The 140,249-nt window shown below is 49.6% G+C and overlaps 3 protein-coding genes across 6 annotated transcripts in view; all 3 read left to right on the forward strand.

The window, feature by feature from the left end:
- The first annotated feature begins 327 nt into the window (after positions 1 to 327).
- On the forward strand, positions 328 to 85,125 carry PTK7 (protein tyrosine kinase 7 (inactive)). Its single transcript, XM_003266240.3, has 20 exons — positions 328 to 610; positions 53,105 to 53,392; positions 53,856 to 53,958; positions 54,367 to 54,557; positions 54,648 to 54,798; positions 56,146 to 56,294; positions 56,550 to 56,816; positions 61,719 to 61,852; positions 62,006 to 62,141; positions 62,276 to 62,395; positions 64,545 to 64,694; positions 64,808 to 64,958; positions 65,049 to 65,176; positions 66,297 to 66,500; positions 67,335 to 67,490; positions 68,088 to 68,320; positions 69,498 to 69,578; positions 82,241 to 82,392; positions 83,192 to 83,370; positions 84,128 to 85,125. Exons 1-20 carry the CDS (start codon positions 532 to 534, stop codon positions 84,286 to 84,288), a joined length of 3,213 nt encoding a protein of 1,070 aa, XP_003266288.1. The 5' UTR covers positions 328 to 531; the 3' UTR covers positions 84,289 to 85,125.
- Positions 85,126 to 94,704: 9,579 nt separating this feature from the next.
- On the forward strand, positions 94,705 to 105,745 carry SRF (serum response factor). 2 transcript variants are annotated; one of them, XM_003266239.4, is made up of 7 exons: positions 94,705 to 95,815; positions 97,489 to 97,755; positions 99,350 to 99,611; positions 100,190 to 100,309; positions 102,257 to 102,448; positions 103,049 to 103,125; positions 103,338 to 105,745. In XM_003266239.4, exons 1-7 carry the CDS (start codon positions 95,303 to 95,305, stop codon positions 103,431 to 103,433), a joined length of 1,527 nt encoding a protein of 508 aa, XP_003266287.1. In that variant the 5' UTR covers positions 94,705 to 95,302; the 3' UTR covers positions 103,434 to 105,745. The 2 variants fall into 2 exon arrangements, with proteins under 2 accessions (XP_003266287.1, XP_030651680.1); XM_030795820.1 differs by lacking the exon at positions 102,257 to 102,448 and having other exon boundaries at positions 94,716 to 95,815.
- Positions 105,746 to 106,403: 658 nt separating this feature from the next.
- The window catches only part of CUL9 (cullin 9), a 42,245-nt gene continuing 8,399 nt past the window's right edge, over positions 106,404 to 140,249 (forward strand). The window contains exons 1-31 of one of the 3 annotated variants that reach the window (XM_030795822.1): positions 106,404 to 106,485; positions 108,507 to 109,110; positions 109,663 to 109,817; positions 110,162 to 110,662; positions 111,167 to 111,302; positions 111,453 to 111,646; positions 111,920 to 112,325; positions 112,730 to 112,922; positions 117,236 to 117,443; positions 120,260 to 120,456; positions 120,836 to 121,053; positions 122,812 to 123,058; positions 123,467 to 123,572; positions 124,135 to 124,362; positions 124,619 to 124,709; positions 124,846 to 125,017; positions 126,909 to 127,014; positions 127,296 to 127,391; positions 127,653 to 127,828; positions 128,087 to 128,220; positions 128,593 to 128,772; positions 128,981 to 129,090; positions 129,166 to 129,348; positions 129,496 to 129,656; positions 130,242 to 130,470; positions 130,556 to 130,745; positions 136,881 to 137,026; positions 137,170 to 137,299; positions 137,445 to 137,644; positions 138,796 to 139,043; positions 139,875 to 140,220. In XM_030795822.1, coding sequence (XP_030651682.1) covers positions 108,516 to 109,110; positions 109,663 to 109,817; positions 110,162 to 110,662; positions 111,167 to 111,302; positions 111,453 to 111,646; positions 111,920 to 112,325; positions 112,730 to 112,922; positions 117,236 to 117,443; positions 120,260 to 120,456; positions 120,836 to 121,053; positions 122,812 to 123,058; positions 123,467 to 123,572; positions 124,135 to 124,362; positions 124,619 to 124,709; positions 124,846 to 125,017; positions 126,909 to 127,014; positions 127,296 to 127,391; positions 127,653 to 127,828; positions 128,087 to 128,220; positions 128,593 to 128,772; positions 128,981 to 129,090; positions 129,166 to 129,348; positions 129,496 to 129,656; positions 130,242 to 130,470; positions 130,556 to 130,745; positions 136,881 to 137,026; positions 137,170 to 137,299; positions 137,445 to 137,644; positions 138,796 to 139,043; positions 139,875 to 140,220 — 6,282 coding nt within the window. In that variant the 5' untranslated portion in view covers positions 106,404 to 106,485; positions 108,507 to 108,515. Of the gene's footprint in view, positions 106,486 to 108,163; positions 109,111 to 109,662; positions 109,818 to 110,161; positions 110,663 to 111,166; positions 111,303 to 111,452; positions 111,647 to 111,919; positions 112,326 to 112,729; positions 112,923 to 117,235; positions 117,444 to 120,259; positions 120,457 to 120,835; positions 121,054 to 122,811; positions 123,059 to 123,466; positions 123,573 to 124,134; positions 124,363 to 124,618; positions 124,710 to 124,845; positions 125,018 to 126,908; positions 127,015 to 127,295; positions 127,392 to 127,652; positions 127,829 to 128,086; positions 128,221 to 128,592; positions 128,773 to 128,980; positions 129,091 to 129,165; positions 129,349 to 129,495; positions 129,657 to 130,241; positions 130,471 to 130,555; positions 130,746 to 136,880; positions 137,027 to 137,169; positions 137,300 to 137,444; positions 137,645 to 138,795; positions 139,044 to 139,874; positions 140,221 to 140,249 lie in introns of those variants that run through there. The other 2 variants (XM_030795821.1, XM_030795823.1) reach the window with 2 other exon arrangements.

Here is a 140,249-nt window from a genome sequence, read left to right on the forward strand (position 1 = left end):
TCCCCTGCCCCCACCTGGAGAATTCTGGGGGAACTGTTGGCCAGAGCCTCCAGGTATGCCCAGAATGGACCATTCTCCCCAGGGTCCACGGAATCGCACAAGTCACTTAGGTTCTCCCGGATCCCTGCAGAGTCGGTGGTGGGTACAGCAAATACTCCCCTACCTCGTTCAGGTCCCCTGCGCTCCCCTGAGCCTTGCTCTCTCTATTCTCCATCCCTCTCCAGACCCCTCCCCCTACTGAGCTCCTCCCCGCCTCGGCGAGGAGGGGGCGTCGAGGGGGCGGGGCGCCGTGCGGGGGCCGGAGGGGAGGGGGTGTCGTGGGGCGGGGCTTGGCGGCGGCGGCGGCGCGCGAGGACTCGGAGGTACCGGGCGCGCGCGCGGCTCCGGCTCGGGACTCCTCCGGGTCGGGCTCCGGCTGCGGCTGCTGCTGCGGCGCCCGCGCTCCGGTGCGCTCTGCCTCTTGTGCCCGCCGCGGAGCGCAGTCTGCGCGCCCGCCGTGCGCCCTCAGCTCCTTTTCCTGAGCCCGCCGCGATGGGAGCTGCGCGGGGATCCCCGGCCAGACCCCGCCGGTTGCCTCTGCTCAGCGTCCTGCTGCTGCCGCTGCTGGGCGGTGAGTACCCGAGAGCTGGGGGCACAGAGCTTGGGAAGCGCGGGAGTCCCGTGGGCAAAAGGCTGCACCCGGGGCGGTGGGTTTGGGCGGCTGGAACGGCCCTGGAGTGGTGGAGAGGCTCGCTGCGGGTGCAGGCTTGGGGCGGAAGGGCGCAAGGAGCCCGGGGGTCGGGAGGCTGGCGAAGCCTCCGGGGACTTGGTCAGGGTACCCCTCCCACCCGCGCCGCGGGGACGCATTTCCAGCCTCCCTGAGTTTTTCTGGTCTAAGGCGAGAGTTTGCTCGAGAACTGCCGAGAGTTGCCGGCTCTCGGGCCCAGATGGGGAGTTTCTTGTCGGGGGAGAAAAGACCGTCCGCACCCACCGTTGGGAGTGCGATGTGGAAAAAGGAGTCCCCCACCCCACCCGGCAGGGTCTGCCCAGGTAAGAGTTGCTGGTTTGGGGCCCGAAGCCGGACAGACCTGCGGCGCGCAAAGCGCGGAGCTTTGTTGCCTACGCCGACCCGACGCTCCCGGCTTCCCTCCTCCAAGTTCCTGGGCAAAGCTGAGACCCCAGATGGCCCTGCGGGTGAGGGCGGAAGAAGGGAAGAATGAGGGGCCGCCCCATGGCCTCTAGCTACTGGTCTGGAACCCTGCGCCCACTCCGTGCCAGGGCCGAATCCCGGGATGCGAGGGTCCCAGGCTGTCGCGGTGACTAATGTGTGAAGGCCGCTGCCAAAATCGGGCATGGCCTGGCTGCAAAGGTGCGGACGGGGTTTGTTCTGCTCCTTCCTGGGTTTCCATCCTGGCTGCCCTCACAGAGGAAAGGAAATATTTCTAAGGGAAGAAAGGCAAAAAGAGCTCATTCTGACTTTTCTTGGGGGCGCCTTAGCATTTTAACGAGGGTGTGGCCCTCATCACCAGGGCAGACAACACCGCCCCCCCCAACTCCCGCAGCTTTTATTTCCTGGCTTGCTCACACCTAAGAGTCATCACTGAGGTGTTGAAGTGCCTTACAGGAAAGCACCAAGCTACCCGCACATCCCAAACAGCCCGGACTGGAAATAAAGCCCCCGACCCTCCAAAACACTCTTTGGTGGTCCTCGAAGCAGCTTTCTCTTGGGGAGCTCTGTCGAGGAGACCTGTCCTAGGTGATAACCTTCCACCTCCTTTGAAGGTGGCAATGGGAAGGGCATGGGTAGGGAATTGCCTTTCTAATATCTTTCTGGCCTGCCAGCTGTGGAGGGGTTTTGGTGCTGGTGGAATCGACATCTCCCCTTCCCCCAGTTGTAAAAGGAGAGGTAAATGTAACCCAGGAAAGAGACCAATCTCCAGGGATTTGGAGGAGGTGTTTCTGGAGTTGCCCCGTGTTTCTTGTGATGTGTGTGGTGGTTATTGCTCGTGGCAGAATCCACATCAGCTCCCAGAGGAAGTATGGAAGTTTTTTGCACAGCCAGGATGGGGGCCCAGCCATCTGGGCGAGCAGCCCGAGCTCACAGGCCCCCGGCTCTCCTGGTTGGGTTTTGGTGTGTGGGTCTGCCCAATGAGGCTGCCTTCACTGCTGCTGTTTAGTTCTGGAGTCAAGGGGAGTTTCTGGTGAAGATGGGGCTCTTGCTCAACAAATGCTAAATTGCTAAATTCCTTCCATGAGAAGATGACTCTGATGTTAATTGACTTAATCTGGTGACTGGTTGGTGTTTGTGTGTGCGTGTGTGGGGGGGATCCTGTTGGGGGAAGTTAGGGCAGGCTGAGGGCTTAGGACAGGAGGTCTGTAGTCTCCTCAGGGGTGGAGGGATGTCTTGTGCTCAACAAAGGAACATTTTAATGAGAGCCTTAAATCAGTTCCACCAAATGTGCCTTGTTGTGGAACCTGTCCATGTGCTGTAAACACCTCCTGCTGTCTTCTAGTGAAATCCTGGGACTCAACCCACCCCCAGACGCATGACTTCAGGGGGCAACGGTTTTTTAATAGATCACAGTAGATTTTTCCATCTCATTGTTTAACTGTGTAATTAAGTGGAGTTGTAGTGAGATCCCACTGTTAATAAGGCTGGAGTAAGGAACCTATGCTGGCTAGGTTTGTGGATTAGACCATTTTAAAGCCTGGGTAATTATGCCATAAATGGCTGAGTTACTTTCCAAACTTTGAGATGCTGTTGTAATAAATATGGAGGAGGAGGAGGAGGAGGAGGAGGAGGCTTGATGTTTGAAACTATGGATTCTTAACCCCAACCTCTTGTACAGTCACTTGTGGTCACTTCTCATCCTGATTCCCATCCCCCTCCCTGGTTTCCTCCAGGCTCTTGTTTCTTTGGGGAAATTGAGTCGTCATGTTCTGGGATAGGCTGTCTGCAGATTCCTCAAGGCTCTGCAGCCTGTAATTCAGGCCTAGGAGTTGCTTTTATTAGTGATGGCTTTTCTCAGCTGTTGGGAAGTATGGTGGCAGGGCAAGGGTGCTCTTCCTGTCACTTGTCAAATGGTATACTCAAACTCCTGGTGTTCAGAGCAGCATTGAGTGGTGGACAGAGCTCAAGCAATGGAGATAAAGTGTGGTCCTTCCTTGGCATCTGCAGGGAATTGGAATAGGACTCCCTGAGAATAACAAAATCCAAGGGTGCGGCCGGCGCGGTGGCCCACACCTGTAATCCCAGCACTTTGGGAGGCCGAGGCGGGCAGATCACGAGGTCAGGAGATCGAGACCATCCTGGCTAACACGGTGAAACCCTGTCTCTACTAAAAATGTAAAAAATTAGCCAGGTGTGGTGGCGGGTGCCCATAGTCCCAGCTACTCGGGAGGCTGAGGCAGGAGAATGGCATGAACCCAGGAGGTGGAGCTTGCAGTGATCGTGCCACTGCACTCCAGCTTGGGCAAGATCGTGCCGAGATCGTGCCACTGCACTCCAGCTTGGGCGAGATCGTGCCACTGCACTCCAGCTTGGGCGACAGAGCGAGACTCTGTCTCAAAAAAAAAAAAAAAAAATCCAAGTGTGCTTCAGTCTCTTATATAAAATGGTGTCGTATTTACATATAACGTACACACAACTTCACTATATACTTTTGTTTTGTTTTGAGACAGGGTCTCCTCTAACACCCAGGCTAGAGTGCAGTGGCACAATCCTGGCTCACTGAAGCCTCGAATTCCTGGGCTCAAGCAGTCTTCCTGCCTCACTGCCCTAAAGTATGGGGATTACAGGCATGAGCCACTATGCCCAGCTTCTCCCATATACTTTAAATCATCTCTAAGGGCCAGGTTTACGCCTGTAATCCCAGCACTTTGGGAGGCAGAGGGAGGAGGATCGCTTGAGCCCAGGGGCTCAAGACCAGCCCTGGCAACACAATGAGACTTCCACCTGTGCAAAGAAAAAAAAAAAATAGCCAGGCATGGTGGCACGCGTGTGTGGTCCCAGCTGCCCAGGAGACTGAGGTGGGAGTATCGCTTGAGCCCAGCAGGTTGAGGCTACAGTGAGCCATGATTGTGCCACTGCACTTTGGTCTGGGTGAGGCGTGGTGGCTCACACCTGTAATCCCAGCACTTTGGGAGGCTGAGGCAGGCAGATCATGAGGTTAGGAGATGGAGACCATCCTGGCTAACATGGTGAAACCCCGTCTCTACTAAAAATACAAAAAATTAGCCGGGCGTGGTGGCGGGCGCCTGTAGTCCCAGCTACTCGGGAGGCTGAGGCAGGAGAATGGCGTGAACCCGGGAGGCGGAGCTTGCAGTGAACCGAGATCGCGCCACTGCACTCCAGCCTGGGCGACAGAGCGAGACTCTGTCTCAAAAAAAAAAAAAAAAAAAAAATCTATAAATTACTTGTAATACCTATTACAATGGAAATGCTATGTAAATAACTGTTGTATTCTTTAATTTGTATTCTTTTTTATTGTTGTATTGTTTTTAATTTTTATCTTCCCCCAGTGTTTTTGATCCTCTGTTGAGGGATGTGGAGCCCAGGGATAAGGAGTGTATCTGGCAAAGCAGCAACTCAGACTCATTGGCAGGCCCTGTGGCCCTGGACGAAGGAAGCTCTTAGCTTCTCAGCCTCTTCTATAAAGGGGCATCCTAGAGTTGTGCTGAGGATTAAATATAATGAAGTAGGCTGGGCGCAGTGGCTCACATCTGTAGTCCCAGCACTTTGGGAGGCCGAGGCGGGCGGATCACCTGAGGTCAGGAGTTCAAGACCAGCCTGGCCAACATGGTAAAACCCCGTCTCTACTAAAAATACAAAAATTAGTAGGGTGTGGTGGCACACACCTCTAATCCCATCTACTCACGAGGCTGAGGCAGGAGAATCGCTTGAACCCGGGAGGCGGAGGTTGCAGTGAGCTGAGATCGCGCCACTGCATTCCAGCCTGGGCGACAGAGCGAGACTCCATCTCAAAAAAAAAAAAAAAAATACACACACACACGCACACACACACACACACACCCCTTTCTTGGTCTTCCCTCTGTGGTGTGCTTCAAAGATTCCTTCAGCTTTACAGTCATTCCCAACAATAGACATTTTACCTACTGGAACCCTCCATTTCAGTCCAGCTGGAATATTTGCCATCTCCTAACACATATCTGTTTTTCTCCCACCTTTCTTTCCTTTGGGCCAGTCCCTGGGTGTACATTGCCTTCTCCTGTCTATCTGTTGCCCAGCCCCACTGCCTCTTCTTCCCTGAAGCTGTCCTATCTCTGCTGCCAGAAAGTAGACACCTGTAGAACTTCTGGACTGTCATTCTTGCGACACCATCCATATTTTTGCCCCTGTTGGGTTTTGTTTTAATTTACTGAAGGGCTCCCCCATAGAGTTTAGTACAGTACTTGCTTATAATGGGTTCTTATGTAGGTGGTTTTTTTGTTTGTTTGTTTGTTTTTGTTTTGTTTTTTTTTTTTCGAGATGGAGTCAGCCTGTGTCTCCCAGGCTGGAGGCATTGGCGCGATCTTGGTTCACTGCAACCTCTGCCTCCCGGGTTCAAGTGATTCTCCTACCTCAGCCTCCTGAATACCTGGGTTTACAGGTGTGTGCCACTGCACCTAGCTAATTTTTGTATTTTTAATAGAGATGGGGTTTTCCCATGTTGGCCAGGCTGGTCTCGAACTCCTGACCTCAGGTGATCCGCCCACTTCAGCCTCCCAAAGTGCTGGGATTACAGGCATGAGCCACTGCACCCAGCCGATATAACAGGTCCTCATGTAGGTTTATTTAAAAAGTGAATGAGCCATTTGGGTGCAGGGCAGAATGATCAAGGATGGAGTTAAATATCCTCTTGCGTCCTAGGCATTGGGAGTCTTTTGCACCCTCCCCAGCTTCTTTGGGTTGGGGTTGCCTGTTCCTCCTTGTGCCTGCTCTACGGTGACCAAATTAAGGATCAGACCTTCCTTCCCTGATCCTGGGCTGGCTGTTTTGGTGGTGGTTTTTCTCAGTTTTGATGTGGTGGGTCTTCTAACTTTCTCCAAGTTCTGTGCGTGGGTAAGCACCGCTACATATGAAGCTGACTGCAGCTTAAAAACTGGTGCTAAAGTTTCTTCCTCAGAGAACTGTGTAGGGGCCTAGAGTATCTATAACTGTGCTACTTGAAGTAAGACCCAGGGCCACATGGCATCAGCATCCCTGGGAGCATGAATCAGAATCGCAATCTGCAGTTTATTTATTTATTCTTTTTGAGATGGAGTCTCACTCTGTCGCCCAGGCTGAAGTGCAGTGGCACGATCTTGGCTCACTACAACCTCCACCTCCTGGGTTCAAGCGATTCTCCTGCCTCAGCCTCCTGAGCAGCTGGGATTACAGGCGCGCACCACCACGCCCAGCTAATTTTTTAATATTTTTAGTAGAGACAGGGTTTCACCATGTTGGTCAGGCTGGTCTCGAACTCCTGACCTTACGATCCACCCACCTCAACCTCCCAAAGTGCTGGGATTACAGGTGTGAGCCACCGTGCCTGGCCACAGTCTGCATTTAAACAAGATGCTCAGGTGACTCTGTACCCCAGAGTTCCAGAAGTCCTGGCCTAGGCATCCTTCTTTATACGGAATCTCAAGGCACAGAGCTTTCCTGTTGCAACAGTATAAATTGGGAGCTGAGATCCTGCACAGTATTTGAAGATTTGCTTTAAATAACTTAGTTTATGTGAACACTCCTTGGGGTGATGTGTATGCTTTAAAATTACCTCCTTTGGGTTTAACTTGAATTAGATTTTGTCAAGAAATTTCTCCATTAAATGTGTGACTCTAGGAAGTCTGCAATATTCAGCCTGATGTTTACCTCCTCTCAGAACTTCAGGTTTTCCTAGAGGAGAATACGGCTGATTTTATAACGAAAACCAGTGGAGAAACTGGATTTGTTAGGCAGAAATTTGGTCGACAGACAACTTTTCAGGAATACATTTGGCTCATAAAGGGAGGCATGTGTCCGCTGGGCTTTGACAGTTGTAGTGTTGTTAGTCTTTGGAGCATTTCATATTCTGGAGTGAGGGGGTTTGTGTGAGTCTGTGTTTAAGCCAATGCAGCTTCTGTGAGACTCATCTGGGACAGAGGTTGGCCGGTTCAGACTCTAATATTGGAGCCAAGAGCAGTTGCGGGCCAAGGATTCAGTCTTTGGTGTTTTCCTGATGGAAGAAAGGGTCATTAAACAGGGTTGGGTGTCCTTGGCCTGCGTCCCTCAACCTCCTGCTCTCCCTAACCTCAGTAGATGCCTCTCTGCTGCTGTGTCCGGGCACTACCCCTGGCCAGAGCCACATGATGGGGTTACAGGCTTGGGGCCACAGTTGCTGGCGCTGGCCCTCACCTTGCCCTGGAGCTGCCGCCTGCCCTTCTCCTGATTCCTGCTCTGGCCCCCATCTGCCTGGTCCTTCTTCTGAGGGTATGAAAGTCCTGCCATTGTAGCTGGTTAGAGTCCTATGTTGGAATTCTCTTGAGTTCACTGCTGAGCCCCCTGGCGCTTTGGTGGAGCTGGCCTGAGAGCTGCCACAGCTAATCAGCGGTTTGAGGAAGCCCTCTGTAGTATGTCACTTTTTCCATCCTCTTTTCTTCTCTGCATTTAGGCCATTTCCCTCCCAGTAATGTTACACAAACAGCAGTGGGGCAGGGAGGAAGCTTGGTTCGAAGGGCTGACACACACACACAGGCGCCTTTCCCCCTCTCGCAACTTGGTTTTACATTGCTAAACTCTCATCTGCTGTGTACATTAACTGGGGTATGTGTTGAGTGAATGCTCAGGTGACTAGAACGTCATCCACCAGGTGTCCTGCAGACCCCAAGCCCCTGTTAGAAGTGTAAGCCTTGATAAGCGGGGTATGCACTCACAGGTTTTAGGTGTGTATGTAATTTCTGAAGACAAGGTCCTGAGTCGTGGGGTAGGGATTGTAAGTTACATATTAGGAAGGTGTAGATATGTGTTTCTCAAAAATGTAGAGTGGAGAGTATAGTGAGAGAGCAGGTCACCAAAGTACTGATGAAAAGTTTAGTTTCCTAGGCCTTACTGCAGACCTGCCCATCAGAATTATTGAGGGAGAGGCCAGAAAATGCATTTTATTTATTTGTTAGATTATGTTGTTGTTTTTGAATAGCTGATCCAGTTACATAGGCCAGATTTCAAAAGGAAACTGCATTTTAATTTTTATTTATTTATTTTTGAGACAGGGTCTCACTCTGTCACCCAGGTAGGAGTGCAGTGGCGCAATCACAGCTCACTGCAGCCTTGTCGTGTTGGGCTCAAGTGATTCTCCCGCCTCTGCCTCCCAAGTAGCTGGGACCACAGGTGCATGCCACCATACCTGGCTAGTTTTTTAAATTTATTTTTTATTTTTAATAGAGATGAGTCTTGCTGTGTTGCCCAGGCTGGTGTTGAACTCCTGGGCTCAAGCAACCCTTCTGCCTCTGCCTGCCAAAGTGCTGGGATTACAGGTATAAGCCACCACGCCCAGCCTGGAAACTGCATTTATAAAGAGCTTCCTGGAGATTCTTACCTACCCTTAAGTGTGAGAACCACTGGGTAGCCATAAGGAGAATTTATCAGTCTGAAGCGGAGGTGTGGTGTTGAGAAAAAGGGTGATATTAATAGTGGGGGGCTTAGGAGGGAGTTCATTCAAAGTGCTTGAGTGTCTTCTGTGGGTGAAGCTGTCTGAGGAGGCATGGGATGCAGGAAGAAGACAAGATGGAGAAACATGAATCAGATGAAGTATGAAAGACGCCATTTGGTAAAGTGCTAAGTAGAATAGAACATTCCAGAATGTGTGGGATGGTAAGTCTGAGATGTAGGAGCAAATAGGAGGTGGGAGGGCTTCAGAGAGGAGAGAAGACCCAGCATTGCTGAATAGATGTAGTCAGTGATGGCCTCAGAATGATGTAAAGTCATTGGACCAGGATTCTGAAAACCTGGGTGGTACTGTTCTAATATCACACAGCAGCCAAAGGTGATGAAGTAACAGAAGAGACATCTATAGACCTTTGACACCAGTTTTTCTGTATTCTGGTGCTGGCTCAATTGCTGCATACCCACATGACCCTGAGCTGGTTAGTTAATCTTTCTGAGCCTCAGTTTCCTCGTCAGCACAATGCAAGTGATGCTGTTGCCTGCCTTGCTGGCCCCTGTGAAGTTGTGATATAATGCTCTTCAACTGTGGAAATGGGTGACCCCTGGGAAGCAGCCCCTCTCGCTAGCCCTGATGGTTCTTCCCAGAGACTGTCCTGGCCAGCCGTTTCCTTTTGAGAGGTCAGCCTTTCTTTTCTGAGACGGAGTTTCTCTCTGTTGCCCAGGCTGGAGTGCAGTAGTACCATCTCGACTCACTGCAACCTCCACCTCCCGGGTTGACGCCATTCTCCTGCCTCAGCCTCCTGAGTAGCTGGGATTACAGGCACCTGCCACCACGCCTGGCTAATTTTTGTATTTTCAGTAGAGACGGAGTTTCACCATATTGGTCAGGCTGGTCTTGAACTTCTGACCTCATGATCCACCTGCCTTGGCCTCCCAAAGTGCTGGGATTACAGGCATAAGCCACCATGCCCGGCTAGAGGTGTCAGCCTTTATTTCCAGCCCTCTGACTCTAGAATGGTTTGCCAAAGGCTCAACAAAGTCCCTCTTGACTAGCAGCCTTAGAAATGGTTTTCTCATTTGGGCTGGGTGCGGTGGCTCACGCCTGTAATCCCAGCACTTTGGGAGGCTGAGGCATGTGGATCACCTGAGGTCGGGAGTTCGAGACCAGCCTGACCAAAATGCAGAAACCCCATCTCTAGTAAAAATATAAAATTAGCCGGGCATGGTGGTACATGCCCGTAATCCCAGCTACTTGGGAGGCTGAGGCAGGAGAATCACTTGAACCCGGGAGGCTGAGGTTGTGGTGAGCCGAAATCACGCCATTGCACTCCAGCCTGGGCAACAAGAGCGAAACTCTGTCTCAAAAAAAAAAAAAAAAAAAATACATGGCTTCCTCATTCAAAAGCACTGGTTTTCTAAATGGGTCTCAGTATTCCAACAGCAGCCCAGAAATGTGGGAGCCACACACAGCCACATTTTCCTGGTGGGAATTCTCCCTCTCTCTTTGTCTCAATAGCAGATTCTCCCAAGGGGTGGGTTGGTGCTGGTTCAGGGCCACTGTCTCTCCTGGCATGCTGAGGTTCTCAGGGAGTGGGTAGTGAACTGTGCTTCAGGCAGCCTAGGCAGACTTTTATGATACCCAAGGGAGGGGTTTTTATAATCATTGGATGACTGTGGGGGTTTCCCCAGTCAGCGACTCTGTTAATTTGTGGGAACTTCTGTCTGTGCTGTGGGGAGGTTCCTGAGGTTCTGTGTGGCCAAGGGCAGTGGGCTCTCCCTGGGGGTGGTTATGGGGGCCCGCATGGGCACTATCATGTACAACCTCCCCTCCAGGAGTCACTCTGGCTTTTTTTTTTTTGTCTCCTTGGGGTGGTGGCGGGGCAATGAGGGGAACGCTTGTCTGCCTTTGGGACTGCTGAGGTGTCCCAGCAGCTAGCTCGTATGGTACCTTTGTGCACATTACAAATAAGTACTCCCAGCTGTGGCCTCAGTGGCTCACGCCTGTAATCCCAGCACTTGGGAGGCAGAGGCAAGTGGATCACTTGAGCTCACGAGTTTGAGACCGGCCTAGGCAACAAGATGAAACCCTGTCTTTACAAAAAATACAAAAAAACTAGCTGGGCATGGTGGTGCATGCCTGTAGTCTCAGCTACTCAAAGGCTGAGGCGGGAGGATTGCTTGAGCCTGGGAGGTCAGAGCTGAAGTGGGTGAGCCGTGATGTGATTGCACCACTGCACTCCAGCCTGGGCAACTGAGCGAGACCCTATCTCAAAAAAAAAAAAAAGAAAAGAAAAAAAGAAAGCCCTTCCTCCAGGTAGATGCAGTCCTGCACCAGGGTTCAGGCAGTATTTCAGTGTTGACTCTTTGGTCAGACATCTTGAGCAGTGCACAACCTGTACAGTCAAAGGTGGCTGTTCCATTGGCATGAAGGCCTTGCAACTGTGGCTCTGTGTTTCCCAGCCGATGGGCCAAGATGATTTTGATGCCTCTGTGCTAATGTCATGTTTCAAGTGAGCCCTCTTCACTACTGTTCTGCCTTCTGTGGTGGTAGGATGGGGCAATCCTGCCTGTAACATACAATAGGAGAAGCCCCTGAGGGTGGGGCCCCATTACTGTACCCACCCCATATTGTATATCTGCGGCTGCTGAAGTCTTGGCCTATTTCTGGGCCCCTTCCCTGTGAGAGGATTTTGCTGTCTTGCAGATATAGGCTCTTAGCCTTATGTGATAATTGGTGTGGAAGGCTGGCTGAGTCTTTGGGAAGAGTGAGCCGCAGAGTTTATTTCACATTATAAAGGAGCTTTCAGTTTTCCTTTCTCCCATTTCCTCTCACCCTGGGGATACTAGGGTCTCCAGGTAAAGTGTGTGGGCATTCCTGATTTAGAGGAATTCCTGCAAGAGAAGTGGTAGGACCTCAGTGCCAAAGGCGGGTCTTGGGTCTTGCTGAGCTCCAGCGCTGGGTATCCTGGTGATGTTCATACCTCTTGAGCCTGAGGAGGCACCAGGAGGAGCACTAGGCGCAGTGTTGGAAGACATGGACTCTCCTTCCACATTTGCCTAAAACTGCCTGTGTGACCATGGGCAGGTCCCATCCTCCTCTCCAGGCTTCAACTTCAGAACAGAAGACCTTGGAGGGCCCTTGCTGTGGCTCACTCAGTGTGGCGTCTCCAGCCCTGTTTCTGCCACAGCTTACAGGCTCTCCTTACCCTGGGTTTAGGGAGAGCACTTTAATCTAAGGGCTGCTTTTTATTCTGGAGTCTCTAGTGCGTGGGCACAGATGTGTTTAGACTTGACCAACTGGTGATGTGGGTATTAGGGTATAATTCTCTAGGTGCAAAGGGTGCTGTAAAGATTTAGGAGGGAGAGTATTTGACAGGGAAAGAAACTGAGGCACAAAAGTACGATCTGCCTAGCACTACAGAGCTGGTGAGGAATAGGGCTGAAGCCAGTGTGGTGGTTCACACCTGTAATCCTAGCACTTTGGGAGGCCAAGGCGGGAGGATTGTTTGAGCCCAGGAATTTGAGACTAGCCTGGGGGACATAGTGAGACCCCATCTCTACGGAATAGAAAATAAAAGAAAAATTAGACAGCAGTGGTGGCACATGCCTGTGATCCCAGCTACTTGGGAGGCTGAGGTGGGAGGATCACTTGAACCTGGGAGGTCAAGGCTACAGTGAGCCAAGATTGCACCACTGCAGTCCAGCCTGGGCAACAGAGAGAGACCCTGTCTCAAAAAACAAAGGTAGAGAGCTGAGACCAGAGTGCCAGTCCCTCCTGTGCCTTCACTTAGAGTCCTTGTATGTCCAGGTGTTACTGTGCTATGATATGCTGCACACATGGCCAAGCGTGGTGGCTCACACCTGTAATCCCAGCACCTTGGGAGGCCGAGGTGGTGGATGATGAGGTCAGGAGTTCAAGACCAGCCTGACCAACATGGTGAAACCCCATCTCCACTAAAAACACAAAATTAGCCAGCTGTAGTGGTGCATGCCTTGTAATCCCAGCTACTCGGGAGGCTGAGGCAGGAGAATGGCTTGAGCCTGGGAGGCAGAGGTTGCAGTGAGCTGAGATCATGCTACTGCATTCCAACCTGGGTGAGAGTGAGACGCCATCTCAAAATAAATAAATAAATAAATAAATAAATAAATAAATAAATAGAGTTATGGTGAAACTATATGTAGTCTAAAAGGCTAGAACACTGTGCCTAAATCCTGATGGCTTGAGCTTTTCTCATGAACCCATGAGTCCTTAGCCTCCTCCTCCTGGTGCTGCTGGAAGGTCACAGGCAGTTGCAGGCCCTGGCTTGTAGGTGCATTCCAGACTATTGCTTCCTGCTGGGAGTCGTACGCTGAGCAGTGCTGTGGTGGAGACCACGTAGGAGGTAATAGAGTCATCCCCATAGTGGTTAATAGAGTTTGCCACCTCATACTACTTTTGCGTAGGTAGATGTGCCCACGCTTGGTGCTCCAGGCCCTGCCTCATAGTAGGGGCCTAATGATGTAGATTTCCCTTTAATTTCTGACTTTGGAGTCAAGTCTTTTAACCCTCAGGAGTGTTCAGGCGAGGTTGGATCATGACCTTGACATTCCGGGTGATGCCACTTTTCTCGTGCCAGGTGTATCTCTCTTTGGCTGAACTGTTGACCGCTCTTGGTGATTGCGCTGAGTTTGTTCTTCTGCTTCGGAGGTTCTCAGACTCCAGTGTGGGAACCTATGTTCTATCATGGAAGGATGCAAAGGGACAACTCTGGTGATCTGATTCCATTGTAGCTCATCTGTTTACAAAGCTGGGCTGTTTCCCACCTAGAAGAAGAGGGAGAAGGCTCTGTCAGGCCAACAGATCCTTAGAGAGTGCTAGGATGGCATTTGAGATCCAAACCTAATTTCCAGCCACCTGAAAAACAAAACAAATCACAAAGAAAACATTGTCTTACAGCCTCAGGGGGGAGAAAAAAAGGAAATGCTGTCGATCTCTTATAGTTCCAGCACAAAGAAGAAAGCATTCTGTCAGTTTAGTTTCTTTAGCAGATTAAACCAGTTGTTAAACTGACCAATTAAAAAAATGCCCAGCTACACAGCAGCTTTTCTGCCCATGATCTGAGCTCCTCCTCTACCCCAGGGATCCAGGCCTCTTACTGGAGGAGTACTGAGGGGAGGGGGCTAGGCTGGGTCCTGGAACAGCCCTGGAGACCTGCAGGAAGGTCTCTCTCTCTCTCTCTCTCCTATCCCCCCTCCCCTTTAGCAAAACTTAGAACAAAAGGCTGTTATTTAGTAAACACCTGCACCCTGTTTTGATGGAGTGTCCTGAGCTGTGCCGTGGACTGGGAAGAACAGGGTGGGGACCTTGTCCTTTGTTTCTGCCTACGTAAGAGGCTGGGGTGCTCTCAGGGGTTGTGCAGCCTCCTGTGTCTTTCCTTACCCTCTTTACCTTTGTCTGAAGGGCCTTTGAACGTGGCTTGAGAGATCCTGCGGAAGCCACCAAGCCAGCTTGCTCTGTCTCCAGACAGCAATTTCAGGCGAGTCTCTACTTGGGCCTTTCCAAGAGACTCCCTTTTCCAGGCGCTGCGCAGCTGCCGCTGGTGACCCAGGAAGGGGTAGGAGAGCGCGGGCCCAGCCTAGCCTTGGTGCGGGTGGCACCCCTCTCTGCCCCTTCCCACTCTGCCTGGATCAAAGGAGCCTCCTCAGGGAGCAGAAAAATACCTCTCCCAATAGCCCCACCAGTGAGTAAACAGCCGGGCCTCTTGCAGCTTTTGAAGCTGGTGCTTCAGGCCTGGAGGAATGCAGAACATTTCATTTTAGGGGTGGACTTAGGTTTCCACTGCTGTCGGTATTTGCAAATTTGAAACAAATGCCCTCATTTAGCAGCAGGCAGGCTGAGCAGTAAACTGGGGCTGTTTAAGGGCGTTTATGATGGTCACAGGTATTTGTGGAGAGAGGGACCCCAGCAGGTTTGGGAAAAGATAGAGGGTTTATGGTTAGGTGGGTTGTACAAAGACCCTAGCCAGGTCTCCGGTGGAGGTTGTTGTTAGGTGGGCTTTGTCATAAAAAGCATTGCCGCCTCCTGCTCCCCCAGGAAGTATCTCCTTCTGGCAGACAAAGGGGTTTGGGATGGTGTTTATCCTCAGGGTCTGATGCTCAGGGCCTTGTCCCTCCCGCTTGATTGCCAAAGTATCAGATTTCCAATGAACCCTTCCTTCTCCTACTCCCAGGACTTGAAAGGCTCGTTAAATGTGCTTTATATATAACAAGCTGGCCGAGAGGTTCCCCCTCACTTCCAGCCAGTTTTGTAAGGAAGGAGCTAGGGAAACCTGTTTTCTTTTTTTTTGTTGTTTCTGGAAGTAGGATCTGTGAAGGTGCACTTGAAGAAAGACCCTGATTTTAGGGATCAGCCAAGTCAGGGTTATTTGCGTCTGATGGGTCAGCGTAACCAAGAAGGATCTGTCTGAAGCCTGGCTGCCCCCTCCTTGCTCCCTGCTTCCCAGGGAAATTCAGAAATCTGTTCAGGAACTGACTTCTGGCTCCACAACCTACTGGCTGAGAGACCTTAGTTTACTTCATTTCTCTGAGCCTCGGTTTCCTCTTTTTTTTTGTTTTGGAGATGGAGTCTCACTCTGTCGCCCAAGCTGGAGTACAGTGACGTGATCTTGGCTTACTACAATCTCTGCCTCCTGGGTTCAAGTGACCCTTCTGGCTCAGCTTCCCAGCCAGCTGGGACTACAGGCCCATGCCACCATGGCTGGCTAATTTTTGTATATTTTTGTTTTAGTAGAAATGGGGTTTGACCATGTTGGCCAGTCTGGTCTCCAACTCCTGACCTCAGGTGATCCACCCGCCTCGGCCTCTCAAAGTGTTGGGATTACAGGCATGAGCCACTGCGCCTGGCCGGTTTCCTCTTTTGGAAGATAGGGATAATAATACCAGTCTCATTAGAGTTCTTGCAAGAGTCGAGTGAGATGGTACTGCATTTCATTAACTCTTAGATGTTTTTTCTTTTCACATTTGCACATCTTTGAAATTGGGATGTAACTTCTAATTAATTACAGTAGTCACCCCTTATCCGTGGTTTCATTTTCTGTGGTTTCAGCTACCCATGGTCAAAAAATATTAAATGGAAAATTCCAGAAATAAACAACTTACAAGTTTTAAGTTTTATGCCATTTAGAGTAGCATGATAAAATCTCTTGATATCCCACTCCATCCCACCCAGGACATGAATCATCCCTTTATCCAGTTTATCGAATGTCAGGGTATCAGATGCTTGTGTTCGAGTAACTCTTTTTTAAATTTATTTTAATTTTGAGATGGAGTCCTGCCCTGTGGCCCAGGCTGGAGTACAGTGGTGCGATCTCAGATCACTCCAACCTCCACCTTCTGGGTTCAAGTGATTCTCCTGCCTCAGCCCCCTGAGTAGCTGGGATTACAGGCACATGTCACTACGCGCAGCTAATTTTTGTATTTTTAGTAGCGATGGGGTTTCACCATGTTGGTCAGGCTGGTCTTGAACTCCTGACCTCGTGATCTACCCATCTCGGCCTCCCAAAGTGCTGGGATTACAGGCGTGAGCCACCGTGCCAGGCCTACTGTGCCTAATTTATTTATTAATTTTTTAGAGATATGGTCTTGCTCTGTTGCCCGGGCTGGAATGCAGTGGTGCAGTCATGGCTCACTGCAGCCTTGACCTCCTGGGCTCAAGTGATCCTCCCACCTCAGCCTCCCAAGTAGCTGGCACTACAGGTGTGTGCCATCATGCCCAGCTAAATTTTTGTAGAGATAGGATCTTGCTCTGTTGCCCAGGTTGATCTTGAACTCCTAGACTCAAGCAATCCTCCTACTACCTCATCCTCCCAAAGTGCTGGGATTACAGATGTCAAGTGCCTAATGTATAAATGAAACTTTATTGTAGGTATGTATATATAGGCACAAAACATAACATTTGGGGGTTGTTACTACCTGAGGTTTCAGGCATCCACTGGGAGGTCATAGAACATATCTCCCCCAGGACTGGGGGGACTACTATATATAACATCGTGTCTTAGTTCAACTAGTACCACTGTGTCCTCTTGGTGCACATAAATAATGGAGCATCTTCTAAATTCAGTATATGTGAAGGACTTAGTCTGTGATATTGTGAATGCTCAGTAAAACTTGGCTATAACTGGCCGGGCGCGGTGGTTCACGCTTGTAATCCCAGCACTTTGGGAGGCCGAGGCGGGCGGATCACGAGGTCGGGAGATCGAGACCACGGTGAAACTCCGTCTCTACTAAAAATACAAAAAAATTAGCCGGGCGTGGTGGCGGGCACCTGTAGTCCCAGCTACTCGGAGAGGCTGAGGCAGGAGAATGGCGTGAACCCGGGAGGCGGAGCTTGCAGTGAGCCGAGATCGCGCCACTGCACTCCAACCTGGGTGACAGAGCGAGACTCCGTCTCAAAAAAAAAAAAAAAAAAAAAAAAAAAACTTGGCTATAACTGTGATGGTTATCTGTGGAGGTTATAACTGTGATGGTTATCTGTGGTAGTTATAACTGTGATGGTTATCTGTGGTGGTTATAGCTGTGATGGTTATCTGTAATGGCTATGACTGTGATGCCTATCTGTGATGGTTATAACTGTAATTTACAGGCCTAGTTGTGCTTCCCATCTACCAGTAACTTTCAATAAAACCTGTTTTCCTTTTAGTCTGGCATGTAAATAACAAATGATGCTTAAGGCATAAGGCATCATGCTAAGTATTGCATGCATGTGTGCATGTTGGTGGCGGGGGGGGGGTAGGGTGACTTTAAGTCTTTATAAGGCAAGAGATGTTTACAAGAGGAGGTAGGTATCCCTAAGAAGGCAAACAGTCTATCTATTATGGAAAGAATACAGTGAATCTCTGATGATAGGATCTCTTTTTTTTTGAGACGGAGTTTCACTCTTGTTGCCCAGGCTGGAGTGCAATGGCACAATCTCAGCTCACTGCAATCTCCACCTCCCGGGTTCAAGCGATTCTCCTGCCTCAGTTCCAGAGTAGCTGGGATTACAGGCGCCCACCACCACACCCGGCTAATTCAGAGTCTCCATTTTGAAAGGCTGAGCTGGGGGACACTGGAGGTTCACTCCAGAAATGGATTGCTGGTAGGTGAATCAAGACAGAATCTGAAGAGAGTGATTAAGAAGACAAGGGTACAGAGAAGACCAAAGAGAGGCACACAGTAAATGTCAGGAGCTCGGAGGATGGAGACCTGGGTCAGGCAGGCAGGAGATGGACAGGAGATGTGGTAGCGTTTTCTTCCCCAGCAGCACACTTGTGTGGGGCTGATTCTAACTTTGTGGAGACAGCTGGTTATCATCCATTCTATTTCGTGCTACCCAAGCATTGCTGAATGCCACTGTCACTGGTAGAGGGTCGTGACTGCGAGTGTCCAGGTTCTTGGTGTTTTGAACAAAGAATTGGACAAAACCCCCAGCAAAGCAAAGAAAGAATGAAGCAACAGAAGAACGAAGGCAGGGATTTATTGAAAACGAAAGTACACTCCACAGTGTGGGAGCAGACCCAAGCAGCGGCTTAAGGGCTGGGATACAGAATCTTCCTGGACCCAAATACCCCCGAAAAGTTTCCCACTGGCCACTTCATGCAAAGGTCATGCTCCTGTGCAAACATCTGATTGGTTGGAAAAAGCAACCAGTCAGAGGCTAGGGTGAAGTTACAAAGTTATACTTCTATGCAAATGAAGACTGGGCCAGCAGTCAGTCTGATTGGTTGTGGACAGCAACCATTCAGAGGCTGGAGTGAAGTTACAAAGTTGCAAACGAAGACAGGATTCGCACTCAGTATGAATGGCTGCAGACAGCCAATTTCCCATCTGCCTGGCAGAAAAGTTCAAAGGGAGTGGTAGCCTCTGCTCTTTTACTTAGGCCTGGAAAGTAGATAGGGCTTTCATTTCAATTTCGTTGGAGGACATCGGTGTGAAACAGCCTTAGGTTCCCTGCCTGCAGACCCTATTCTCCTGCCTCACCACTTTTCTCCCTTCAGTCACGTTGTAACTTCCCAAAGGCCAAGGAATTCTTTTTTTTTTGGTTGCGTTCTGGTTCATTTGATGGTGGGGTGGTTTGGTTATGGGGTTTATATGGTAGGTGAAAAGACAAAGATGTGTCCCTTTTGTATGAATACCAAAAGCAATTTTTTTTTTTTTTTTTTTTTTGAGACGGAGTCTCGCTCGTCACCCAGGCTGGAATGCAGTGGCATGATCTCGGCTCACTGCAAGCGCCGCCTCCTGGGTTCACGCCATTCTCCTGCCTCAGCCTCCCGAGTAGCTGGGACTACAGGCGCCCTCCACCACGCCCAGCTAATTTTTTTTTTTTCTGTATTTTTAGTAGAGATGGGGTTTCACCGTGTTACCCAGGATGGTCTCGATCTCCTGACCTCATGATCAGCCCGTCTCTGTCTCCCAAAGTGCTGGGATTACAGGCATGAGCTACCGCGCCCGGCCACAAAATTGTTTTTTAAAATAGATTGCTGGCCAGGCCACGGTGGCTCACCTGAGGTCAGGAGTTCAAGACCAGCCTGACCAACATGGTGAAACCCTGTCTCTACTGAAAATACAAAAATTAGTCAGGCATGGTTGTGGGCGCCTGTAGTCCCAGCTACTTGGGAGGCTGAGATAGGAGAATTGCTTGAACCTGGGAGGCGGAGGTTGCAGTGAGCCGAAATCATGCCACTGCGCTCCAGCCTGGGCTACAGAGCGAGACTCTGTCTCAAAATAATAAATAAATAAATAAATAAATAAATAAATAAATAAATAAAAAGGCAGGGCGCAGTGGCTCACACCTGTAGTCCCGCACTTTGGGAGGCCGAGGCAGGCGGATCACCTGAGGTAGGGAGTTCGAGACCAGCCTGACCAACATGGAGAAACCCAGTGTCTACTAAAAATAAAAAAATAAAAAAATTAGCCAGGTGTGGTGGCACATGCCTGTAATCCCAGCTACTCGAGAGGCTGAGGCAGGAGAATCACTTGAACCTGGGAGGCGGAGGTTGCGGTGAGCCAAGATTGTGCCATTGAACTCCAGCCTGGGCAACAAGAATGAAACTGTCTTAAACAAACAAACAAACACCAAAAAAAAAAAAAATACAATAAAAACAGTAGATTGCTGTGTAGATGTGTGTGTGTGTCAAGCCTTCTACCTGTTCACTTCTGTAGGCTTAAGCACTTTACCACATATGGGTTTCGGAAAGCATTCTTTCTGCGTTGTCACTGAGGCCCAGGAAGGAAAGGGGCCAATTAATGGAAGGCAAGAACTGAAGAGTCCTAGGAGCTAGGAGACTCAGCCCCTCGATTAAGGAATGCTCTTCTCCACTTTGGTCGGCTTCCTATGAGAGTGTTTTGAAGAATAAGGTAGTGTATAATAGATGGTGTACCTTAAATGATGGAGAAGAACAGCACTGAAATGTTCTTCCTGATTGTTTTAAGAAAATTGCAGTGCTCTTTTTCTGAAAGATGGATGTACAGCTAAGGGCATTTTTGATGCAATACAACTTATTTTTGGAGGCCCTCTAAGATACAATGAGAAACTTTTTTCTGTTGGGGAGACTGATCTTGTCTTCTCTGTCCTGTGAGGGTTGAAAGGGGCCATGGTTTCTTTTAAACCAAGTCAACAAATACTTCGAAGCCCTTTTTATATCTAAGGCAGCTACACAGATATGTGTGAGCTCTTAGTAGTCCTGAGTTTAGCCAATTGCCTAGTTTGGGTCTAATGCCCTCTGATTCCATATTTGTATCCACGACCAAGAAAGCCTAGAGAGAGCCTGCATGGACCTCTGTGGGTCTCCCGCCAGCGGCTGGCCCCTCGGGTGAAGACGTGGCAGCTGAATTAACAGCTGCCTGTTCTGGGCCAGGCCTGCTATCTCAGCCCCGGGGAGAGGTGTTGATCAGGCTGACAGGGCAAGAAATCCCCCTGAGCCTCAGGTTGGAAAGAAATGAGTTAAAAGTTGCTCTCAGACTCCTGAAAAATTGCTTTCAGTTTTTGCTGCCAAAAGAGAACTTCGAAAACGGTGTAAATTGGGTTCTTTACACTGTCTCGTTTTTGTCACTTCTTTGCAGTTGGTGAAGGAGGACTGGGATCCAAGGCAGCTTTGGGGGTTCTCTTTCTGAGTTCCTCTGGAACCTGGCCTCAGGTGAAGGGGAGGTGGGGGTGAGTGGTGATCTGATAAGCCTTTGAGGTGCCTGGGACTAAGCCCCATTCCTTAGATCAAATAAATACCTTTTGTTTTTCCTGCTCACACTTTCCTCTGCCCTGGAGCCAGAGTCATAAAGAGGTGGAGATGTGAAGGTCTGCACCTGGTCGCTGGGGTGGTAGGTGGGATGGAGAGCTTCCCTTGTGCTCTGCACTTGCTGCCTTTTGCTGCTGCCCTGGGTGTGCAGGGGTCTGCCTGGGCTAGCCTGGGCACCTGCGGCTGTGCTGGGCCAGCCTGCCTGCCTGTCCGGTAGGGCCCTGCCTGAGCTGGGCTGTCAGCAAGCTGGTGAAACCGGCTGCACAAAGATGGATTTCACTTCAGGCTAAGTGTTTTGTTGCTGAATCATTTGCATTCATTAAAAGTAGTGAAGGGTGAGTGATATTTAAGGCAACATGACCAGTTTGCTGGAGGCCTGGAGGCCGCTGCCTCAGAACCTCATTAAGAATTCTTGGGGCCGTGGAGAGCTGGAGAGCGAGGGAGCAGCTCATTCAAAGCTTGCTTAACTTTTGACTGCCTTGGGCATAGGCCAGCTACTAAAATATAAAAAATGTTTGCCCAGCAGCCCCCAGAGCTTGGCCAGACTGCCCTGGCCAAAGAAAACACACACTTACAATTCATTATTTAGCCTCCTCCTGTGCGCTTGCTTGCATTTCTTCCTCTCCAGGGACCTTGCTGAGTTGGGGGCACCAGATTGATGGGGGGCAGGAAGGCCCCTGTATCTTTTAAGGGGAAGCTAAACCTGAAGCCGGTGCTGTCTGTACTCCCTCACCCCATCCTGCCCCCACTTCCCTGGTTTATTTCACCAGTGCCCTACTGGTGGACTTCAGGTTTGTTTCAGAGGGTTTCCTATTTTAAACAATGCCACTACAAATATCCTTGTACCTGTCTTTGCCCTTGTGCTTGTATATCTGTAGGATAAATTCCTGGAAGTGGAGTTGCTCTGTCAAAGGATATGAACGTGTCAAAATTACACACACGATTTTGTATTTGTTGTTTTTGTGGAGAGGGAGATTATAGCTTTCATCAGATTCTTAACAGGTCTATGACCAAAAAAGTTTCTGAATCACTGCTCTGCAGTGGGCCTGTGAAATTCGCACAGGATAATCTATAAAAATTGGTAAACATCGTTCAAATGTGGGGCGTTGCTGGGGTGACCAGATAATTTGTCATCCAAACATCCCCACCTCCATGATTACTAATTATGCCAAGATGGCCAGATAACCCAGGGTTGTTCAGGGAACTGGCAGTGTGGGAGCCCAGTGCCCACTGGAGATCTTATCCCTGATCTCTGAGACTGTGTTCTCTGTTCCCAACCAGTTAGCGCTGAATTAGCTGCTGCTTTCTATTTTCCATTTTATCAGGTATGTTCTTTTTGTTGCCTGCAACTTGATGATAAGGTTGATCCAGTGGGTCAAAGTCTTGTCCTTGGTTTTCCCACACAGCCTAACCCTGCCTAAGCTGCCCAGTGGTAGCTCAAGACATTTTTGGATTCCAAAGACCGGAATTCAGTTGAACTTTTCTGAACTCTGTTTCTTCATCTGTAGAATGGAAATGATAATATCCGCCTCATGGGTTACAGTGAGGGGGTGGGGGTCTAGTGAGGTGTGTGTTGCAACGGTTGCTGTTGTGGGAGGTGAGCTTGAGAGACACTCAGCATGAGCCCCCAACTCCTCCTCAACATGGACTTGGGGGCCCTTAAGGCACTGCTTGCTGCCTAGCTTTGTTTATTCCTCTTCTCCATTGGTTAGTATGCCCCTCACTGCTCTCAAATCCATTCCCTCTACTTTAGTTTCCTAGTCCTGGGCTTAGTTCATGTCCTGTTATTTCTCTCTTGGAATGCTGCTGGAAAAAAGAAGCAAACTTTTTTTTTTTTTTTTTTTTTGAGACAGAGTCTCACTCTGTTGCCCAGGCTGGAGTGTAGGGGCACAATTTCAGCTCACTGCAACCTCTTCCTCCTGGGTTCAAGCAATTCTTCTGCCTCAGCCTCCCAAGTAGCTGGGATTACAGGCGCCTGCCACCATGCCTGGCTAATTTTTGCATTTTTAGTAGAGATGGGGTTTTGCCATGTTGTCCAGGCTGGTCTCGAACTCCTGACCTCAGGTGATCCACCCGCCTCAGCCTCCCAAAGTGTTAGGATTACAGGAGTGAGCCACCACGTCCTGCCGAGTCAAGATTTTTTAAAAGTAGTAAACGGTATGCTACTAGAATTGAAAAGCAAGAAATATGTTTTGCAGATCATAAGAGGTGAAGAAACTAAATAAAATCATATTTATAACAAAGGAAGCAGCATTGTAATATTAAAATGTGAAACAGATAAAAGCAAAGACAGATATGTCAGTCATGATGATAAATTTCAGTGGAATAAGCTTCCAACTGAAATGGAGTTTAGATTGAATAAGAAAGTTTCATGTTCTTTACATAATACAAACCTAAAATAATGGCAAAGTTTGTTTTATTCTTTTTTTCTAACTTTAGGCCAATAGATTAATTTATTTTCATTTATTTCAGTCTCATTTTTTAGGAAATAATTTGATTATTAATTTTCTTTTGAATACAACTTTGAAATTAATAAATTTGAAATTAAAAATGTAAAATAGATAAGTCATTTAGGATCCAGTACTTAAAAAAAAAGAAAAAAAAAAGATGTGACTTTGGCAATTCTAATGTAGAAAAATAAAAGGACAATAGGCAAAACAAAGAAAAAAGAGGCTTTAATTTCATCCATAGCTTCACAACTATTTTTCCTTTTTTTTTGAGATAGGGTCTCACTTTGTCACCCAGACTGGAGTGCAGTGGCACAATCATGGCTCATTGCAGCCTCGACTTCCCAGACTCAAGCAATCCTCCCACCTCAGCCTCCTGAGTAGCTGGGACTACAGGCAAGCACCACCATGCCTGGCTAATTAAAAAAAATTTTTTATAGAGTCAGGATATCACCACCATATTGCCCAGGCTAATCTCAAACTCCTGAACTCAAGCAGTCTGCCCAAAGTGATGGGATTACAGCCATGAGCCACTGCGCCTGGCCCACAGCTATTTCTTGAGTACATTCTAGGGACCCAGTGGGTACTAGGGATATAGATAGAGCAGGGAATGAGATGAAAAAATTCACTGTCCCCAGAGAGCTTACCATTTAACAGAGAGGGCTACCATTTAAGAAAATGTATACTAATAATTAGATTTGTGATCATTATGATAGGAAAATATTTTAATATTAGGGGTTACCATGTTTGGTGCTATGCTAATAAATCTGTGCCGGGGAAATATAATGACTGAAATTTATTAAAGAATCTGGCTGGGGGTGGTGGCTTACCTTTGTAATCCCAGCACTTTGGGAGGCCGAGGTGGGTAGATCACTTGAGTTCAGGAGTTCGAGACCAGCTTTTGAGACTCTATCTCTCTTTTTTTTTTTGAAATGGAGTTTCACTCTTGTTGCCCAGGCTGGAGTGCAATGGCACAATTCTCCTGCCTCAGCCTCGCAGGTATCTGGGATTACAGGCATGTGCCACCACGCTTGGCTAGTTTTTTGTATTTTTAGTAGAGATTTAGGGATTACAGGTGTGAACCACCGCACCTGGCCTGAGACCCTGTCTCTTAAAAAAAAAAAAATCATGACTGGGCATAGTGGCTCACGCCTGTAATCCCAGTACTTTGAGAGGCTGAGATGGGCGGATCACGAGGTCAGGAGATCGAGACCATCCTGGTTAACACGGTGAAACCCCGTCTCTACTACAAATATGAAAAATTAGCTGGACGTGGTGGCGGGCGCCTGTAGTCCCAGCTACTCAGGAAGCTGAGGCAGGAGAATGGTGTGAACCCGGGAGGCGGAGCTTGCAGTGAGCTGAGATCGTGCCACTGCACTCCAGCCTGGGTGACAGAGTGAGACTCCATCTCAAAAAAAAAAAAAAAAAAAAAAAAAAAAAAAAAAAATCAGGGTTTTTTTGAAAAAATGATAGACATTACTACTTGTAACTTTTTTTAGTCATATTTGAAAAAGTAGAAAATTGAACTGTAATTTGATTTTTTTCAAAGATGTCTGTTAAATCTGTTTTGATTTTATATGCATTTTTGTTCTTTACAGTTTAAAACTGATTTTTTGGGGAATACAGCTGAAGTTCCCAAATACTTTATAGGAGTTTATGAGATATCTTTAATTTGGCTATGTCCAATTTATATAGTTTCCAAAATACTGCAGATTGTGAACAGGGCATTATACAAGATCACAGGGGAAATCCTATATTCAGAGTACTCTACAAATTTGTGTGTATGTGTTTGTGTGGTTACCAGAGAACTACCAAAAACCAACTGCTTTTTAAATCCTGCTGCGTAGTTCAAGTGTCTTGCCTTGACCAATCTAATGAGTAGATTCACTGGTCCTTAATACTTAACTAAATAAAAAACTAAGCAGATGTGAAAAAAAAATTAAAATGACTGGATAGACCAGTAACTCTTTAAAAAGATTGAAAGATAATTGTATCGCTGGGTGCGGTGGCTCACACCTGTAATCCCAGCAGTTTGGGAGGCCGAGGCAGGCGGATCACCTGAGGTCCAGAGTTCGAGACCAGCCTGACCAACATGGAGAAACCCCGTCTCTACTAAAAATACAAAATTAGCCGGGCATAGTGACATATGCTTGTAATCCCAGCTACTCCGGAGGCTTGAACCCGGGAGGCGGAAGTTGCTGTGAGCTGAGATCGCGCCATTGCACTCCAGCCTGGGCAACAAGAGCAAAACTCCGTCTCAAAAAAAAGGCCGGGCGCGGTGGCTCACGCCCGTAATCCCAGCACTTTGGGAGGCCGAGGCGGGTGGATCACAAGGTCAGGAGATCGAGACCATCCTGGCTAACACGGTGAAACTCCGTCTCTACTAAAAATACAAAAAATTAGCCGGGCGTGGTGGTGGGCGCCTGTAGTCCCAGCTACTCGGGAAGCTGAGGCACGAGAATGGCGCTAACCCGGCAGGCGGAGCTTGCAGTGTGCTGAGATCGTGCCACTACACTCCAGCCTGGGCCACAGAGCGAGATTCCGTCTCAAAAAAAAAAAAAAAAAAAGAAGTATCAAATAGTTTTGAGGGGAAATTTTGAAAAATATTGAAGAAGTAGAGCCTGTAAATGCTTTGTAGAGACTGTCATAGAGCCAAGGAACAGATGGACAACAGCCTGTGTGTGTCACAAAGTGGATATAGCTTTGTTCTCAAATGCTGACAGTGCAGAAAAGAAAACCACACTACTTAGAAACGTTGGTGTAAAAGTCTAATATAGAATACTTGAAAATTAAATCTAACACTATGATAAAGGGTAATATGCCATAAACAAGTAAAGGATGTATTCCCAAAAATGCATAAATGGCTTACCCTTTATAATTCATCAACATAAGACGTCAGGTAGCTGGGCGTGGTGGTTCACGCCTGTAATCCCAGCACTTTGGGAGGCCGAGGCGGGCAGATCATCTGAGGTCAGGAGTTTGAGACCAGCCTGGCCAACATGGTGAGACCCCGTTTCTACTAAAAAAAAATACAGAGCGCCACTTGACCCTCTGTGTTGTGCAGTTGATTGGTGTGCTTGCCTCCAACTCTGGAGGTGGGTGGTTCGAGCCCGTTCTGGGGAGCATCTCTTGGCCAGGTGAGGTGGCTCACGCCTGTAATCCCAGCACCTTGGGAGGCTGAGGTGGGCGGATCACCTGAGGTCAGGAGTTTGAGACCAGCTTGACCAATATGGTGAAACCCCATCTCTACTAAAAATACAAAAATTAGCTGGGCATGGTGACGGGCGCCTGTAGTCCCAGCTACTTGGGAGGCTTAGGCAGGAGAATTGCTTGAACCCGGGAGATGGAGGTTTCAGTGAACCAAGGCCATGCCACTGCACTCCAGCTTGGGCAACAGAGCGAGACTCTGTCTCAAAGAAAAAAAAAAATTGGCCGGTTGTGTTGGTGGGTCCCTGTAATTCCAGCTACTTGGGAGGCTGAGGCAGGAGAATTGCTTAAACCCAGGAAGTGGAAGTTGCAGTGCGTTGAGATCCTGCCACTGCATTCCAGCCTGGGCGACAGAGCAAGACCTTGTTCCCCCTACCCCACCAAAAAAAAAAAAAAAAAAAAAAAAAACCAACCTCAGAGATGTCACACAATTTTCACAATAGAGGCAAAAATGACACTAGATGTAAATTAACATCCGTTTCTGATTAAGAAAACAAACATAGCCATCATTATACTTAAAAATGAAATACAATGCTATTTGCATTAAAATAAAGAAGTCACTAAATTAAAATAGTAAAGTCATTACTATTTATTATTATTTTAGCTGAAATAATGCTATAAGAAAGAATATAGCCAGGTGGCGTGCACCCATAGTCCCAGCTAGTTGGGAGGCTGAGGTGGGAGGATTGCAGCCTGGACAACTAAGCAAGACCCTGTCACTTACAGGAAAAAAAAAAGACTAAAAGTCTAAATAAAGTTCATGTTTTTTGCAGAGGTACCTTTTTTACATGGGAAACCCAATTATCAACTGAAAAACTACTACAATCAGTGAGAGAACTGAGTCATTTGGGCAAATACAAAACCTACACAAAACCCAGAAGGTTTGTTACTTATCAGCAAATAACCATTTAGAAAATACAACAGGAACATTTATCCATTCACAGAATCAACAAAAATAAAAACAAAATGCTCAGGCATAAACCATTATAATGGAAACTGTATTGACAGCATCAGTAAATACCCTTCTCCCTTCTGAGTTTAAAACCAGTCGAAGGGGGTGAAAGAGAGGGAGAAAAACAGACCGACCAGGGATTGGTTGATGGAGATCAGAATATCACTTTTATTTGTTTTAAAGGCTAGGTTGAGCAAGCAACAAGGCTTTAATCTGAAGTGGATAAATGTCTTATTCATCCTTGAATTAGGCAGACTTACTCCCTTGTCATAGCAGTGCTGGAGTATTACAGGGGTGTGTGTGTGTGTGTGTGTGTGTGTGTGTGTGTGTGTAGCCACCTATAAAAAATGTGTGCTTCCTGCAGGTGGAGCAGACCCCCCACTCCCAAGTGAAAGGAGGAAGGGTGGGAGTCAAATATGCCCAATCAGACGTCCCCCTGCCTTGGGGGCTGATGGAAGGAGGTGGAGTGAGGCTGGGAGTGGTGCTTCAGTTACATCCCCCTTTACCTGGACTGGGGAGGAGTTGTTCTTCTTAAAACTTCCTTTGTTCTCTGAACTCACAGCCTTAACCTTTGAAGGCACTGGGCACCTGGGGGCATGACTCTTCCCTCCAGGGAAGGGGCACAGCTGTCTGGCAGCTATTCCTGCTCCCACCTTCACTAACCACACTGTTCCTTTGGTGAATCCTTCTAGGACACCTGGAGAACAGAGTAGATTTTCCCTAGAAGGCTCTCAAATGGATCAAAATAGGACAGTATTTAAATTAATTTTGAGGCAAGTCTGCACCCGGGGTGAAAATTCTCACTCCCATCTGTTTTCTCAAATCATGTGCAAACACTTTTTCTTCTTCGGTGAAGTAGCGACTAGGAACAGGAACCTTCACGGTCTTGTTCACTGCTGTATTCTTAGTACTTAGAGCAGTGCCTGGCACATATAAGTCATTCAGTAATTTAATGACTATTCTGGAGGAGGGAGGGTGAGTGCCACGTGTAATCCAGAAAATCAGATCTTATATTTCTGATCTTATTAATTACAAAATAATAATAAGGTAACAGTAAATAAGGAAAATAAGGCAACAAAGTTGAACATAAAATGGACAATAAGAAATTTAGGGCAATAAAATATCTCATATTCTCTGTTCCCCAAGTACCAATTTAAATTGAAATCTTGGTTGAGGGTGGGGGAAAAATTTAGCTAACCAGTTGAAAATGAAAAATTGCTTTATTTTCTTAAGGAGAAACAATGCTAATTAAAACAAAGTATTTTTTAAAAATTATTTATTTATGAGATGGATTCTTGCTCTGTCGCCTAGGCTGGAGTACAATGGTGTGAACTGGGCCCACTGAAACCTCTGCCCCCCGGGAGGGAGTAATTCTCCTGCCTCAGCCTCCCGAGAAGCTGGGTTTACAGGCACATGCCACCATGCCTAGGTAATTTTTGTATTTTTAGTAGAGAAAATACAAAATACAACATGGTGAAAACCATGTTGGCCTAGGCTGGTCTTGAACTCCTGACCTGAAGTGATCCGCTCACCTCAGCCTCCCAGAGTGCTGGGATTACAGATGTCAGCCTCCATGCCCAGCCACAAAGTATTATTTTATGTCTCTCAGGTTGACAAAGATATTAAGCATCAGTGTTGGTTAAGAAAGCATAAATTAGCACAACTTTTTTTCTTTTTTTATTTTGAGGTGGAGTCTTGCTCTGTCGCCCAGGCCGGAGTGCAGTGGCGTGATCTGTGCTCACTGCAAGCTCCGCCTCCCGGGTTTATGCCATTCTCCTGCCTTAGCCTCTTGAGTAGCTGGGATTACAGGCGCCCGCCACCATGCCCAGCTAATTTTTGTATTTTTAGTAGAGACGGTGTTTCACCATGTTAGCCAACATGGTCTCGATCGCCTGACCTCGTGATCCACCCGCCCCAGCCTCCCAAAGTGCTGGGATTACAGGTGTGAGCCACGGCACCCAGCCTATCTTTTTTTTTTTTTAAACTTCTCTGGAGATAATGGTGGACGTCATTTATCAAAAACTTGAAATTATATTCTTTTTGTTTCCATTCTCTTTAGAAGTCATCCTACAGAAACCCTCTCATTATCAGCGTGCATAGATACCTGTACAGAGAATAAGAATATTCTTTGTAATGGCAAAAAAAAAAAAAAAAAAGGAAAACCATCTGAATGCCCATTATTAGGGTATTGGATAAATAGGTTATGGGTAATTGATACAGTGAAATAATACACAGTGGTTGAAGTGAATGAGGTAGAATTATATGAACAGACATGGAAAGACATCTGTGGTTAACTGTATAGCAAAAAAAAAAAAAAAAAAAAGCAACTTGCAGAATAGCACATATTAGAGGGTGAATTGTGTCCTCCCAAAATACATGTTGAAGTCCTAAGCCTCAGTACCTGTGAATATGACTTTATTTGGAATTAGGGTCTCTGTAGATATAATCAAGATAAGATCAATTCATTAAGGTGAATGACGAATCCTATATGACTGTTGGCGCCCATGTAAAGAGAAGAGGCCCAGAGACAGAAGTACACCACAGAAGACGGCTTGTGATGGCAAAGGCTGAGGTTGGAGTGATGCACCTACAAGCCAAGGAGCACCAGGGATTGCTGGCAGCCACCAGGAGGCGTGGAACAGACTCTCCCTCTGTGCCCTCCAGAAGGAACCAACCTCACCAACACTTTGATTTTGAACTCTGGCCTCCAGAGCTGCGAGAGGATAAATTTCTGTTATTTTAAGCCACCCAGTTGTGGTAATTTGTTATGGCAGCCCTGGGAAACTAATAGAGCAGGTATGGCATTATCCCATAGCCATGCCTTCTGTGACTGCGCCTGCCATTCTCTCCATGACAAAGAGCTTCTTCAGTCCATTTCCTACCCTAGCAACCACCTCCTTGGAAACAGGGACTCACTGTGGTTGTGATTTTTTTTTGTTGTTGGGGGACAGCCTGAGCAGGGTGGCTTTGCATTTCACCTCCTTTGCCTCCTTGCCCCAAAGTGGAGTTCTAATGGCCTCTTGCTGTGCTTCGTTCTCCTCATCCTTTTAGCCCTGAGCATCTTGAATTACTCAGAGTTCTCTGATCATGCCCGGTCTTTGTGCTTCTGACTTGCTCTATTTGCCAAGTCCTGTTCCTTTTTTTGTCTTTGTTTGTTTGTTTTTTGAGGCAGGGTCTTGCTTGATTACCTAGGCTGGAGTGCCCTGGCACAATCACAGCTCACTGCAGCCTTGACCTCCTGGACTCAAGGGATCCTCCTGTCGCAGCCTCCCAGGTGGCTGGGACTACAGGCTTACACCACCATACCTAGATAATAGGGTCTTACTGTGTTGCCCAGGCTCGTCTCGAACTCCTGGCCTCAAGTGATCTCTCCGCCTCGACCTCCCAGAGTGCTCAAAGTGCTGAGGTTATAGCAGGCATGAGCCACCATACCCGCCCCTTTCCTTCATAAAACCTTATGTTGAAGATCCTTCCAAGATTCTTCCCTGACTTTTTTTTTTTTTTTTTTTGAGACAGAGTCTTGCTCTGTCACCCAGGCTGGAGTGCAGTGGCGCCATCTCAGCTCACTGCAAGCTCCGCCTCCCAGGTTAAAGTGATTCTCCTGCCTCAGCCTCCTGAGTAGCTGGGACTATAGGTGTGCACCACCATGCCTGGCTAATTTTTGTATTTTTAGTAGCAGGTTTTCACCATGTGGGCCAGACTGGTCTCGAACTCCTGACCTCAAGGTGATCTGCCATCCTCGACCTCCCAAAGTGCTGGGATTACAGGCGTGAGCCACCTCGCCTGGACTCCGTGACTTTTTAATCCCCTGACTCTGACTTAGATGCTTCTCTTGTGTGCCCTTTGCACCCACCTATCATCCTGTGTGATAATACAGCAAAGCCTAGGGGTTATGATAGACTTTCCTCAGGCCAGAGGACCTGAGATTTGAAGCCTGCATTTGTTACTCATCAGCTGTGTGATGTTCAGCAAATTGCTTTACCTTTCTTTGTCTCGTTTCCTTATCTGCACAATGGGGATCATAGTACCTACCCTACCAGATGGGCATTAGCATTATAACAAGTTAATATGGTTAAATGTTTGGAACAGTGATAGTAAGTGGTCAGTAAGTGGTAGCTGTTACTTTAATTATATGTTTACTTGCCTGACTCTCCTACTAAACTGAGACACTTAAAGGCAGTAATTGTGTGTTTCTCTCTCTGTCCCCAGTGTCTTATGAAGTACTTGGCACATGGTAGGCTCTAAGTAAATGATTGTTGAATTAATAATGATAATTAATGTAATTGCCTACCAGGATCTCATATTGGGCTTTGACCCTCTGCTGGTTCCACATCATGTTGGGATAATGCGACCAAATTATCTGGCTCAGTAAAACCACCACAAATCAGCTGATATTTCCTGAGCACCTCTCATGGGCGAAGCATCTGCCATGGAGGAGACCAAGTGTGAGATCTGCACCTGTCCTCAGGAAGCTTAGAATCTACTGGGGAAGACAGAGTTGTAAGCACGTGAAATGTTAAATAGCAGTATTAGGGTTTTAACAGTTATTTACGGGAGTAGTAGAAGATACAGAGAATGTGTGTTCACGATTATTATTTCAGTTGGTGGCACATTGTTATCTAACTTCTGTGTTGTTTTCCAAATTTGTTCTAGAAAGCTGCTTTAACTTTTTTTTTTTTTTTTTTTGAGACAGAGTCTCTCCCTCGTTGCCCAGGCTGGAGTGCAATGGCGCAATCTTGGCTCACTGCAACCTCCACCTCCCAGGTTCAAGCGATTCTCATGCCTCAGCCTCCTGAGTAGCTGGGACTACAGGTGCCTGCCACCATGCCTGGCTAATTTTTGTATTTTTAGTAGAGATGGGGTTTCTCCATGCTGGCCGGGCTGGTCACAAACTCCTGACCTCAGGTGATCCTCCCGCCTTGGCTTGCCAAAGTGCTGGGATTATAGGCGTGAGCCACCGCGCCCAGCCAACCTTTTTTTTTCCTTTAAAGACAGGGTCTCAGTTTGTTGCCCAGGCTGGAGTGCAGTGGCACGAGCACAGCTCACTGCAGCCTCTACCTCCTGGGCTCAAATGATCGTCCCATCTCAGCCTCCCAAGTAGCTGGTACTACAGGTGCATACCACCATGCCTGGCTAATTTCTGTAATGTTTTTGTAGAGACAGGGTTTTACCGTGTTGCCCAGGCTGGTCTCGAACTCCTGGCTTGGCCTCAAGCGATCCACCCGCCTCGGCCTCCCAAAGTGCTGGGATTCCAGGCATGAGCCACTGTGCCCAGACTTGTTAAACTTTTCAATAATGAGTTGGATGTAGAGGCTTCAAGTTCAGATTTGATTTTTTTTTTCTTTATGTGTATTTCCCTCAGTAGGTACAATATCTGGTTGTCTGTTTAGAATGAGAAGCCATCACTAATCATTGCTAGATCCATTATTTCATTAGGGGGTTATAAAATCACGGTATTCTGTTTATTAGCTGGAAACTTCTATAAACACCAATCTCCCCTCATTAACTGTTTGGTTACCCAGAGATATAGCTGTTCAAGAAAGGGAAAAATAAATGCTTGATTCTTTACCGGTTTTCAAAATAATGAGTTGGTTTTCTAACATTCTTCAAAGGTGGCCAATGAGAGACTTTGAGTGTTTTGTGTTAAGTATCATTGTGCACTTATGGATTTTAAACCTATTTGATGTGTTTTAGTCCATGTGGTTCTTACCCTTACGGATGCTTAAGTGGTCCTATCATTGGCTGATGGGAGCCTCTTCAAGCTGAGCCTGAACCTTTTTATTTATTTTATTTTTTAAAAGAGATAGAGTCTTGCTATGTTGCCCAAGCTGAACTTGAACTCCAGGGCTCAAGCAATCCTCCCACCTGAGCCACTGAAGTAGCTGGGACTACAGGAGCATGATATCATACCCAGCAGGCCTGGAATCTTTTTTTTTTTCCCCTGGACCTTTTGATGAGACCCTGCTAGTCTTTGCTTGTTTCCTTGTATGGTAAGATGGAGTTCTAGGCTTCTCTTGTACATTTCCTATCCTAAAACTGGAATCAGCCAATTCTGCAAGGAGAAAGGACATAAATTTTTTAGAACATTAGTACAATATTACCAAACCATTTTCCAGAAGGGAATTATTATAATTTATATTCCCTCCAGCAAAGTAGAAGGACTATTTTCTCCATATGCCTACCAGCGTTGAGTGCTATTTTTAAAACCTTGGCCTTCATTTGATGGGTAGAACTTGTTCTAATTTACATTTCTTAGATTACTAGTGCATTGGAGTATTTTCTTTTTTTTTTTTTTTTTGAGACAGAGTCTCGCTGTGTCGCCCAGGCTAGAGTGCAGTGGCGTGATTTTGGCTCACAGCAACCTCCGTCCCCTGGGTTCCAGTGATTCTCCTGCCTCAGTCTCCTGAGTAGCTGGGATTACAGGCACGCAACACCATGCCCAGCTATTTTTTTGTGTTTTTAGAATACAAACTACATGCTGGCCAGGCTGGTCTCGAACTCTTGACCTTGTGATCTGCCCGCCTCAGCCTTCCAAAGTGCTGGGATTACAGGTGTAAGCCACCATGCCTGGCCTGGAGTATTTTCTTATATTTATTAATCATTTGTTTGTTTTGAGAACTCTTCATATTGTCTTGATCATGTTTCTATTAGAATTTTAGCAGGTTTTTTTTGTTGTTGTTGTTGCTGTTGTTTTGTTTTTGAGATGGAGTTTTGCTCTTAGTGCCCAGGCTAGAGTACAGTGGCGCAATCTCGGCTCACTGCAACCTCCGCCTCTGGGTTCAAGCGATTCTCTTGCCTCAACCTCCTGAGTAGCTGGGATTACAGGCATGCGCCACCTTGCCTGGCTAATTTTTTTGTATTTTTGTTAGAGACGGGGTTTCACCATGTTAGGCTGGTTTTGAACTCCTGTCCTCAGGTGATCCGCTGGCCTCGGCCTCCCAAAGTGCTGGGATTACAGGTGTGAGCCACTGTGCCTGGCCGAATTTTAGCAGTTTTTATGATTGATTTACTTTTCATATATCAAGGCTAGCAACCCCTCTTCTGTCATTTACTTAAAGTCATTGTCTGACTTGTCATTGCTGCTGACGGTCGTTTCTACCTTGTATCTTATGTAGTCAGGCATTCTCCTTTAGATAGCACAGACTTTCCAGGCCTCTGTTGGCGGGGCCTCCTAGGATCAGAAAGCTGAAGTCTAATAGTGATCTCTAGGCATTCATTGGTGCATGAACATTACTGTGTTCTCTTCACCTAATAACTATTTGTGTTCCTTGAGGCCAGAGGCCTGCTTCATACCAAGATGACTGGGTCCACTTTCACCCAGATAGACTCACTCTGATTTTGGTTCGTACTGAAGGTACTTCTGTTTTGAACAGCTTCTGGCAGAAGTAAATGAAACGATAAGCAACTGCTAATCTGCACCCCTATTAGGAACGCAAGCAGAGCATTGTCTGGAGGTGCCCAAGGCAGACAGAATGCAAAGCTGCCAGCAATCAGCAGCTACCCCTCTGAACTTTACTAGCAAAGGGTGGCACCTCTTGAACTGTGGAGCCCCACATACCTGTATTTAGTGATCAGGTGGAGCATCAGGCAGCTGAGGGACAGAGCTTCAGACCTCAGGGTGTCTGTTCAGAGAGAACCACTACATCAGAGATTGGATGAGGGAAATCAAGCAGGCACTTAGCATCTCCAAATGGTCTGCGTAGAGGAATGCCGACAAAGGCCAGTGCTGGCTTAGGGATGGTTGTGATGGAGTGCAGGTCCTAAGAAATGAAAAAATCCTGAATATAATGATGACAATAAATAATGGCTAAGAGTCCAAACTCACATAATACTTCCTATGTGCCAGGCACTGTTTCACACTGCTACCTCTGTTACTATGTGAATTTTCTTTTTGCAACAAGCCTATGAGGCCAGTACTGTTATTAGCATCTTTTATTTTATTTATTTTGAGACAGCTCTCGCTCTGTCACACAGGCTGGGATGCAGTGGCATGATCATTGCTCACTGCAGCCTCAATCTGAACTCCTGGTCTCAAGTGATCCTCCCACCACAGCCTCCTGAGTAGCTGGGACCACAGGTGCATACCACCATGCCCAGCTAATTCTTTTTTTTTGTTTTTAATTTTTAGTAGAGATGAGGTCTTACTGTGTTGCCCAGGCTGGTCTTGAACTCCTGAGCTCAAGCAGTCCCCCCACCTTGGCCTCCCAAAGTGCTGGGATTACAGGCATGAGCCACTGCACCTGGCCTATTAGCACCATTTTATAGATACAAAAATGAAGGCATGGAAAGGATAAACAGCTTGTCCAAGGTCATACTCTTGGTAAGTGAGGGAGTGTATTTGAATATAGGTAGTCTGACTCCAGTCTCTGAACTTTTAACCTCATCTCCACCCTGCATCTACACTGTATGCCAGCGCCTTACAGTTACATGTTTTGTAAACTTTCCGGAGGCATTTCATCCTTGTAGAGGCCCTTCAGGATAGAGAGCAGGTGTTGCTGCTAGCCAGTTTTATTTATTTATTTATTTATTTATTTATTTATTTATTTAGAGATGTTGTCTCCCTCTGTCACCCAGGCTGGAGTGCAGTGGCGTGATCTCGGCTCACTGCAACCTCCACCTGCCAGGTTCAAGTGATTCTCCTGCCTCAGCATCCCAAGTAGCTGGGACTACTTGGGAGTGTCTCTCTGTCTGTGTCTCTGCATGTTGATTTCTTACCTCCTCCATCTGTCTGCCAGGGCTCGGGTCTTACATTGCCTATTTGTCTCTCTCTCTCTCTCTGTCAGTCTCCCCTTCTCTGCCTCTCTCAATTTCTTCTGTTCCCTTAGCACCACACCTGGCTAATTTTTGTATTTTTAGTAGAGATGGGGTTTCACCATGTTGGCCAGGCTGGTCTCAAACTCCTGACCTCAGGTAATCTGCCCACCTCAGCCTCCCAAAGTGCTGCGATTACAGTGTGAGCCACTGCACCTGGCCCCATTTTAGATTTGGGAAAACCAAGGCCTAGACAACAAGATGACTTGCTCAGAGCCAAGTCGGATGTAGGTCTTCCTGCTTTTGGTGGCTGGCATCAAAGTCAAATTCTTTGAGCCTTTTTTTTTTTTGTAAGAGATGGGGTTGGCCGGGCGCGGTGGCTCACGCTTGTAATCCCAGCACTTTGGGAGGCCGAGGCGGGCGGATCACGAGGTCAGGAGATCGAGACCACAGTGAAACCCCGTCTCTACTAAAAATACAAAAAAATTAGCCGGGCGTGGTGGCGGGCGCCTGTAGTCCCAGCTACTTGGAGAGGCTGAGGCAGGAGAATGGCGTGAACCCGGGAGGCGGAGCTTGCAGTGAGCCGAGATTGCGCCACTGCACTCCAGCCTGGGCAACAGAGCGAGACTCTGTCTCAAAAAAAAAAAAAAAAAAAAAAAGAGATGGGGTCTTGGTCTGTCACCCAGGCTGCAGTGCAGTGGCATAATCATAGCTCACTGTAATCTTGAATTCCTGGGCCTGATCCTCTCGCCTCAGCCTCCCAGGTAGCTGGGACTATAGGCACGTGCCACTGCACACAGCTAATTTTTTTTTTTTTTTTTTTAGAGGCAGGGTTTTGCTATGCTGCTTAGGCTGGTCTTGAATTCCTGAGCTCCTACTATCTCAGCCTCCCAAAGTGCTCTTCTTTGATACTCTTCAGAACAGTATTGCCCTTAGACAGATACAAACAAGGTATTTTCCTATGCCGGGTGTGGTGGCTCACACCTGTAATCCCAGCACTTGGGGAGGTCGAGGCGAGTGGATCGTTTGAGGCCAGGAGTTTGAGTTCGAGCCTAGCCAACATGGTGAAACCCCGTCTCTACTAAAAATACAAAAATTAGCCAGGTATGGTGGAACGTAGCTGTAGTCCTAGCTACTGGGGAGCCTGAGGCAGGAGAATCACTTGAGCCCAGGAGGCAGAGGTTGCAGTGAGCCAAGATCGCACCACTGCACCCAGCCTGGGTGACAGAGCGGTACTCCAGCTCAAAAAAAGAAAGTGTTTTCCTTTTCCCTTTTCCCTCTGGGGTCTAGTGAACACAAGGGTTTTACCTAAGACTTTTCTGGGCACAGTTGTTTCCTTCTGGCCCTAGGCTCTTGGGAGCTGGGGGTATGTGCCTGCCTTTGAGATCTCACAGTCAGAGCCCGGGGCCTGGCCCTTTCTGGAAGCCAAGTGCTTTGCCCTTGCTTAAGGAGCAGCAACTTAAGCTCCAAAAGTAGCAGGAGTGCTGGGTCAGGGGTTCTGGAAAAGTTGGATGGAAATTGCTCTGCTGTTGTCTCACTCCTGGCCTAATGGCTCAGACCATTTTAGATGTCAGGAAGTGTAACAGTATGGCGCATTTATCTTGATGAATAATGGATGAGCCCAGGGAAGGTACTGTATTCTTCCTGGTGAATTATTTACCAGGAGCCTCTAATTTGAGGGCTCTCCATTATAAATGGTCAGAATCTGGTGTATATATAGAGCCTCCGCCCCTCTCTTTTGCTCCCTCCAGCCTTCCACCAACAGACAAGCTGTAACCTTCAGGATCTAGTGTTACCCTGGGCAGCCCTGAGGCCTGTGGCCGGGGACTCAGTCTGGAGTCCCTGTGGCTGCTGGGGAGGGTGGTGGGAGGGAGTGGGCAGGGCCCCCCTGCTAGAAACACAGGACAGACCTGCCAGGGGCAGCTGGGGTAAATGGGCTGGGGCCTGCCCTGCAGGCATGGGGATCCCCATGTGTGCATGCATGCGCGTGTGTCACGTGTGCATGCTGTTTCTTGTCCCTTTGTCTCTGTCTCTATGATTCTATGTTACTTGATCTCTGTCTCTCAGTTTCTCTCTGTGTCTCTGCATGTTGATCTCTCACCACCTCCATCTGTCTGCCAGGGCCTGAGTCTCACATTGTCTGTCTGTCTGTCTGTCTCTCTCTCTGTCAGTCTCCCCTTCTCTGTCTCTCTCAATTTCTTCTGTTCCCTTATCTCATCTCCCTGTCTCCCTCTGTTTCTCCCTCTGTCTCTCTCCTGCCTGTCTCCGTCTGTGTGACTTTGGAAGTCCGTAAGAGGCACCCCCTGGAATGGGGGCACAGCCAGTTCCAGACTTGAGTGAAGCCAGATCTCGGTGCCTTCCAGACCCTGACTGAAAGATCAAGGGAGTAGGCACGAAATAAACTTGAGGTTTTTTGTCATTTTTTTGGCTATTCAGTTCCGCGATTGCATCAGCCACCCCTAGGAGCCCTTTTCTCAGCCATCCGCATGTGCTTTATGCTTTATGTTTCCCTCTGAAGTGGGTTGTCCTTAGGCTTTTGGCATCTGGTGATGAGTTGCAAGATTTTGGTGCTTTTAAAAATAACTTCTTTGGGAGGTCTAGGCAGGCGAATTGCCTGAGGTCAGGAGTTCGAGACCAGCCTGGCCAACATGGTGAAACCCTGTCTTTACTAAAAATACAAAAAAATTAGCGGGGCATGGTGGCACGTGCCTGTAATCCCAGCTACTTAGGAGGCTGAGGCAGGAGAATCGCTTGAACCTGGGAGGCGGAGGTTGCAGTGAGCCGAGATCTTGCCATTGCACTCCAGCCTGGGCAACAAGAGCTAGACTTTGTCTCAAAAAAAAAAAAACACTTTACAAAAAAATAACTTTACAAGGAATTGTTTCGGTCCTTTATTCATCAGTTTGTGTTTTTTTATCTATTGTTATTGATTAGAAGATTAAAATACTTATTTTGCTATCTTTAGCCAGAATGCTTTTTCTAAACAGCTGATTTTTTTTTTAAGTATGACTCTTTTTTGGTTATTTTCCTTAAAAATAAAGGAACAATCATTAGTAATGTAGTTAAGAGATTAAATAAAATTAATGCATTAAAATATGCATTAATATTTAAAATATAAACTTATTAGGAAGTTTATATTTTAAGCAGTAAAATGGAGTTTGTAAGGAGTCTAGGAAGTATCTGGGAAGATCTGATGGTTTGACTGTAGCCGAGCAGGTGGCCTGTCCCCATCCCCCTATGCCCCCAGGGCTCACCTAATAACACTGCGCTGGCTCCACTACCTGTGAGTAATATTTGAGCAACAACCATGGCTGCAGTTGATGGCTCCTGCAAGATCTCTTCCCCTCGTCTCCAGTGCATTGTTACCTCAACATTTTCCCAGCCGCAGAGATGGCTGCAAGGAGAGCTTTTGATGGCAGGAGGAGATCTGCCTTCAGAAAGGGGCAGTGGGGGCCAGGCGGGGTGGCTCACACCTATAATCCCAGCACTTTGGGAGGCCGAGATGGGCAGATTGCTTGAGGTCAGAAGTTCAAGACCAGCCATGGCCAACATGGAAAAACCCTGTTTGTACTAAAAATACAAAAATTAGCCTGGCACTGTGGCGGGTGTCAGCTACTCGGGAGGCTGAGATGGGAGAATCGCTTGAGCTCAGGAGGCAGAGGTTGCAGTGAGCCAAGATCGCACCACTGCACTCCAACCTGGGTGACAGAGCGAGACTCCATCTCAAAAAAAAAAAAAAAAAAAAGGTGGGGGGAGGCAGTGGGCCCTGTGCAAAATCCTGCTCCCATGCCCCTCTCCCATAGGCCTGGGTCCAGGAGTGTACCCTTGCCCCTCCAAGCTCGTGGCTCTTCTAAGCACCCTCCAGCCCCCTCCCTCAGTCTGGAGCCTTCTCTTTGTTTGTATCCCAGGTTGGGCCTAAAGTCTAGTCTTATAGGCCTGAGTGGAGCAACCCCCTTGTAAGACCCCTCCCCAGAAAGAAGGGTTGGTTTCTAGAAACAGCTGCTGCCCAGACAGGTGGAGACACTGTGTTCCCCAAAGGAAGGGTAGCAGGAGGGGCCTTTGAGAGAGGGTCTGTGGCTTTGCTCCCAGCCAGCTGGCCAGCCGTGAGAAGGGATGGCCAGGCTGTCCAGGGGCATGTTCGCCTCTGCACGTGTGTTAACATTGCCTCATGTCCCCGCAGCCTGCTGCCACAGGCCCTGGGCAGCTCGTGCTTTCCACATCACAACATAGCAAAGTGATTTCCTCACATTCCCCACTCTTGTCTGCTCCGGGAAGTGGTTTGCAGAACGCTTCTAAATATAAAAGTATGAGACTGATTCTTTCTCTTATCCCTTTGAAACCAGCCGAGGTCCAGCCTCTAGTGACTTTTTGGGCTTGAATGGAGGAGGAAGAAGGCCAGGAAAAGCTGGTTTTGTGTGTGTGTGTGTGTGTGTGTGGTGTGTGTGTGTGTGTGCGTGCGCGCTCATATGGATACATGTGCATGTGACCAGGTTCTGAGGATACCCAGAGGAGTGGTGGAAACAGACGAGGGTGAGTAGGTGATAGAGGCTAGGGCTGGGTGCTGGGGCATGCAGAGGAGAGGCTGTAGACTTCAACTATGTTTTTATTTTTATGTATTTGTTTATTTATTTTTTGACACTCAGTCTCGCTGTATCACCCAGGCTGGAGTGCAGTGGTGCGACCTCGACTCACTGCAACCTCCGCCTCCTGGGTTCAAGCGATTCTCGTGCCTCAGCCTCCTGAGTAGCTGGGATTATAGGCGCCCGACACTACACCTGGCTAATTTTTGTATTTTTAGTAGAGACGGGTTTTCACCATGTTGCCCAGGCTGGTCTCAAGCGCCTGAACTGAGGTGATCTGCCCGCTTCGGCCTCCCAAAATGCTGGGATTACTATCAGGCGTGAGCCACCGTGCCCGCCGTAGACTTCAACTATGGACAGCTCTGTTCAGCCACCTGTTTAAAAGAGCATTCATTTGCTTCTCCCCCAGAAAAGCCCAATACATGAATCTACTGGGGAGAAGAGCAGGATGTAGGAGACGGCCACAGAGAAGGATCCTCAAAACATAGTGCTGAGTATGAACAATGAGTAGGAAGCAGGTGAGAGATCTTGCAGGACTGTTCACATAAGTAAGAAATACCTGCCCGTGGAACACCAATTGCATTTTACAAGAGCACATGCAAACAAAAGGACTCATATGAAACACAATAGATTGGTTGTGGAGGGAATGTGGGTAACAGGGAATTAATGAGTGAAATGAGAAGCAGCCAGTGTGGCATCACAGAAAGAAGGCAGACTTGGGAGCCAGACAGATCCAGGAGCAGCTCCTGAGCCTGCCATTTACTGGGGCATCCTTGACTCTGGTTTCCTTGTCTGTAAAATGAGGCTGATGGTGTTGAGGGTTCTCTGGATCAGAAATGTGTCCTCTAGGCCAGGCGCAGTGGTTCACGCCAGTCCCAGTCTCTCTGCCAGGTGGGAGGCAGAGCACTTTGGGAGGCCAAGGCGGGCAGATCACCTGAGGTCAGGAGTTCGAGACCAGCCAACATGGTGAAACCCTATCTCTACTAAAAATACAAAAAATTAGCCAGGCATGGTGACGGGTGCCTATAATCCCAGCTACTCAGGAGGCTGAGGCAGGAGAGGTGCTTGAACCTGGGAGGCGGAGGTTGCAGTGAGCCGAGATCATGCCATTGCACTCCAGCCTGGGCAACAAGAGCAAAACTCTGTCCAAAAAAAAAAAAAACAAAAAAAAAACAGAAAAGAACTGTGTCCTTTATCAGGCAGAATCCTATGGATTAAAAAAAGAAGAAGAAGAAAAAGGCAGTGTGTCTGTGCACAGGATCTGGCAAGAAGTGGGCAGTCAGAGGAACTAGGGCAGCCAGAAGCAGGTGGTCAGATGGGCCTTTTTTTTTTTTTTTGAGGATGGAATTGTTTCTCTCTGTGATTCAATACAGTGGTCACCAGCCACCTATGGCCCCTGAGCACTGGAAGTGTGGCTAGTGTGACTGAGGAAATGAATTTTCAATTTTATTTCATTTAAATTAAATTTAGGCCGGGCGCGTTGGCTCATGCCTGTAATCCCAGTACTTTGGGAGGCCGAGGTGGGTGGATCACCTGAGGTCAGGAGTTCGAGACCAGTCTGGCCAACATGGTGAAACCCCATCTCTACTAAAAATACAAAAATTAGCTGGGCGTGGTGGCAGGCACCTGCAATCCCAGCTACTTGGGGGCTGAGGCAGGAGAATTGCTTGAACTCAGGAGGTGGAGGTTGCAGTGAGCTGAGATTGTGCCACTGCAGCCTGGGTGACAGAGTGAGACTCTGTCTTGAAAAAATAAATAAATAAATAAATTTAAATAGCCTCATGTCGCTAGGGCTGTCATATTGGACAGAGCAGGTTTAAGGAATATTTTAACTTCCCTCTCTCTCTCTCTATATATATACGTATATATGTGTGTATATATACGTATATACATATATGTATATATGTGTGTGTATATATGTGTGTGTATATATATATACATATAAAATTTTTTGTTGTCATTTTTAAAATTTTATTATTATTATACTTTAAGTTTTAGGGTACATGTGCACAATGTGCAGGTTTGTTACATATGTATACATGTGCCATTTTGGTGTGCTGCACCCATTAACTCGTCATTTAGCATTAGGTATATCTCCTAATGCTATCCCTCCCCCCTCCCCCCAAAGTTTTTTTTTTTTGAGACAGGGTCTTGCTCTGTCACCCAGGCTGCAGTGACATGATCTTGGCTCACTGCAACCTCCAACTCCCGGGTTCAAGCCATCCTCTCACTTCAGCCTCCCAAGTAGCTGGGACGACAGGTGGACGCCACCACATTTGGCTTAGTTTTTGTAAAGATGCGGTTTCATCATGTTGCCCAGGCTGGTCTCAAACTCCTGGGCTCAAGTGATCCTTCTACCCTGGCTTCCCAAAGTGTTGAAATTACAGGTATGAGCCACCACAACCAGGCTATTTTAACTTCTTAGAAGCCGGAGAAGATTTTCCTTATTGTATGGGATTGAGGCCACCTATCTCCAAGGGTAGGGTGGGTGAGGCAGGGTTGGGTAGAGGCAGGGTGTAAAGGGCGTCCTCCTCACCACCAGGAATTTGGGGTGAACTGCCGTGGCCACTCTGGCCAGGTCTGCAGGCTGTGCTTCTCAGCCTGGATTATTAGTCTCCTAGGCGGGAGACAGAGATGGGTGAAAAAGGCTCGTAAATTGGAATTTATCAGAGTTTTCTGAGCCCGTTTAGAAAATTAATCATTAAACTAAGGCTACAACCAGTCCAAGGTAGTGGTCCTGGCCTGTCTAGTTCACCCGCTGCCTCTGCGGGAAGGACCGTGGGAAGCTGGCTCCCAGGCTCTACCCTGGCACTGTTCTCCATGGTGGACTCTGAAGGATCCTGCACATTGGAACCCCTGGGAGTCAGAGACCTGGAAGCACTCTGGGTCTGAACCCCTCCAGTGAATGGCTGTGGAGCCCACAGGACATCTCTTCCCATCTTCCCTGGGTGATCGGGGGCTGGACTCCTTGTCCTCTTGGATCACTGGGAGCACTGGCTGAGCACCACAGAGGTCTTCCTGAGGCTGAGCTCATGGCATATTTCCCAGTCTCCTGTTCCTGCAGCCCTGTTGCCTTCCCTGGATGTATGTTATTTCTGCAGGCTCCTCACTGGCATCTTCAGAAGACAGCTGGCTGCTGTCTGTCCCTCTCCTCTTGGGGCCAAGAATGGATTTGGGGCCAGATCCGTTCCCAGGCATGGAGAGGGCTGAGAACTTGTGGTTCCCCTTGGCAATTCTGTTCCAGGTCCTCCTCCCTGCTTTCACCTTTGGAAGGGGTCTCCTTAGTCCGAGAGCTTTTGAATCCTGGGTTCCACGGTTCCTTAGAATTTCTGGGGTTTTTAACTTTCCTGAAAAATAGGCAGACTTTGTGTGTCTATACTTAATGCGAATTTCATTTAAATATCATAGGGAGGGACTGTAGGCTGATAAAGCGTTACTAAAATTGGTTTCAAGGCTACCATCTTCCAAGTGAGAAAACTGAGACTCAGAGAGGAAAATTAAGTTGGCCAAGATGGATAAATGTAGATGTAGGACAATATTTCAGGTCAGATGGACACTTGAGTGACTTCATTCCCCCATGCGTGCTCTCAGGGTATTTACTGCGTGTCCCAGGCACCAGAGGGGCACAGATGTCTCACACTGGGCACAAATGTCTGCCCTTCCCTCCAGCTTACTAGCTTGGGGGATAAAGCTCTCAGTCACAGTAGAGGCAAGAGTGATGGGGTATCCCAGACAATGAGATTTCAGTGCAAGTGTGTGGCCAAGGCAGGAGATGGCAGAGGCAGGTCTCCTGGGGAGGCTGCGTGGGGCTGCGCCGAGGAACAGAGCAGCTCATCAGAATGATGCTGGATCCCTGTTTGCAGCCCCCAGCTGCCTCAGACCCCACACACCTGCTGTTTGTTAGGTCACTCTTAATCCCTCCCAGGCCTGGTGCTGCATTTACTAAGTGGGCTCGAGGATTGGCTGTGCAGATGGTGAGTGGGGGAGATTCTGGGGAATGGGGCCCCGTTTCTGTAACTACCTCTGTGATTCATTGCAGCCAGTCCAATGTTAGGTCTTGGTGACTGTTCAGTTGCATGCTGTCATTTCTGTAATTTTACAGATAGGACTGCCTGGGAGGAGGTGGCGATTGGCCAGGGTCACCCTCATTAGTGACTGTATCAAACCAGAACCCAGGTTTCCCTAATTTTATGTTCCTTCCATCTCATCACACCACCTCACTCCAGCTGTGTTTTTCATTCACTGCTACTTCCTAAGAGACTCTACAGCCATTTAAGGGTCACTAAGGGCAACAGGCGTGTACTGGTTACAACCCTTCCAGCCCAAGAAGAAGATGGGCGGGGTCCAGGGGCTGATGGTGACCCCTAGCTGGGGAGCACCTTATGTCATGTGCCACATTTCTGGTTTTTTTTTTTTTTTTTCACTATGTTGCTCAGGCGGAACTCCTGGCCTCAAGGGATCCTCTTGCCTCATCCTCCCAAGTTGCTGGGATTACAGGCGCTGTGCCTGACTCAGCTGGCTGGCATTCTTGTCTCGCCATGCTTGGATACCACGTGATGCTGGACCCAAGGCCTTACTCCTGCCGTTAGAGGTTAATCTGCCCCCTCCAGGGCCTCCTGGGAGTGGGACAGGCAAGTCTGACTTTCGGTTTTCACCCGAGATGTAAGAGCCAGCCTGCTAAATTGTTTCTGCCCCAGTCCTTGGTGATCCTGTTCTGTTTCTCTAATCTGGATGTGGGAACCTCTCCAGATACTGATATTAAGTCCCAGGATAGGACAACTCAGCAGGGTCCCTGGCTCTGCTCCCCGTTGCCCTGCTTAGGGCAAGGGCTGGGATGGATTTTGGAGGGCTCCTGTTGGTGAACCTGGGACCTTTTGTAGACCATGGGAAGACAGAAGGGGAGCAGAATTTTGTGCTCTGCAGCTCACTGGGTCTTGGAGTCAGCTTGTCCATCTTCAGTGACCTCTGAACGCTTATGCTCTGGGCTCACCATCAGACAGTCTGGGTTGCTTACACTGAAACCACATACAGTGTACTGGTGGTAGTCGGGGGAGACATTCTAAATCCTCAGAGTCACAAATATCCCTGCAGCATTTTGTGTTTCTGCCAACCTGGGTGAAAGGGAGAAGACTGGACTTACTGTTCACTCAGATGAGTTATTCCTGTAGTGATTGAGACTGTTCTTCAAAACATTACAAATGTGGCCAGGCGTGGTGGCTCATGCCTGTAATCCTAGCACTTTGGGAGGCTGAGGCAGGAGGATCACTTCAGCCCAGGAGTTCAGTACCAGCCTGGGTAACCTAGGGGGACCCCAATTCTACAAAAACAATTTGAAAATTAGCTGGGCATGGAGGCACATGCCTGTGGCCCCAGCTACTCAGGAGGCTGAGGTGGGAGAATTGCTTGGGCCTCGGAGGTTGAGGCTGCAGTGCACCACTGCACTTCAGTGTGGGGTGACAGAATGAGACCCTATTTCAAAAAGAAAAAAAAAATGTCTCTGGGCCACACACCTTTGGGGTGGCTCAAGAGCAGTCCAGAGTATCAGTCAGATCTTTAAGGTATGAGGTCTGCAGTACAGTGCACTGGGCCCTGGCGGAGGATTAGGTAGGCTATTCAGGGGTTGGGGAGGCACCCTGGGCCCTCTGGCTTGGCCTTCAGAGTTTCTAAGTGGTGGGGACTTGAGAGGAAGTTTGTCCTCTGTGGGTCAGGAAATCCCAGGGCTGCTCCTCCCCTGGAACATTTATGCTTCTCAGGTTGAGGGCTGCTTCTCCTGGCCTGTGGCCTGGCGCTGTCTCCCTACACTGGGAAGCTGGCAAACCTCTCCCTTGGGGGTCTATGTATGCCCTACAGGAGCTACCCACCTTGGCCTGGACTCTGGGGGCCATCTGGCATGCATTCAGGATATTCCCTACGGGGACCCGGGCTGTGGAACCAGGGACTGAGTCTTTTTTTTTTTTTATTTTTTGAGATGGATCTTGCTCTGTCACCCAGGCTAGAGTGCAGTGGTGTGATCTCGGCTCACTGCAACCTCTGTCTCCCTGGTTCAAGCGATTCTCCTGCCTCGGCCTCCCAAGTAGCTGGGATTACAGGCACGCACCACCATGCCCAGCTAATTTTTGTATTTTTAGTAGATTTGGGGTTTCACCATGTTGGCCAGGCTGGTCTCGAACTCCTGACCTTGGGTGGTCCACCTGTCTTGGCCTCTCAAAGTGTTGGGATTACAGGCGTGAGCCACTGCACCCGGCCAAAGGACTGAGTCTTAAGTGTGGTGCTAGTGTGGAAGAGTCAGACATATGTGTAGCTGATTGACTTTGGGTGTGGGAGATCCTGCAATTATTCACACAGTCACGCTCCACCATGCAAAATCCCTGTGCCTCTGTGGAGCACACTCCTGGAGGACTTCTGGGCTGGTAGCATCAAGCTCCTCACTCAACCAGGGTCTTTCTGTCTCAGCCTGGTCCTGAGACATCTGAAGGATGACGTTTTCTTTCACCATGTTGGCCAAGCTGGTCTCAAACTCCTAATCTTGTGATCCACCTGCCTTGGCTTCCCAAAGTGCTGGGATTACAGGCGTGAGTCACTGCACCTGGCCGGATGGCATTTTCTTTAATGAGAGAGAGAAGTTGATTGATAGAATCAAACAGTGATATGTGGCAGATTCTGGGGCCTATATAGGTCCTGGGGGTGTTTTTCCTAAACCAGGAGTTCTAGCTCCTGAGAGATGGGTAGTTGAGTGGCCCAGATGGATCCTTGGATTGAAGCAGCCAAAATTACTTAGAGTGGGAGTGCTTAGGAAAAACTTCCTGCTGCTCCCTGCTCTCTGTAACACTTGTGTTTACACATATGTGTGTGTATACACACACACATATACACACATGGGCCGGCTGGGCCTGAGCTGAGAGCAACACGGAGGGTGGGCACCAGACCAGATGCTGGCGGGGGTGGGGGTGGAGGGCAGGCATGGGAGACGCAGGCAGAGTGAGTGTCTGCATATAGATGGCTGTTAGGGAGCCAAGGAAATGGCTTGGAAAATGTCCTTATTGGGTGTTTGCAGCTCCAGCTTTGTTGGGGTCGGCGCCTGGTGTGGGCAGATGGCCCTGTCTGCCTGTTGTTGCTGAGGGCTTCTTGCCTTCTGAGCCCAGTGCAGCAGGCTCATACCAGGGAAGCAGCACCCTCTGCGTTTTGTGCTGTGTGTGGGTTTTGTGAATGTGAATCCATTAGCCCTTACTCAGGCGGGGTGGTGGGGCCGCTGTCCCCATTTCACGGCAAAGAAGAAGGGTGCAGAGGTCACACTAAGGTAGCGTCACTAGGGAGCAGCAGAGGCAGGGCTGTTTGGCAGCAGCAAAGCTGCACATGGAGCTGGCTGCCTCCGGGGTCACGTGGCCTGCATCTCCATGGGGCTTGTGTGCGGTGGAGGGGGTTGCATGGCATGGCCCGGTGGCGAAAGAGGAGGTGGCGAAAGAGGAGGCAGCATTGGGAAGCCCAGGACTTTTCCCAGACCACAGTCCTGGGGGCATACTCAAGTCAGGGGGAGGGGACAGGAATGTGCTGGTGACTACGTACCACCTTGAGGCAGGTACCACCTCAAACCCGAACCGCCTGCCTTCTTCTCTGTCATTGCTGTCCTCCATTTCTTGATATCAGCAAAGCTTCTGACAAAGCAAAAGTAGAGTCCCTTACTTCCCAGCTCCTTTCTTGGAGTCTGACCTTTCTGCCAGGGCTCCTTTGTCTGCTTCCCCAAAACAAAACAGCGGACCAAAGCCAGGCACGTTGGCTCATGACTCTAATCCCAGCACTTTGGAAGCCGAGGTGGGAGGATCGCTTGAGCTAAGGAGTTCAAGATCAGCCTGGGCAACATGGCAAAACCCTGTCTCTACAAAAAACTAGCTGGGCATGGTGGCGCATGCTTGAGGTCCCAGCTACCTGGGAGGCCGAAGTGGGAGGATCATTTGAGCCCTGGAGGTCAAGGCTGCAGTGAGCTGTGATGGCACCACTGTACTCCAGCCTGGCCAACAGAGTGAGACCCTATCTCAAAAATAGCCCAACAACAAACAACAGGCCAACGTCCCCCTCCGCAAGCTGGGCAGATGGCCAGGCTGGGCACACCACAGACTGTCTTCTGAGCAAACATGGATGCCGCAGCACTGGGCCAACCTGAATAAGGAGCCTCATGGTTGAGGTGCATATAGCAGGGGCTGGGGGCTTGGAGCAGGCCTGGGGGCTGCATTCTCTGCCTTTTGAAACATCTGCTGGGTGGGGTGGCTCACGCCTGTAATCCCAGCACTTTGGGAGGCCAAGGCGGGCGGATCACCTGAGGTTGGGAGTTCGAGACCAGCCTGACCAACATGGAGAAACTCAGTCTCTACTAAAAATACAAAATTAGCTGGGCGTGGTAGCTCATGCCAGTAATCCCAGCTAGTCGGGAGGCTGAGGCAGGAGAATCACTTGATCTTTGGAAGTGGAGGTTGCCGTGAGCTGAGATTGTGCCATTGCATTCCAGCCTGGGCAACAAGAATGAAAACTGTCTCAAAAAAAAAAAAGAAAAAGAAAAAAGAAACATCTAAAGTCTGTCCCAGCCAAGCACTAACCAAGACCTGCTGTGAGCTGACGTCAGGACAGAGGCCCCCTCGGGGCCGGCTTTGATGTTTCCCAGGCCCAGTCGTTGGGGCGCAGGGGGCTCTGAGTGGCAGTCTGGGAATGCAGCATCTCTCACCACAGCTATGGAGCAGCCCAGTCCCAGCCCCAGGAGTGGGTGCTGGAGGCTGAGCTGGGGGTGGCCGAGGCTGAGCTGGGGTCTCTCTGAGTCATGCTGTCTCTTCTCCCAGCTTGGGTTTCTGTGGCAGGTGGTCTGTGGTTACTGCAAGCTCAGGGCCCCTTCCCCTCTATCCCACCCACCACCTGCTTATTCCCTTCAGACTTCTCTGCTGTGGCGGCTCCTCCGCTGTCCAGGGTCTGGGAGTGGTCCTGGCACTTGGCAAGTGGAGAGCTTTCTAATCTTCTTAGAAGTTGAGTCCTTGAGCAGGAAGGGTGATCATGACAATATTAACAGTAGCTGCCGTTTACTGAAGGTGAACCCTTTGCAAGGCACTTCATATATGTTTCCAGGTTTACAACTCATGACAGCCTTGTGAGAGAGGCAGAGGAAGCTGAGACACAGTCTGTGTTAGTTATCCAAGGTCAGACACACTGAGTGTAACAGGTCAGGATCTGAGCCCAGCCTGTCTCATTCCAGCCCATTAACTGCTCCTCCATGTAGGTGAGACTCCTGGCTCCCCACCGTGTCTGCAGAAGCTGAGCGGGGAAGTGGGGACTTGTCCACACTTCGAAGGCAGGTGATCTTCTCTCTTTGGTCTTTGACAAGCCTCCTGGAGTTCTGGGTCAAAGATCCTAGGATTTTGGGCAGGGCGCCGTGGCTCACGTCTGTAATCCCAGCACTTTAAGAGGCCGAGGGGGGGTGGATCACTTGAGGTCAGGAGCTCGAGACTAGCCTGGCCAACATGGTGAAACCCTGTCTCCACAAAAAATACAAAAATTAGCCAGGTGAGGTGGTGCGTACCTGTAATCCCAGCTACTCGGGAGGCTAAGGCCTGAGAATCACTTAAATCCGAGAGGTGGAGGTTGCAGTGAGCCAAGATTGCACCACTGCACTCCAGCGTGGGTGGCAGAGTAAGTAAGACTCCATCTCAAAAAAAAAAAAGAAAGGTCCTAGGATTTTGGCGAGTCACATTTGCAGAGGCCCACTGGGGACTCAGTCTGATTCTGCCCATCTGCATCATGAGAGGTGCTCCAGAAGTACCCCGTGCACCAGTTCTTGCCCCACGCTTCCTCAGAGGTCACTTCGGTTCAGGTAGTGCTTACTGGGTGCCTTTGTGTGCCTGACATTGTCTTCAAGAGGTGTATCCACTTCACTACCTGCCAGTGGGGAATGTGACTCCTCATTGTAGGATCAGATGCTTCGAGGGTTGTTTCTGAGTCCCTGGGTGGGGATGGGAAGAGCACAGAGTTGGTTTCTTTGGGTCATATAGTCCTGGCTCTGCCACATGTGAGCTATTTGATCTTGGGCAGATTCCTTCTTGTGCCTGGACCGGGGTTTACCCATCTGTACCACGGTGCCGAGCAGGAACAGAGCCCTATTCCTGTGGATCATTTGGAAATGTGCAGGGGTGTGTTTGAATTGTCACAATGCCGGGAGGGCAGATTTGTTAACTTGCACAGCAGGTGGGATGGCTCACCAGAGAACCATCAGTGCCACGCTGAGAAGTAATCGGCTGCTTGGAGCTGCTTCCAGCTCCATGACTGGGTTTTGTGTCAGGAGATGTGGGCTGGCACCTATGAGCATGTTGGGAGATGGACCAACACCAGGGGCAGCCCCTCATCTGGACCTAGCCTGGGGGATCCTGGAATTGTCTTGACACTGACTTTATGAGGAGACTGATTCTCATGCCGTAAAGAATAGAACCCCACCTCCAGGGACTTGGAAGGGGCTCTGTAGGCCAAGATTAGTTTCCAGTGGTTTGGGAAGGGATGGAAAAGACCCCGTTAGTACCTTTCCGCCCTTGCCCAGCCAGTTTGGCTCAAGGCAGAGCCTGATGCTTCGTGTAGCAGTTCCAGGTGGCCCATTTCTTCTTCTGGGGGCGGGGGGATCGGGGAGTCCTCTTCTGTGTTCAAGGCCCAGTGGCTCCAGGCCTCTGCAAGGCGCCCACGCGGGCTAGGAACAAAGCCCAGTGTGTTGCTCCTGCCGCCGCCGTAACCATGCCACCCACCTGCCCGGCTCTGCCCTCCGCCTCCCTAAACCCATCTGCCATACAGTGTAGGCTTCTTCCTCTTTCCTTTGTTCCCACTGACTGCAGTTCCACCTTTGGTTGCAGGGACCCTGTGGCCAGAGCTGAACTATAATGGTGCAGGAAGGGGAATGACTTCAAGTGGAACTCTGGAACCACATGGCTCACCTCTTAACACAGAGAAGCTGACTTGGCCACAGATGGATTTTCAGGGATAAAGAACAGGACATGGGGCTGGGTGCGGTGGCTCACGCCTGTAATCCCAGCACTTTGGGAGGCTGAGGCGGGCAGATCACAAGGTCAGGAGATCGAGACCATCCTGGCTAACATGGTGAAACCCCATCTCTACTAAAAATACAAAAAATTAGCCGGGCGTGGTGGTGGGCGCCTGTAGTCCCAGCTACTCGGGAGGCTGAGGCAGGAGAATGGCGTGAACCCGGGAGGCGGAGCTTGCAGTGAGCCAAGATCGTGCCACTGCGCTCCAGCCTGGGCAACAGAGCAAGACTCTGTCTCAAAAACAAAAAAAAAACAGGACATGGGAATGGCCTTGGCTTGTTTTTGGCAATAGCCCAGGTTTCTAGAGAATCTTGGCTTCTCCAGTGATGGGGTGGGTTTTTTCAAAGAAGTGTCTGAGAAACATTGGGCTGCAGAGCATTTGCAGATGAGATTCAAAGCATCCCATCTGTGGCCACCTCTGATGCTGGCACTGTCGAGGGGCGTGAGTGAAGCCATCTTTCCAGGGTGCTGTTTGGGTCATGATTTAACTTTACTAAACTTCTGAGTCTGTATTGGGGGAAGGTGGCCTGCAATGTCCCCGGCTCCTCAGCCTGGCATCAAAACCTCCTATGATCCGACCCTGCAGGCCCAGGCTCTCTTTTGCTAGGAAGCCTCCCTGTGCAGCCAGCCCTCAGGGATCCCTTCTTCCTTCGTGCTCGAGTCACTACTGCCTGCCCACCCCATTCATTTGGCATTTATGTGACTAACTGTGTTCTGTGTGCCCCTCTAGTCTTCAGACCTCTTGAGGAGAGGCTACTGTGTCTTTGTATCCTACAGAGCGCTCAGCACAGTTGAAAAGCTCTTCAGGGGGCCGGATGTGGTGGCTCACGCCTGTAATCCTAGCACTTTGGGAGGCCGAGGCGGGCAGATCACCTGAGGTCAGGGGTTTGAGACCAGCCTGGCCAACATGGCAAAACCCTGTCTCTACTAAAAATACAAAAATTAGCTGGGTGTAGTGGCACATGCCTATAATCCCAGCTACTCGACAGGCTGAGGCAGAAGAATCACTTGAACCCAGGAGGCGGAGGTTGCAGTGAGCTGAGATCACACCACCACATTCCAACCTGGGTGACAAGAGCGAAAAAAGAACAAAGTTTTTCAGGGGACTCTTGTAATTGTGGCATCATGATCCTTCACACCTGCACTTATTGGACGCCTCCTGTGTACACAGCCCCTTTCCTCCTGTGCACAGGGTGGCCTGTGTTAGGACAGAGGCTGCAGCTCCCCCTGACCCTGCCTCTCCCCTGTTTGCATCTATAGGTACCCAGGCAGCCATCATCTTCATCAAGCAGCCGTCCTCCCAGGATGCACTGCAGGGGCGCCGGGCGCTGCTTCGCTGTGAGGTCGAGGCTCCGGGCCCGGTACATGTGTACTGGCTGCTTGATGGGGCCCCTGTCCAGGACACGGAGCGGCGTTTCGCCCAGGGCAGCAGCCTGAGCTTTGCAGCTGTGGACCGGCTGCAGGACTCTGGCACCTTCCAGTGTGTGGCTCGGGATGATGTCACTGGAGAAGAAGCCCGCAGTGCCAACGCCTCCTTCAACATCAAATGTGAGAGCCAGGGGGGCTGTGCCCAGTCCCCCTGTCAGACCCTCAATGACTGAGGCCTGGGGGATCCCTCCCTTACCTCAGCTTCTCCCATTTCCAGTTAAACGGGGCAGGCAGAATGCATTTATCATCAGCTCTTTTTGCTCACATGGATAAGAGGAAATTAAAAGTTATTATTTTTTCCAAAATTTGTTCCTTCAAGTCTGGGACCCATTTATCTGCTGCATGCTTGTGCAAATGGAAAGGGCGGCCGAGCCCTTGGCCAAGTGTCAGACTTGACCTGCCAGGGACCAGGCAGGCACTTAGTATCTGGTACCTGTAGCCCCAGCCTCAGCCTCCAGGGCTTCCTTGTGTCTGTTGGCACAGAGCCTTGAGCTTCCACGACTTCCTGCTTGTCCTCCTTGCCCTCTGCCTTCCCGCCTTTGCCTTGCTCTGCCCCTCACTGCAACCGTGGCCTTTGCTACAGGGATTGAGGCAGGTCCTGTGGTCCTGAAGCATCCAGCCTCAGAAGCTGAGATCCAGCCACAGACCCAGGTCACACTTCGTTGTCACATTGATGGGCACCCTCGGTAAGGAGTCAAGGAGGTGGGGACGGAGAGGGTTATTCCGGACAGGGATGTCTCCCCAAATCTTGGACTCTATGCAGATGTTAACCTCGCTCCATTCTGTGACCACTCGTTCCACCACCACAGTGCTCTTCACCCTGCCCGCCCCCCCACCAGATGTTGCCCTATGCCGGCCCCTGGTGGCCTGAAGAGTGAGCCGCATTGTGTGTAGAGCTGGGAGATCTAATATCAACTTGATTCTGACCCTGAATCAGAATTACTGTGTGCCCTTATGCAAGTCCCTTCCCTTCCCCAGGCCCCGTTTCTCCATGCATAAACTGAAAGGTCTAGCCCTGACCCTCTGATTCTGTATCCTCTCCACTGGCCACTGAGTACCCCTCCCCGCCACTGCTGACTGTGTCTGCCCTGCAGGCCCACCTACCAATGGTTCCGAGATGGGACCCCCCTTTCTGATGGTCAGAGCAACCACACAGTCAGCAGCAAGGAGCGGAACCTGACGCTCCGGCCAGCTGGTCCTGAGCATAGCGGGCTGTATTCCTGCTGCGCCCACAATGCTTTTGGCCAGGCCTGCAGCAGCCAGAACTTCACCTTGAGCATTGCTGGTGAGCCTGGGGTGGGGGCGGAAGGGATCAGGTGAGGACAGGAGGGCCTCACCACCCAGGCTGCCTGCTCCCCCATCTTTCCCTCTCCAGATGAAAGCTTTGCCAGGGTAGTGCTGGCACCCCAGGACGTGGTAGTAGCGAGGAATGAGGAGGCCATGTTCCATTGCCAGTTCTCAGCCCAGCCACCCCCGAGCCTGCAGTGGCTCTTTGAGGATGAGACTCCCATCACTAACCGCAGTCGGTAAGACATCTGGTTGGGAGCATTCCAGTACCATGTACCACACACGTGCATTCTCTAGAAGGGGGTGCGATTCGTATCACAGACATCACAGATTTGTACATGTATTATTTCAAATTTCCAACAGACACAGTTGAATGTTTTGCTTTTACAAGATGAGTCTGACACAGGGAAGAGCCTCTGGGAAGAGTCCTTTTCCAGTTTGCACAAAGGCACTCTGAGCTAGTGATGGTTCCACTTCTCTCTCCCCACCACCCACATGGGTCTTCTGGTGATGGAAGGGTAGAGACCCCAGGAATGAGAGAGACACAAGAGACCTAGGCAGTCAGGTGGTCACAGTTTAGATAGCATGATCCAGTGTGGCAAAGACATCACACACACACACACACACACACACAAAAAAAAAAAAACCACACACACTTTTTAGAGGAAGCAAACACCTCTAGAAGGTTCCAGCCCTACTGCAGGGACTTCTGTTCTTGCGTGGACCCTAGGAGAGCGTAGAACACCTTTGCAGTGTCAGGCATGACCATGGTCCTTGAGGGTGTGGCTTCCTAGGCTAGGGGCTTGGATGCCACTTGGCTTCAGCCCTGAGGACATCATCAGTAGCCTGCCTGGTATGGCTGAGGAGTATCTGACCCTGGAGCTGGGTGCCCTATCAACGTGGCCCTGTGGGAAGGTGGCTCCCCTGTCTTGACAGTTGCACATGGTGGTTATTCTGTGTATTAGTCCATTTTAATGCTGCTGATAAAGACATACCCGAGACTGGGCAGTTTACAAAAGAAAGAGGTTTAATTGGACTTACAGTTCCACATGGCTGGGCAAGCCTCACAATCATGGCAGAAGGCAAGGAAGACCAAGTCACGTCTTACATGGATGGCAGCAGGCAAAGGAGAGAGAGCTTGTGCAGGGGAATGCCTCTTTTTAAAACCATCAGATCTCGTGAGACTTGTTCACTATCATGAGAATAGCACGGGAAAGACTTGCCCCCATGATTCAGTTACCTCCCACTGGGTCCCTCCCACAACATGTGGGAATTATGGGATCTACAATTTAAGATGAGATTTGAGTGGGGACCCAGCCACACTCTGTCTCTTACCTGCATTGCCATTTGCCTCATCGCTTCCCGAGCTGATCTCTTGTAGTTGGAACACACACCTGCACGTGCACCTGAGCACTTGTATGCAGGCACACACACCAGTGTGGAGTGTCAGCTTCCTTCTCTCTGCCCTGTTCCTGGTCGATTCCTTACTACATTTCCGACTTTTGCAGGAAAGGGGTTCCCTTGCATTCCTTTCCAGAAGTAGGCCTATCGGCCACTTTCTCCAAATTGCACTCTCCCCTCTGCAGCCCCCCACACCTCCGCAGAGCCACAGTGTTTGCCAACGGGTCTCTGCTGCTGACCCAGGTCCGGCCACGCAATGCAGGGGTCTACCGCTGCATCGGCCAGGGGCAGAGGGGCCCACCCGTCATCCTGGAGGCCACACTTCACCTAGCAGGTGAGTCTCTGGCTCTGGGGTGCTGATGTGGGGGCTGCCTTTAACATTTTTGGCACATAGAGATTTAGGCTCCTGTTTTTACTCAGCAGCTTGGAGGGCAGGGGAAGAAGAGGATGCTGGAAGTAGGAAGAGGAGATGCAGAGGGCTGCAGGGGAGGGTTTGTGCTGGGAAAGGGCCTAGGCTTGCTGTGGGAGAACATCGTGTACCCTGAGACCCACAATAATTGGGCCGTTCCTCCCACTTATGTCCTTGCAGAGATTGAAGACATGCCGCTATTTGAGCCACGGGTGTTTACAGCTGGCAGCGAGGAGCGTGTGACCTGCCTTCCCCCCAAGGGTCTGCCAGAGCCCAGTGTGTGGTGGGAGCACGCGGGAGTCCGGCTGCCCACCCACGGCAGGGTCTACCAGAAGGGCCACGAGCTGGTGTTGGCCAGTATTGCTGAAAGTGATGCTGGTGTCTACACCTGCCACGCGGCCAACCTGGCTGGTCAGCGGAGACAGGATGTCAACATCACTGTGGCCAGTGAGCACCTTTGCCCTGAAGGTCAAGGAGAGGTGGAGGGGAACACAGGCCTGGGTGTGATGGACAGAGGCTTCCCTGGTACTCACCTGAGGCCCTCTCAGTTCTGGGCCCTGCAGGCTTGGGAATCAGTTCACTACTGGGAGTCGGTATAGACAGTAGAGAGCCAGGCACAGGGGTTAGGGTGGGTGCTCCAGAGGAAATAGTGACAGCCCTTACAGGAAAATGGTCCTCTGGGTACAGAGGAAAGAGCAATAGACTAGGAGTCTAGAGACCTGGGTCCCACTGTGCTCCCAATGCACAGAGTGACAATGGTAGCAAATCACCCACCTTACTGGGGTTCGGTCTCCTCATCCATAAAATGGAGCCAGTAATCTACTACCTACCCCACAAGGTGGTTGGAAAGGTCAAGTGAAGTAGATGAAAATGATTTTTCTTTTTTTCTTTTTTGGGAGGTAATAGTGGACAAAATTATAGGTGATTTTTAATTTGTTTTAGTTTGTTATGCTTTCCAAATTTCTTTACTAAACATATTACTTACGAAAAAAAGAGAGGGAGAAAAGCAAGAAATATGACTGAAAGTACACATGATAAACCCTTTATATCAGGCCGGGTGCGGTGGCTCATGCCTATAATCTCAGCACTTTGGGAGGCCAAGCCAGGCGGATCACAAGGTCAGGAGTTTGAGACCAGCCTGACCAACATGGTGAAACCCCGTCTCTACTAAAAGTACAAAAATTAGCTGGGCGTGGTGGGGCACACCTGTAATCCCAGCTACTCAGGAGGCTGAGGGAGGAGAATTGCTTGAACCCAGGAGGCAGAGGTTGCAATGAGCCGAAATCGCACCATTGCACTCCAGCCCGGGCGACAGAGTGAGACTCCATCTCAAAACAAAACAAAACAAACCTTAGGTTCTCACTACGGGCATGGGGATTTATTTGTTTACTTATTTCTTTATACCATGCCTTGTTCCAAACCTTTTGTGGTAGTTTAAAAGGATACACAATAAAAATTATAATATGCACACAGAGACACACATACATACAAACTATTTTGCAATCTGCTTCTTCCACTTACCTTTATGTTACTATTATCTTTCCGAGTGGGTAACTTTGCAAAAAGATTTGAATATGAAAGTGGCTTTGTAAATGTGAAGTTGTGATGCTAATATTCCCATTAGGATACTGAAATTTAGAAGACATGCACCTACGCTCAGGCCGTGATTTGGGTAGGAATCACAGCACACTTGTCACGGGTGCTCAGGACACTCACAGTGCAGGTGCAAAGGCAAGATGCACAGTCAAGCCTTCTTCCAGTAGAGGTCTGAGAATCACCTGCTTTCATTTGGGATACTTTTTCTTTTTTTTTTTTTTTCTTTTTTATTTGAGACGGAGTCTCGCTCTGTCACCCAGGCTGGAGTGTAGTGGCGTGATCTTGGCTCACTGCAACCTACGCCTCCCAGGTTCAAGCGATTCTCGTGCCTCAGCCTCCCAAGTAGCTGGGTTTAAAGATGTGTGCCACCACACCTGGCTAATTTTTGTATTTTTGTTAGAGGTGATGTTTTACCATGTTGGCCAGGCTGGTCTCAAACTCTTGACCTCAAGTGATCCACCTGCCTCGGCCTCCTAAAGTGCTGGGATTATGGGTGTGAGCTGCCATGCCCGGCCTCATTAGAGATACTTTTTAAAACGCAGGCCAGGCGCGGTGGTTCACACCTATAATCCCAGTGCTTTGGGAGGCTGAGATGGGAAGATATCTTGAGCCCAGGAGTTTGAGACCAGGCTGGACAAAATAGTGAGACCCTGTGTCTACAGAAATTTAAAAAGTTAGCTGGGCATGGTGGCTCACGCTTGTAATCCCAGCACTTTGGGAGCCGAGGTGGGTGGATCACGAGGTGAGGAGTTCAAGATCAGCCTGACCAACATGGTGAAACCCCGTCTCTACTAAAAATACAAAAATTAGCCGGGCGTGGTGGCACACACCTGTAATCCCAGCTATTTGGGAGGCTGGGGCAGGAGAATCGCTTGAACCCAGGAGGTGGAGGTTGCCGTGAGCCAAGATCATGCCATTGCACTCCAGCCTGGGTGACAGAGCAAGACTCCATCTCAAAAAAAAAAAACACCAAAACTGTAGTGACTTGAAATAACAAACAACAGCCATTGACATGCTTAAGATTCTGTGGACAGGTTCAGGTGGGCCCGCTCGTCCACCTGGTGTGCTATTGGCTGGGTGTACACATGTTTGCAGTCAGCTGATGGGTGAGCTGGCCTGGTCCCTGGCGGCCACACTCACCTGTCTGGCAGTTGACTGGGGCTATTGACCAGGGTGCCTTAGTTCTCCTCCACATGGCATCTCCAGTAGGCTAGCCCAGGCTTCCTCACCTGGCGGCTGGTTCCGAGAGGACAAAAGTGGAAGCTGCACTACTACCACTGTGTTCTGTTGGGCAAGGGAAGTCACAGGACACCCAGATTGCAGGGACTAGAAAAATACACTATGACCCAGTGCTGTGGCTCACGCTGCAATCCCAGTATTTTAGGAGGCCAAGGTGGGAGGACTGCTTGGGCCTAGGAGCTTGAGACCAGCGTGGGCCACATAGCCAGACTCCATCTCTACTAAAAATAAAAAAAAATTAGCTGGGCATGGTGGTACGCGCCTGCTGTCCCAGCCACTTGGGAGGCTGAGGTGAGAGGGTTGCTTGAGCCGGAGAGGCTAAGGCTGCAGTAAGCCACAGTGGCGTGACTGCACTCCAGCCTGGGTAACAGGGTGAGACTCTGTCTCACACGCACAAAAAGAAATAAACTCCACCTCTTGATGGGAAAGTGTCAACATCACATTGCAAAGAGATGAAAGGGATGGGAGGATTGTTTATAACTATCATTGCAAGCAGCCTACAACACCACATTGGATGGAAAGGCCTTGCAGAGTTTTGAGTGGAAGACTGATTTTTCAGAAGATCACTCTGGCTGTTTTGAGACTAGAATGTTAGGTATAAACAAGGAGACCCATTAGTAGATGACTGTAATAGTCTAGGGGAGATGCTGAAGGAACTTGAACAGAGGCAGTAGTGGTGGAGGTGAGAGGTGGTCACATTCAGGATATATTTAGGAGCCCCAGTAGATAGGGTTTGTGGAGAATGAGTGTGATGGGGGTGGGGTATAGAGAGAAGACAAGGCTAGCTTTTTGGCTTTCTTAATTGACTGGATAGTTCTATTGACTGAGATAGGGAAATGAGTGAGCAGGTTTTAGGGGAAGTCAGGTGTTCTCTTTAGCACACATAAAGTTTGAGATGCCTGTTGGATATCCAGTTGGAAATGCCAGTAGGCAGTTGGATTTATAGGAATCAGGATGTAGTTTTGGGAACCAACCATTCATACTGTATTGAAGGTTGTGGACTGGATGAGTGAATATGGCTAAAACAGAACAGATTTCTGAGGACTGTGCCGTGGCATTTTATGGTGTAATAAGAACAAGGGGCCAGGCGCAGTGGCTCACGCCTGTAATCCCAGCACTTTGGGAGGCTGAGATGGGCGGGTCACGAGGTCAGGAGACCGAGACCATCCTGGCTAACACGGTGAAACCGTGTCTCTACTAAAAATACAAAAAATTAGCTGGGCGTGGTGGCGGACACCTATAGTCCCAGCTACTTGGGAGGCTGAGGCAGGAGAATGGCGTGAACCCGGGAGGTGGAGCTTGCAGTGAGCCGAGATCGTGCCACTGCACTCCAGCCTGGGGGATAGAGCGAGACTCCGTCTCAAAAAAAAAAAAAAAAAAAAAAAGAACAAGGGTTTCGGAGTCATACAGACCGGAGTTTTAAATTCTATCACTATTAGGTATTAGCAAATCACCATTATTTCTTCTTATTTATTTTTTTATTTGAGATGGAGTCTCACTCTTTCGCCCAGACTGGAGTGCGGTGGCGCGATATCGGCTCACTGCAACCTCCGCCTGCCAGGTTCAAGCAATTCTCCTGCCTCAGCCTCCCCAGTAGCTGGGATTACAGGTGCCCATCACCACACTCGGCCAATTTTTTTGTATTTTTAGTAGAGATGGGGTTTCACTATGTTGGTCAGGCTGGTTTTGAACTCCTGACCTCAAATGATCTGCCTGCCTTGGCCTCCCAAAGTGCTGGGATTACAGGTGTGGGCCACTGCGCCCGACCACCATTACTTCTTTGAACATCTGTTTTTTTTAGCCGTAAAGTGGGTGTTGGAATACATACCTTGGGGGGTTTGTTTTTTGTTTTTTTAGAGATGGGGGTCTCATTCTGTTGCCCAGGCTAGAGTGCCGTGTCTCACAGCAACCCTCCCGCCTTGGCCTCCTAAAGTTCTGGGATTACAGATGTGAGCCACCACTCCCTGCCTACCATAGGGACTTATAACTAAGATAATGTTAACTAAGTTAATTAATGTGACATTTAAGATAACGTTCAAAAAGTGCTGGTGGCCAGGTGTGGTGGCTCACGCCTATTATCTTAGCACTTTGGGAGGCCAAGGAGGGAGGACTGCTTGAGGCCAGGAGTTTGAGAGCAGCCTGGGCAACATAGCAAGACCCCATCACTACAGAAAATAAAAAAATTAGCCAAGTATTGTGGTACATGCCTGTGGTCCCAGCTATTTGGGAGGCTGACGTGGGAAAATCACTTGAGCCTATGAGTTCGAGACTGTAGTGAGCCATAATTGTGTCACTGTACTCCAGCCTGGGTGACAGAGTGAGAACGTGTCTTAAAAGAAAAAAAAAAAAAGGGGTGCTGGCACCTGGGTCTTCCTTAAAGGGAAACTCCTGCCGTCTGAGTAGCATGGGGCTTCTGAACTCGGCCTAGAATGGCAGCAGGATTTCTTGGAGTTGAGTCCTTTGGTTTTGGAGACCTGTGAAGCAGCCTTCACTGTTTCCTTCCTGTCTGTCTAGCTGTGCCCACCTGGCTGAAGAAGCCCCAAGACAGCCAGCTGGAGGAGGGCAAACCCGGCTACTTGCATTGCCTGACCCAGGCCACACCAAAACCTACAGTTGTCTGGTACAGAAACCAGATGCTCATCTCGGAGGTGAGAAAGAAGAGTGTTGCTAGTGCATGGGCGGGGCTTTCCCTCCACCTGCCCTCTGCTGTGCTCACCTCCATAGCATGCTTACCCTGGAGGCAGCCTCCAGGGAGAGGTGGGTGTGGGTTCAGGCTCTGAGGCCTCTCACCTGTGCTGCAGGACTCACGGTTCGAGGTCTTCAAGAATGGGACCTTGCGCATCAACAACGTGGAGGTGTATGATGGGACATGGTACCGTTGTGTGAGCAGCACCCCAGCTGGCAGCATCGAGGCGCAAGCCCGTGTCCAAGTGCTGGGTGAGCCGGCATGTCTTGGGGGAGCCCCCTTCCTGGCTAGGCAGGAGAGGAAAGGGGAGGGAGCAGCAGGCCTGGCTGCGGCCTCTCCAGTGGCCCCAATTCCTCCTCTTTCCACCCACTCTCTGCTGAAACAGAAAAGCTCAAGTTCACACCACCACCCCAGCCACAGCAGTGTATGGAGTTTGACAAGGAAGCCACGGTGCCCTGCTCAGCCACAGGCCGAGAGAAGCCCACTATTAAGTGGGAACGGGCAGGTGGGTACGGTGCTGGCATAGGGTGGGGGCAGGCAGGGCAGTTCACTGATCAGATGCATACCTGAGGGCTGCTGGGTGCCCCGCACTGTGCCAGGAAATGTGGAGATGAGACAAGCAGTGCAGGGCTGATGTATAGTTTAGTTAGGAAGGAAAAAGCCAGACACAGAAGAGGTCAGATTATAGCCTTGGACAACATGGAAGACGACTCAAGGCAACAAGTGATTGGATTGGTCCAGACAGTGCTGTAAAGTCCTCCCTTCCCCTTTTCCAAAATAGTTTATCTTTTCCAACATAAAAATTACATGGAGGCCGGGCACAGTGGCTCACGCCTGTAATCCTGACACTTTGGGAAGCTGAGATGAGCGGGTCACTTGAGGCCAGGAGTTTGAGACCAGCCTGGCCAACATGGTGAAACCCCATCTCTACTAAAAATGCAAAAGTTAGCTAGGTGTGGTGGCACATGTTTGCAATCCCAGCTACTCAGGAGGCTGAAGCAGGAGAATCGCCTGAACCCAGGAGGCGGAGGCTGCAGTGGGCCGAGATCATGCCGTTGCACCAGTGTCTGGCCGACAGAGTGAGACTCTGACTCAAAAAAAAAAAAAAAACGAAAAAAAAGTTACATGGGATCCTTTAGAAAATACTGGGAGAGGCTGGGCGTGGTGGCTCACGCCTGTAATCCCAGCACTTTGGGAAGCTGAGGTGGGTGGATCACGAGGTCACGAGATAGAGACCATCCTGGCTAACATGGTGAAACCTTGTCTCTCCTAAAAATACAAAAAATTAGCCAGGGGTGGTGGCACGCACCTGTAGTTCCAGCTAGTCGGGAGGCTGAGGCAGGAAAATTGTTTGAACCCAGGAGGCAGAGGTTGCAGTGAGCCGAGATTGTGCCACTGCACTCCAGCCTGGGCAACAGAGCAAGACTCCATCTAAAAAAAAAAAAAAAAAAAAAATTGGGAGAAAAAATGCACGGTCCTGCCATTTATCATCTTTAGGTGTATGTCTTCTTTTTCTGTGCATATGTTTTTCTTTTTTTACCTAGCAGTTTTATTGTATATATAGCTTCAGTTATGAAATCTACATGATTGGCTGAGTGTGGTAGCTCACGCCTGTAATCCCAGCACTTTGGGAGGCCGAGGTGGGAGGATCGCTTGAGCCCAGGAGTTCAAGACCAACCTGGGCAATATAGGGAGACCCTGTCTCTACAAAAAATTTAAAAATTAGCCAGGCATGGTGGTGCATGCCTGTAGACATGCTTATTATAGAAGTAGACAATACAGATAACTGTAGTTTTTAAAAACATTTTTAAAAATTATTTATTTTTATGTTTTTTTAATAACGGTGTAATTTTATACCCTTTTTTACTTACCATTGTCAAGCATTTCCCCACATCTTTATACACTCTTCATGAATATTTGTTTTGATGATCCTAATAATATTTCAACAATTGGATTCACTGTAATTTACTTAACTGTTCCTTAAATGTTGGAGATTTGGGTTGTTAACCACCCACCCACCCACTGCCTTTTTTTTCATTGCTGCAATAAACATCTTTAAGCCAAAAGTTTTTTTCTGGATTTAGGTTTATTTCCTTTGGGAAAGATTCCCAGAATTGGGATAATTACACACGAAAGGGGGTATGAACATTTTTATAGCCCTTGATGTGAGTTGCCAAATTGTTTTTTAAAAGGTTGGACCAATTTTGACATTTCCACCTAGAGTGAGAGAGTACAGTTGTAGATTTTGAGGAGGAAGTAGGCTCCCTCTGCTCAGGTCTGGGGGAACTTTCTGGGAGAGGTGAGGCTCAAAATGGATCTACAGCCTGGGATGGCGCAAAGAGCGGGAATGGGCTCTAGGAGGGAGAAGTGACGAGCAGCAGGGTAGGAACAGGGCCAATCTGGGCCCAAACAGAGTCCAGTTTGGCAGAAGTGGAATGTCACACAGGGCAGTAGGAGGAAGAGGTGAGACTGAAGAATTGGAAGAGGGGTAAATAACAGGGGCGCTTCTAACACTTGGCTCAGGAGTTTGCACTTTGCCTATGGGTGGTCAGGAGTGATGGTGTGTTTTTGAATAGAGGTTAGGGACTGAAGGCATTGCCAGCCATCTGTGTAACCCTGATCCTTCCCATAATTTCCCTTTGTTACCCCTGCAGATGGGAGCAGCCTTCCAGAGTGGGTGACAGACAACGCTGGGACCCTGCATTTTGCCCGGGTGACTCGAGATGACGCTGGCAACTACACTTGCATTGCCTCCAACGGGCCTCAGGGTCAGATTCGTGCCCATGTCCAGCTCACTGTGGCAGGTACAACCGTGGCAGGGTCCTGGGGCTGGGAGGGCCCTTTGGGGTAGCACCGCATACCCTGCCAGCCCCTTGGCTCACCCCTCCCTGCCCCTCGCTGGTCTCTTTCCTTCCAGTTTTTATCACCTTCAAAGTGGAGCCAGAGCGTACGACTGTGTACCAGGGCCACACAGCCCTGCTGCAGTGCGAGGCCCAGGGGGACCCTAAGCCACTGATTCAGTGGAAAGGCAAGGACCGCATCCTGGACCCCACCAAGCTGGGACCCAGGTAGGGCTACCTCTCTCCCACACCCGTCCCTCCTCTCCTGCAGCCCCCCTCCCTGCGAGCTGGCCAGCGCTGTGGCTTCTCCCCCGACAGGATGCACATCTTCCAGAATGGCTCCTTGGTGATCCATGACGTGGCCCCTGAGGACTCAGGCCGCTACACCTGCATTGCAGGCAACAGCTGCAACATCAAGCACACGGAGGCCCCCCTCTATGTCGTGGGTATGGGCTGGGGAGGGGTGTGCTGCACAGGAAGTGGGGGGCCCAGACGTTTGTCACCTTGTACTCAGTCCCTGTGTGCAGAACATGGCACAGAAGCCATTTTTGTGGCAGGGGTGGGGATTCGGCCGTCTCACCATGCCGCTGCACAGTCTTAGAGTCCTTGCTTAGAGCTGGGCTGTTGTTTATTTAACATCCCACGGTCGGTGGGTGTGTGTGTGTGTTGCGGGGGGTGTGGGGGATGTTCTCTTCCTGCAATGCTGCCTCCCAGGTTCCTGCAGCAGCCACACATATCTCTGGGTGGCTGGGGAGGAGGACCAGGTCAGAATGCAGTAGGACAAGGTTCTTTTCTCCAGGAGGCCCAGAGAGGATGATAGGTCAGGTAAAAGGCCCTGCACTTAACTCTCTGCCCTGGGAGACTTATTTCTCCTCTGGGGACTTGTTTGTGCATCCACAGGTGAAGGTGGTTTAAATGAGAAGCTCTCAAACTTTCTCGGTTTGGCAGCAGAGTTATTTTTCTAGACAAAGTATAATGTGAAAGTTTAAATGGATGAAAATGAACTGAGGAGGCCCCCTTGGTGGGAGCCACTGGGGTGTGTGTGGCAGTTGGGGGATCCTGCATGGTCTCTCTCCCTTCATTCCCCTAATGCCTCTTGAGACCCCTCAGTGTGGGCCATTGAAAGGCCCCTAGACCAGCAGATCCCTTCTACAGATCTGTTTATTGAAAAACCTGCTCTGTGCCAGGCAGTGCCTGGAATTCTAAACCTGAAGCTCCCAAATGCTGCTCTCCAGGGCTTGGCTCACATTATCAAGTCACTTGGGAAGCTTAACAAATAACGTGGGTTTGTGGTGGCTCCCTGACAGGTGTGCTTATCCGTGTCGCCTGTCTTGGCTTCTGATGCAAAGCCAGCTTGGGAACCCCTGACCTCATCTCCTTCAGAGTCTTCATTTGACCTTGGTGGGGCATGAGGACCTGCTGGCCCTTGTTAAAGCCAGTGAAGGTGGTGACCCTCCCGGGCCATCTGTTAAGTTGCCCCGTCGATGGGGTTGGGAGGAGTTAGTAGAGAAGCAGAGCTTGTTTTGCTTAGCAGCCCCTGCCCAGACCCATCTGTGTGTCTCTCAGACAAACCTGTGCCAGAGGAGTCAGAGGGCCCTGGCAGCCCTCCCCCCTACAAGATGATCCAGACCATTGGGCTGTCTGTGGGTGCTGCTGTGGCCTACATCATTGCCGTGCTGGGCCTCATGTTCTACTGCAAGAAGCGCTGCAAAGCCAAGCGGCTGCAGAAGCAGCCCGAGGGCGAGGAGCCAGAGATGGAATGCCTCAACGGTGAGGGGCCCTGGAGGGGGAGGTGGTGCCCGTGTGCGGGAGCTGAGCGCCCTCCCGCGGCCACGGAGGGGAGAGCTCCAGGACTCAGGAAACCGAGCGGCTGTTGCTGGGTCCTGGAGCTGGGGCTGCCCCACCCCTAGCGGGAAGCCTGGAGTTGGTCGATTCCCAGGGCCTCGTCTTCTGAGCAACCTGGCTTGAGACTTCTTCATTGGAGCCTCTTGGACCAGCTTCCTATGATTCCCTGCTGTTTCCTCCTCCCAGCGCAAAACCACAGATATCATTAGTATATGTACACATGTTGCTGTTGCATGTCTTGTCTCCCCCTGTGAGTCTAAGAGTTCCCCCAAGGGCAGTCTTTCCGTTTACTTGCCTTCTCCTATCCCCACTTCCTGGACCGGGAGCTCCCTGAGGTCATTGCTGGGTCTCTCCTATCAGCTCAGGTGTTCAGGAGCAGGGGTTGGGTCTCCATTATTGTGGTTTTCCCTTTGTGCCTGTTTAGGGCTTTGCCCAATAGGAGGCCCCATGAAAACAAAAATCCTTATGTGTAGCTATGGTATTCAAAGACCACTGATTCAGATTAGACGTCTGCAGTTGGCTTCATCTCAGAGGTTATAATCAGCTGCATCACTAAGGGGTCATACCCTAGGGGATGCCCATACCTCCCCCACCCAGCCCCAGCCCCATCATTTCATCATTTGGGCGTGCCCTTTCATGTGGGGCACTGTGATTGGACCCAAGTTGGCAAGAGTGGAAGACCAGGGGACAGAACAGAAATCCCCGTGGTGGCCAGAGTGTCAGGTCTCATTGTGACGCGCCTGTCCTCCTTCTTCCCAGGCGGGCCTTTGCAGAACGGGCAGCCCTCAGCAGAGATCCAAGAGGAAGTGGCCTTGACCAGCTTGGGCTCCGGCCCCGCGGCCACCAACAAACGCCACAGCACAAGTGATAAGGTGCACTTCCCACGGTCTAGCCTGCAGCCCATCACCACGCTGGGTATGTTGCCTTGACTACAGCTGCCCCTGCCTAACTGCAAGTCACCCGCTGTGTCCTGAGGCTGGGTACGGGCTAGTGTTCTGAAGTCCCTGAAACCTAGGATGTTAGAGGTGGAGGGAAGCATCGGTAGAGATCTAGCCCAGTGTGGCCCCAGAGCCTGTTATTCACTGCCCTTCGTGCAGATTTTGTCATTCCTGTGTACCACCTGTAGTATTATTTACTTGATGTTTTATTTAAATTGACTCTTTAAAAAAAAAAAAAAACTAAGGTACCATTGTTCTAGGAAAAAATATGAGAAATCGTGGGTTTGTCATAATTACGTTTTTTCCTAACATACGTTAAGACATGTTTACCATGAGCCACCAAAAATTCTCATGCGAGTCACCCTTTGGAAAATGCTGAATATTAGTCCAACCCTTTTATTTTGCTGCTGCAGACACTGAAGCCTAAGGAGGGAGGGGGTCACAACAGAACCGGGTCTTGTGCCCAGCCCAGGTGGGTGGGTCCCCACTGTGGGAGAGCCTAGGCCCCTCCCCCAGGTCAGGAGCTGCCTCGGCCTGGGTGAAGGTGGCTTTCTGACTCAGACTGTACCCACAGGGAAGAGTGAGTTTGGGGAGGTGTTCCTGGCAAAGGCTCAGGGCTTGGAGGAGGGAGTGGCGGAGACCTTGGTACTTGTGAAGAGCCTGCAGAGCAAGGACGAGCAGCAGCAGCTGGACTTCCGGAGGGAGTTGGAGATGTTTGGGAAGCTGAACCACGCCAACGTGGTGCGGCTCCTGGGGCTGTGCCGGGAGGCTGAGCCCCACTACATGGTGCTGGAATACGTGGAACTGGTATGCTATTGGCAGGGGACGCGGGGGTCTCGGGTAGGGAGGGCAGTGTCCTACAAAGGTGGGAGTCAGTGGTTGGAGCACCGTGAAAACCTCGTCTCGTTTGGTCTCAGCCGAGACCTCGCCTGCCTGCTATTACATTTTGCCCACCTTGTGATGCTCAGCTTCTGCCTTCCCTGCTCTTGGATGCCTGCGCTCCCTTTATTAGCACCCAGTCTTTCCTTCTGTATCTCGGGGGGTTGGTCCTAAGTTCTTCTGGGACTTCGCACTGTCACACTGCAGGGATGCCTTCCAGGTCATCTTCTCTGACTCTTGTTTTCTTTGGTTTGTTATTTTTTCCTCCCCAAAAGCTTGTCCCCACTTGAGAATAAATACATCAGAACCCACTTTGCCTCCCTCCTTCCTAGCACCACTTGTGACATGAGTGTTACCCCAGCCACCAGCCTTCTCCTCTCCACTCAGGGTGCCGTTCCCAGAGCTGCCCCTTCCTCTTCATTCCCTGGCTGGTCCTGGCCCTCACCCCATGGTCCTCAAACTGCTGCTTCTCAAATCCCTAGCTCTGGGGCAAGAGCGGACAGGAGTCCTATCAGTCTTTCCGTTAACAAGTATTTATGCGGCTGGGCACAGTGGCTCACACTTGTAATCCCAGCACTTTGGGAGACTGAGGCAGGAGGATCGCCTGAGGCCAGGAGTCTGAGACCAGCCTGGGCAACATAGCAAGACTCTGTCTCTACAAAAAAATTAAACAAACAAGTACTTATGAATGCTTTATGTATGTTTCTGCTGCTGGTGTTCTCCTCTGTTTGTTTCTATTAGATTGTAAAGCTCTGGAGGACAGGGGTTTCCTCTCAGGAATCTTTGAGGACAGAGGGTAGGGGACTTTTTCTCTTGGCTCACTGAAGATAGGGGCTCTGTTGCCCCACCTGTCTGGAGGTTCCCCTTGGGGTAGAAATGCCAATTCTCCTCCTTTCTGACTGAGAGAGCCTCTAGGAGGCATCTCCTATATATTTTTAAAGTTCTGCACTCCCGGTGAACTTTCCCCCCGGGAAAGGGGCCCAGGCTAGCTTAAGCCTTCTCACTGCCTCCCCAGGCAGGAATTCTGCGAGCACCTGCTTGGTCTGAGGCTTTACAGCCAATGGCTGTGCACTGCCCTGAGCGAGATGCCTGGCTTTTCCCTTAGGGAGACCTCAAGCAGTTCCTGAGGATTTCCAAGAGCAAGGATGAAAAATTGAAGTCACAGCCCCTCAGCACCAAGCAGAAGGTGAGGACAGGGAGTGAAGGAGGGAGGGAGAGGGTGCCCAGGGGTGGGCCAGGAGCAACAGAGGCACCATTTGTTGAGGGCTGTCTATGGGCCAGGCCCTATGGTAAGAACTTCACATGTGTTACCGTAATTATCACAGTAGTCCTCTGAAATATATGCTACTATCCCCATTTTGTGGATGAAGACATTGAAGCTTAGGAGGTTGTATGACCTGTCCCAGGTCATGTAGCCTGGAAGTGGCTTTGCATTGCCATGCTGGCTTCACGGAGAAGAGCTACCCTCGGACCTTGCCTCTGGGCAGGAGCTTGCATTGGAGCGGGACACCTGCCCACCTGCCCACCTGCAGTGAGCTCTGAGCTGGAGAAGCAGCAAGCAGTCCTAGTGCAGGGGCCTGCTGGGCTAGGTGTGGGCCTGAGTGTGTTTCTTCAGCTCTGAGTGGAGAAGACTCTTCTGTGAATGGGCTTCCTGGGTTTCCCCTTCTGTGGTTTGCATCTTGCCCTCTCCCTTGGGCTGTAGCTGCCCAGCCTTTCATTCCAGTTTTCCTCCTGCCTTCTGCGCAGAGGTTGTTCTGGGCACAGAGCCCTGGCTGGGGCCCCTGTGGTAGAGCAGACCTCGGTTGAAACAGTGAGGAAGGGAAAGCTTGCCTGCTACCCCCTGCCACCTCAGTCCATACCTTTCCAGTGCCTGGGGCTTGCTGTGGCCCGGCCCCTTCTTCCTTCCCTCAGGTTCTTCTTGCCCACAGCCGCCTCCTCTCCCCTCTGAAATGGATCTACGTCCTTCCATGTGACTGGGGAGTTTGCTTCCAAGCTGGCAGTGAAGTGACCTCATAAACCAAATCAGAGCTCAGGGCAGGGTAGGCAGAAGGCTCTGCCCTTTCTCCCAGGGGACCATTCCTTGCCTGCTAGGCTGTCCCAGGTCACAGACTCTAGAGGCAGAGCAGAAAGGCATGGCTGGCAGATGAGTCAGGTGAGTGGGACCCTGGCTGCCCCCAGTCTCTCTGGGGAAGCAGCTCTGTGCCCTTCAGGCTGGCCCCCTCTTATTACGTGTGAATTTACTAAGACCCAGACAGGACAAGTGACCTGGCCCCCTGACACCACACCCCTACCTCCATCCCCATGAAGCTGCAGGAACTGTGTATAGTGGCTGTAGAGGAGAAGCCACAGGATGGGACTTGCTACACCAGCTAAGTGAGATTTCAGGACTGAAGAGCTCACAAATTAGGACACTCACAGAGCCAGTGAATCCTCACTGAGCCAGGTGTGGCCCCAAGGGCCCTTGGGAATGCAAAATTAAAACAGACAGGCATCAGCTAGGTGCGGTGAGAGGCTAAGGCAGGAGGATTGCTTCAGCTCAGGAGTTTGAGACCAGCCTGGGCAACACAGTAAGACCCTGTCTCTACAAAAAATAAAAAGTTAACCGGGCGTGGGGGCGTGCCTGTAGTCCCAGCTACTTGCGAGGCTGAGGAGGAAGAATCATTGGAGCCCAGGAGGTCGAGGCTGCAGTGAGCATGATTACACCACTGCGCTCCAGCTTGGGCAACAGAGCACGATCCTGTCTCAAAGAGGGGGGGAAAAGAGGACAGGCACTTGCCCTTGGGGCACTTATGATCTAGTGAGGAGATTAGGTACATGAGTGTGACCTGTGCCTTACAGACTTGAGGTAAAACAGAAAGCACGTGGGAGGCATTAAGAGATGTTGAAGACACCCATGTCCTGTAGGTGGACAGATGGTTGTGGTTAACAAAGTTTTCCTAGTAGAGAAAAGCATTTGAGTTTAGTTCACAAGGACAGGAAGTAGTTGAATGGCAGGAGGGGATGGCTTCAAGAGTCAGGGGAGTCAAGGTGGGATTCTGTGGCTGGGATGAGACATAGGTTGACAGGAAGTCAGTTACCTTTCTCATGTGACCTAAGGGACTCTATTTGACTGCACATCATCACCATCTTTGCTAAACATCTTTTTCACACTTTTTTGCCATAGTGTCTTTTTTTTTTTTTTTTTTTTGAGATGGAGTCTCGCTCTGTCGCCCAGGCTGGAGTGCAGTGGCGCGATCTCGGCTCACTGCAAGCTCCGCCTCCTGGGTTCACGCCATTCTCATGCCTCAGCCTCTCCGAGTAGCTGGGACTACAGGCGCCCGCCACCACGCCCGGCTAATTTTTTTTTGTATTTTTAGTAGAGACGGGGTTTCACCGTGGTCTCGATCTCCTGACCTCGTGATTCGCCCGCCTCGGCCTCCTAAAGTGCTGGGATTACAAGCGTGAGCCACCGCGCCCGGCCCATAGTGTCTTAAATATGATGGCGGAGCTTTAATAAGTTGGGTTCTACACTCTCCAAGGACAATACTCTGCGTTACATAGAGAGGATGTTTTAAAAAAAACAAGCAGGGCGCGGTGGCTCACGCCTGTAATCCCAGCACTTTGGGAGGCCGAGGTGGGCGGATCATGAGGTCAGGAGTATGAGACCAGCCTGGCCAACGTGGTGAAACCCCATCTCTACTAAAAATACAAAAATTAGCCAGGCGTGGTGGCAGGTGCCTGTAATCCAAGCTACTCAGGAGGCTGAGGCAGGAGAATGACTTGAACTCAGGAGGCGGAGGTTGCAGTGAGCCAAGATCGTGCCATTGCACTCCAGCCTGGGAGACAAGAGCAAGACTTTGTCTCAAAAAAAAATAAATAAAATAAAAGAAATGCAGGCCAGGCACAGTGGCTCATACCTGTAATCCCAGCACTTCGGGAGGCTGAGGCGGGAAGATCACTCGAGGCCAGGAGTTCGAGACCAGCCTGGCCAACGTGGGGAAACCCCGTCTCTACTAAAAATACAAAAAGTACCTGGGCATGGTGTCGCGTGCATGTAATTCCAGCTACTGGGGAGGCTGAGGCAGGAGAATCGTTTGAGCCTGGGAGGTAGAGGTTGCAGTGAGCTGAGATCTTGCCATTGCACTCCAGCCTGGGCAACAGGAGTCAAACCCTGTCTCAAAAAAAAAAAAAAAAAAAAAGATTTCTGGACCATGGCTCAGAATGAGGGAATTAGAGTATTTGAGAGTGAGGTCTGAAGACCTGAATTTTTCAAACAAGCTCTCCAGCTGATTCCTAAGCTCATTAAAGTTCAAGGAGCCCTGGTGGAGACTAGTAGCTTTGAAATGCTTTTTGATTATAATCCCTTTTAGGAAATGCATTTTAAGCTGGTGCAGTAGTATGTGCCTGTAATCCCAGCTGCTTGGAAGGCTGAGGCTGGAGGATCCCTTGGAACCAGGAGTTTGAGGCCAGCCTGAGTGACATAGCAAGACCTGCATCACTTAGCAACAACAAAAAAGAAATGCATTTTACTCATGATCTGGTGTGCAGGGTCATATAACTAAAATTAAACTTTCACAATGTTGTGTTTGATGCACTTGATGTTTTCTATCCTGTCCTCTTTTTTTTTTTTCCAGAAGGAGTCTTACTCTTTCACCCAGGCTGGAGTGCAGTGGCGCGATCTCAGCTCACTGCAGGCTCCGACCCCTGGGGTTTACGCCATTCTCCTGCCTCAGCCTCCCGCGTAGCTGGGACTACAGGCGCCTGCCACCTCGCCCGGCTAATTTTTTGTATTCTTAGTAGAGACGGGGTTTCACCGTGTTAGCCAGTATGGTCTCGATCTCCTGACCTCGTGATCCGCCTGCCTCGGCCTCCCAAAGTGCTGGGATTACAGGCGTGAGCCACCGCACCCGGCCTCCTGTCCTCTTTTTATTTATTTTTATTTTTTGTAGAAATGGGGGTCTCGCCATGTTGTCCAGGCTGGTCTTGAACTTAAGTATTCTAGGGAGGTGGAGTGGTAGGCAGGGTGTTCCCTGCCCTAGTGGTAGGCCAGCTAGAGTTGGCACCAAAGTGCCATATTGGGTGTTAGTGGACTGAGGGGAGCCTCAGGAGGATTTTAAGAGACCAGTGAGGTAGTGACAGAAGTCAAAGACATGGGTCTCGGGTGTTGGCATAATGGTAGGTAATGCCTTTTAGAGTAGCTGATAAGATGATATCAGAGAGCTGTAATCTGTGATTGCTCCGTGGATCACTTGTGAACTAATGACGTGATGAGAAGCAGGATCAGCTTAGCACACCTGGTGGACCACGCTTTATGCAGTCAGATGCTGTGGCAGGAAACAGAAGGCCTCTTGTGAGATCTCAGTAGCATCACAGTGTGTTAGCCAGAACATGGGCAAACCCCTGGGGTGTTAAAATTGGAAAGGAAGGGGTGAGTCTGATCTTTACCAAAGAACGGGTCTTTTATAACAGTATTTGAGAATTAATTCAGTGGCCATCTGATGGCATCTTGCCCAGCATCAAGGAAACACCGAATTGGCTTGAGTCTAACAATTCTCTTTTACTGCCCTTGCTTAGCCAGTATTTCCGGAAGCACCACCTCTCTGGAAAGATAGCAAGTCACTTACCATGCCAAGTCTACCTTCTTCTGTTTACCTTGACTAGCAGCAGATTGTTTAGCTTGTGAGCCAGATCAGAGAGAGCAGGCCCAGGGGACTCACAAGTCTGATGAGGGCACGTTACCAAAACCTTTGCCTGCCACTTAAAGAGAATCAAGCAAGGTTGGACAATGCCCTGGGATTTTGAAGTCTGAAGTGGAGTTGGCTCTGTTTATGATGGCCACTGGAGCGGCCTGGCATCTTTACCACCAGTGCGTGTGGGGCATCCTGAGGACCGTGCTCCAGGGGTTATTTTAGGGATGTAGACTCAGCTTTTTTTTTTTTTTTTTTTTGGAGACGGAGTCTCGCTCTGTCACGCAGGCTGGGTTGCAGTGGTACGATCTCGGCTCATTGCAGCCTCTGCCTCCCGAGTTCAAGCGATTCTCCTGCCTCAGCCTCCCGAGTAGCTGGGACTGCAGGAGCCTGTCACCACGCCCGACTAATTTTTGTATTTTTAGTAGGGACGGGGTTTCACCATATTGGCCAGGCTGGTCTTGAACTCCTGACCTTGTGATCCACCCACCTTGGTCTCCCAGAGTGCTGGGATTATAGGTGTGAGCCACTGTGCCCAGCCAGACTCTGCTTTTTCATGGAGACCCCAGTGTACTTCCCTGTACCCAGAGAAGAGAGGCCCAGTAATCCTGGCATGCCATCCACCCGCCCAATTTTTTTTTTTTGAGACCGAGTCTCGCTCTGTCGCCCAGGCTGGAATGCAGTGGCGGTGATCTCTGCTCACTGCAAGCTCCGCCTCCCGGGTTCACACCATTCTCCTGCCTCAGCCTCCCGAGTAGCTGTGACCACAGGCGCCCACTACCACGCCCGGCTAATTTTTTTGTATTTTTAGTAGAGGTGGAGTTTCACCGTGTTAGCTAAGATGGTCTCAATCTCCTGTCCTCGTGATCCGCCCGCCTCAGCCTCCCAAAGTGCTGGAATTACAGGTGTGAGCCACCGCGCCCAGCCCTGTTTTGTTTGTTTGTTTGTTTGTTTGTTTTTTGGAGAGGGAGTCTCACTCTGTCGCTAGGCTGGAGTGCAGTGGTGCAATCTCGGCTCACTGCAAGCTCCGCCTCCTGGATTCACACCATTCTCCTGCCTCAGTCTCCCGAGTAGAGTAGCTGGGACTACAGGCGCCCGCCACCATGCCAGGCTAATTTTTTTGTATTTTTAAGGGAGACGGGGTTTGACCCTGTTGGCCAGGATGAACACAATCTCTTGACCTCGTGATCTGCCTGCCTCGGCCTCCCAAAGTGCTGGGATTACAGGCGTGAGCCACTATGCCCAGCGCCCCCCCCCCCTTTTTTTTTTTATTTTTATTTGAGGCAGAGTCTCGCTCTGTCGCCCAGGCTGGAGTGCAGTGGCACGATCTCGGCTCACTGCAAGCTCTGCCTCCCGGGTTCACGCCATTCTCCTGCCTGAGCCTCCTGAGTAGCTGGGACTACAGGCGCCCACCACCACGCCTGGCTAATTTTTTGTATTTTTTTAGTAGAGACGGGGTTTCATCATGTTAGCCAGGATGGTCTCGATCTCCTGACCTTGCGATCCACCGCCTCAGCCTCCCAAAGTGAGCCACTGCTCAAAGACGTGAGCCACTGCGCCCAGCCCACCCGCCCTCTTCTTTAACCTTCCTCACTGGTTACACGTTTAGTTGAAAGCTATCCTGAGATTTTATGTCTTCATCGTTGATAAAGAAATGTACCAAAAGCAGCCAGGCATAGTGGCTCACGCCTGTAATCCCAGCACTTTGGGAGGCCGAGGCAGGCAGATCATTTAAGGTCAGTTTGAGACCAGCCTGGCCAGTGTGGTGAAACCCTGTCTCTACTAAAAATACAAAAATTCGCCGGGTGTGGTGGCGCATGCCTGTAGTCCTGCTACTTGGGAAGCTGAGGCACAAGAATTGCTTGAACTTGGGAGGCGGAGGTTGCAGTGAGCCGAGACTGTGCCACTGCACTCCCGCCTGGGCGACAGAGTGAGACTCCGTCTGGGTGAGGTTTTTCCCAGCTCTAATTACATCATTCATTTAGCACCTCTGCATTAATGCAGTGCCTGTTAGAGCCTCAGGCAGCACTGATCAGGATAATGATGAGAATGTTCCATATCTGTGCTGGTCAATACAGTTGTCACTAGCCTCATATAGCAACTGTACACTTGGAATTTGGTTAGAGCAACAGAAGAACGGAATTTTATTTTATTTATTTTATTTTATTTATGTTATGTTATTTTATGTATTTTTTAGAGACAGAGTCTAACCCTGTCGAGCAGGCTGGAGTGCAGTGGCAGGACTTCGGCTCACTGCAGCCTCCGCCTCCCAGGTTCAAATGATTTCTCCTGCCTCGGCCCCCTGAGTAGCTGGGATTACAGGTGCGTGCCACCACACCTGGCTAATTTTTGTATTTTTAGTAGAGATGGGGTTTCACCACATTGGCCAGTCTGGTCTCCAACTCCTGACCTCAAGTAATCCACCTACCTCGGCCTCCCAAAGTGCTGGGATTACAGGTGTGAGTCACCACACCCGGCCTGAATTTTATTTAATGTATTTTATTTATTTATTTATTTATTTATTTATTTATTTATTTATTTATTTTGAGATGGAGTCTTGCTCTGTCACCCAGGCTGGAGTGCAGTGGCATGATTTTGGCTTACTGCAAGCTCTGCCTGCTGGGTTCACGTCATTCTCCTGCCTCAGCCTCCCGAGTAGCTGGGACTACAGGCGCCTGCCACCACGCTTGGCTAATTTTTTTGTATTTTTAGTAGAGAGAGGGTTTCACCGTGTGTTAGGCAGGATGGTCTCGATCTCCTGACCTCGTGATCTGCCTGCCTTGGCCTCCCAAAGTGCTGGGATTACAGGCGTGAGCCACCACACCTGGCCTGTATTTTATTTTTTGAGACAGAGTCTCATTCTGTCACCCAGGCTGGAATGCAGTGGTGCAATCATGGCTCACTGCAGCCTCGACCTCTGGAGCTCAAGTGATCCTCTCACTTTAGCCTCCCAAGTAGCTGAGACTACAGGCACCCACCACCACACCTGGCTAATTTTTAAATGTTCTGTAGAGATGGGGTCTCACTATGTTGCCCAGGCTGGTCTCAAACTCCTAGGCTCAAGCAATCCTCCCACATCAGCTTCTTAAACCGCTGGAATTACAGGCCAGCATGAGCTACTGCGCTAACCAGAATTGAATTTTAAATGTTACTCAGTTTTAATTAACTTAAAGCCAGGTGCAGTGCCTCATACCTGTAATCCCAGCACTTTGGGAGGCCAAGGTGGAAAGATTGCTTGGGCCAGGAGTTTGAGACCAGCCTGGGCAACAAAGTGAGACTCTGTCTCTAAAAAATAAAAATAGGCCGGGTGTGGTGGCTCATGCGTGTAATCCAGCACTTTGGGAGGCCGAGGCAGGTGGATCACTTAACGGCAGTACAAGACCAGCCTGGCCAAAATGGTGAAACCCCATTTCTACTAAAAATAAAAAAATTAGCCGCGCATGGTGGCAGGCACCTGTAATTCCAGCTACATTGAAGGCTGATACAGGAGGATCACTGGAACCCGGGAGGTAGAGGTTGCAGTGAGCCAAGATAGCGCCACTGCACTCCAGCCTGGGCGACAGAGCGAGACTCAGTCTCTAAATAAATAAATAAATAAAATTAGCCAGACATGGTGGTATATGCCAATAGTCCCAACTACTGGGGAGGCTGAGGTGGGAGGATCACTTGAGCCTGGGATGTTGAAGATACAGTGAACTGTGATTGCACCACTGCACTCCAGCCTGGGCAACAGGCACCCTGTCTCAAAAAAAAAAAAAAAAGTTTTAATTAAATTTAAATAGCCACATGGGGATAGTGGCTACTGTATAGGACAGCACAGATTTAGACCATTGTTTTTAAAAACTTTTTGAGTGGGCAAAAAGTACATTTTGCATCACAACCCAATACACACATATGTATATATTTTTTAAATGAAAACATTTCATGAATGATGCTCTTACTAAGTGTGATGCACTCTACTTTCTGTTCCCTTTTTTTTTTTCTTTAGTGCTGGCTAAGATTCCCTAAATTGGTTTCATGACATACAGATTGTGACCATAGTTAGCAAACCACCAGTAGAGGTAGTGGGGCTCACAGGGATGTCACTGGCCCATGCCCAAGAAAACTGAGAAGAGATGTCTTTGGAGTGTCCCCTCTCCTAGCACTCGGGCTTGGCACCTCTGCTGGCCTTCTTGTGACCTCTGGGAGCCAGGCAGGGAAGCTGCTCTGAGCTAGCCAGGGATGCTGAAGGGCCAGCTCAGTAGCCAGCAGCCCAACCTCTGTGCCCACTGGTGGGCAGACAGTCCATCAGCAGTGATGTGATCCAGAGAGGCGGCTGCAGTGGTAGGGAAGAGCCAGGCTTTGCCACTAGCCTCACCTTGGGCCTCTCGATGAAGCCGAGGCTGGGCCCTGCCTCACAGTGCACGTGTGGAGAGAGGCAGCCAGCCTTGTTTGGGGTGTGGCACACAGCAGGTGCCCACCAAATGGCCCTTCCCCTTCTCTGTGAATGGATGGTTTCTTATTTGCACCAAGTGACCTGGCTGCAGCCCCCCCATCAAGAGCCCTGCTTTGGCCAGCCCTGTTATATTCCACCAACATCCACTGTATATGGCACGTGGTAGATACTCAATTTTTTTTTTTAAAAAAAGAGATAGGATTTCACAATGTTGCCCAGGCTGGCTTTGAACTCCTGGGCTCAAGCAATTCTCCCACCCCACCCTCTTGAGTAGCTGGGACTACAGGCGTCTGGCTTCAATTTATATTTGTTCAGTGAATTAATACATACTTTTAAAATGTTAATGTGGCCGGGCGTGGTGGCTCAGCCTGTAATCCCAGTGCTTTGGGAGCCGAGGCAGATGGATCACGAGGTTAGGAGTTCGAGACCAGCCTGGTCAACATGGTGAAACTTCGTTTCTACTAGAAAAAATACAAAAGTTAGCTGGGCGTGGTGGTATGTGCCTGTAATCCCAGCTACTCAGGAGGTTGAGGCCGGAGAATCGCTTGAACCCGGGAGGTGGAGGTTGCAGTGAGCCAAGATCACGCCACTGCACTCCAGCCTGGCAACAGAGCAAGATTCCATTTAAAAAAAAAAAAAAAATTAATGTAATTTAGTTAACGTTTCATATATAGTGTATAATATAATATTTTCACATTGGCTCAAAATTCAAAAAAGAGTATTAATGAATGAAAAATCTCCCCAACTCTCTCACTTTGGAAAAGAGTTGGGCATTATTTTGTATAGCTAGATATTCATATTCTAGACTTCCTCTTAGGTATCTTAGAGAAACTTATACGTGTGTACACTTATAAAAGTGTTCATAATAACACTGTTCTTAATAGCCCCAAACTGGAAACAACCCATTGGCATTAGAACTAAAGTATGAGGCTGGGCGTGGTGGCTCACGCCTGTAATCCCAGCACTTTGGGAGGCTGAGGCAGGCTGATCACTTGAGGTCAGGAGTTCAAGACCAGCCTGACCAATGTGGTGAAACCCCATCTCTACTAAAAATACAAAAATTAGCTGGGTGTCTTGGTGGGCACCTGTAATCCCAGCTACTCAGGAGGCTGAGGCATGAGAGTCACTGGAACTTGGGAGGCGGAGGTTGCAGTGAGCTGAGGTCATGCCACTGTACTCCAGCCTGGGTGACAGGGCAAGACCCTGTCTCAAAAAAAAAAAAAAAAAAGAATTAGAATATGAAATACTTATAATGAAAAACAGACCATGTTCAGTGATTTAAAAAAATTAATCTGGCTGGCCCAGTGACTCACACCTGCGATCCCAGCACTTTGGGAGGCAGAGGTGGAAGGATCGCTTGATCCCAGGAGTTTGAGACCAGCCTGAGCAACATAAGGAGACCTCCGTCTCGACAAAAAAAACAAAAATAAAAATGGCTGGGATTGATGGTACACGTTTTTGTCCCAGCTACACAGGAGGCTGAGTTGGAAGGATCACTTGAGTCCAGGAGGGCGAGGCTGCAGTGAACTGTGATCATCATCACTGCACTCCAGCCTGGGTGACAGAGTGAGACCCTATCTCAAAAAATAAAGGCCGGGCACGGTGGCTCATGCCTGTAATCCCAGCACTTGGGAGGCTGAGGAGGGTGGATCATGAGGTCAGGGGATCGAGACCATCCTGGCCAACATGGTGAAACCCCGTCTCTACTGAAAATACAAAAATTAGCTAGGCATGGTAGTGTGCGCCTGTAATCCCAGCTACTTGGGAGGCTGAGGCAGGAAAATCACTTGAACCCAGCGGGGCGGAGGTTGCAGTGAGCCGAGATCGCACCACTGCCCTCCAGCGTGGGTGACAAGAGCGAGACTCGGTCTCAAAACAAACAAACAAACAAAAGAATCTTACAATGTTAAGTGAAAAAAAAATTCCAGGCACAAAAGAGTATACATTTTGTGTGCTTCCAGTTTTAATCTGGCTCTAAAACAGGCAAAATGGAATTATATTATCTAGGAATATGTAAGTGGTAAACTACAAAGAACAAGAAAGAAATTATCACAAAAGTCAGGGTAGTGGTTACTACTTGAAGGGAGGGAGAACATATGGTTGGGAAGGAACCCTTGAGTGCTAGCATTGTTGGATTGTGTTTTTTTTTCACAGTTAAAAAAACGTAAGCCAGAAGTTTTCTTACCTTTCTACCTTCTAGCCTCTAGTTCCCTTCCTTGGAGGCAGCCAGTCATATGGGTCTATATGCCTTAATGCATACACATGTGTGTGCGCACACACAGACACACACGCTATATATATATATATATATTTTTTTTTTAATAGACAGGGTCTCACTATGTTGCCCAGACTGGTCACAAACTCCTGAGCTTAAGCAGTCCTCCTGCCTCAGCCTCACAAAGTGCTGGGATTACAGGCATGAGCCACCATGTCCGGCCTACACACACATATTTTTAACACAACTAGTAGAAAAGATAGATTTTTGAAGTAAAATGAAAAAGAAACAACCCATAAAGATATCATCTAAGATCAGGCATGGTGCCACTCACCTGAAATCCCAGTGCTTTGGGAAGCTAAGGCAGGAGGATCGCTTGAGGTTAGATATTTGAGACCATCCTGGGCAACGTAGCTAGACACCGTCTCTATCAAAGAAATACATATATATATTTTTTTGAGATGGAGTTTTGCTCTTATTGCCCAGGCTGGAATGCAATGGTGCAATCTCGGCTCACCACAACCTCTGCCTCCTGGGTTCAAGCGATTCTCCTGCCTCAGACTCCCCAGTAGCTGGGATTATAGGCATGTGCCACCACGCCCAGCTAATTTTTGTATTTTTAGTAGAGCTGGGTTTATCCGTGTTGGTCAGGCTGGTCTCGAACTCCCAATCTCAGGTGATCCGCCTGCCTTGGTAAAGAATTTTTTTTTTTAATTAAAAAGTAAGCTGTGGGCCGGGTGCAGTGGCTCACGCCTGTAATCCCAGCGCTTTGGAAGGCCGAGGCGGGTGGATCACAAGGTCAGGAGATCAAGACCATCCTGGCTAACATGGTGAAACCTCGTCTCTACTAAAAATACAAAAAAATTAGCTGGGCGTAGTGGCAGGCACCTGTAGTCCCAGCTACTCGGGAGGCTGAGGCAGGAGAATGGCGTGAACCGGGGAGGCGGAGCTTGGAGTGAGCCGAGATTGCGCCACTGCACTCCAGCCTGGGCAACAGAGCGAGACTCCGTCTCAAAAAAAAAAAAAAAAAAAAGTAAGCTGGGCATGGTGATGCACAGCTATAGTCCTAGCTACTTGGAAGGCTGAGGTGGGAGGATTGCTTGAGCGCAGGAGTTTAGAGGCTCAGTGAGCTGTGATCGTGTCACTGCACTCTAGCCTGGGTGACAGAGCGAGACCCTGTCACTTGAAAATAAAAAATATCAGCTATGATTTCTGCCCACTTATTTTTCACTGGACAAGTGGTTACTATGTATGTGCCCTTAGGCCCATGTGCCACTCACTTAATCTGGCACTTGCTGTGTGTCAGCGTGGTGTCAGGCACTTTAGTGTGCTTAATTCCGTCTTCTAACAACCCAGGAAGGCAGGTACTGTTATTATCCCCATTTTACAGAGAAGGAAGCTGAGGCTGTTGTGTTTCTGGGCTTCCTACACAGCACACCAATAGCGTTGAAACCCTACCAAGGGTTGTGTTGAGGGTGGTCACCTAGACGCCTAGTCCTGGGCTGCTCTAACAGGCCCCTTTATCTCTCCAGGTGGCCCTGTGCACCCAGGTAGCCCTGGGCATGGAGCACCTGTCCAACAACCGCTTTGTGCATAAGGACTTGGCTGCACGTAACTGCCTGGTCAGTGCCCAGAGACAAGTGAAGGTGTCTGCCCTGGGCCTCAGCAAGGATGTGTACAACAGGTAGAAGGGCACGCATGGGGTGGGGGCTCCCCATTTTTTCCCAGAGGGTGAGGGGCAGAGGACACATAGTCTGGGGGGTGTGGGAAAGGGTTTAGTGCCTGCTTAGTCCAAAGCTGGAGGGCCTGGGATAGGGAAGAGCTTTCTCATTCTTTTTCCAAGGGTGTAGCAGGCTTCCCACCCGGTGCACACCCTTGGTGGTTGTAAAATGTCTCTAGTGATTAAATAAATAAATAAATAAACCTTTTTTAAAATATAGGCAAATTTGATAAGGATTTATTTATAATCTATTTATATGGCTCTCTCTGTAACTTCCTGAATTCAGTCATTATTATTTTGAAGTCTGAGACTTATGCCTCAGCACCCATGCCAGAGCTTGCTCTAGACAGCCTACGTGGGCTCTGCAGTGCTGCCAGGAACATCCCCTTGAGTCCCCCTGGTTCCAGGTCACCCCCATTTGTCTGACTGTAGCTATAGTGAGGATTGGTTTATCACTAATAAAGCTTTCCATTTAACAGTTCTTAGTTTTTACATTTTTACAACTAATATAGAAAGTATGTATGACTATTAACATTTAGGCAAAGTTTGATTCTTAATGGAAATTTTTTAACCATCAAACCCCCCCGTGTGGTTACCTCCAGATTTTGTCTAGTGTACTCCCGTACTCAGCACGCGTGTGACCAATTTCTTGATGTCTGTATGTAGAAAGGCTGGGCCCCGGCTTGGGGATGTGTTCCAGATGCGGGGATGAGGGTGCGGCGCCAGGCCACGCTCCCACCCCTGGGTTGCTTCTCTTCTGCAGTGAGTACTACCACTTCCGCCAGGCCTGGGTGCCGCTGCGCTGGATGTCCCCTGAGGCCATCCTGGAGGGTGACTTCTCTACCAAGTCTGATGTCTGGGCCTTCGGTGTGCTGATGTGGGAAGTGTTTACACATGGAGAGATGCCCCACGGTGGGCAGGCAGATGATGAAGTACTGGCAGGTAGGCAGCCTTGCTGCTAGGGGATGATTCCAGATAGGCCCCAGATGGGGCCTGCTCAGGGCCCCAGGGCCGGTTCAGCCTACCTCCCCTCCGAGGGCTGCTACTGAGCAGGCACACAGATACGACCATTCTGCTTGTTAAAATACTGCAATACTCTTTTTTTCTTTTGAGACGGAGTGTCGCCCTGTTGCCCAGGCTGGAGTGCAGTGGCGCAATCTCCGCTCACTGCAGCTTCTGCCTCCCGGGTTCAAGCGATTCTCCTGCCCCAGACTCCCTAGTAGCTGGGATTACAGGCACGCGCTTCCACGCCCCGGCTAATTTTTGTATTTTTAGTAGAGATGGCGGGGGGCTTCACCATGTTGGTCAGGCTGGTCTCAAACTCCTGACCTCGTGATCCACCCGCCTTGGCCTCCCAAAGTGCTGGGATTACAGGCATGAGCCACCACGCCTGGCCGAAAATACTGCAATACTTTTATATTGGTTGGTAAATAGCCTTTGCCCCCAGTGCCCACTACAGCTGCTCTGACGCCTGTCTGCCGGCCCACTTCAGCTCCTATGCATGGACCCCGTCCTACCAGCCAGAGTGAGTGGGGCCAGGGGAGTCATCTTTTTTCGTTGCGGGGACCCACCTGCCGCTGGCCAGCATTGCCCCAGAGGCATCCTTGGGTGGCTGCTTGTATAAACTGCAAGCTCCACAAAGTGTTGAACAAGTTGTTGAATGTTTTGGCCAACACTGCACCTGCTGTCTTCCCTACAGATCTGCAGGATGGGAAGGCTAGACTTCCTCAGCCGGAGGGCTGCCCTTCCAAGCTCTATCGGCTGATGCAGCACTGCTGGGCCCCCAGCCCCAAGGACCGGCCCTCCTTCAGCGAGATTGCCAGCGCCCTGGGAGACAGCCCCGTGGACAGCAAGCCGTGAGGAGGGAGCCCGCTCAGGATGGCCTGGGCAGGGGAGGACATCTCTAGAGGGGAGCTCACAGCATGATGGGCAAGATCCCTGTCCTCCTGGGCCCTGAGGCCCCTGCCCTAATGCAGCAGGCATTGCTGAGGTCTGAGCAGGGCCTGGCCTTTCCTCCTCTTCCTCACCCTCATCCTTTGGGAGGCTGACTTGGACCCAAACTGGGTGACTAGGGTTTTGAGCTGGGCAGTTTTCCCTGCCACCTCTTCCTCTATCAGGGACAGTGTGGGTGCCACAGGTAACCCCAATTTCTGGCCTTCAACTTCTCCCCTTGACCGGGTCCAACTCTGCCACTCATCTGCCAACTTTGCCTGGGGAGGGCTAGGCTTGGGATGAGCTGGGTTTGTGGGGAGTTCCTTAGTATTCTCAAGTTCTGGGCACACAGGGTTAATGAGTCTCTTGGCCCACTGGTCCCACTTGGGGGTCTAGACCAAGATTATAGAGGACACAGCAAGTGAGTCCTCCCCACTCTGGGCTTGTGCACACCGACCCAGACTCATGTCTTCCCCACCCTTCTCTCCTTTCCTCATCCTAAGTGCCTGGCAGATGAAGGAGTTTTCAGGAGCTTTTGACACTATATAACCCGCCCTTTTTGTATGCACCACGGGCGGCTTTTATATGTAATTGCAGCGTGGGGTGGGTGGGCATGAGAGGTAGGGGTGGCCCCTGGAGGAGATGAGGAGGGTGGGCCATCCTTACCCCACACTTTTATTGTTGTTGTTTTTTGTTCGTTTTGTTTTTTTTTGTTTGTTTTTGTTTTTACACTCGCTGCTCTCAATAAATAAGCCTTTTTTACAACCTGTTTCTGAAATTCATTCCCTGCTCTTGCTCGTGTAAGATGTTCCTTCTTACCCCACTGATCAGAAAGGGCCGTGTGCAGGCCGAGTGCAGTGGCTCATGCCTGTAATGCCAGCGCTTTGGGAGGCTGAGGCCAGTGGATCACCTGAGGTCAGGAGTTCGAGACCAGCCTGGCCAAAAAGGCAAAACCCCTGTCTCTACTGAAAATATAAAAATTAGCTGGGCATGGTGGTAGGTGCCTGTAATCCCAGCTACTTGGGAGGCTGAGGCAGGAGAATCGCTTGAACCCAGGAGGCGTAGGTTGCAGTGAACTGAGATCACACCACTGCACTCCAGCCTGGGCGACAGCAAGACTGTCTCAAAAAAAGAGAAAAAATAAAGGGCTGTATGCCTTCATGGAGTCTGGTGGGGCTTGAACAAGATGAACCGGTGGATATTGGTTCTACCCAGTTTGCAGGGCAGGTGAGCATGCAGGCATGAAGGAGGCAAGATCACCTGTTGTCTGTGCAACCCTATGCTGCCCTCTGACTGTCACCTAGACGGGCCTAATCCTTGTGCTCAGATGGGGAGGGTAGAAGTGTGAAGGGGAGCAAGTTAGAGTAGGACTGGAGAAGGAGTTAGTGACAGACTCAGGTCTCTGAGTCCTTTCAAGACCCTAGGAGGGAAGTGAAGTAGGTAGAACCAAGCAGAGAGACGGTGCTTAATGCCTGGATCTTGTGTCCTCACCTGTCCTCTGCCTCATTCCAGTAACTTCAGCCTGGTTCACCATCCAAAAGAAATGAGTCCTGAACTCCCAAACTGCTCTAGTTCCTTTACTCCTCACCAAACTTCTGAATAATAAAAATAACAGCAGGTCAGACATGGTGGTTCACACCTGTAATCCTAATACTTTGGGAGACTGAGGCAGGAAGATCACTTGGGCCCAGGAGTTTGAGACCAGCCTGGCCAACATAGACCCTGTCTCTACAAAAAATTAAAAAATTAGCCAGGTGTGGTGACATGCACTTGTAGTCCTAACTACTGAGGAGGCTGAGGCAGGAAGATCACATGAGCCCAGAAGTTTGACATGGCAGTGAGCTATGATCACAACACTGCACTCCAGCCTGGGTGATCAAGTGAGACCCTGTCTCAAAAAAGTTAAAAAAAAAAACAGGCCGGCTGGGCACGGTGGTTCACTCCTGTAATCCCAGCACTTTGGGACCCGAGGTGGGTGGATCACGAGGTCAGGAGTTCGAGACCAGCCTGGCCAATGTGGTGAAACCCTGTCTCTACTAAAAATATAAAAGTTAGCTGGGCATGGTGGTGCACACCTGTAGTCCTAGCTGCTTGGGAGTCTGAGGCGGGAGAATTGGTTGAACCCGGGAGGCGGAGATTGCAGTGAGCCAAGATTGCACCACTACACTCCAGCCTGGGCGACAGAGCAAGACTGTCTCAAAAAATAATAATAATAACAGGCCACAGGCACAGTGGCTCACGCCTATAATCTCAGCACGTTAAAAGGCTGAGGTGACAGAAATGCCTGGGCAACGTGGCTAGACTCCACCTCTACAAAAAAAATTAAAACTTAGCTGGGTGTAGGGCCGGGCACAATGACTCACACCTGTAATCCCAGCACTTTGGGAGGCCGAGGTGGGTGGATCACCAGGTCAAGAGATAGAGACCATCCTGGCTAACACGGTGAAACCCCGTCTCTACTAAAAATACAAAAAAATAGCTGGGCGTGGTGGTGGGCGCCTGTAGTGCCAGCTACTCAGGAGGCTGAGGCAGGAGAATGGCATGAACCCGGGGGGCAGAGCTTGCAGTGAGCTGAGATAGCGCCACTGCACTCCAGCCTGGACGACAGAGCGAGGCTCTGTCTCAAAAAAAAAAAAAAAAAAAAAAAAGACCATCCTGGTCAACATGGTCTCTACTAAAAAGAAAATACAAAATTTAGCTGGGCCTGTAGTCCCAGCTACTCAGGAGGCTGAGGCAGGAGAATCGCTTGAACCTGGGAGGCGGAAGTTACAATGAACCGAGATCGTGCCACTGTACTCCAGCCTGGAGACAGAGTGAGACTCCGTCTCAAAACAAACAAAAAAATTAGCTGGGTGTAGTGGGGTGTGCCCATGGTCTCAGCTATTCTGGAGGCTGAGGAGGGAGGATCTCTTGAACCCAGGAGGTTCTCACCACTGCACTCCAGGCTGGGTGACAGAGCAAGACCCTGTCTCAAAAAAAAAAGAAAAAGAAAAAAAAGAAAAAAGCTAATGTTTTTTGAAGACTTGCTCTGCACTAGTCACTTAATATGCATTATCTCATTTAATCTCTGCAACTACTCTGTTAGCCAGATGAGATTATTTCCATTTCACAGATTAGGAAACTGAGTCTCAAGGGAAGTCAGGTAGTTTGCCCATGGTTACACAGATAGTAAGTGAGCCATAGTCACTGGTATATACCATGCATTACATCCTTCAGATGTGTTGAAGGGAAAATTTTTCTAGAGCAGTGTTTTTCAAACTCTGGGTTGCAACCAGCATTAAAAAAGAAAAAAAGGGAAAAAAAGAAACATAATAGGCACTATCAGAGTACATTGTATCCTTTAAGTGTAATTGTTGTTTTACAAAATTTTGTTACATTTGCTGCATATATATATAGGATAGTGTGTTAGTTTACTGTTGGGTGGTGATACTGCATAGTAATCCCAAATCTTACTAGCTGACAAGATTTTTTTCTGACTCATGTATCTGCAGGTTGGTGAGAGTTGACTGATTTTGGCTGTGCTTGGTGCCAGGCTGGAGGTCTGGCTTAGGTCTAGTCTGCTGGCACCCAGAGGATGTTCTTATGCAGTGGCAGAGTGCAAGAGGTCAAGCCAAACTGTGCAAGCACATTTCAAACCACAAGTCTGAGCTGGCACCATGGCGTGTGTCTATAGTCCCAGCTACTTGGGAGGCTGAGGCAGGAAGTTCGCTTTAAGCCCATGAGTTTGAGGCTGTCATGTGCAATGATTGTGCCTGTGAATAGCCACTACACTCACTCCAACCTGGGCAAAATAGACCCCATCTCTTAAACACACACACACACACACACACACACATACATGTCTATTAACATTTTATTGGCCAAAGCAAGTCACACAGTAAAACCCAACATCAACACCAGTAGGACATACTGCAAAGTCACATGGCAAGGATGTTGATGTATAATTCCAACAGAGGGTGTGAAGAGTTGGGAGCAATAATCTAACTGACCATAGGTTGCAATGTAAAAATGATATCTGACTGTGGGTTGCACCCAGAAATATTTGAAAGGCACTGCTCTGGGAAGTCATTAATCACTAAATCCTCTTCTAACTCTTGTTCTTCCTTGAGCGTTCCATAGTGGCTAACATTGTTGGCCATACCTTCCTCTTCAGAGACTCTCTTCCCTCCCTCCCCCCTTTTTTTTTTTTGAGACTATCTCTCTCTGTCACCCAGGCTGGAGTGCAGTGGCACAATCGCAGCTCACTGCAAGCTCTGCCTCCCAGGTTCACGCCATTCTTCTGCCTCAGCCTCCCGAGTAGCTGGGACTACAGGCGCCTGCCACCACGCCCGGCTAATTTTTCGTATTTTTAGCAGAGACGGGGTTTTACCGTGTTAGCCAGGATGGCCTCGATCTCCTGACCTTGTGATCCACCCGCCTCGGCCTCCCAAAGTGCTGGGATTACAGGCGTAAGCCACTGCGCCCGCCACCCTCCCTCACTTTTTTACACTGTCAACAGTTTCTTTGGCCAGTCCTTCTCCAGCCCTGGCTAAGGCTTTTTTTTTTTTTTTTTTTTTTTGAGATGGAGTCTTGCCCTGTTGCCCAGGCTGGAGTGCAGTGGCACTATCGTTGCTCACTGCAAGCTCCGCCTCCCAGGTTCACGCCATTCTCCTGCCTCAGCCTCCCAAGTAGCTGGGACTATAGGCGCCCACCACCATGCCCAGCTAATTTTTTATACTTTAGTAGAGGCGGGGTTTCACGGTGTTAGCCAGGATGGTCTCGATCTCCTGACCTCGTGATCCACCCACCTCAGCCTCCCAAAGTGCTGGGATCACAGTTGTTAGCCACCATGCCCCACCTAAGTCTTCTTTTTCTCCTGCCATGGCTATTCTCCTGAGACTGTCATTGCCCTTCCTTCCTCTACTTTTTTTTTTTTTTTTTTTTTTTGAGATAGGGTCTCACTCTGTCACCTAGGCTGGAGTATAGTGGTAGATCATGGCTCACTCCAACCTCAACCTCCCAGGCTCAAGGGATCCTCCCACTTCAGCTTCCGAGTAGCTGGGACTACAGGTGCGTACCACCAAGCCCGGCTAATTTTTGTATTTTTCGTAGAGATAGGATTTCACTATGTTACCCAGGCTGGTCTCAAATTCCTGAGCTCAAGCGATCCATCTGCCTCAGCCTTCCAAAGTGCTGGGATTACAGGCATGAGCCACCACACCCAGCCTATTTTTGCTTAATTTTATTATTATTATTATTGAGAGGGTGTCTCGCTCTGTCCCCCAGGCTGGAGTGCAATGCCTTGATTTCGGCTCACCGCAACCTCCACCTCCTGAGTCCAACTGATTCTCCTGCCTCAGACTCCTGAGAAGCTGGGATTACAGGTGCCTGCCACCACACCCAGCTAATTTTTTTTTGTATTTTCAGTAGAGACAGGGTTTCACTATATTGGCCAGGGTGGTCTCAAACTCCTGACCTCAAGCGATCCATCTGCCTCGACCTCCCAAAGTGCTGGGATTACAGGCATGAGCCACCGCGCCCGGCCTATTTTTGCTTAATTTTAAAAGAAAAATATAAAAGTCATATTGATTGTCAAAAAAGTCACATGGTACAAACTTATATAAAGCAAAAAAACACACCCCTCTCGTCCCAAACCTCACTCTCCATAGGTAAGCACTATTAGTGTTTGGAGTGTGGCTTTCCAGACTTTTCCTGGGCACAATGACTCATAAATTCTTTTCCATTACTGCTAATGCTGCCATCACACTCGATACCCTCTTTGCCTCTGTGCAAAATTATGAATCCTTCGGTAAAGGTTAATTCTAAATGAAAACAGATTTAGGGTATTTTGACGGTATTTTTTTTTTTTTTCTTTTTTGAGATAGGGTTTTACTCTCACCTAGATTGAGTGCAGTGGTGCCATCATGGCTCACTGCAGCCTGGGCTCAAGCAATCTTCCCTCCTCAGCCTCCCTAGTAGCTGGGACTACAGATGCATGCCGCTGTGCCCCAGCATTTTTTTTTTTTTTTTTTTTTTTTGAGATGGAGTTTCACTCTTTCACCCAGGCTGGAGTGAAGTGGCACTATCTTGGCTTACTGCAATCTCTGTCCCCCAGATTCAAGTGATTCTCCTGCCTCAGCCTCCTGAGTAGCTGGGATTATAGGCATGCACCACCAGGCCCGGCTAATTTTTGTATTTTTAGGAGAGATGGGATTTTGCCATGTTGGCCAGGCTGGTCTTGAACTCCTGACCTCAGATGATCCACCCACCTAGGCCTCCCAAAGTGCTAGGATTACAGGCATGACACACCTTGCCTGGCTGCGTTTTTTTTTTTTAAAGAGATGGGGTCTCAGTGTGTTGCCCAGGCTGGTGTCAAAACTCCTGGACTCAAGTGATCCTCCCACCTTGACCTCAAAAAGTGCTGGGATTATAGGTGTGAATCACTGCACCCAGCCATGACCGTAATTTTTAAAAGCAATCCTTAATTTTTGTTTGTTATTAGGTGATAAAAATCAGAAGAAAGAAAGAAAGGTCGGGGTGGAATCTGTGTGGTGTGAGGGATCTGGCTGAAATTCCCATGCACTTACAGAGGCCCTTCATGGTCTGGGGTGGACATGAGCTCCCATCTGTTGCAAGGGGCTACTCTGATCAGGTCTTTTTGGAGGAATATTTCAACTTCACATTTCAGAGCAGCCAGGCAGGAGCTTACCTAGGCTCAGCAGGCTGCGTGGAGTCCATGGTAAAGTGGAGAGCAGATGCCTCTTTTATGGCCACCATCAGCTCCAGGTTATAGTGCTCTCGTGGGTACCTAGGCCCAGTGTTACCAAAAATTCTGATTTTTTTGAGAGAGGTCGGATATTCAGATTTTTTTTTTTTTTTTTTTGAAAAGGAGTCTCACTCTGTAGCCCAGGCTGGAGTGCAGTGGCCCCATCTCAGCTCACTGCAACCTCTGCCTCCCAGGTTCAAGTGATTCTCCTGCCTCAGCCTCTCGTGTAGCTGGGATTACAGGTGTGTGCCACTATGCCTGGCTACTTTTTTGTTTTTTTAGTAGAGATGGCGTTTCACCATGTTAGCCAGGCTGGTCTTGAACTCCTGACCTCAAGTGATCCATCCACCTCAGCTTCCCAAAGTGCTGGGATTACAGGCATGAGCCACCATGCCTGGCCAGATATTCAGATTTTTATGTAAACTGTTATGATTTTTAAATGTTATAAGGTCCAAATAAAACACCTCTATGAGGCTGGGCGCCGTGGGTCACGCTTGTAATCCCAGCACTTTGGGAGGCCGAGGCGGGTGGATCACGAGGTCAGGAGATTGAGACCACGGTGAAACCCCGTCTCTACTAAAAATACAAAAAAATTAGCCGAGCGTAGTGGCAGGCGCCTGTAGTCCTAGCTACTGGGAGAGGCTGAGGCAGGAGAATGGCGTGAACCCGGGAGGCGGAGCTTGCAGTGAGCCGAGATTGCGCCACTGCACTCTAGCCTGGGCGACAGAGCGAGACTCCGTCTCAAAAAAAAAAAACCTCTATGAGACAGTTTTTGATTTTGACTTTATCCCTAGCAATATTTTAGGCTCTGGAACCTGCAGTAATCTAATAGTGTGGGTATAGGTCTCCTCCTGAGTCCCTGTTGTGACAAAGGACATGAAGATGGGCCATCCCAAGCAGACAGAGAAGCTGTGACACTAACACTGGTGTGCAATGACCCAGGAGTTGGGAGAAGCTGGAGAGAGGGCAGCCTATTTGGAGGGAAGCTAAGGACTTCGTTCTTCCCAGACACCCTCCCCTATAGATGTGGCAGAGAGCAGTTGTCGCTGCTGAGGGATGTCACCCCTGCCTGTGTCTAAACCAGGGGGCTCAAATGAAAGGGTCTTTAGAGGGCAGGTGGGAATGAAATCCCAGGGCTTTGGCTGTAATATTATGGTGCTCAGACAAAACATGACCCCAGGCATCATTTGTGGTCCCTAAAACCCTTCTGGAACCTATTTATCTGTTTGATCTGTTCTTCCTCTTGGGCTAACACGTTCCATATGTTTAAGTATCTGTTGTAAAGAGTAAATTAGTGGGTGGAGGGGCAACCTCTTTAAAACTATTGGGGGCTGGGCGCAGTGGCTCAGGCCTTTAATCCCAGCACTTCGGGAGGCCGAGGTGAGAGAATCGCTTGAGCCCAGAAGTTTGAGACCAGCCTGGGCAACATAGGGAGACCTTATCTCTATATGACAAAAAATACACACTATATTTTATTCACTATACACACAAAATACACACTATATTTTATTCACTATACACATGATATTTTACTGATCACTTGCACATATTTTATTTCAGTATTTCTCAAGTTTTTGGATTGTGACTCACAGTAAGAAATGCAGTTGATATTGTCATCTATTACACACATACACTGAATTATAAGAAATTGACAATATCCCACCTTCTTGACCTATAAAATGGCAATTTTGTAGGGTTCAACCTATATCAATGCAAACAAACATTTTATGCAACAATGTTTGCCCTTGCTTTTTGTGATACCCATTAATTTATTCTTTTAAATGTTGATTGTAGTATACTGAATTGATATCACTACCACTACCAGTAATGACTAGGTTACAATCAACTGCTTTATTTAATCTTCATAATTTTTCAGGCAGGAATAATCACTGCCTCCCATCCCCTTAAACATGCCAAGATGCTTTATCCCTAGGATGAGGTGACTTACTCCAGGTAACTCCTATTGCCTAACCACTGACCAATTACTCTGCCTTTTAGTCTTTATCTCATTAAATCTGCATTAAGAATTTCATGGAATAGGCCCAGCATGGTGGCTCACGCCTGTAATCCCAGCACCTTGGGAGGCCGAGGCGGGCGGATCACATGAGGTCAGCAGTTCGAGACCAGCCTTGACAACATGGTGAAACCCCATCTCTACTAAAAATACAAAATAACTAGCCAGGTGTGGTGGCTATAATAGCTGTAATCCCAGCTATTTGGGAAGCTGAGGCAGCAGGAGAATCGCTTGAACTGGGGAGGCAGAGGTTGCAGTGAGTCGAGATCGTGCCAGTGCACTCCACCCTGGGCGACAGAGCGAGACTCTGTCTCAAACAAAAACAAAAACAAAAACAAAAAACTCATGGAGTGGATAGCAACATTGATGAATATTGCATCTGGAGAGATCAAATCACTTGTCACTTGTTTCCAGGCACAGGGCTTACCAAGAGGCAGATTCCAGATTTAAATAATTCGGTAACAGCAAAGTCCAAGCTATTTTCACTGCTATGGAGAAAAGACCCAGACCCAGAGCTTGAACCTCACTTTGCAGCACTCCAGTTCCAATCTTTTTTTTTTTTTTTTTTTTTTCTGCCGGGCACGGTGGTTCATGCCTATAATCCCAGCACTTTGGGAAGCCGAGGGGGAAGGATCGCTTGAGGCCAGGAGTTCGAGATCAGTCTGGGCAACATGGCAAAACCCCATCTCTACAAAAAATACAAAAATTAGCCAGAGTGGTGGCAAGCACCCGTAGTTCCAGCTACGTGAGAGGCGGAGGTGGGAGAATCGATTGAACCCGGGAGGCGGAGGTTGCAATGAGCTCAGATTGTGCCACTGCACTCCAAGTTGGACGACAGAGCGATACCCTGTCTGAAACATTTTTTTCTACAACGGGCTTTCCAGAGAAGGGTGTGTATGTGCGTGTGTGTGCGCGAGCGTGCTTGCTTGCTTAAACTTTCTGTCGGGCCACACTCCCAAGTCTTCGCACTGGCTGTAGGGTAGGCTTTATCCTCGGGACGTCCCCCTCCCCAAGTCCAGCCTGCAGCTGGAAGTCTTCACTGATCTCCGCCTCTCCTCCCTGCCCGCCTCGGGACTGGGAGGCCGATCTCTGTCTCTCGCCCTCCCCTCCACCAGCCTTTTCCAGATGTATGTCTGCCAAAGACCCCCCAGTGCAGAGGATGATGAATGAAGACCCTCGAGCCAGCCTGGTGGGAAACTTTCGTCGCCTACAAAAGCGAGGGAAAGGGAAGGGAAGTTGGGGGGAGGGGAAAAGTTAGAGCTGAGCGGCTGGGGCGCAACGAGTCTGGACACCGGGGACCCAAGCTCCCTTCGCTCAGCCAATAACTGTGCCTCCCTTAGGAAGGCGTGAGGAAATGCTCCAATCAATCCCTGCACTCCTTCCTTGGAATTTGGGCTGTATTTTTTTATTTACTGCAAACCCCACAATCCACCCAGTGGTTTCCCCAGTGTTTGCCTCCAGCGGTCCCGGTGCCCATTTCCTAGTGCTGCTCCCTCTCTTCCGCAAGACTGCGCTCCAGTCCCAGCCTCCTTCTCCGCGGGTGCCTCCCAAACCGTTCTATCATTCTCGGGTTCAGGGAGGCGGAGTCGTGCCTGCTCTCCGGTTCCTTTAAGAGACGTCGGCTCCACCCTCTCGGAGTCGCGGTCTGACGCGAGATGACAGCAACGAGTTCGGTATGTCTATGCAAATAAGCGCCCTCTTGTGGGCCAATGGGGAGCGGAGGTGCCGGAACCACGGACCAATGGGGCGGGGGCGCTGGGGCTCACCATATAAGGAGCGGCCTCGCCATAAAAGGAAACATTGTATCTCTTTATATGGGGGGAAGGGTCGGGGGATCCCTCCGCCGCCAGCGCGTGGTCCCGGCCCCCTCCACCCGCCGTCTCGGCCGCGGCCAGCAGCCCCTGCCCCCCGGGGGACGCTGACGGCCGCCGGGCGCGCCGCCCTAGCACACGGACAGGGGGCGCTGCGCGCGGCCTGGGGCAACCCGGGCCACAGGGGCAGGAAAGTGAGGGCCCAGGTCGGCCCGGGCGTGCAGGGGCCCCGGGTTCGCAGCGGCGGCCGCGGCAGCGATAGCGGCACTAGCAGCAGCGGGAGTGCCGGGTTGAGCCGGGAAGCCGATGGCGGCGGCTGCGGCGGCTCCGATTCCTCGCTGACTGCCCGTCCGCCCTCCTGCATCGAGCGCCATGTTACCGAGCCAAGCTGGGGCCGCGGCGGCTCTGGGCCGGGGCTCGGCCCTGGGGGGCAGCCTGAACCGGACCCCGACGGGGCGGCCGGGCGGCGGCGGCGGGACTCGCGGGGCTAACGGGGGCCGGGTCCCCGGGAATGGCGCGGGGCTTGGGCCCGGCCGCCTGGAGCGGGAGGCTGCGGCAGCGGCGGCAACCACCCCGGCGCCCACCGCGGGGGCCCTCTACAGCGGCAGCGAGGGCGACTCGGAGTCGGGCGAGGAGGAGGAGCTGGGCGCCGAGCGGCGCGGCCTGAAGCGGAGCCTGAGCGAGATGGAGATCGGTATGGTGGTCGGTGGGCCCGAGGCGTCGGCAGCGGCCACCGGGGGCTACGGGCCGGTGAGCGGCGCGGTGAGCGGGGCCAAGCCGGGTAAGAAGACCCGGGGCCGCGTGAAGATCAAGATGGAGTTCATCGACAACAAGCTGCGGCGCTACACGACCTTCAGCAAGAGGAAGACGGGCATCATGAAGAAGGTACCAAGCCGGCGGGCTGGCCGGCCCCGGGGCCCGGTTGGGGTGGGGATGCGCAAGGGGAGCCCGGGAGGACGGCAGAGCCGAGGCGGAGGTGAGAGGTGGCGAGTCCGCAGGAGGTGTGTGGGAGGGGATGGCTCCTGCCTGGGGAGGGCCGAAGGGGAGGGGAAATGTGGGGAGAGGGGAGATCCCGCGAACGCCCGCAACCGTGGGGAAAGGCGCAGAGGTGGGAGTGACCGGCGCAAGAGAGGAAGAGGGTCCTTGCTGAGTGAAGGGATGAGGAGAGGTGATGGGAGGCTGCGAGGCTGCCGGGGAGGTGGATAATGAGAAGCCGGGATCAATAGGTCCAGTGCACTCCGGTGTTCGGACGAGGGCGCCGGAAAAGCAGGGAGCAAACGAGAAGGTATGGAGGTGAGGAGGCTGGAGCTGCATGACAACAATGAGCGAGCATGTGTGGGAGGAAGTGGGCACCACGAGAGTAGTGCTGGTTGGAAGGACAGGCAGGGTTAGGGACCAGGTAAGGGAGCGGGGCAGGAGAACTGGTGCTGCCCTGAGCAGCAGGAACGTAGTCCTGCGCCGGCCGTGAGTCTTCCATGGCATCCACTGGGAACCACATGCTCCTGGCAGGACCCGCTGCAGAATCTCCTGCCGTTTGGACAAGTGGGGTTTCCAGCCCTAGGGAGAATCTATGCATGGATGGGGTTTGGGGGAAGTCAGGGAGGCTTGCAGAGGTACCTAGGAATTCCTCTTCTGCCAGCCAGTGAAAAGTGTTGAGGAAAGGAGTCATTTTGGGGTGTAGATGATAAGGGAAGAGATGAAAGCAGAGGAATTGGGAGACAAGGAGCTGGATCCTTGGGAACACTGGCTGGTGTTTATTTCTGTCCCATGTAGAAACCGGAGCTGCTTCCAAGGTGGTTCGCAGAACTTTGTTGGGAGAGTATGGCATCTATGGGGCCATCCTTGAAGGTCCCCTTCCTGGGCTCATGGCAGGATGTTTAGTGCTAATCTAGGTCTCGTCTCCCATCACTCCAGACACTGTTGTATCAGTGTCCCTTGTCACTTGATCATCAGTGGAGAAGATTGTGGGGGGAGGTAATTAATGAAGGAAAACTCTCTTCTCTCCTTCCATAACCTTCTTCCCAAGACAAAGGAGAAAGGGCAGTAAAGTATTACAGGGCAAAAGGAGAAACTAGGCTGTGGCAACAAGTTGGAGCCTGTGCAGTTTCTGGAAAGAAACATGGGACAGTTGGAGCTTAAGTGGTCCCTTATCACTAATGTCTTGTACAAATTCCAGTGTGATAGGTAGGGATCCATCCTGGTCCCTGTGACAGTGAGAAGGGGCGAGGCTCTGGGACATTCCAGGCACTAAGCTGTGTTGGGGAGCAGCTAGCTGGGTCCTTCCATATCCCCTGAGGTTATGTGTTCCATCACTGGGTGCTGTTACTGTTTGCTTGGGGTATCTTCAGGTCAGTGGGGCTGCTCCTCAAAGGAGGAGCATGGGTAGTTTTGCTGCTTCCAGAGATCCTGATAGGACACCCTGCCCCCAGAGTCGCTAGAGACGAAGGTCATTATGGGAATGGGGGAATGACATCACTGTATAATTCTTTTTCCAACTTCTCAAGGAAGGTAGAGATAAAAAGTTTGCTGACCTGCCCATCTCCCTCCTCACCCCTCAGGCCTATGAGCTGTCCACGCTGACAGGGACACAGGTGCTGTTGCTGGTGGCCAGTGAGACAGGCCATGTGTATACCTTTGCCACCCGAAAACTGCAGCCCATGATCACCAGTGAGACCGGCAAGGCACTGATTCAGACCTGCCTCAACTCGCCAGACTCTCCACCCCGTTCAGACCCCACAACAGACCAGAGAATGAGTGCCACTGGCTTTGAAGAGACAGATCTCACCTACCAGGTGTCGGAGTCTGACAGCAGTGGGGAGACCAAGGTGTGTTTGGGTTGCCTATGTGAGAGGAGGGAAGGGAGGGGGGTCCCTCTCCCTTTCTGGCCCAGGACAGGTGGATAGGTGTCCACCGATGTGGAGTGGAGCCGGATTAACGACCCTCGTCCTAGGGGACAGGTGTCCATCCTCGCTTTCCTGATAGAAGACCGCCCCCCTAGATAAGCGGGCGGCCTCCGTGCCCATATAAGGCCGGCTTGGGCTCCACGCCGGCCTCCCGCCCGCAGCCCGCCTGCCTGGCAGGGCCTTTGCATTCCTCCCGCCAGCTGTCTCCCCGCTAGGGGCGGGGGTGTAGCTTAGCCCAGCCCTCCGGGCTGGGTCGCCAGGGAGTAGAAAGGGAGCACTCCGGTCCCGGGGTCCTGGGAATCCAGCACTCTTGGCAGGCGGGCTGGTTGACTGGGCCGGGGACTACCTTACAAGCCAGCCGCTGCCCCTTCAGGGTGTTGGGGGCCTGGGCAGTTAGGGAGCGCATTTGCCTGCTGCTAGGGATGCCTGCGCTGTTACTCCTCCCCCTTCCTTTTCCCGGTAAGGAGAGGGGGTGGGGCTTCCTCCCTTGCTGTCTGGGGAGCTCCACCTTCCGGGTGGCACTTAACTGACTGGCCAATGGGAGGAAGCGGCACTGTTTGCCTTAGCAACGCCTCTGCCAATCAAGGGTCTTGGGCCCAGCTGCTTAGCAAATGTCTCGTGCTGACCCACCCCGCAGCCTTTGAGCCTCTGGTTGACTCAGTTCGGGTGTGGGCTTGGTGTCTTGGTTCTCAGTTTCCTCCTTCCCCTTCTAAGAACGAAGTCTTCCTGAGGGGAGAGTCAGTGCTGTAGGCTCCCTCCTCTCTTAGTGGCATATCATCTGTAGTAATTTTTAAACTTTTATAACAGTAGTGCTCATTTATTCCCAGGAAATTTTGTTGGATGAGTACATTCTTTTGGTAGTTTACATCTTGGGTGTTTGAAATATAGTGTGTCATTGCCAGACCCTCAAGATCTCTCTCAAACTCTTAAGTTCCCTGAGAAACTCTCAGTTCCTATCTCAGAAGCCTGACAAATTAGAGTTGGAAGAACTCTTTTAAAGAAAACGTAGTAGCCCAGCCCCCTCATACTTATAGAAGAGGAAAACTGAGGTTCAGAAAAGGGGAGTGGTTATTTCAGGGTCGCTTAGATGGTCATTACCAGAGCTAGGAACAGACCTTGGTGTCCTGACTCCCCAGCCAATGGGATTACCACAGTCCACTGGAGCAGGGAACTCAGGGGATTATAATGATGACAATGATAATCATTATCATAACAACAGCAAATATTTATTTTGGTTTTTTTATGTGCCAGGTACTGCTTTCTAAGTGATTTACATATGCTAACCTACTTAATCCTTACAGCAACCTGGGGGGTAGGTATTATCCTCCTTTTACCAATAGAAAACTGTAGCTCAGTAGATCAATAACTTACCTAAGAGTCAGGCATCAGGTAAATGGTGGCGTTGGGATTTGAACCCAAGCTCACTGGTTTCAGACTGGGTTCTCAGTCCACACAAAGCTTCTGCAAAGGCAGGATCTGGTAGAGGCTCATTGCTTCATCTTTACTCTGGGTATAGGACACACTGAAGCCGGCGTTCACAGTCACCAACCTGCCGGGTACAACCTCCACCATCCAAACAGCACCTAGCACCTCTACCACCATGCAAGTCAGCAGTGGCCCCTCCTTTCCCATCACCAACTACCTGGCACCAGTGTCTGCTAGTGTCAGCCCCAGTGCTGTCAGCAGTGCCAATGGGACTGTGCTGAAGAGTACAGGCAGCGGCCCTGTCTCCTCTGGGGGCCTTATGCAGCTGCCTACCAGCTTCACTCTCATGCCTGGTGAGTCACGAGGGGCAGGGAGAGATTCGTCCTTCCTGGGGCAAATCAAGCATGCTAAGAGTGTGTTTAGGGCTGGCACCAAGAGAACCTCTTTCCCTGCTCAGAAGGAAGGTGTATAGGGGCCAGAGCCTGAGAGAAGCCTCTTATATCCCGTTGGCAGGCATACCTCTGCCCACTGAGACCCCTGCTGTCCTTGTCAGTAAGTTTCAACCATATATTCTGGCCCTGTCTAGCTACCCCAGCCCCGTGCCCTCATTGCCACAGGGCAGTAGATGTTTCACCACTTCCTGCCTTGACTGGAAGGCAGATCATGTCCTTGATGGGTTATTGCCAGCTCTTGGGTCAACTGAAGTAAAGAGAGACAAGGCCCAGGGCAGGAGGAGGAGGGATGGGCAAGAGTAGAGCGTGGAAGCCCCCGGAAGGGAGACTCGGGCATGAAGGGCCTCTTTGGCTTCCAGGAAAGATAGTGATGGGAGTTGGGGACCAGTGTGCCAGACCCTGGAACTGGGGGGTGTCCATGGGTACTTGTCTCCCCAATTGGGTGGGACAGAGCACAAATAAGACTCTGTGTCTTGCAGGTGGGGCAGTGGCCCAGCAGGTCCCAGTGCAGGCCATTCAAGTGCACCAGGCCCCACAGCAAGCGTCTCCCTCCCGTGACAGCAGCACAGACCTCACGCAGACCTCCTCCAGCGGGACAGGTATAGCTTGCAGCCCTGTCACCCTCCCTCCGTGCCTTCCCCCACGAGGCCTAGCAGTAGGTGCCCAACAGTAACCCTCCCGTAACAAAAGTCAGGGGATTTCTTAAAGTGGAGATTGAGGCTTTGGGCCTGATAATTACGGGAAAGTCAGGTGAGGATGACTGGGTTTTGAATCCCGCCCTGCAGTGGGCTGCGGATTCCAGAAGAAAATTAGGGACCATTGATGCTACCTCCTCATTCAGATGAGGAGCCTGAGGCCTAGAAATAAGAAGTTACTTGCTCAAAGACACATTTGCTTAATTATCAGGAAGGACTTAGAGAGCAATTTTCTCTTTGTGCGAGGGTCTTACAGGTTTTGAGTAGCCACAATTACCCTTAGGTATCTCTAGACATTTCAGAAATGATGAGATACTCTCAAAATAAGGTTAATTTTAAGTTCTTATTATTTATAACCTTTTTACTCAAAGTGTGGCCTATGGACTGGGAACACCAGCATTACCTGGGAGCTTGTTGGAAATACAGAATCTTGAGTCTCACCCCAAACCTACTGAATCAGAGTCTGTGTTTTTTTTTTTTTTTGAGACGGAGTCTCGCTCTGTCGCCCAGGCTGGAGTGCAGTGGCACCATCTCGGCTCACCGCAAGCTCTGCCTCCCGGGTTCACGCCATTCTCCTGCCTCAGCCTCTCCGAGTAGCTGGGACTACAGGTGCCCGCCACCACATCCGGCTAATTTTTTTGTATTTTTAGTAGAGACGGGGTTTCACCTTGTTAGCCAGGATGGTCTCGATCTCCTGACCTCGTGATCCGCTCGCCTCGGCCTCTCAAAGTACTGGGATTACAGGCGTGAGCCACCGCACCCAGCCCAGAGTCTGTGTTTTAACAAGATTCCCATATAATGCACGTTAACATTTGAGAAGTGCTTGTTTGGGCCGGGCGCAGTGGCTCACACTTGTAATCCCAGTACTTTGGGAGGCCGAGGCGGGTGGATCACGAGGTCAGGAGATCGAGACCACGGTGAAACCCCGTCTCTACTAAAAATACAAAAAAAAATTAGCCGGGCGTGGTGGCGGGCGCCTGTAGTCCCAGCTACTCGGAGAGGCTGAGGCAGGAGAATGGCGTCAACCCGGGAGGGGGAGCTTGCAGTGAGCTGAGATTGCGCCACTGCACTCCAGCCTGGGCGACAGAGCGAGACTCCGTCTCAAAACAAAACAAAACAAAAACAAAAAAAAAAGAAGTGCTTGTTTGAAAGATGAATTTGTTAGCTGTGCATTAAGAAGGAGAGAGAGGCCCGGCGCGGTGGCTCATGTCTGTAATCCCAGCACTTTGGGAGGCCGAAGGGGGCAGATCACGAGGTCAGGAGATTGAGATCATCCTGGCTAACAGGGTGAAACCCCGTCTCTATTAAAAATACAAAATATTAGCCGGGCTTGGTGGCAGGCGCCTGTAGTCCCAGCCACTTGGGAGGCTGAGGCAAGAGAATGGCGTGAGCCCAGGAGGCGGAGCTTGCAATGAGCCAAGATCGCTCCACTGCACTCCAGCCTGGGGGACAGAGTGAGACTCCATCTCAAAAAAAAAAAAAAAAAAAAAAAGGAGGGAGAATGAGAACAAATAAAAAATAAGATGTTAGAGCTTCCTAAAAGGGGAGTATCTGAGTTTTCTGAGAGTAGGTCAGTCATAATCTTTGTTTTTCCCAAAATTTGGGACTTAGAGAATTCAGCAGATAGACAATTGAATAGTACAATGTGATAGGATACAAATAAAGATTGATGCTGTTGTGTTCAAGAAAAAATAGGCTTTTCTTAGTTGATAATGGAGCTGAGGAATAGTCATGTCTAGCTTCTGACCTGGGAAATGGCAAGAGGGCTCTGGGGGCCTGGAATTCCTAGGGACGGAATGGGAGTTATCAGTGGGGACCAGTGCCGAGCTGACACATGTCTGTGTTTGCCAGTGACGCTGCCCGCCACCATCATGACGTCATCCGTGCCCACAACTGTGGGTGGCCACATGATGTACCCTAGCCCGCATGCGGTGATGTATGCCCCCACCTCGGGCCTGGGTGATGGCAGCCTCACCGTGCTGAATGCCTTCTCCCAGGCACCATCCACCATGCAGGTGTCACACAGCCAGGTCCAGGAGCCAGGTGAGTAGAGGAGCAGGGCTAAGGACAGGAGGACCGTTTCCTTCTTTATACACACACACACACATGCACACACACACATATGCGCACACACACACATGCACACACACATGCACACACACACATGCACACACATGCACACACACGTGCACACACATATGCACACACGCACACACGCACACATGCACACACGCACACACGTATGCACACACACGTATGCACACACACGTATGCACACACACGTATACACACACATACACACATATGCACACACGTATGCACACACACGTATGCACACACGTATGCACACACACGTATGCACACATACATATGCACACACATATGCACACACACACGTATGCACTGATGCCTACAAATATTTCTACCCAAATACAACACAGACTTGGATGCTCACACACACATTTGGACACCCATGCACACTTGGACACTCACACCCACATGCACCCTCAGACACACTGGCACCCTATCCCTTGAGCTCTTACGTCTGAAACTCCCCGGTCACTTGTGCATTTGTCACCACTCCTCCAATATCTGGAAGTTTCAACAAAAAATTTGAGTATCTCCTGTGGTTTTCCAATGTAGGTGGCGTCCCCCAGGTGTTCCTGACAGCGTCATCTGGGACAGTGCAGATCCCTGTTTCAGCAGTTCAGCTCCACCAGGTAGGTAGGGATATCTTTCACCCCATCCCAGATAGCCACTTCTTTGTCTTGACCTTAGGGGATCCTGTAACCAGTTCATCAAAGCCAAAATCCCTAGCCTGGAAGCCCATCTGCTTTTCTGCTCAGGCCTGTGGTTGGCAGGCAGGGAAGCCAGGGGAGCCTGAACTGGCTGGCCAGTCCCTGTCCCTCCTCATATACCCACTTCCCTCCAGATGGCTGTGATAGGGCAGCAGGCCGGGAGCAGCAGCAACCTCACCGAGCTACAGGTGGTGAACCTGGACACCGCCCACAGCACCAAGAGTGAATGATCCGCCCGCCGCCCTGGACAGACGGCCCAAGGGACGGCACCACTTATTTATTGTTGCCTTTTCACGTTTTCTTTACACACATGTTGACGGGCCGCAGGAGGGAGGCGGGGAGGAGGAACGGGCAGCCACAGGACTGAGCCCTCTCACTCCAGCCAAAGAAATGGGCCTGCCTGCCTCCGCCCGTCCTCCCTCAGCCTCCCCTTCTTCCCGCCCCACCTCCCATTTCTGTTGCTGGAGGGGCCGTCCTCCTTCCTGGGATCCCCTCGCCAGCTTGGCTCGATGTTTGCCATGAGTATTAGCTTACCCAATGGGACCGTGCCCCACCTCCCCACACACAGGCCTTCTGTGGGGCTGGGCACCGTGTCCTCCTCTGAGGAAGCAGTTGGGGCCCTCTTTCCAGCCTCCTTGCTGACCCCAGGTCAGCCCTGTGTCTGCCACAGGCTGGGTCAAAAGAGCCCGGGCTCTGCCCCTCAGGGGGCCAGCTGGGGAGACGGGGGCTTCTTCCCTCACACTGCTGCCCTCTGCCCCTTCAGCTCCTGAGTAGCTGGGCCTGTGCACTGGGCAGGTTCCTGGGGCCGCCTGCCCTGCCTTGCCGCTCCCCTTGGACCTCCAGGGGCTCCTGGGTTGGAGGGAACCACCAGCGTTCCTTTCTCCCCCTTGTCTTCCCCCCTCTCCTCCCAGCTGCTTTACTTAAAGTTGATTTTGAACTTTTTATTTGAGGAGACGAAGTGAAAACAAATCTATAAATATATATTTTTAAAATATTTAACTTTTTTTTATGGCGTTTTTCTCGTCCCCCTCCCTGCCCAAACTCCCCTTCCCTGGGGAGCCCTCAGGCTCCCCAGAACTGGCTGGGCCCCTGGGGACAGAACCACCCCATGAGCTCGGGGTCCACCAGTGTGTGGGGGAGATTCTGGGTTTGCCCAGTCCTGGGTTGTTTCCAGGAGAAAGCCGGGGGAGGGGCCCTCAGGCCATGCCCCAACAGGGTGGGGAGGGTGACCCACAGCTCTGGGCCTCTTTTTGCCCTTTAGGGCTGTTGCTAGGGAGAGGGAAGAGGGAGACCAAATGTCGGGGTGGGGGTGGGAGGGCGTCAGGCAGAGGCAACTGACTTCATTTTTGCCACACGCATGGGCATTGCAGCCTTGCGCTGTCCCAGGCATGCAGCTGCCTGGGGCCCAAGTTGCAGTGAGCAGGGTGGGGTCTGGGAGGGGGTGAGAGGCAGGAATGGGGGTCAGAAGAAGTGGGAGCAGCTCTTGGGCTGAGTGCAGCCAAAGGGGAGCCAGAAATGGGCAGCTCTCCCAGGGAGTGAGCAGCTACTGTAACTTTTTTAAATTAAGACAAAAAGCCTTGAAGAAAATGACTTTATTTTTCTAAGTGTAACCTCAGTATTTATGTAATTTGTACAGGGGCCATGCCCCACCCCCCTCCTTCCCCTTTGGGGTAGACCTTGAGGGTGGGCCAGCATAGGGGGGAGGGTCTTTTACCCTGTGTCAGAGCCTACCTTCACCACCTATATCCAGAAAGGGAGCTTTTTCAGAAACAGGGCAGCAGTGGGGTGAAATTTTCTTAACCCGTAAGACTGCCTTCAGTAGGAACAAGCTGGCTTCTGTGATTAGGTGAAGGGATGGGGGAAGATTTTACGCACAGCCTAGTTATCAAGGGGATGATTTGCCGACACGTTTGAGAACCCCCTAACCTCTAACCCTCATTGCTGTCTTGCCCCAGTTTGGGGTGCCAAGATGGAAGTCACCTTTCTGGGCTTTCTCCTGGAGATAGCTGGGGCTTATGGGTGGCTTTCAAGGCTGGGGCATGGCAAATCAGGGGCCAGAGAGCAGGGGAGCTTGGGACTCAGGTCTGTAACTGCCCAGCCCCTTTTCTCTGCTCTTGTTTCACTCCACCACCACTCACTCACTCCCCACTCCCCCACCCATGGGAGGAGACGTTTGATGAATTCTTCTCTCCTTCCCACAAAAGACAGACCCAGTGAGTGAATCAGGCAAAGTGCTTATAATGTGTGTTGTGTGAGCGTGGCCTTGGGAGGACATGCGTGTGTCAGGGATGAGTTGAGGTGGCATTTTTATGTGCAGCAACCCTTGGTGTTTCCCTTCCTCAGTGGCTCTGGGGTATGTGTGTGTGGGTGTGTGCGCCTGAGTGAGTGTGTGTGCTTGAATGTGAGTGTGTATGTCAGTGGTTTCTACTTCCCCTGGGATGCTAACCCAGGAATAGTGGACATGGTCACAGTCCTATGTACAGAGCTTTCTTTTGTATTAAAAAAATACTCTTTCAATAAATGTATCATTTTTGTGCACAGACTGTGGGGTCTTTGGTTCTGTTTTTCTACTTAGGGAGGGATAGGGGTATGAACGCGAGGTAAACTCCTAAAATTGCTGCTCTGAGTAGCGATCCGGGCTGCTTGATGAGAGCGGTAATGCTAAGGTGTGCTTTGGGCTGTTTAATTCTATACGATTTAATTTAAGGAACGTTTTGCGGGGCCGAGGACCTTCTCCCTGTGCGTGGCTTTGCTAGGTGTTAAGGCCAACGCAGAGGAGCAATTTTAATTAACAGGAAAAGTGACACAACTAATCCAAAGCATTGCTGAAGGGTTTGGGAAACTCATGGGCACGTGAGCTACTGAAAAGTCAAAAAGGACAGCCTTAAGGTGGGAGGGTGGGTTACTGTGTTTCGTCAGCATGATCGCTGTGATGGGAGAGAGGATTAGGGGGGCCGACCCAGTTTAGTGGAGGGGGCTTCACAGTTGACTGGATGGAAACGGCTTCTTCCTGCTGCTGAGAGAGAAGCAACGTGACCTCGATCCCAGGCTCCGCCGGTAGTGCGCCCCCACGCCCCTCTTCCCGTGCAGCCGCCTGCGGTAGCACGCATGCTCCACTCGCGCGCTGTTCCGCCAGGCTCGGCGTGGGCCGCGGTGGGACCCGTAGGTTCCCGGCCGTGCGTGCACTCGCCGTGTGACCCGGAAGGGAGCTCTGAGGAGGCGGGGCCAGGACGGCGGGACCGGCCGCTGGGTCTCAGCGAGGGCTGAGCCGGGCGGTGGGAGGTGAGAGGAGAGTTCTGCGCCGACCCAATCCCTCCCCTTCTCCTGTCCCCTCCCCGGTCCTTTAGCCACTGTCCATGGGGCTGACGAAGGGAACCAGGTCTTGCTCTCTGAGATTCACTGGATCTTTTCAGCTTTTTTGGACCGCGCCCCCAACCATCCTCCCCCCTCCCCCCAAACCCGTTCCCTCTGCAGTGCTGGCCTCCTCCACCTCCCCACGGCTCTGCAAGCTTGGGCTTGACCTTGCTATCTGCTGGTCTCATCCATGCGTCGAGACCTCACCCCCACACCTCAGTTTATTGTTGCTCTTCTAGGCCCACGTTACACCTCCTACCTTCTCCTATCCGATTCTTTTACTTCCCCCTGCTGCTAATCAGTTGCCCGCTGGCACATCGCTGGTTACCATCCAGGCTTGCCCCCCATCCTAAGTGGACCCCTACCTCCATTGAGGTCCACGTCCGTCTTTCTCCCTCCTCTTCACCTCTACTCTCATCTTCTGTCCCTCTACCCCAACATGACCCCTGCCCTGACCACCATATCTTCATCTGGGTTTACCTTCTTCCATTCTTATTCTCACTATTCCCTGTTGCCCCTGCACTGCTTCATATCACGCATATCTTTCCTGATTATTCCACTCCCATTTATAATCGGTCTTAATAACTTTGCATTTATTTGATGACTCCCCTACCTTCTCCATCTAAGAATAATAATAGATTATGTTTACTGAACACTCATTATGTGCTAGATGCTGTTCCAAGTGCTTTACATACATGATCTTACTAAATTCATGAAGTAACTATGAATATTACTACCATCTTGCAGAAGAGGAAACAAGCTCAGAGGTTAAGTAACTTGTTCCAAACTATGCAGACAGTGAGACAGAGAGCCAGAATTCAGAGTCACATTTATCTGATACTGAAATCTCTAAATATTGCTTCTCTCCTGACCTCATTTCCTACCTTTAACCCCATGATTACCACCTCTATCTTATCTACCTGACTTAGATCCTTTCCATACATACAGTATAAGTGCAGGGTGGGACCTGGTCATCTTTCCCATAATTTTATCTGGTCCCTAGGGCCCTCTGCCTTTCACAAGACTCGAATACACTTTTCCTATCCAGTCATTTGCCCCAACATCCCAGCCTTTTGTCATCTCCAGTCTCTATAACTGCCATGGCCCACCCTTTACATCCACCTTGCAGCTTTACTCTGTCATTTATGCTCCCTGTCCTGCCCCTCCGCTATCCTACTTTTCCTCACATGTTCTGACCCCACTGCCTCACGTGCTGCTGTCCTTCCTGTCCACCCATGTCATCCTTCTAAGTGCTAATCTGTAACCTTTAGCCACCCTGCTATCCTGCCTAAACTGTCTTGCTTAACTGTCACTCTGTTTATTGTTACATTGCCTATTACTCTTTTCATTCTCTTTTTGTAAACTCCCCTTCCTTCCTTCCTCTCTCTTTCTTTCTTTCTTTCTTTCTTTTTTTTTTTTTGACAGAGTCTTACTCTGTTGCCCAGGCTGGAGTGCAGTGGCGTGGTCTTGGCTCACTGCAGCCTCCGCCTCCTGGGTTCAAGTGATTCTCCTGTCTCAGCCTCCTGAGTAGCTGGGACTACAGGCATGTGCCACCACACCTGGCTAATTTTTGTATTTTTAGTAGAGACGGGGTTTCACTATGTTGACCAGGCTGGTCTTGAATTCCTGACCTCGTGATCCGCCCACCTTGGCCTCCTAAAGTGCTGGGATTACAGGCATGAGCCACTGGGCCCAGCCAACTCTTCCATTTCTTAAACCCCTTCTTCATCCCCTCACTGTCTTCACTCCATTCTCCTTCTGTTATAAATCCCAAAGTATGTTCAGCTATTTATTCCATCCTATTTTTTGCCTTTTCTGTTTGGCCTCCTAAATTCTACCATGCAGCCTACCGATCACCACCCACCTTCTCTGTGTCTCAAGATTCCACCCCCTCCATGTATTTTTTTTCTTTTCTCATACTGCCTTATCTTTCTCCTTGCGTATCCCAGGAGGTCAGGATGGTGGGGGAACGGCATGCTGGGGACCTCATGGTGCCCTTAGGGCCTCGGCTGCAGGCATATCCTGAAGAACTCATTCGACAGAGGCCTGGGCATGATGGGCATCCTGAATACCTGATCCGATGGAGTGTCCTGAAGTGTGGGGAAGTGGGCAAAGTGGGTGTGGAAGAAGGCAAAGCAGAGCACATCCTCATGTGGCTGTCGGCTCCTGAGGTCTACGCCAACTGCCCTGGGCTGTTAGGTGAGCGGGCACTATCTAAGGGACCTCAGCACGAACCAGCTGGGGTTTCAGGAAGCTTTCCTCGAGATCCAGGAGGCCTGGATGAAGTGGCAATGGGAGAGATGGAGGCTGATGTTCAAGCGCTGGTACGCAGGGCGGCCAGGCAGCTGGCAGAAAGTGGGACCCCAAGCCTCACGGCCGCTGTGCTCCACACCATCCATGTGCTCAGTGCCTATGCCAGCATCGGGCCCCTCACTGGTGTCTTCAGAGAGACAGGAGCCCTGGACCTGCTCATGCACATGTTGTGCAATCCTGAGCCTCAGATCCGCCGGAGTGCAGGCAAAATGCTGCAGGCTCTGGCAGCCCACGATGCTGGTAAGAGAGCCAGGGAAGAAGGAAAGCAATGGAGAAAATGGGGCCACAGGGAGTAAGAACAGAAAGAGGAGAGATTTCCTAGCTCTGTAAGACCACCTAATACTTGGTGAATATCAATTTGATGCAAAGGAAAAATATAGATTAATGGGCTATTTCAGGTATATAAAGAGGCTAAAATGATAGCCTCTGGCTTATCTGTTCTTTCTCAGTGCATTGACCAGAGAAGAGAATAGGAATTATCTCTATTTTTGAAACTGGATTGAGATTTATTAGTTGGTTTTGAAATCAATTTGGTGGGTTACAACCAATATTTTTTAAAAAACTTAAGTCATTAGTGTGTAGCACTTAGTAGGGATAAATTTTGTAGCATAAAATAAATGCTTCAGTTGTATGTATGTATGTTTGTAACAGGTTACCATGTAAAATGTATTTCTTTCTGTGAGTCTTGGTAACAAAGTTTGAAAGCCTCTGGGGTAGGAGATAGAATCTAGGAAAGGCAGGGAGAAAGTGCTGGGGATTGAGGAGAAGATATGGATTGGGTATGGATTACAGGGAGTCGGGCTCACGTCCTTCTGTCACTGAGCCAGCAAGATGGCATCGAGCAGCACATGGATTTTGACAGTCGCTATACATTGCTGGAGCTGTTTGCAGAAACCACATCCTCTGAAGAACACTGCATGGCCTTTGAGGGCATTCATCTGCCTCAGGTACACTGCCAGCTGTAGGGAAATGCTGTGTCCAAGGGCTAAGACATTATTTCTGAAAACGTGGTTCAGGACTGAATGTTAGCACCAGAGCCACCTGGGAACTTGTTAACATGAAGGTTCATGTCCTCCCTCCCAGCCCCTCTCCATTCAGAATTTCTGAGATGAGAACCCAGGAATCTGTGTTTTAAGACACTCCCTATGCCTTTCTTACACAAATCAAAGTTTGAGAACTACAGGCCTGGGGAGAAGGCCTTTATATTTTTCTGTAGAGGAGGATACTTCAGGGAAGGGGAGAGGCTAAAGCCAGAAAGAGATGAACCTGTCCCAAGGATTGTGTCTTACAGATCCCAGGAAAGCTGCTTTTCTCTTTGGTGAAGCGCTACCTTTGTGTCACCTCCCTCCTGGATCAGCTGAATAGCAGTCCAGAGCTGGGAGCTGGAGACCAAAGCTCCCCATGTGCCACAAGAGAGAAAAGCCGGGGACAGCGGGAGCTGGAGTTCAGCATGGCTGTGGGCAACCTCATCTCTGAGCTTGTGCGGAGCATGGGCTGGGCCCGGAACCTCAGTGAACAGGGCATGTCACCTCCCCGGCCAACCCGGTCCATCTTTCAGCCCTACATTTCAGGCCCCAGCCTTTTACTCCCCACCATTGTCACCACCCCCAGAAGACAAGGGTGGGTCTTCCGCCAGCGCCCTGAATTCTCCAGCCGTAGTGGCTATGGAGAATATGTGCAACAGACGCTGCAGCCGGGGATGCGAGTGCGGATGCTGGATGATTATGAGGAGATCAGTGCTGGGGACGAGGGCGAGTTCCGGCAGAGCAACAACGGCATTCCCCCTGTGCAGGTGGGCAGCACATGGTGGTGAGACACTGTTGGGAGTTTATTTGGGGTGGGGTATAGCTGGGCCTTCATAAGGAGGACTCCTGCAGGCCACCCGAGAAGAACACACCTAGGGAATTGGAATGATACAAGGGGGTTGGCATTTGCGCGGGGTGCATTTGGAGGGCTGAGAAAATCTGGCAGGGGTGTAGGTGGGCTGTAAGTTCATGGGAGACTCACCCAGGAAGCAGAACTGATAAATGGAGATACCTCCCCACCATCACCAGTGGAAGAGGCTAGGAAGGAATGTGGAGGCAGAGAATCATGGTTAAGAAAAGAGGCAGGGCCTACTCCTGATAAGGGAAGGAAGCCTTTTGCCATATGGGGGTTTTTCCAGGCTTAGCCAGGTGCGTATCTGAGGGTGCGCCCCAGATCTATGCTTGGGCATGTCCTTTCAAACCTTCACAGGCCAAGGCTTAGAGGGTTGAGCTTTCTCTATTCTGCTCTCTTTCTTCCTCCCTCATACCAGGTTTTCTGGCAGTCGACAGGCCGCACTTACTGGGTGCACTGGCACATGCTGGAGATCCTGGGCCCTGAGGAAGCCACTGAGGATAAGGCTTCAGCAGCTGTGGAGAAGGGGGCAGGGGCTACTGTGTTGGGCACAGGTGAGCCTAAGAGGGGACATGGATAGCATGTCTCTGAACAGAGGATTAGTAATTGGGATGAAGCCACTTCTGACCAGGAGCAGCCCTAGGGGTCCAGAAATGGACCCTGTTCCTGAGGGGTGCTGATCCCCGCCATGCCTGTGTCCTCAGCATTTCCCTCCTGGGACTGGAATCCTGTGGATGGGCTGTACCCTTTGCCGTACCTCCAGCCCGAACCTCAGAAGAATGAGAGAGTGGGATATCTGACCCAGGCTGAATGGTGGGAGCTGCTTTTCTTTATCAAAAAGTTGGACTTGTGTGAGCAGCAGCCAATATTCCAGAATCTTTGGAAGAACCTGGATGAGGTATTACAGGCCTGAGATACCTGAGGGTTTTCTAGTGGGGTTAGAGGTGGGATTCTCTAGAGGGAGTTTCAGATAGGGGATACCGCTTAGGGGGAGGCTGGAGCTAGAGGTTAGAGTTAGGAGGAGTCCTGCTGAGGGGTGGAGGCAAGTGCTGTGAGGGTCTAGTATGTAGAAGGTGTGAGGGCATGGTGGGGAGTGATCACCCTTCCCATTACTGACCCCAAGACCTTTGTGTCTGCTTGTCTCTTAAACGTATACCCCTTCTGTTGACAGACCCTGGGTGAAGAGGCCCTAGGTGAGATCTCTGTGTCCGTGGAAATGGCCGAGAGTCTGCTGCAGGTTCTCAGTAGTCGATTTGAGGGCAGCACTCTCAATGACCTCCTCAACTCCCAGATCTACACCAAGTATGGGCTGCTGTCTAATGAACCAAGCAGCTTGTCTACTTCACGAAATCACTCCTGTACCCCAGATCCAGAAGAGGAGTCCAAGTCAGAGGCCAGCTTCTCAGAGGAAGAGACTGAGTCCCCCAAAGCAAAGGCCGAGGCCCCTAAGACAGAGGCCGAGCCCACCAAGACAAGGACCGAGCCCCCCATGGCACAGAGTGATTCTCAGCTGTTTAACCAGCTTCTGGTGACTGAGGGGATGACCCTGCCCACTGAGATGAAGGAGGCAGCCAGTGGTGAGTCAGGTTCTGGGAGGAAGCAATTGGAACAAGTCCTGGGTAGTCTCAGTAGAAGAAATGGATAGTCAGGATCAAAGGAAAGCCATGGAGGAAGGTCATTTTTGCAGGGGAAAATGCCTTGGAACCATGCGTCCATCTTCTTCCTTTTGACCTTGATTGTATTTAATTAACCAGCGCTCCCTTCCTTCAGTATCTCTGGAAAAGGAGGATCCGTTTTCTGGGGTGTCTTCATCTCCTTTGTTTGATCATTAGATCCCTGACACAGAATTGGAAAACTCTGCAAGCTGCAGTAGCCGATAATGTGTTTAAATATTGGTAGGATAACTGGGCTTGACTTTAAAGACTTCTAACTTCAAGGTGCCACAGTTCTTTTAGCCATTGCCTTTTCCCACCAATTTCAGAAATGGCCAGAGCCTTGCGGGGTCCCGGTCCTCGCAGCTCCCTGGATCAGCATGTGGCAGCGGTCGTGGCCACTGTGCAGATATCCAGCTTGGACACAAACCTGCAGCTTTCAGGGCTCTCTGCCCTCTCTCAGGCTGTGGAGGAGGTCACTGAGCGGGACCACCCTCTGGTCCGTCCTGACAGATCGCTGAGGTTAGCATGTTGGGGAGGGAAGAGGTTTTGGTTGAAGCTGTAGGCAAAGGATGGTGGTAGCGGGAAAGCAGCTTTGAGATCATGAATTAGAAAAGCTGGGGGTGAGGGAAAGCTCAGCCTGAGGAGCAGCTGAGCAGGAGGGTTGGATGTTTTAATGGCTCGTATTTTTGGAGCACTTCTGTCATGCCAGGCACTGTGCTAGGATTTTACATGCATTCTTTCATTAAATCCACCTAACACCTGAGGAAGCGTTGGTAATATTATTATCCTACTGTATGGGTGAGGAAACTGAAGCTTAGAGAATTTAAGTAACTTGCTTAGAGTTTTACAGATAGCAGAGCCAGGATTCAAACCTAGGTCTTTTTGGCGCTAGAACTGGAGTTTTTTCTCTTTCTTTTTCTTTTTTTTTCTGTCCCTACGTACTTTTTTTTTTCACATTAGACCTTAAAACCTACTTTATTTTAATTTTTTTTCTACTTTTATTTATTTATTTATTTTTGAGACAGAGTCTTGCTATGTCGTCATGCTGGGGTGCAGTGGTGCGATCTCGGCTTACTGCAACCTCTGCCTCCCGGGTTCAAGGGATTCTTCCACCTCAGCCTCCTGAGTAACTGGGATTACAGGGCACCACCACACCCAGCTAATTTTTGTATTTTTAGTAGAGACGGGGTTTCACCATGTTTGCCAGGATGGTCTCGATCTCCTGACCTCGTGACCTGCCCACCTCGGCCTCCCAAAGTGCTGGGATTGCAGGCGTGAGCCACTGCGTCCATCCCTCTGCTTTTAAATTATACAGATACCACACAACTTATTCTCGTTTTATTTATTTATTTACTTGTTTTTGAGACAGAGACTCACTCTGTCACCCGGGCTAGAGTGCAATAGTGTGATCTTGGCTCACTGCAACCTCCGCCTCCTGGGTTCAAGCAGTTCTTATGTCTCAGCCTCCCAAGTAGCTGGGATTACAGGTGCTCACCACCAGGCCCAGCTAATTTTTGTATTTTAGTAGAGACGGGGTTTCACCCTGTTGGCCAGGCTGGTCTCGAACTCCTAACCTCAGATGATCCAGCCTCCCAAAGTGCTGGGATTACAGGTGTGAGCCACCATGCCCAGCTGCATTCTCATTTTAAAAGATCTGAAGAATGTAAAAGAACAGAGGAAGGCCAAACAAAGTCCTTTCTCACCACGGTTATCAGTCTACTGTATCCTACATATTTTCACTTGTAATTGTGTGTTTGGAAATAGAGCATTTTCTGAGTCTGTGTTTTACTCTATGTAATCACATTCTACATGTTTCTACCACTTTTTTTTTTGCCCCCGCTCATAGTCTTAGAGGGCTTTCCATACCAGTCTGGGTGGAGCTGCCTCATTATTTTTACTGCTGCATGGGACCCTGCCGTGTGGTTATCTCCAGTTTCAAGTGCAGTGTTCTAATGGGTCTGTTACACTGAATATTGTCATCTTTTTAAATCTATCTAATTGGCAGCATTTTAAATGATTGGTATCTCTTTGTTTTAATTTCCTAGTTCTGGTAAAGTTAGGCACATTTGCATACATTTGTTCTGGTTTTTTTTTCTATAAATATTCTATTATTATCCTTTGCCCACTTTTTAATTGGATCTTTGCCTTTTTTAATGTATTTATAGGCATTTTGGTTATTCCTTTGTTATTGATGTTCCAAATATTTTGCTTGTCTTTTTAAAAATCATCTTAGCTTTATTTTGTGGTTATAGAATAATACATATGGTAAAAAAGCTAGAAAATTATTAAAATAAAAATTATCTGATCATATTCAAGTGAGATTGACAGAAAAAAAATCCGAAAGCCATTAAGGCAGAGACAATCACTGTTAACATGTTGGTAAACATCCTTACTTATTTCTCTATCTAGTCATATGTATTACCCATGTATATTATCTAGTATATAATAAATCATGGCCATGGAAGGGGATATGTATTTAAAGCATATTTCATTCACACTGTTGTCATTATAAAACTTCTTAGAAAAGATAGATTAAAAACAGAACTTTCCCAGAAGTTCTCCTTCTGTGTTCTTTCCCCTCGTAGTTCCCGAGCCACCTCCTCAGTTGGCCTCGCTGTCACTGTTAAGCAAGAGTCAATACCTGCTATTTTCTCTCCTGACCCTCACCGTGATCTAGGGACTCTAGAGGCACTTCTTCCTCTTCTTTTAGATCAGCATTTCCACTGGCCCCTTTCTCTAGCTCCTGCGCTTGTCTCATAATTTTGTGTGTAGTGTTTTCTTCATCATGCTAGAGTTTCAGACTTTTTGTTGCTACATTTTTCAGCTTTTTTATGGCTTCTAGGTTTTGTGTCCTACTTAAAAAGATCTATTCTGTTCCAGGATTATAAAAATATTTCCCTATATTTTCCAAAAATACCCATGATTTTGTTTTTTTAAAATTCATTTAAAAATTCATTTGCAGTTTATTTTTGCAAAGGTTGTGAAGTAGAGCTCCAGCTTCAGTGTTTTCATATGGATAGCCAGGTGTCTCTAAATTGCATTGTGTGTGTGTGTGTGTGTGTGTGTGTGTGTGTGTGTGTGTGTGTGTGTTTGTGCGTGTGTTTTGTTTTTTTTTAGAGACAGGGTCTCAGTCTGTTGACCAGGCTGGAGTGCAGTAGCAAGATCACATAGCTCACTACAGCCTCAAACTCTTAGCCTCTAGCAACACTCCTTGCTTGTCCTCCCAAGTAGCTGGGACTACAGGAATGAGCCACCACACCCAGCTAATTTTTTTTTTTTTTTTTTACTTTTTGTAGAGATGGGGTCTCACTGTGTGGCCCAGGCTGGTTTCAAACTCTTGGCCTCAAGCAATCTTCCCACCTCAGTGAATAATTAATTAATTATTTTTGAGACAGAGTCTTGCTTTATCGCCCAGGCTGGAGTGCAGCAGTGCAATCTCGGCTCACTGCAACCTCCGCCTCCTGGGTTCAAGCGATTCTCCTGCCTCAGCCTCCTGAATAGCTGGGATTACAGGCCCGCGCCACCACGCCTGGCTAATTTTTGTATTTTTAGTAGAGATGGGGTTTTACCATGTTGACCACGTTGGTCTCGAACTCCTGACCTCAAGTGATCCACCTGCCTCAGTCTCCCAAAGTGCTGGGATTCCAGGTGTGTATCACTGTGCCCAGACAACATTATATTTTAAATGGTTCTTCCTTTTTTTTTTTTTACTGGCTTATACACCATCCTTATCTCTCTTCTCATCTATTGATCTATTTAACTACCCTATATCAGTTCCAGGGTTGTAGTTATTACAAGTTTATATTTTGGTAATAATAGGCAAGCCTACCACTTTTTTTTTTTTTTTTTTTTTGAGACAGGGTCTCACTCTGTCAGCCAGGCTGGAGTGCAGTGGCATGATCACAGCTTGCTGCTGCCTCGACCTCCCAGGCTCAGGTGATCCTCCCACCTCAACCTCCCAAGTAGCTGAGACTACAGGCACAGGTCACTATGTCAAATAATTTATTGCAGAGATGGGGTTTTGCCATGTTGCCCATGGCAAAAGCCATGGGCTCAAGCAATTCGCCCGCCTCAGCCTCTCAAAGTGCTGGGATTACAGGCATGAGCTGCTGTGCCTGGCTACCACTATTTTTTTTCTCAGCATTTCCAAGGCCTGGATCTGCCTGTTGTGGTGTTTTTAAAAACCTTTTAGGCCAGCACTTTGGGAGGCCAAGGCAAGTACACTGCTTGAGGCCAGGAGTTCGAGACCAGTCTGGGCAACATAGCAAAACCCCGTCTCTACTGAAAAACAATACAAAAAATTAGCTGGGCTTGGTAGCACGCACCTGTAATCCCAGCTACTCGAGAGGCTGAGGCTTGAGAATCACTTAAACCCGGGAGGCGGAGGTTGCAGTGAGCTGAGATCGCGCCACTGCACTCCAGCCTGGCAACAGAGCAAGACTCCATCTCAAAAACGAACAGACAAACAAAACCACCTTTTAGGCATTTTGATTAGCATCACTTTGAATTTATAGATTTATATGAAAAAATGAGCCAGAGTTTGTAAACATGGCATCACTTTGAATTTATAGATTTATTTGAAAAGGTGAGCCAGAGTTTGTAAACATTTTTTCTACTGCCTCCTTCATTAGTCGAGGAGCCAGAGGCAGTTAGGCAGCAGAGGGGAGGGGATTGGGGTGAGACTGAAGCAAGGAGAGCAGGTTTGGGTGGGGCAGAGGGGATGGACTAGATCTTGGTGGATGGGATTGGTCAGGGAGTCCGATGGTGCCATGGCTGGGAGGTCAGGCAAGACTCCTTGGGATGGGGAGCCCCAATATCTCTTCTCTTGTTAGAGAGAAGCTAGTGAAGATGCTGGTGGAGCTGCTGACCAACCAAGTGGGAGAGAAGATGGTGGTGGTGCAGGCCCTGCGCCTCCTTTACCTGCTCATGACCAAGCACGAGTGGCGGCCGCTTTTTGCCAGGGAGGGTGGCATCTATGCTGTGCTGGTCTGCATGCAAGAATATAAGACTTCTGTCTTGGTGCAGCAGGCTGGGCTGGCGGTGAGTACATTGGGCCTGGCGGGAGAGAACAGTGGGCAAGACAGGCAGACTGGGGACTGCTGATCTTGAGGAGATACTTTGGTGCTTCAGATCAGTGAGTAGACTTTGGAATGGAAAGATGCAGATGGATTTAAGAGTTTGATGTGGACATTCTTGGGGATTGAGTGTTTGGAAAAAGGGAAAAGGGAGTTTTGGGGTTATTTTTGGTGGAGACAGGATCTTGCTATGTTGCCCAGACTGATCTCGAACTCCTGGGCTCAAGTGATCCTCCCACCTCAGCTTCCCAAAGTGCTGAGATTACAGGCATAAGCCACTGTGCCAGGCCAGGAGGTTTTTTGTTTGTTTGTTTGTGATGGAGTCTCGCTCTGTTGCCTAGGCTGGAGTGCAGTGGTACTATCTCGGCTCACTACAACCTCCACCTCCTGCGTTCAAGTGATTCTCCTGCCTTAGCCTCCTGGGATTACAGGCATGAGCCACCGTGTCTGGCCCAGGCCAGGGTTAAGAATGACTCCCAGGTGTAAAATTAAGGAGCAGGGTGCATGAAGTGGCCATTTACTGAGAGAGAGAGAATGTTGCAGGAGGAGGAGATATGGGGAGAAGGTCAGGAGTTGAGTTTTCAGGTATGTTGGGTGCTCCTGCCTTTTTAGTTATGATTAGGTGTCTGGTTAAAAACTAATTTTCTAGATGTGACCATTAAACCGAAAGTATTTTTTTTTCCTCTTTTATCTAAGTGGCACCCTTACATAGAAAATACTCTGTTACTAGGTTTGGGTAAAACAAAGCCAGCATTGCCATTGCCCAGAGAGAATCGGGAAGGAAGGCCCTTATCCAGAGTAGCTTATAGAAGAATTGGCTTCCTGGTTACTCCAGACAGAAGTGCTGGCTGGTAGGATGGTGCGGGCAGAGGAGCTCTGTGTAGCCTGAGGGTTCCTGAGGGAGACAGGCAGGCTTCGGCCAGAGCAGTTCTGAGAATGGATTCCAGTAGTATAATGGCAGCAGCATGAACGGGAGCATGTGTCCTCTTAGAGCAGGCTGTCCTGGGAGAGGCCAGGAGGCACTTTTCTTTTCTTTTCTCTTTTCTCTTTTTTTTTTTTTTTGACGGAGTCTTGCTGTGTAGCCCAGGCTGGAGTGCAGTGGCTCAATCTCGGCTCACTGCAACTTCTGCCTCCCGGGTTCAAGCGATTCTCCCGCCTCAGCCTCCCAAGTAGCTGGGATTACAGGCACGTGCCACCATGCCCAGCTTAATTTTTTGTATTTTTAGTAGAGACAGGGTTTCACCATGTTGGCCAGGAATGGTCTCAATCTCCTGACGTCATGATCCGCCCGCCTCAGTCCCCCAAAGTGCTGGGATTACAGGCGTGAGCCACCACACCCGGCCTGGGAGGTGCTTTTCTTTATGGGACCAAGAGCAGCCAGGCGTTCATAGTCTAGATCATCATGCTCAAGGAATTCCCTGATCCTCTCAAATTATGTGACCAAAACATAGCAATTGCCATCCACTATAGATCGTGGCAAAAAAATAAAAATAAAAATGGCTGGGCGTGGTGGCTCACGCCTGTAATCCCAGCACTTTGGGAGACCAAGGTGGGTGGATCACCTGAGGTGAGGAGTTTGAGACCAGCCTGGCCAACATGGTGAAACCGTGTCTCTACTAAATACAAAATTAGCCAGGCGTGGTGGTGCATGCTTGTAATCCCAGCTACTTGGGAGGCTGAGGTGGGAGAATCGCTTGAACCCGGGAGGGGGAGGTTGCTGTGAGCTGAGATTGCGCCTTTGCACTCCAGCCTGGGCGACAGAGTGAGACTTCATCTCAAAAAATCTTGCCCTGAAATAAAATTACGTCATCTTGTTAATAACTTAAAGTCTACAGAACTCAGCTAACTGGGGGAGGGTGGTGTAACTACAGGAAGAAAGCTTCATTGAGAAATAGAAGTTGCTTGGAGGGTCCAGGCCTTACAAGAGGCATTGTCCTGAGAATTATTTCTAGCCCAGTCCATCTCTCGTGGGTTTCTTGTAGAGAATCAACCCTTTCACCAGGAGAGACATTCTTCACTCTGATTGTATGGTGTCTATTTTAATTTAATTTTTCTCTATAGTCCCGGCAAAACCTTACAATTATTTTTCCTATAATGCCAACCACTGCCTGTGAGACAACCAAGAAGTCTTATCTAGAAGGGCTGGATACTGGCTAAGGCCAGGAGACACAGGTTTTGGAGACTTGGTGTATAGGTGGTAATCGAAGCAATGGGAATGGGCCTGGTTGCCTCAGTGTGGGTGAGTGCAGAGTCCAGAGAAAGGGGACAAGGAACCTCAGTTCCTTGGGGCAAAGGAACACCAGAGAGGTAGGAGAAAAGCCAGGAGGATGTGAAGTCATGGAACTCAAGGGAAGAGAGATTTTGCAAAGCAAGGAGTGCAAGTGAGTTGGGAGACAACTGTAAGAAGCCCTTGAAGACAACTAGATGCTGCGAGGGGCACCATTCTGAGGGGAAGATACAGGAGGGGCGGCTGTCCCACTCTGGTAGCCTTGGTGCTGCAAGCCTGGGGGCCGAGAGGAGCGGAAGGCTGATTTTACCATCCAGTCTCAGGGTTTTTTGTTGTTGTTTAGTTTCTTTTCTTTTTTCTTTTCCTTCTTCCCTCCCTCCTTCCCTCTCTTTGTAGTATTTGATGTGCTATCACTACCTCTTCCATTTCTGTCTCCTACTCTACCTATTTGCAAACAGCTCAGCTGCCCCAAAGTTTGAGGTCTAGAATGAAGCCTCCCTTTCCTCATGGTGACTCTGCCCCCTTCTCACTCTGCTTTCACATCCCCCTCACAGGCACTGAAGATGCTGGCTGTCGCCAGCTCCTTGGAGATCCCCACTTTTGTTACTGGCCGAGATTCTGTCCACTCTTTGTTTGATGCTCAGATGACCAGAGAGATCTTCGCCAGCATCGACTCAGCCACACGCCCGGGCTCTGAGAGCCTGCTCCTCACTGTCCCTGCAGCCGTGATCCTGATGCTGAACACTGAGGGGTCAGGGCATTACCCTCCCAACTCCAGGCTCCTGCTTAGTCCCAAACCCTGTTACTCCTGTGCTCCAGGTTCATGTACTCCACAGAAATTCCACTCACGTTGTCACCTCCGGATTAAACATTGGTGGCCCTGCCAACTGTTGTTGGAAGAGAACCCAAGTGGATTGGGGATAGGGAGATTCCCAGAGAGGGCAGAGACACACTGACCTCCCTTTATGGGTTTGGGAGGAGTGGCCCGAGGTCAGGGGATCAGATGTCCTGGCTCAGAGGGCCCACTGGAGCCCTTTGCTCCCTAGCTGCCCGGCCTTCTGTGCTTGCTTTGCTGCTTCCATTGCATTCATGGTCTCTCAGTTTCTTCCTGGTCACCTCCCTCCTCCCAGGTGCTCTTCTGCAGTGAGAAATGGCTTACTCCTGCTCAACCTGCTTTTGTGCAACCACCACACTCTGGGAGACCAGATTATAACCCGAGAGCTGAGAGACACGTTGTTTAGGCACTCAGGGATAGCACCAGGAACAGAACCTGTGCCTACCACACGCACCATCCTCATGATGCTTCTCAATCGCTACTCAGAGCCGCCGGGCAGCCCTGAGCGTGCAGGTACCATTGTGGAGGGGTGGTTTTGTAGAGGAATCACACAGTGCCAGCCAGGTTTACGTATCAGCTCCTTACTGGAAAGATACAAGGAAACTTCAGGAAATGAGCAAGCATTGTGGTGCTCAAGTTAGGTCTTAAGTAGAACTTCCTGACCAAGAAGAGGGAGACTGTGGAATATGTGCAAAGAAATTGCATTTTTTTTTTTTTTTTTTTGAGATGGAGTTTTGCTCTTGTTTCCCAGGCTGGAGTGCAGTGGCGTGATCTCGACTCACTGTAACTTCTGCCTCCTGGGTTCAAGCAATTCTCGTGCCTCAGCCTCCTGAGTAGCTGGGATTATAGGCACCTGCCACCACACCCGGCTAATTTTTGTATTTTTAGTAGAGACAGGGTTTCACCATGTTGGCCAGGCTGATCTGGAACTCCTGACCTCAGGAGATCCACTGCCTTGGCCTCCCAAAGTGCTGGGATTGCAGGTGTGAGCTGCTGCACCTGGCTGGAAATTGCCTTCTTGAATGGCTTTAAACATATGTGGATTCATATCCATCTGGGCTAGGTTTGGCCCAGTATTATTGGACAGTGGAAGACTCATTGAAATGACATCTAGGGAGGCCTTTCTTTCTTCTTCTTTCAAGCTTAACTTTTTTTTTTTTTGGAGATGGAGTCTCACTCTGTCACCCAGGCTGGAGTGCAGTTGCATGATCTCTGCTCACTGCAAGCTCTGCCTCCCGGGTTCAAGGAATTCTCCTGCCTCAGCCTCCTGAGTAGCTGGGATTACAGGTGCACGCCATCACGCCCAGCTAATTTTTGTATACTTAGTAGAGACAGGGTTTCACCATGTTGGTCAGGCTGGTTTCGAACTCCTGACCTTGTGATCTGCCCGCCTTGGCCTCCCAAAGTGCTGGGATTACAGGCGTGAGCCACTGTGCCTGGCCTAAGCTTAACTTTCTCTTCACATAATAGGGAGGCCTTCTTAAGAAAAATTATAATTTATGGTACAGAACACTTGTGCCTGGAAACATTAGATATTGATACTGGGGAAGAAACCCTTTGTGACTGAAAAACAAGTGAAAACCTAGAAGTATGGAGGGATATTGAAATAGGAAATACGTGGCCAGGTGCAACAGCTGATGCCTTTAATCCCAGCACTTTGGGAGGCTGAGGCAGGCAGATCACTTGAGGTCAGCAGTTTGAGACCAGCCTGGCCAACATAGTGAAACCCCATCTTTACTAAAAATACAAAAATTAGCCAGGCACGGTGGTGGGTGCTTGTAATCCCAGCTACTTGGGAGGCTGAGGCAGGAGAATCACTTGAGCCCAGGAGGTGGAGGTCACAGTGAGCCAAGATCACGCCACTGCACTCCAGCCTGGGTGACAGAGCGAGACTCCATTTAAAAAAACAAAAATAGGAAATATGTATGTATCTTTTAGTCTGTGTACCTAAAGCCACCATGCAGGTAGTACAGGTATCATCATAGTTAATATTTACTATAGCTAACATTTAATAATAGGACTATAGGAGATTTAAAATGTCTTGTGTTTAACTTGACAATGTTTGCTATACTAGGTTTTTTTTTTCAAATCTGATTAGGTTTCTATTTGGGGTCAGGAAAGAAAATCCCTCATCGTTTGGTTAAAAACTGTAGACATCCTCAATATAGAAGGAAAATTTTGGGGTGATTTTCTGGACCTTCCCAGTTCTCAGTTTGACAAACTGGTAAGACTCTTCATCCACATTTTTCCCTCCGGTGTGTCTGGCTGCAGCGCTAGAGACCCCCATCATCCAGGGTCCGGATGGGTCCCCTGAGCTACTGATTCGATCCCTGGTTGGGGGCCCATCTGCAGAACTACTCCTGGACTTGGAGCGTGTGCTGTGCCGTGAGGGCAGCCCTGGAGGTGCCGTGAGGCCCCTCCTCAAGCGCCTCCAGCAGGAGACCCAGCCTTTCTTCCTGTTGCTGCGGACTCTGGATGCTCCGGGGCCCAACAAGACTCTGCTGCTGTCTGTGCTGAGGTGAGGGGCCTGTTGAGGCACCATGCATTGGGACGAGGGAAACTGGCAGACTTCAGGGACTTCACTTGTTTCTTTTCTTTTTTCTTTTTTTTTTTTGAGATGGAGTTTCACTCTTGTTGCCCAGGCTGGAGTGCAATGGCACGATCTCAGCTCACTGCAACCTCTGCCTCCCAGGTTCAAGTGGTTCTCCTGCCTCAGCCTCCCGAGTAGCTGGGATTACAGGCATGTGCCACAATGCCCAGCTAATTTTGTATTTTTAGTAGAGATGGGGTTTCTCCATTTTGGTCAGGCTGGTCTCGAACTCCCGACCTCAGGTGATCCGCCCACTTCGGCCTCCCAAAGTGCTGGGATTACAGGCGTGAGCCACCATGCCTGGCCTGACTTCACTCGTTTCTACCCCCTCACCAGGGTCATAACCCGACTGCTGGATTTCCCTGAGGCAATGGTCCTCCCCTGGCACGAGGTCTTGGAGCCCTGCCTCAACTGCCTGAGTGGCCCTAGCAGTGACTCTGAGGTACCAAAACCCTGGCAAGGGGAAGAGAGGGAAGGGCAGCATCTGGAGCACCAACTTCCTTGTGAGGCTCTGGAGGGCACAGCAGAGCCTTTCTGATTGGATCTTGGGGCACTGGGATGGGTGTAGGAGGAGGAAGGAAGGGTAATGTAATCTAAGACTCTCCAGAACTGGAATCTTTGAAGTATAAACCTTTTAGATGATTTTAGATTTGGATTTTAGATTCTGGACTAAGGAGAAGCCCACATCCACTAATCCAAACAGCTCGCCTCCCTTCCGGGTTTGTGCATTGGAGAGCAAGGCTCAGGCACCAGGGTTAACATAGCTTGGCCCGGCAGGAAGCAGCCTGGAAAGCTGTGCCCAAGCTCTGTTCTGCCAACTCACTCTGGAGTCCCAGCACTCCTCTATTTTACTCCACCCTGACTTTGGTACTCTTGTTTCCCTGGGCGTTGGCATGTCTCCACAATCTCAGCCACGACACTTCCTTTACTGAACCCTCTCCTCAATCCTTACATGTCCTACCTCTTGTTTCCTATAAATTAATCTATGTGGCTCTGGGCTCAAGATTGTTCAGGAGCTGACCTGCTTCCTACATCGCCTGGCCTCGATGCATAAGGACTATGCTGTGGTGCTCTGCTGCCTGGGAGCAAAAGAGATCCTCTCCAAAGTCCTGGACAAGCACTCAGCTCAGCTGCTGCTGGGCTGTGAGCTTCGGGACCTGGTGACAGAGTGTGAGAAGTATGCACAGCTCTATAGCAACCTCACCTCCAGCATCCTGGCTGGCTGCATTCAGGTGAGGAGTGGCTGTATGCAGCTGAGAGAACGCAAGTCAGAAGCAGGAGAAGGGGATTCACTGTGTTCCTCTTTGGTATCCCTGTTTGGCACAGGTTGTAGCAAATCTGGGGCACTTGTTTCCTAACCTTGACTCCACATGGTTCTGTCAAAATGTGGGGAGAGAGCAGTTGACTTTTTCTCTCTACCTGTTTCTGGGCGTTTCTCTGTGTTCCTCCCTCTCCTCTTCCTCATTCTCCCTGATGTTCCGGCTGCAGATGGTGCTGGGCCAGATCGAAGACCACAGACGAACCCAGCAACCCATCAATATCCCCTTCTTCGATGTGTTCCTCAGGCATCTCTGCCAGGGTTCGTGCCCTCATCTGCTTTCTCCTGGCTCCCATCCAGTGTCTGTTCTCCCCTTCCCTTCCTGCTCCCTAGACCTTTTCCTTTTTCCTTTCAACTAACCTGGCTGTGACCGCCACCCCTTCCCACTTACCCCCAGGCTCCAGTGTGGAAGTGAAGGAGGACAAGTGCTGGGAGAAGGTGGAGGTGTCCTCCAACCCGCACCGGGCCAGCAAGCTGACAGACCACAACCCCAAGACCTACTGGGAATCCAACGGCAGCACCGGCTCCCACTACATCACCCTGCACATGCACCGTGGTGTTCTTGTTAGGTGCGAATGCACATATATGAATGTTCTGCTGTGCCCCAGGATACTTCCCCAAAGCACCCAGATACACACAACCCCAGCTATAACCCCCATGCCTGAGGGACACACTCAGACCTATTTTGTGCAGTGAACACATAGACATACTGACCTGTCTTTGCTGAGTATAGACATGCCCTCACTCCCAGAGTCTGGTGATCTGTACCCCAGCAGGTACAGATGGCACTGCCCTGTGCTTAGTGTTGAGGGAGATCAACAGCTTACTTATCCATTTCTCCTTTGGGCATTTATTTAATGCCAGGCATTTGTGTCAGGCACTGTGCAAGGGTCTCGAAATAGGAGGACAATAAGGTATGGTACCTACATTCCAGCTGGGGAGCTACACTAGAAAATCAAGTAAGAGCACAGAGTAAGAAAAAGCATTGCGGTTCACATGTGGACCTGAGACTGACAGGCATGAGAGCAGACTTCCTTCTGGAAGGAGGGGGTGACTGAGCTGGGTTTTGACATTGAAATTAGGTAGATAAAGAGGGGGCAACATTCTAGGCACAAGGACAGCATATGTGCAAAATGGAAATAAGAAACAGCGTATTTGGAGGGACTTTTAAGTAATCATGTTTGGCTGCAATTGAAAGCTGTGTATATCTTTATTTTTATTTTTTTATTTTTTTTTGAGATGGAGTCTCGCTCTGCCGCCCAGGCTGGAGTGCAGTGGTGCGATCTCAGCTCGCTGCAACTTCTGCCTTCTGGGTTCACGCCATTCTCCTGCCTCAGCCTCCCGAGTAGCTGGGACTACAGGTGCCTGCCACCACGCCTGGCTAATTTTTTGTATTTTTAGTAGAGATGGGGTTTCACCGTGTTAGTCAGGATGGTCTCGATCTCCTGACCTCGTGATCCGCCTACCTCAGCCTCCCAAAGTGCTGGGATTACAGGCGTGAGCCACTGTGCCCGGCCGAAAGCTGTGTGTATCTAAGTGGCGGAAGATACAGGCCAGAAAAGTAAGCAAAGGCAGATCACAAAATGTTTTGTGAGCTAAGCAGTTTGAACTTTATTCCAAAAGTTGGGAGAGCCATTGGAAGATTTTAAGAAGGGAGGAGAGAAAACTAGATTTTTTATTGAGAAAGCTCACTCTGGCAATTATGGGAGTTTGGGCTGGAGGTCAGAAGAAAGAAAGAGGTGGAAGGTTTATGCAGTGGTCTAGTAGAGAAAGGATCCATGTGTTCAGTTAGACAGCAGGAGTGGGAATTGACTGGGAAATCCTCAGAGGTGGAGTCCACAAGACTTGCCTTTGGGTGAGGGAAGCCATGAGAAGGTGAAGGCCTCAGTGACAGTATTCTAGTTGAGTACTGAGTGCACGGAAGTTTTATTTCCCAGGAAGGAAACAGGAAGCCGGACAGGTTTATGTGGACAGATGATCATTTTATTTGGGCATGTTGACTTTGAGGTGCCTGTGGGACATGACATGGAAATATCTGTTGAGGACACAGCATGAAAGCTCAGGAGAGTGATCTGGGATAGAGATGTGGATTTGGAGTCCTCTGTGTATTAATTTCCAGTTGAAACTGTGGGTTTAACTTAAGTCACTTTGGGTGAATATAAAGGGAAGAGCAGAGGGTCTAGTGGGGACAGCTGCCTCAGGAGCCAGCAGAGGAACAGGAGCCTGAGAAAGATGTGGTGGCTTGAAATAGTTTTGACCTAAAACCAGGGCTCTGGGCTTTTTATTTCTTTCTTTTGATTTTTATTTCGTAGAGGTGGGGTCTTGCAGTGTTGCCCAGATTGATCTTAAACTCAGCCTCAAGCAATCCTCCCACCTCAGCCTCCCAAAGTGTTGGGATTACAGATGTGAGCCACCACGTCCAGAGGCCCAGCTTTGACTGTTTCCTTTCTTCTTTCCCAGGCAGCTCACTTTGCTGGTGGCCAGTGAGGACTCAAGCTACATGCCAGCCAGGGTGGTGGTATTTGGGGGTGACAGTACCAGCTGCATCAGCACTGAGCTCAACACGGTGGGGACCCTTCACCTTGCTCCACATCCTTCTTTTTGTCCCAGTGCCTGTGGGAAGGACCTAGTCCCTGGGGAATGGTGACATCCCTTCCCCTTGGGAAGGCGTTGCCTTGTAAGCAGTGAGAGTGGGATTAGGGATGCAGAACCACGTCCATCCCTAGGCTCTGCAGGTGAAGTGAAGGGCACACACCATGACCGACTTGGTTACCGTCAACAATTTTTCCAACCCTGTTTCTGGAGGTGACAGTTCTCTCCTCTCCCTTTTCTCCCCTACCCTACCAGGTGAATGTGATGCCCTCTGCCAGCCGGGTGATCCTCTTGGAGAACCTGAACCGCTTCTGGCCCATCATCCAGATCCGCATAAAGCGCTGCCAGCAGGTGGTGCTAGGGCGTCAGCCAGGGCTGAGGAGGAGGTGGCACAGGGTCTCCAGAGTGGCTGGGTTCTTTAACATCTAGAGGCCAGGGCTTTAGCCAAGTTTCTCCTTGATCTTCTTGGGAGATGGCCCAGGGACCTGTTGAGTCCCAGAGATGTGGGGATGTCCTGAGCAGTTCTAGGGAACTCAGGGCAGGAGGCTTGGCTTTGGTAGTACTTAGTGGCTCAAGCGGCTTAGGTGACAGATAAGTCTGTGCATGTTCCAGGGTGGCATTGACACTCGGGTTCGGGGTGTGGAGGTCCTGGGCCCTAAGCCCACATTCTGGCCACTGTTCCGGGAGCAGCTGTGTCGCCGAACATGTCTCTTCTACACAATTCGGGCACAAGCCTGGAGCCGGGACATAGCAGAGGACCGCCGGCGCCTCCTCCAGCTCTGTCCCAGGTGGGTGGGGCCTGAGGAGGGAAGATGGGTAAGGGAACAGGACACTGTGAGAAGTAGGAGGGATGCTTCCGTGGGAGTCTGGAAGGGAAAGCTGCAGCCAGGACATGAGGGGGAAGGTGAACATAGGTGAGTTTGTGTTGATTGGGAAAAGTTGGGTCGGGGACCGAACAGGGGTGATTGGGAGCTGATTTGCACTTGAATGGAGGCCTCTGGGAAATCAGTGCCATTAATCCTCCACCACACACTGTTTGTTCCCAGACTGAACAGGGTTTTGCGCCACGAGCAGAATTTTGCTGACCGCTTCCTCCCTGATGATGAGGCCGCCCAGGCACTGGGCAAGACCTGCTGGGAGGCCCTGGTCAGCCCCCTGGTACAGAACATCACCTCTCCCGGTAACCATGCTGACACCTGGCCCCACTAACCAGTTCCTTGTCCCTATTCCCAGGGATCACCTGAGTTAATGCTCTTGGTTCTTTTGGTTCCTGTCTTTATCCCTGAAGGCCTGTCACCTCAGTGTTCCTCTCTCCTTCCTGCCCCAGGCAGTGCTCCCTGAGACTCTCGTATTTGAATCTTTCCCACTACCCCATCCCCGCCCTGTTACCATCTCCCCTGACTCCAGCTGAAGCAAACCTTGGTGAGGGGAGGACTAGGGCCCCACTACCCGTCAAGCCTTTTTGTACAATTGATTTTTCCCTCTCCTCTGCCCTGGGCTGTCTGTTCTCCCATCTCCCATGGAGACCTGTTCCTGACCTGTCTTCTTTCAGATGCGGAAGGTGTGAATGCCTTGGGATGGCTGCTGGATCAGTACTTAGAACAGAGAGAGACCTCTCGGAACCCCTTGAGTCGAGCAGTGTCCTTTGCTTCTCGAGTTCGTCGCCTTTGCCACTTGCTGGTGCATGTGGAGCCTCCTCCTGGGCCTTCTCCTGAGCCATCCGCTCGGCCCTGTAAGTCCCAGCCATGGCCAGTGGAGCTGAGACTGCGGACAGTGGTGTATCTGGCTCCCTCCTCCCTGGGTCTTACTCTTGCTGCTTTGCTACTGGCCTTTCCAGGCCCCTGAGACCTCCTGGCCTTTCCAGGAGATCACTACCCAAGACCGGTGTACTCACCCAGAGGCTGAGATGAAACCCCTTCCTTCTCCCTCTGTCTCTACAGTCAGCAAGAACAGTAAGGGTCGGGACCGGAGCCCGGCACCTTCGCCAGTGCTTCCAAGCAGCAGCCTGAGGAACATAACCCAGTGCTGGCTGAGCGTGGTGCAGGAGCAGGTGGGCAGAAGCAAGCAGAAGTCTGCAGAGGGGAGGGGCTGCTCCTTTTATGTCATTTCTTGCCTTTCTCCTCAGGTTGGCAGATTCCTGGCTGCAGCTTGGAGGGCCCCAGACTTTGTGCCTCGTTACTGTAAACTCTATGAGCACTTGCAGAGAGCAGGCTCCGAGCTGTTTGGGCCTCGGGCAGCCTTCACGCTGGCTCTGCGCAGTGGCTTCTCTGGCGCCTTGCTGCAGCAGTCCTTCCTCACTGCTGCTCACGTGAGTCCCACCAGCTCCCCACAGGGCTGTAAGCTCTTGTTCCAAGTTCATCTCTTTCTGCTCTGCCCTTTTACCTCCTTTCGCTCCCCAGTCTCCTACTCCACTCCCTCATTCATGGTTTGCTCATGCCCTTTCCTCTGCCCCCAGATGAGTGAGCAGTTTGCCAGGTACATTGACCAGCAGATCCAGGGTGGCCTGATTGGTGGAGCCCCTGGAGTGGAAATGCTGGGGCAGCTTCAGCGGCACCTGGAACCCATTATGGTCCTTTCTGGTCTGGAACTGGCCACAACTTTTGAGCACTTCTATCAGTGAGTGCAGGTCTGGAGGCATAGGGGATGGGAGGCCTAGATCTAGGGAATGGAAAGATTTAAGTCTTATAGGGGAGATGAGAAAAGAGGCTGTGCAGAGGAGAGATTAAGATGTGGAGATGGCTGGTCAGACGCGGTGGCTCATGCATGTAATCCCAGCATTCTGGCGGGCAGATCACCTGAGGTCAGGAGTTCAAGACCAGCCTGACCAACATGGTGAAACCCTTTCTCTACTAAAAATGCAAAAATTAGCCAGGCATGGTGGCGTGGTGGCAGGCACCTGTAATCCCAGCTAGTCGGGAGGGTGAGAGGCAGGTGAATTGCTTGAACCCGGGAGGCAGAGGTTGCAGTGAGCCAAGACCGTGTCATTGCACTTCAGCCTGGGTGACAAGAGAGCAAGACTCCGTCTCAAAAAAAAAAAAAAAGTGGAGGTGGTCATGCATTGGTGGAAAGGGAGTGGGAAAGAAGAGGTGAGGTAAGGTGTGTGACTCAGGCAGAGGGACAGAGGGACCTGCATTCTTGAGGGGGAGGCTGGGCCATGCTGGCACCCACACTGAGGCTTGGCCTGGGCTGTGTGTGCTGCAGGCATTACATGGCAGACCGTCTCCTGAGCTTTGGCTCGAGCTGGCTGGAGGGGGCCGTGCTAGAGCAGATTGGCCTCTGTTTTCCCAACCGCCTCCCCCAGCTGATGCTGCAGAGCCTGAGCACCTCTGAGGAGCTGCAGCGCCAGTTCCACCTCTTCCAGCTCCAGCGGCTCGACAAGTTGTTCTTGGAGCAGGAAGACGAGGAGGAAAAGAGACTAGAGGAAGAGGAGGTAAGAGCAGGGAGAATAGGAGAGTGAGAGAAGACTAGACCAAAGAAGGGAGCCCAAGGGCCCTTGAAATCCTTCTGTCCCTCAGGAGGAAGAGGAGGAAGAGGAAGCTGAGAAAGAATTATTTATCGAAGATCCAAGTCCAGCCATTTCTATACTGGTGCTGTCACCACGCTGCTGGCCGGTCTCCCCACTCTGCTACCTGTACCATCCCAGAAAGTGCCTTCCCACAGAATTCTGTGATGCCCTTGACCGTTTCTCCAGTTTCTACAGCCAGAGTGAGGAACTAGGGAGAGGAAATTGGAGATCGGGGTGAGATTTGGGGTGGCAAGAGAGGAAGAGGAGAGGATCTTTGGACAGGATATAGATATGAAGAAAAATATCAGCTCCTAGCGAGGGATGAGAAAGCATGGGTTGTAGTTTCATTAATTTCTGCTCTCATCAGTTCCTTCAACTTTCTATAAATTTGTTCTGTTTCCTTTTTCTAACTTCAAGTGAGGTGCTTATTTGATTTTTAGTCTTTTCAGACTTTTTTCCAAATAAAAGTGTTTAAGACTATTCATTTCCCTCTCAATACTGCTTTAGTGGCATCCTATAAAGTTTTAAAAGATTTTTTTTTTCTTTTTGTTTTCGAGATGGAGTCTCGCTCTGTCATCCAGACCAGAGTGCAGTGGTGTGATCTCTGCTCACTGCAGCCTCTGCCTCCCGAGTTCAAGCGATTCTCCTGTCTCAGCCTCCCAAGTAGCTGGGACTACAGGCGTATGCCACCACACCCGGCTAATTGTGTATTCTTAGTAGAGACGGGGTTTCGCCATGTTAACCAGGCTGGTCTCAAACTCCTGACCTCAGGTGATCCACCTGCCTCAGTGAGCCACTGTGCCCAGCCAAAAAGATTTTTTTAGATTGGGATATAACTAGTATTCAGTAAAGTGCACACATCTTAATTTTAAGGCTTCATGAATTATTATATTCATATACACCCATGTATCTACCTCCCTCACACCCCCATCAAGATACAGAACATTTCCAGCATCGTAGAAGGCTGTCTCCTTCATGCCCCCTTTCCAGTCAATGTCTTCTTCCAGGAGAAATCATTATTTTTAACCTTTATCACCATAGATTTGTGCCTGTATTTGAACATCATATAAATGGAATCATACAGTATTCTGCTGTGTCTGATGTCTTTCACGAAACATGCTGTCTGTGGGAGTTATCCAGGTTGTCAAGGGTATCATTAGTTTATTCATTTCTTTTGCTGAGTCATATTCCATTGTATGGATGTATTTGCCCTTTCTGCTGTTTATGGGCATTTGGGATGTTCCGTAAGTTTTTATTACATATTATTTTTATTATTGTTTAGTTCTAAGAATTTTTAAATTTCTATTATTATTTCTTTATTTTGTTTTTCAGAAGAATATATATTTTAATTTCCAAACAAGTTTTTCTTTAATTATTTTTTTGTTTTCTATTTCTACCCTCATTCCCCTGTGGCCAAAGAGCATGGTTTCTGTGATTCTGAATCTTTGCAGTTTACTGAGACTTCGTTATAGCCTGGTAGATGGTCATATTTTACCTGTTTCATGTGTGATTAAGAAGAACGTGTGTTCTTAACTGGATTCTACATATTTCACCAAATTGACCTTGTTAATTGTTTTGTTTACATCTTCTGTAAAGTTCCCAGTTTTAGTCTACTTGATATACTACTGAGAGAGGTGTGCTAGAATCTACCACTATGATGGTGAATTTTTTAAAACCGCTAATCATACTGGTTTAACTGTAAATATATTTTTTGGTTATTTTGTTAGAAGGTTAAAATAGTTTAACAGTGCTATCCAGTAGAACTTTCTGCAATGATTGAAAAATTCTTTTCTGCACCATTCAGTATGATAGTCATTGGTGGCAATTAAGTACTTGGAATGTGGCTAATATAACTGAGGAACTAAATAATTTAATTTAATTGTAATCAGTTTATTATTTTATTTTATTTTATTTTATTTTAATTTTTTTGAGACAGAGTCTCGCTCTGTCACCCAGGCTGGAATACAGTGGCTTGATCTTGGCTCACTGCAACCTCCACCTCCCGGGTTCAAGCGATTCTTGTGCCTCACTCAGCCTCCCGGTTAGCTGGGATTACAGGTGTGCACCACTATGCCTGGCTAATTTTTGTATTTTTAGTAGAGACGAGGTTTCACCATGTTGGCCAGGCTAGTCTCGAACTCCTGGCCTCAGGTGATCCAGCTGCCTTGGCCTCTCAAATTGCTGGGATTACAGGCGTGAGCCACCGCGCTTGGCCATAATCAGTTTAAATTTAAATAGTTGCATGTGGCTAATGGCTACTATGATGGACCATGCAGGTTTGGAAATTCCAGAGTCAATGAAACATTATTATGAAGTGACATTCTTTCTTTCTAATAAAGCTTTTTCTCTAGAAGTCTGTTTTTCTCTGGTATTAATAGTATACCAGCTTTCTTTGGTTACTGGCTTTCCAGTTTATCTTTTTCTATCTTTAGCTTTTTGTTTTTGCATGGAGAGAAGTTCTTAATCTTTTGCGTACCTTTTTTTAAATTGTGGTAAAATATATCTAGCGTAACATTTGCCATTTTAACCATTCAAAGTATACAATTTGTCCTTTTACTTGTATTTTTTGAGAGGGGATGTCACTCTGTCATCCAGGCTGGAGTGCAGCATCATGATCTCAGGTGGCTCGCCGCAACCTCTGCCTCCCAGGCTCAAGTGATCCTCCCATCTCAGTCTCCCAAGTAGCTGGGACTATAGGTGTGTACCACCACTCCCAGCTAATTTTTGTAGAAACAGAGTTTCGCTATGTTGGCCAGGCTGTTCTCAAACTCCTGCCTCAGCTTCCCAAAGTGCTGGGATTACAGACATGAGCCACTGCGCCCAGCCTCCATATTCTAATTTTTTCTTTCTTTTTTTTTTTGGAAACAGAGTCTCGCTCTGTCGCCCAGGCTGGAGTGCAGTGGCTCAATCCCAGCTCACTGCAACCTCTGCCTCCTGGGTTCAAGTGATTCTCCTGCCTCAGCCTCCAGAGCAACTGGGACCATAGGCGTGCACCACCACGCCCGGCTAATTTTTTTGTATTTTTAGTAGAGACAAGGTTTCACCATATTGGCCAGGCTGTTCTCAAACTCCTGACCTTGTGATCTCCCTGCCTCGGCCTCCCAAAGTGCTGGGATTACAGGCATGAGCCACCGCATCCGGACCCTTTTATATTTTTTATTTTATTTTATTTTTATTTTTTATTTATTTTTTTGAGACGGAGTCTTGGCTCTGTTGCCCAGGCTGGAGTGCAATGGTGCGATCTCAGCTCACTGCAACCTCCACCTCCCGGGCTCAAGCAATTCTCCTGCCTCAGCCTCCCGAGTAGCTGGGATTACAGGTGCCCACCACCATGCCCGGCTAATTTTTGTATTTTTAGTAAAGATGGGGGTTTCACCATGTTGGCCAGTCTGGTCTCGAACTCCTGACCTTGTGAACTGCCCACCTTGGCCTGCCAAAGTCTGGGACTACAGGCGTGAGCCACCATGCCTGGCCTACATTTTTAAAATGGTTCCTCGTTTTAAGTTTGTATGATATTTCCTTATGATTAGATTCAGTTTATGCATTCCCAGGCAAAATACTAAGTATGTGGCAGGCATGTACTTCCCAAGGCTTTACAGCCTGGAGCACACAGTTTTCATCTGCCCCTTCTTTATGATGTTAATTTTGTCAACCTGGCCAAGAGATTGTTTGCTTTCTCCACTCATATAGTTTATATTTTTTCTCCTTGCTACAATTAATAAGCAGTCTGTCTGGGGAGATACTTTAAAATCATGCCAGTATTCTAATTTTGTTAGAATTTCCCCTGGGATTGTTTTGCTTTTAACTTTGCCATACCCTTAATGTTTTAGGCACATGTCTTATAAAAACCTAGAATTTGTTTTTTGTTCAACCTGACAATCTCTTTTTAAGATGTCAATTTTAGCCTATTTATTATGAATAACAAATTCATAATAAATTCATAAATAATAAACTCAATGAATTCATTTATTATTCATTAATTGGCTGTTTCTAACTTCTTATTTTGTGTTTTTGTTTACCCTTCTTATATTTAAAGAAGAATAAATTTAACACCTGTATACATATGATTCTACCCTGGGTTTTTGTGCTGTCTTTTTTCTTTCTTCTTTTGGATTGATTGATTATTTTTAAAACATTTCTTTTTTGTCTATATCAGTTTTAGAACTTAGGCATTCTATTTCTGTAATTGAATACCCTTGTATTTTTAACCTGTATCCTTGATTAGCTAATATCACTTCCTACCTTTCTGAACAATAAAAGGACCTTAGAAAATCTTAACTCCAGCTCTAACTCCCATATTACTTATTACTGTTGTTCCATATTTTAGAATTATCTTTTTTTAACTTCCAACATTGCCATTATTATTATTTATTCAGGGATATTTACATTTGCCACCATGCCAATTGCTTTAGTCACCGTTTCCTTTGCCTCTTGGTCCTTCTTCTTTTTAAAATACATCTGTTAGAAGTATCTTCAGGCCAGCCATGGTGGTTCATGCCTGTAATCCCAGCACTTTGGGAGGCTGAGGCGGGCAGATCACCTGAGGTCAGGAGTTTGAGACCAGCCTGGCCAAGATGGCAAAACCCCGTCCTACTCAAAATACAAAAATTAGTCAGGCATGGTGGTGCACACCTGTAATCCCAGCCACTTGGGAGGCTGAGGCAGGAGAATTGCTTGAACCTGGGAGGTGGAGGTTGCAGTGAGCCGGGATTGTGCCACTGCACTCCAGCCTGGGGGACACAGTGAAACTCCATCTCAAAAAAAAAAAAAAAGTGTCTTCATTTTGGTGTTTGGTGGAAAACCCTACCAGTTTTTTTATTTGTCTGAGAAGGGTTATTTTCACCCTCATTTAAAAAGTCTTTTTATTGTAAATTTCAAGCATATACAAATGTAGACAGACTAAACTCCAACATATATCAGCTCATGGCCAATCTTCAATCTGTACCCCCATCTATTCCCCACCCCCAAGATTTAAAAGATAAGTACTTTCTTTAAAAAAAAAAGGATACTACAGTTATCAAATATTTAGAAATTTGCAATTCCTTGTATCAAGTATACAGTCATTGCTCATATTTCCCTGATTGCCTTGGGGTTTTTTGGTTAGTTCTTTTGTTTAGTGAGGATCCAACCAAGGTCCACGCATTGCATTTGGTTGCATTATCTTACATCTCCCTTACTCTATAGGTTTCCACCTCCCATTTTATCCTCCTTGCAATTATTTCTGGAGGAAAGTGGGTTATTCATTCACAGGCTGGATTTTCCTGATTGCATTCAAATGGTGTCCTCAAGCATATTCCTCTGTCTCCTTTATTTCCTGAAAACTGATTTGTAGGTGTAGAGGCTTATTCAGATTTGGGTTTGATTTCTCGGGCAAGAACACTTCATTGGTGGTATGTGTCTTTCCACCAGGAGGCAGGTTCAGCCTGTCTCCCTTTGTGATGTTGAGATGGATCAATGGATTTCAGTGTGTCAGTCTTGTCTATACATTACATGTAATTTTCCATCAGCTTTTCACCAGGCAGGCATTTCTACCATTGCTTAGGTCTATCATTTCATTAGGGGTTATGAAATAGTTATATCTAGTTCTGTCATTCCTTCTTCATGTATTAGCTGGAATGCTTTCAAGAGAAACCCTTTCACCTTTTTACCCTGAAGTCCAGTTTATACAGGAAAGGCTTGATTGTTTCCTCTTCCAATTATTTTTAACTAGTTTTAAAAATAATGTGTTGGTTCTCTAGTATATTTTAAATATAACCAATGAGGTCTTCTAAAAATATATCATTATGAACTCACAGATTTTAAAATATTTTGTGTGGTTCCATCACACATTGCAGGTGAATTTTTTTTTTTTTTTTTGGATGCTTAAATTGTCCCATCTTTGGTCAGAGAGCATCTCTCAGGCAGGCTCCTGGTCCCTTTAATACTCTCCCTTTGACAGCTTCCTTGCTTTCCAGTATGAACAGATGTCTCAGGCTCACCTTGCCTGAGCTGTGAAACAGGAGGAGGAAGAGATCGAGCCCAGTGGGTCTTTAAAACTGTGAGCTCCTTGAGGGCAAAATGCAAGTGTTTTCTCTCTGGTGTTTTTGCATGGAACCTGCCTGGCTCAGGGCTAGGCGCTGGGTCTAGGGATGGGCTCCTAGATACCTGTGGCTCATCAGGGAGGCAGGCGCAGAGAAGGCTGAGATCGGGAAGCTTGACAAGGTATCTCTCTGTCTGAAAATGCTGGGGCCCTCCTCCCTGTAGGGACTAGTAGGAGCAAAGCTTGACACCTCAACCCCTAAACCCCTTGTTTCGCCCATTCTGTGTCTCCACCGTTCTCCTTGACACTTGCCTAGGTCAGAACCATCCAGTCCTGGACATGGGACCACATCGGCGACTGCAGTGGACGTGGCTGGGCCGGGCTGAGCTGCAGTTTGGGAACCAGACGCTGCATGTGTCCACCGTGCAGATGTGGCTGCTGCTGAATTTCAATCAGACAGAGGTGCTTCAGCCCTTAGCCTCTCTCTGCCTTCTCTGCCACCTTATCTGTCGCTGTTCTCCTCCTAAACCCTGTTCCTCCTTCATCCTTCCTCCCCTTTTCCTTTTCCTTCCTTTGACTCCTGACTGGGTGTTTCTCCTCATCAGGAGGTGTCAGTAGAGACCTTGCTGAAGGATTCTGACCTCTCCCCAGAGCTGCTGCTCCAGGCACTTGTGCCCCTCACCTCGGGGAATGGCCCTTTGACCCTGCATGAGGGCCAGGACTTTCCACACAGGGGTAGGTCACTGGGGGCCGGGCTGAGCCTCTGCTGCTGGTTGGGGGGTCGCCCTCAAGATGGGGGGACTGTGAGAATGGGGTCATCTTAGTCCCCATTCATCTGTCTCTCTGCCTCCTCCGGTATCTGACCGGGAGCGGGTTCCAGGTGTGCTGCGGCTTCATGAGCCTGGGCCCCAGTGCAGTGGGGAGGCCCTGTGGCTGATACCTCCCCAGGCATACCTGAACATAGAGAAGGATGAGGGCCGAACCCTGGAACAGAAGAGGAATCTCTTGAGCTGTCTTCTTGTTCGTATTCTCAAAGCCCATGGGGAAAAGGGCCTCCACATTGATCAGCTGGTTTGTCTGGTAGGCAGAGAGGGGACCATGAAGTTGGGGGAGGGAGGGAGTCATGCTTGGGATTGGGGATGAACACAGTGAACTCTTTCAATATAAGACTTCTGTAGGGTGACATTTCCATCTGGGTTTTCTGTTCCTGACAGAGCAGATAGGAGATAAAGATAAGGCATGAGTGTTTACCATGCGCCAGGCCCTATCCTAAGAGTTTGCATGATTAAGTCATTTAATCCAGCCAGGCACAGTGGCTCATATCTGTGATCCCAGCACTTTGGGAGGCCAAGGCGGGCGGATCACTTGAGGCCAGGAGTTTGAGACCAGCCTGGCCAACGTGGCGAAACCCCGTGTCTACTAAAAATATAAAAATTAGCTGGGCATGGTGGCACATGCCTGTAAAACCACCTACTTGGGAGGCCGAGGCATGAGAATTGCTTGAACCCAGGAGGCGGAGGTTACAGTGAGCCAAGATGGTGCCACTGTACCCCAGCCTGGGCAACAGAGCAAGACTCTGTCTCAAAAAGAAAAAAAGTCATCATTTAATCTTCACAACAATCCTATAAATGTTATTTTATTTCATTTGACAGATAAGAGCAGTGAAGTATGAGAAACTTAGTAGTGGCCGGGCGCGGTGGCTCACGCCTGTAATCCTAGCACTTTGGGAGGCTGAGGTGGGTGGATCACTTGAGGTCAGGAATTCGTGACCAGCCTGGCCAACATGGTGAAACCCCATCTCTACTAAAAATACAAAAATTAGCCGGGCGTGGTGGTGCACACCTGTAGTCCCAGCTACTTGGGAGGCTGAGGCAGGAGAATCACTTGAACCCAGGAGGCAGAGGTTGCAGTGAGAAATGGTGCCACTGCACTCCAGCCTGGGCAATAGAGCGAGACTGTTGGAAAAAAAAAAAAGAAAAACTTAGTAACTAATCCACAATCACACAGCTAGTAAGTGGCAGAGCCACCAGACACCATGGCTCATGCAGGAGGATCAGTTGAGTCCAGGAGTTTGAGGGTGCAATCAGGCCACTGCACTCTGGCCTGGGTGACAGAGCAAGACTGTCTCTTAAAAAAAAAAAGGGGAAAAATAAGTGGCAGAGCTGGGCATTGAGCCCAGCAGCCTGCTCCCTACATAAAAGTAGCCTTCTTGTTTCTTTCCTCCTATCCAGGTGCTGGAGGCCTGGCAGAAGGGTCCAAATCCTCCAGGAACCTTGGGCCACACTGTTGCTGGGGGTGTGGCCTGTACCAGTACAGATGTCCTGTCTTGCATCCTGCACCTCTTAGGCCAGGGCTATGTGAAACGGCGTGATGACCGGCCCCAGATCCTGATGTATGCCGCTCCGGAGCCCATGGGGCCCTGCCGGGGTCAGGCGGATGTCCCTTTTTGTGGCAGCCAGAGCAAAACCTCCAAGCCTAGGTAGCCACCCCACCTGACCCCTTGCAGTGAGGTGGGAGAGGTTGTCATGCCAAAGCCAAGATCCCTTGTGGAGAAACACTTCCCTTCTTTCTTTGTCTAATCCCCTTTTCCCTATCCCTGTTACTTCCCTGACTTTGGTAGTTTTTATTGACCCTCCCAGCACCACCAACCCTTTCCAATCAGAGGCCTGCAAATATGTATTGAGTGACAACTATGTACTCTACTCAGTTAAATATACAAACTTTCAGGAAGTTTGTTCTACAGAGGAATTTGCCATAGGATTTCTCTAATCAACCAGCACCCCCAAAGCTTTCTAATGTTCACTGGAAGCTGTTATGGCCCTGCTTTTCATGCCTGCTGTTTGCATCATGTGTAAAGTGAATTATCTTGAGTAATCTTTCTCAAACCTCAACATGGCGCTAGTGTTAAAATGCAGATTTAACAGCAGAGCTTTCTGTGATGCCTGTGCTGCTGGTCCACAGACCACACTTGAGCAGTAAGGATGGAGACTCCTGTTCTCACTACAGGTGCTGCCACCATTTAGGGTGAGACCTACAGTGGGACTGTCCCATCAGCTATTGGTCTCTTAGCACCCTGACCCCTAGATACCTATTTTGTCCCCAGTCATTGCAACAGCCAGCCCCACCCTGACATTTACAGGTGCTTCTGTGGAGGACCTGCTCTGACGGTTGGTTTGGGTGGTTATCCTGAGGCTGCTTAGGCAAGCGAGCAAGTATGCTCAAGTAGGGAGCTGGGGGCCAGGTGGGGTTCAGTTAGTAGGCTGGATAGCAGGGCAGGAATACTGACTTCTGTCTCTTTCCTCCCCACAAGCCCAGAAGCTGTGGCTACCCTGGCATCTCTACAGTTGCCTGCAGGCCGCACCATGAGCCCCCAGGAAGTAGAAGGGTTGATGAAGCAGACGGTGCGTCAGGTGCAGGAGACGCTGAACTTAGAGCCAGATGTTGCTCAGCACCTTTTGGCTCATTCCCACTGGGGCACTGAACAGCTGCTGCAGAGCTACAGTGAGGACCCTGAGCCACTGCTGCTGGCAGCTGGGCTGTGTGTTCCCCAGGCCCAGGCTGTACCTGCACGGCCCGACCACTGCCCAGTCTGTGTGAGCCCCCTGGGGTGTGACGACGACCTGCCCTCTCTCTGCTGCATGCACTATTGCTGTAAGGTGAGGTCCCACCAGCATTGCTCCTGCCC

This window comes from Nomascus leucogenys, chromosome 17, assembly GCF_006542625.1.
Source record: "Nomascus leucogenys isolate Asia chromosome 17, Asia_NLE_v1, whole genome shotgun sequence".
Taxonomy (NCBI): Eukaryota; Metazoa; Chordata; class Mammalia; order Primates; family Hylobatidae; genus Nomascus; species Nomascus leucogenys.

Coding starts and splice junctions, on each gene's coding strand:
- SRF (XM_003266239.4), top strand. CDS start 95,303: ATGTTACCGAGCCAAGCTGGGGCCGCGGCGGCTCTGGGCCGGGGCTCG. Junction 95,816..97,488: donor AGACGGGCATCATGAAGAAG/GTACCAAGCCGG, acceptor CTCACCCCTCAG/GCCTATGAGCTGTCCACGCT. Junction 100,310..102,256: donor GACCTCCTCCAGCGGGACAG/GTATAGCTTGCA, acceptor TGTGTTTGCCAG/TGACGCTGCCCGCCACCATC.
- PTK7 (XM_003266240.3), top strand. CDS start 532: ATGGGAGCTGCGCGGGGATCCCCGGCCAGACCCCGCCGGTTGCCTCTG. Junction 56,817..61,718: donor TGTCAACATCACTGTGGCCA/GTGAGCACCTTT, acceptor CTGTCTGTCTAG/CTGTGCCCACCTGGCTGAAG. Junction 69,579..82,240: donor CCCTCAGCACCAAGCAGAAG/GTGAGGACAGGG, acceptor TTATCTCTCCAG/GTGGCCCTGTGCACCCAGGT.